Source organism: Mustela nivalis, assembly GCF_964662115.1.
Source record: "Mustela nivalis genome assembly, chromosome: 16".
In the NCBI taxonomy this organism is placed as follows: domain Eukaryota; kingdom Metazoa; phylum Chordata; class Mammalia; order Carnivora; family Mustelidae; genus Mustela; species Mustela nivalis.
In genome coordinates, this window is record NC_139035.1 from 41,129,319 (window position 1) to 41,232,389 (window position 103,071).

Genomic DNA, 103,071 nt, shown 5'->3' on the forward strand with positions numbered 1-103,071 from the left:
CATGTTCACTCCTATTATATTAGTGATTTAAAAAAAAACTCTTAGCAAACTAGAAAGAGAAGTAAACATCCATAATGTCCATAAAGAGCACCTACAAACCCCTAGAGCAAATGTCATAATTACTGATGAAGTATTGAAAGCATTTGCTTTAAAATCTGAAGAAAGGTATAATGCCTGCTGTCATCATTTATGGTTACCATTGTACTGGGGCTACTAGCCAGTACAAGAAAAACAAATCAGAACTGGAAAGAAAGAAACAAAGCTAGCATTACTTACAGACCGTAGGGTTGTTTATATACCAAATGCAAAATAATCTATAAATTATAAAAATCTAGAAGGGAATTCACACAAGTTACAAGTAAAATAAATAACATACAAAAATAATGTGTATTTTCATAAACAGCTACACCCAATTAGAAAATGTAACTTTAAAATGACATCATTTAGATCTTTTCCTAGGTATCTTTATGAAAACTGAAAAATCTTTCAAAGGTAGATAGACATACTTTGTTCCTGGTTGAAAGGCCATATTACTGAAATGTCAGTTCTCTCCAGAGTCATATATAGATTCAATACATTTTCAATAAAAAAAAAAATCCCAACAGAGTTTTTCATACAAATGAATAAAGCAATTATAAAATTTATGTGGATGAACGGAGTCCCCCCCAAAATAAGTCAAAACATTCCTGAAGAATAAAAAAGAAAGGAGGAAACTTGCTCTATCAGTTATCAAGATTTATTATCTCTACAGACATTTCAGACATTTCAACAGTGTGATTTGGGTGTATCAATAGACATAGAAACAGCAGGTCAGGTAGACACATGCCTATTTGGAAACTTGATTTATGACTCAGTGGACATTGTAAATCAATAAGAAAGAGTCAGCTCTTCGCTATGTTCTAGGACAATTTGGTTACTCAAGTGAAGTCAAATTGCTATCTTCTACTACACAAAAAGATGAATTCCAGGTGTATTAAAAATTTATATGTAGGGACGCCTGAGTGGCTCAGTGGGTTAAAGCCTCTGCCTTCGGCTCAGGTCATGATGTCAGGGTCCTGGGATCCAGCCCCACGTCTGGCCCTCTGCTCAGCAGGGAGCCTGCTTCCTTCTCTCTCTCTCTCTCTCTGCCTGCCTCTCTGCCTACTTGTGATCTCTGTGTGTCAAATAAATAAATAAAATCTTAAAAAAAATTTATATGTAAGTGACAAAACTATAAATCTTAGAAGAATCTATAGGAAAATGTCTATATCACTTTGAGGCAGGGAAGGTTTTATTTGACAAGATGCCAAAGACAAAGCCAGAAAGGAATAGAGTATAAATTTGACTATATTAAAATTAGGCTGTGTTTTCATCCAAAGAAAACAAAGTGTATGAAAGAATAAGCCAGAGAGTGGGAGAAAGACTTGCTGTTCATGATTCTGTCAAAGAATTATTATTTATAATTAGTGTCTCTAATGACCCCTTGAAATCAAATGACAAAAAGATAAATATTTCAAGAGAAAAATTGACCAAAAGATACAACCACACCTTTTGTAAAAGAGGTAGTATGAATACTGGTTCATAAGTATATGGGAAAATGTTCAACTTCATTTGGAACCTGGAAGTCTAATTCCGAATCTGTAACACTTAAACATACAACGAACATTAAACACATAATCGGGTAACACTTCACCTCTTCAAACTGGCAAAAATCAGCTGTCGTTTTAAGTGCAGGTCAGACTGTGAAGCATGGGAACTCTCACCTGTGGCGGGCAGGGGTGTGAATTCAAGAAGGTCTGCCATGACCTCATCAAGTTGACCATGACCATTGCCCTGGAGAGGGCTCTCCAGAAATAGAATAATTTATTCTATTTATCCTGCTAATAGGATAAATAGAGGTACATAGAGATTTATCACGTGGGTTTGTGGAGGCTGATACAGCCCACAGTCTGTTGTCTGCAAGCCAGAGGCCCAAGAAAGGTGCTGCTATATTTCTAGTCCAAATCTGAGTACCCAAGACCAGAGAAGTCGATGCTGTAAGCTCCGGTCTGAGTCTCAGGGGCATCAGGGATGCCAAGTTTTAAGCAGAGAGCAAATTTGTCCTCCCTCTGCCTTTCTGTCTTAATTCAGGCCCTCAATGGATTAGGGGGTACCCACCTGCTCTGGTGAGGACCCTCTTCTTTCCACAACGTAGAGTCAAATGCTCATCTCTTCTGGAAACACCCTCACAGACACACCCAGAAACCACATTTTACTAGCTGTCTAGGCATCCCTTAACCAGCCAAGTTGGCACATGACATTCACCATTATAGGCATCCTACCTTCTGACCCAGCAACCCCACTCCTAGCTGTATAGTCTAGACAAGGAACTGTTGTGTATGTGCCCCATGGAAAAGAACATTCACACCAGCATCGTGACTCTTACCATAGCCACAAACTGGAAACAACCCAATGTCCATCAACAGTAGAATAGATGGAAAAAGGAAAGGAAATGCAGTAAAACTTAGAAAAAGAATGACTAAGTGCTATGCCAGTTCTAGAGCCACGGCCTGAGGCTTCTGGAGCGAAGGGTTTACCGAGGTTCAGATGGCCCAGGTAAAGATGCAGCCAAAGTTCCCAGAAGCCACAGGTGTGGCCAAGCAGCTACTGGCCGAGGTCGCTCCAGAGAGACTGGGCCTGGCACTCTAGGCTGGGGAGGTGGGGCAGGTCAGTTGATTTAGGCTGCAGGAGAGGATGACCCACTTGGAGCAGGCCCCCCGCCCAACCAGGCTTCTCCGCCCAGGGCTGGGCCACCTGGAGTGCCTTGTCCCATCCCCAGCCTCCAGCCTCTGCAAGACCCTGCGGATGCCCCTAGTCTCTGCGGAAAGGAGACCGGGAGGCCCAAGAGGCTGCCTGGAAGCTGGAGCAGAGGCTGGGGGTGGAACCCAGTGAGCCTCAGAGGCAGAGAGGACCATGCGCCGGGGGGCCTCTCTCAGGCTCTGCAGCCACAGCTGGACAGGAGTGGCTGGGAAAGGTGAAGGATGGGGTGATAGAGCCAAGAGGTGGCCCCAGGGTGCACCCACTTCGGGGAGCAGGGCGGGTCAGACAAACTGTTCTGAGTTTCTCAAGCCTACCACTGCCTCCTGGGGACTGGGGACGCCTCCCTTAGCCTCCCTGGGCCTCGGGCTTTCCCCCAATTGGCTGACCCTGCAGTCCTGCCTGCTCCCCACGGCCAGAGAAAGAGCACACTTGGAGCAGTACTAAAGCCAGTGGTGTTATAACCGGCCCCCAGTGGGTGGTCTTCCCCGCCCTGCGGACCGCTGCTGATGGCAGCAGGCCCCCGGTGGTTGCACTGTTGGGACAGAGAAGACCTCACGGGCTAGCTCGTCTCTTCCCTTGCAGATTCTGAGCTCAGAAGCCTCAGGGTTTCCCAAGCGTTATCCTCATTAATGTATCTGTTCCCACAGCAGGTTGTTACCAAGTGCTTACCATGGGCCAGGCCCCGGGTGGGTGCTAAGAGAACAAAACATGGTCTGTTGTCTGCGGGAGAGTCCCTGGTCTAGGAACGCCCTGGCCAGTGACCGGCAGGTGTGTTCCCGCTGGATCCGTGTGAGCTTGCAGGGAAACACGGGTACCATGGGAGTGCCCCAGCCCAGCTGAGGGGAATCAAGACGGGCTTCCTGGAGACAGTAACACTTGAACAGAATCCCAAAGACAAATTAGCAATTAGAGTCATAAGGAGGAGTTTCAGGGGGCGGTGCCAGGGAACAGTGGGCACATTTGGGAGAAAAAGAAGTAAAGTTTGGGGTTCACAATTGAATCGTCAAGATTGGGGCTCAGCTGTCAGCTGAAGGGGCAGCGGCACCACTTCCTGGGAAGGGAGGTCACTCGGAAGTGTCTGTACCTCCAGGTGGGAGGCTGGCAGGGAGATGGGCAGGAGATCAGGGAGGGAGATGTCCCTTTGGTTAGGAGAATGTGGGGGGGTGTGGTCACTCTGGGGTAGGGTGTCAGAGTGGACCCCAAGGTGGACCGAGGGCTCAGAAGCAGCCAAGGAGTTAGAAAGGAAACCAATAGAGTGTTAAGAAGGGAGGCTCTGGGACACTGGTGCTTTGGAGGGTCAGGTAAGGTCAAGTCTAAGAAGGCTCAGATGTGGCTGGAGAGGAAAGAACTGGCCCTTCCAGAGCAAGCATCTCTTGGGACCTGGGGGGCAGGAGGGACAAAGGGGCCCGGCTGTGGATGGGCTGGGGGCAGGGGGTTCTGGCCCCCAGAACATGGAGCCCCTGTGGGTGAGGGGCCCAGCAGGAACATTCTGGAGCAGACCATAGAGGGAGCAGCCCCAAGACCCCAGATACGCCCAGCTGGGCTACAGGCCTGAAGCTTCCTGTGCTCCCGGCCCTGCAGGAGATGAGCACAAAGGCATGAGGACAGCTGCCCCAAACCCACTGCGGGGTTTGGCTGAGAGGCTGTGAAGAGCTTGGGGAGAATGGGCCACCAGTGTAGGGGTGTGGCTAGGAGAGAAACTTGTGCTGGGGGACTTCATGGAGGAGGAGATATTGCAGCTGGAGCTTGACGGATGAGGTCAGCGGAGGAAGAACATGGACCAACGCTGGGAAGAGACTGACGCAGCATCCTTGGGGCACTGGGGATGAATCTGGGGTAGCGGCAGGAGGGGAGGCCTTGAGCATACCCTAAGGGATTGGACATTCGTCCTTTGGTCAATTTGTCTTTGGGTAGCCAGCTCAAATGTTTTCACCAGAAAGCCTGGCCCAGCTTGGCCACTTGCTCTATGTCCAAAACAGCAAAGCCAGCCCAGCCTGCCCCTTCCTGCTGGACCCCTGCGAGGACTGAATGAGATCATATAAGCAAAAGGGCCAGGAGTTCCAGACCAGGTCCCGGATGGCACCTCCCGGAGGACAGTCCTCCCCGCACCATTGTCCTCAAGCCCCACTCTAAAGGCCAATGTCGGCCTCTTACAAGAGGTGCTGGGAGAGGGAGCAGAGAGAAGTCCCGAGAAGCTGCAGAGAAGCACACAGCGGCCGCGCCTGCCTTCCCGCTGCCGCTTCATCTCCACAAGCCTGGTTTTCCCCAAGTGTCAGATGGGGGTAATGATGCCTGCGTTTGGGGGTTGTTAGAATTAAGTGAGGCAATGTGTGCAGAAGTGCTTAGCATGCAGCGCGTGCCCAGCTGATGTTCGAATACGTGATGATGAATATTCATAAGGCCAATCCTAAGAGGCTTCATTGCCAAGTTGCTTGGGATCTAACTGGTCCAAGGGAGCAGGGAGGGGCCTGGGAGAATGGAAAGTTGGGGAGGGGACTCTGCTCCTGTCTCCTCCTCCAGGAGTCCTCCCCACCCCAACCATGCTGCGAAGCGGGTCAGGGATCCTCTCATTTGTCTGGAGACCCCTCTCGCGGCACCCAAGACCCCAGATGGCACAGGAGCCCTGGGCCAGGACACCTGCCAGACTGGGCTCTGAGAGACTTTGGGCTAGTCCCCCCTCCCTCTGCGTCCCCCAAATTCCTTCCTGTTCGGTGTGTGTTTCTGACACTCTCTGGCCATGGTGGGGCTGTGTCTCACTCGCTCCCACACTTCTAAGTCCATCTGCCCAGGTGTGTGCTGTCCTGCCCAGGGAAGGAGAACAGGCGTGATGGGGCGATGGGTGTGACAGTGTTATAGGCACCCTTCCCGGGGTACTTGTGGCATGGAGTCCTGGGAGCCAGCACGTCAGGCTGGAGTTGGGATCTGAGGAGACCCTGCAGTAGCATCTCATCAACCGCCCCCCTGTGAGGAGGGAGGCCTAGCTGCTGTCCGGATAGGGCTGGGAGGGGCTGGGGACAGGGGGCTGAGGGAAGGGAAAGAGGCGGGCAGGTGCTGTGCTACTGAGTAAACATGAGTAGGTGGCAATAATCACGTCAGGCCAAGCACAGACGTTCTTCGGTCTTGAAGTCTGCCGAGAGCCTGAGAACACAGCTACAGCCAGGCTCCCACCCCGTGAGGCCCTGTACTCCGCTGTGGAGCCACGAGGCCCAGGGACACTTGCTGGTCTGGGTGAGGACTGGAGGGCAGAATGTCCTGGCGATGAGATGAGGGAGAGCATCCTTGGGGGTAGAAGAGCCTGTGAATTCTCAGAGGCCAGGAAAAGCGCCTTCCAGTCACCAGAGAAACGCCCACACTGGCTGGACACCCGGTCTGCGGGAGTGGGAGAGGGACTCTGAGGGTGTTAACAGGCTTGCCAGAAGTGCTTCCCAGAAGAGGGAGAACGGGAGCAAGCTAGAAGGCATCACTGAAGATATCACCCACAGTGGCCTTTGAGGCCTGTTTCAAACACCTGTCAGAAACCCCAGGACCTCCTGTGACAATGTTTTGGGTACCTGGTCACCAGTCTGTGCTGCAGCTGTCCCAGCCCAGCCCCAGGTGAGCAGCCTGGATCCCCCAGTCCTTGGAGGATGGTCTGATCTGACTCCCTTGGGGGGCGCATAAGGCCCAGAGAGGGAAAGTGCCTTGCCTGGAGTACCATAGCAAGTTAGTAGCAGAGCCGGATTAAAATCCAACTCCCAGTTTAGTGTTCTTTCCACTCACGCCTCCGGGGCCTCAGTTTGTCCTGGGAGTGAGGCTCTCTGCCCAGCTGGCTCTGGCTGAGCAGGAAGCGGGCTCCAATCCCGATGTCATCACTTACTCGTTGTGTGGTCTGGGGCAAGTTGTTTCATATTTCAGATCCCTGAGCCCAGTTCCTCATATGGACCGTGGAGATCATCCTAGAACCTGCCCCAGTGTGCTGTTGTGAGGTTCCAATGTTACTCCCTATCCCGGGGCTGGTATTTCTGAATCTCCTCTCACACCTCAGCTGGAAGTCCCAGATGCCCAGATCTGTAATGCCACCAAGCCGCTGGAGAGGGCAGAAGGCAGCCAGGGTAATGGGGTTCAGCAGAAGGGCCTGGAGCTCCAGGAAAGCACAGGTCTTTGAGGGGCGGGGGCGGGGGCGGGGGGGGGGGGGTGTGGTGACAGACAATCGGGGCCTCAAGCCCCTTCCTCGGAGTCCTGAGACTCACATGGCCTGCCATCCCGGACTTGACCACCAGGTGGCACCGCAGGCTTTGCAGCGGGGCAGGAGACGGGCACCACTGGGGCAAGAAGAAAGGGTCCTTTGGGAAATCTGGTGACAGCCTGGAGGTCAGCGAGCAGGGGAGGAGGATAGAACAGAAGCTGGAGGCTGGAGGTGGGAGGAGGTGGTAGGCACTAGCAGGTTCTCTGTCCCCCTCTGCTCTCTCCCAGGTCTCTCTTGGCGAACTTCATGCTGGACCCGGGACCCCTGTACTGAGCCTGGATGAGGGATGTCTCCTTCCCCAGCCCCCTCCCCTTGCCACCTTCTGTGGTCCTCAGCCTGGCCAGACCCTCAACTTGCGCAGACCCTCAGCCTGGGTTCTTCTTGGGGGTCAGGGCTAGGGCCCTGGGTGTCACTTAGAAGAGCTTCTGAGGGGAGGTCAAGAAGCCAGACCCTTGGAGGTCTGTGGGTCTTACAAGGACGGTGGGTGGGGACAGTAGGCAGGACAAGTAGGACCCAGCCTGACACCATCCTCGCTCTCCTGCTGCTATGAGGGCCTGCTCGGCCTTCTCACCTCTCCTCAGGGATAGTTCTCTTCCCCTCCTTCCCTCCTGGATCCCCTGCTGGACCCCGGAGAGGACAGGGTTAGTGCAGAGGCCGGGCCCACAGAGTGGACCCTCCTCTCTTCTTCCCAGGTAAAGCTGGGGGTATCCCTGAGGGTCAAATTGTAGTGTGGGGTGCAAGGCCGGAGTGGAGCTCCCTTGGGGTGCAGGCTCAGAGGGCCTGGACTGGACTGCAGGGTGTTCCGACAAGGACAGGGTGGGGCCACTGCCAAGGAAGAGGAACTGGGGCTGGTGGCAGTGAAAAGTGACACCGGGCCTTCACCAGGGGCTTGGAGCCAGACCTGACACTTGCTGCCCGGCTGCATGTCCTCCCCGGACGATGGAGCGGAGACTTTTCCCCCCACCCTTGCCCACCTCACCTGGGGAGCCGCTCGGGGTCCCAGGAGGGAGGCTTCTCCAGGATGTGGCTTTCCTGCTGACAGCTCTGTTGCCCTCCTAGGACACGGGGTCCCGGGTGAGGTGTCTGAGATATGGGGCAGGGGCTGGGCACAGGCTTGGGGAGGGTGGGGTCCCCAGGGGGAAAGAGAAGGCCCTCCTCCTGGGCTCTTGGCGGGACGCTGCCCGCATGGAGCTGTGGGGACCGGCTCTTCCCAGAGCAGAGTGAGCGTCCCACCTGCCTTGGGCGATGCTACCAGCTCTGACCTCCCCTTCGGAAGGAAGACTGTCCCTTCCCAGCGAAGCCCCAGACCCTACAACTGGCTTGAAACCCTTCCAGCCGGCACACCCCCCCCCATCCCTCCACCGCCCCCCCCCCCCAACAGCTTCTCTGGAGCTCTCCTCCCTATGTGGACCCCACCCCCAGGAAACCCAGCCCTGTCCCTCCCTCCCCCTCCCCTCCTCTTCCCAACCCCGTGAGCAGTTCCCACCCCCGGGGGCCCAGTCTCCAGGCTTGGGGGCTCAGGGGCACACTCTGGGCTCAGGGCTGGACCATGGAGAAGATGCGTAAGTGCTTACTAAGGCAAGAGGCTACGGTGCCTCATGCTGGGTCCCTGCCTGGGGGCTGCCTTCCGGGATCCTGGTCGCTGTTCTCATACCCACAGGACAGTGGTCTTGAGGAGCCTCCAGCTGGCCCTGCATGCCCACCACCGCTCCGCTGTCCGATCCCACCTCCACTGGCAACATCCGCCAGGACAGCCCACTCCGAGTCTAAAAGCTGGAATCTATGCATGTACTTGACCTAGGAGCAGCGCGCCCTGGGCACAGCAGGCCTTGGCAGGATTGGAGGAAGACAGGGCTGCAGCAGGTGGGGGGCCGACTCACTTGCCTCCTGGAGGCCCAACGAGCCCCTCCCTCTGCCTCTTCTCTTGCTGGGGAGAGGAAAGGCCCCCAGTTCTGCTGAGTCACCATTTTCGAACTCCTTCCTGAGAGGTGTTTTGTTTTTTAATAATTAGGGAGTTGGCCCACGTTGGCTCATTCCAGCAGCGTCGCCGGCTCTGCCAAGCTCTCTAAGGGGCCCCTGGAGCTGGGGGCTCCTGGGACCGCTCTGTGCCTCCTTTGATGGGACACTGCTGGCCTCCCCCACCTTGAGCGGGGCCAGGGGCTGGTCAGGCCAATCATGGCAGTCACAAGAAGTCAGGGGAGAGGGCAGGCCATGCATGCGTCTGGCCCAGGCAAGTGAGGTGGGGGAACTCGCACCTGTTTCAGGGCAGAGAGCTGTGGCTTTGTTGTTTTCTGGGGTCCCGGCAGCTAGTAGACCCACCTCTCCCGCCAGGCCTCCCGGGAGTAGGAGGGCTCCTGGGTGACAGCTCCCCCCACACCCTAGGAGCTGTCACCCAGGAGTCCTCCTACTCCCTGGCCAGGAAAGGGTACCCCTGCCCTACTAGAGGCCAGGCCCAGGTATAGGCTCTGCACCCCCCCCCCCCGTAAAGGGCACTGGGTGCATGGACCACTCACCATGGGACTTCCTCCACCCCCGGGGCTGGCCCAGTAGTCCCGGCGAAAGCCTGCTGTTCCCCGGCAGCAGCACCTGCCCACCCCCCCACCCCCACCCGCCGCCTGCGTCACGGGAGCTGTTGGTGCTTGTACCCGGCTTCCCAAGCGATGAGACATGGCTCCCAGCCTACCTCCCCAAGCCGCTGGCAGCTCACACCCTGTCATCTGGGGAGCCGCAGATCCAGGAGTGCCCCCAAACCCCTCTCCCCTTCTGCCTGGGCAGTAGACCTGGGACCCTGGCTCATGGGAGGAGGAGACCAACCATGGGCTATAGGAAATGAAGCTGGATCCCCTTTTGAGAGCTCTAGCCAATTCCCCCAACCAGGCCTTGAGGGTGGGGCCGAGAACCAGAAAGGGACCAGGAATGAGTTAGGCTGGACCAGGTCTCAGAACTGAGCACGGCCTGTGCAGAGCAGATTCTGGGAAAAATATGCACACAGAGATGGGTGTGTCCAGCTCTGCCTTCTGAACAGAGACTCGGTCTCCTCCCAGCCACGGTCCCTGCTCCAACAGAGAGCCACACCCATCGCCCGATGCTGTCCTGTCTCAGGTGACCTTTGTAAAGAGGGCAGGTGCCTGTGTGCTAGACCCCGTCCACCATTTCCCTCCCTCTGAGTCTGTCTGTCTGAAAGACTGTGTTTTATATCTCGAGGTGTGTTTTACATATGATCAAATGCACAGACCTCCAGGGTACATTTTGATAAGTTTTAAGTGTACCCATCAAGATCAGCACACCCCCAACCCTCCTGAGAGTTCCTCAAGGTGAAGAGTCACCTGCTGGCAGGGCCTGTGTCACCATGATCTCTGTGTCTCTCCTGCACCTGGCACTAGGTACGGGTTTGTACGTGGAAAGGTTTTCCCACATTGGCTTATCTTCCCTGTACAAAAGGACCCCTCACACCCTCTCCCCAGTAAACTGTGTCTCTGGGTGCCCTGGTTGTGTCCAGAGACTTCGTGGGATTGGGATAGCCCCACCGAGACCATGGGCTCTAGGCTAAATCAGCTCACCATGGTCTTTTTGCTCCCTGCCTCTGAGCACTGTCTACCGCTCAAGGTTCCCTTCACTCCCGGTATGTTCCTGTCTGGCCCCACAAGTTCCAGGAAGGTGGGGACCCTGGAAGATGAATGCCGTGCCTATTCTGGGGGAACTAGCAATAGAAGCTTGAGTTGGAACACCGCTTGGGGACGCCAGCCCACTCTGGCCTGGGGAGGCGGTGGGGCTCCAGCGTGAGTAAGACCCGCTCCAGAGCTGGCCTTAGCCCCCTCGTAGCCACAGAAATTTTGACCTCATGCTAGACCCTGCACCTTGTTCTTGCAATGACCATGGCAAGGCCTATTTCCCTAATGTGCAAAATAAGGGGGTTATAAAAAAGGGAACTCAACCCTTTGTGGCACCAAAAATCTTTCCCAGTGATGCTATTTGAAATCCTAATACACTGAGCAGATAGAAGTGGGACCCACTCAGACTTGGGCAGGAGGGGTTCCGAACCCCAGCCGCCAAGAAAACCTCTCCCCTTCCAACAGAAGCTCCAGGTAGCCCCCGTGAGACCCTTGGGTTCCTTTGCCACTTTGAGGTCCCTGGTGATAGGGCCTGCTCCAGACGAGACATGTGGATCCCGGTCACCCTGAGACACTGCCTTACTGTGAAGGGGCAGAGAGATCTACTGGCAGAAAAGAAAGAGAGGAAGTGACCAACTATTGATTAAGCTCCAGCCGTGTGCTGTAAGTCTTTATATCCATGACCTCATTTATTTCTCATGACCATCCCACAAAGGGGTTGTTACTACCCCGTTTTACAGACAAAAACTATGCTCAGAGAGTACAGAGGAATCTGCTTGGGATTACACAACTGGTTCCCTCCAGGAATGTCAGGTCATGATGAGGAGTCCAGCAAGGCGGAAGAATCCTGGTCCAGACGGTCATCTCTGTTGTGCTGGGATATTTACATCACCCAACAGTCACTCAGCAAACATGCCAGGCATGAAGCAGAGACTCTGTGTCATGGCAGGAATGGGGGAATTCTTTGCTCAGGGACTATTGTCGCCAGGAAGTTTGACTGTTGTGTTTTCCCATCCTCAGGGCCGCAGAAGGTGGGAATGTGGCTTCTTTCAGGTTTTCTATGACCGGGTAGACCAGCTGCCCGACGCTGGACTGCTGGTAGCCATGGAGGGAAATGGAACCTGGGGTCCTGGTGGACTGAGGGCATCGTGGGTGGCAGGTAGGAACCATGGGGCTGGATTCCTGAGCCCAGTTGCTCATTGGGCAAGACAAGCCAGGAGGCAAGGGACTCTTCAGGGCTTCCTGGAGGTCTGGGTCTCTAGCTCTTCCCAGACAAGCATGAGGCTTCATGAGCACCAAGAAAGACTGATCCTCTCTGAAGTGGAAATTCTGTTAGGGCAGAGGCTGCTTCAGCCTATTTACCACACTTCCTGAGGCCTCTCCCTGGTCTGACCCATTAAATGTGTTAAGTGAAGTTGTGGGGAGAAAATTTGGGGTTGGGTCCCGTTGTTCCCAAATCCCCTCAAGGACAGAGATCCCAAGGGGCCTTTTCTTTGTCCCGTTTACTCCCTTCCTTTCCCTTCCCCCCTGGTAGGGGACCAGCTGAGAGCCAAGCTGGCAGGAATTGGACCCACAATTGGGGTGGATGCCTCACAATTTAGCTTAGAGCTGCCCCCAGGGAAGATGGGGAGGGGTGGGGGGGAATATGACAGAATGGCCGATGGGCTCAGGGGCCAGGAGGGAGAATCACACCAGACAGGGGCCTCCTGCACAGAACCTGGCAGAGGTCAAGGAGAGAAACTCATGGGTGTTGAATGAATGGATGGATGGATGATGAATGAGTGGATGAATAAATGCACATTTTATTATTTCCTTTGTCCAGAACAATCTCCCGGCCTTAATACTCTTTGTGTCTCTAGCTTGAAAATCCGTGCTGTCCAATACCACACCAGAGCACAGAGTACAAATCTCAGACACTTCATATGAGAAAAAGAAAGCTAAAATATCTCAGTAATTTTTATATTGATCACAGGTTGAAATAATATTTTGGCTATATTGTGTCAAATAAAATATATTACTAAAATTAATTTCACCCGTCTCTTTTTACTTTTTTAAATGCAATCACTAGAAGAATTTAAATTACACACGTTGCTCACATTGTATTTATTAGGCTGTCATGATCTCCATGCGTCTCTTGCTGGTTCCCTGCCCTGTCTGGAACCCTAGGGTTCTGCAAAGCATACAGCCCAGCTCTACCCTCCTGATGGGATGACTTCTGGGCCTGAGAATGAGGCCCACTGGTCAGAGGCCTCGTCGTTGTGCTAGACTGGGAGCTTATCAGTGCTGGTGAAGAAACAGCCCAGATGATCGAAGGCTACCAGCTGGAGCGCAGATCTGAGTAGGGGGTCAGGAGTGGGAAGGAACCAGCAAGCATGACATGGAAAAGGGGGACAGCAGAAGGATCACGCACCCACTGTGTGTCAGGAGCATTATTTGTGCTGCTCCCCTTAATCCTCTTGACATTTTATGGGATAGATGATATTATCTCCATTTTGCGTCAGGAAACTGAGGCTCTGACAAGGTTGATGAAGCCAGCCAAGGTCACGAGTTTAGTATGTGGCAGAGCCATGATTCAAATGAAATTTATTGGACTTCAAAGTCTGGACTCTTTAACCTCTAGCTTGTCCCACGTGGTGGTTTCAGAGTCCTGGAGGTGGGAGTTGGATTTGGGTGTTCCATCCATGGGAAGGGAAGGGACGAGCTTCAAAGGTCAAAGGGATGATGGGGGTAGGATGAATGTTCTCAGAGGACAACCTGAGTCCCTCTGTGAGTCTGAGCTTACCAACAGCCCCTACCACTTATGGGGAGAAGGCTGACCGGCTTCACCATGGCTGTCCAGCAGTGAGTGGTGGGGCTGGACCTAGAGGCCGAGACTCCTAGGGCATGACTGCTTTTGTGATACAGGCGATGACCAGTTTCCGCTGGGCTGCTGAAGTCCAAAGACTCCTAGGCCATGACTGCTTTTGTGATACAGGCGATGACCAGTTTCCGCTGGGCTGCTGAAGTCCAAATACAGCAAGGCAGCTGGCTCAAAACAGAGCCCTTGGGTTTCAGATGCCAAGGCCCTGGGCTCTGGGGAACACTAGGAAGCCCGAGACCATTTTATTGCCACTTGCTATGTAATTAATAACTTAATGACCTTTTGGGAAGCAAAGGAGCCATTAATGGCCTCTGAGAGCATGACCCCAACTGAGAGCTGAGTCTCCGTGCCCTGCAGGTTTGGGTGGGTGTAGTCATCACCCTGACCTTTGCCTGCTTTAAGGCTTCAGTCTTCCTGGCCCCTTCCTCTCCTGGGCCCAGGGGATTGCCATTGAGGACTTCAGCCTAAACCCCACACAGCCCACTGCTACTGAGAGCCGGTCCCCGTGCTCAGGGCCCTGTTTGTAGTCACATGGGATGGCACTGATCATTGTTCTCTTCCCTGTCCAGTCTCATTACCATTACCCTTTGAGGGCACTTCCTGTTGCATTCACACACACCATCACAAGGTCATTCCTTGGAGCCTTTGTACAGGATCTTCCTCACTCTGCCCAGGACAACTTTCCCTTGGGGTTCTGCTCAGCCTCTGCCTCAGGGAGGCCCAGTCTGAGCAAGGCCACCTGGCCTCCTGGCTACCCCAGTTTACTACCCTGTGCTTTGTGCCTATACTTTGTACCCTGTCTACCATGTTCTCCGCTCGCTTTCTTGTCTGGTCTGTTTCCTCATCCAAAAAATGGAGATGAAACTACCTACACCACAGACCCAGAAGGGTTAAGTAAGATACTCCATGAGGTTTCTGGAAAAAGAGATGCTCTCCAAAACTTCCTGTTCTTCAAGGTCCAGTTCAAAGCCAACCAAGAAATCTTCTCCTGTCTCCTGTCCCTCCTGTCAGGCAGGTAGATGGAACTCATGGAAGGAGCCAAGGTATCTAACCCACGGCAGCCCGTAGGACCTATCCCTTCTGCTCTAGGATGGATTTTTGGCTACAGTCACTTTCAGCTTTCTTTTTTTTCTTTCTTTTTTTTTTTTTTTTTTTTTTTTTTTTACTTTCAGCTTTCCGGCCGTGTTCCTAAGTAATGCTTTTGACGATTTCTACCAAAATGGCACAGGCTTGTTATAAAAATTCAAACAGCACAGACATCTGCACAGAAGAAAGTAATCACTCACCCCACATCCTACCACCCAGAAATAACCAACATGAATATTTGCTGAACATCAGTCCCAACATATCTCTAAGCAGAGATACAAATAGAACGGTAGGTAGAGGATAGACAAACAGAAAGAATTATCTAAGGATTGGATCATATATGACATGCTTTTAAAATAAAGAAATGTTCAGTTTATGTGTACTTACCTATAACAGGAACTAAAGTGACAGATAAGATTAAAGGCATGATTGTATCTTGGATAAATGTTTCTTTTTTTTTTTTACGATTTATTTATTTATTTATTTGACAGAGAGAGAGAGAGAGAGCACAAGCAGGCAGAGAGGTGGGGGGAGCAGGCTCCCTGCCGAGCAGAGAGTCCCATGTGGGGCTCGATCCCAGGACCCTGAGATCATGACCTGAGCTGAAGGCAGAGGCTTAACCCACTGAGCCACCCAGGTGCCCCTGGATAAAAGTTTCTTAACCACAAGAGACATTTGTACCTATAAACTGCCTCTACATATAAGAAAATGAATTATTTTTCAAAATCATTGATTTTTTAAAATTATGCTTTCATTAGAGACAGTGCAGCTGATCCCATTATGAAAGACGAGATGATAAGCACCCTCTACCTCATCCCTCCGCATCTCCCACATCCTGATTTTTGTTGCTTGCACAATTTTCATTTTGCTGGGAGTCTTAAATGTTTATATTCTGCAACTCTATTTTTAACCGGATATAATGCTCACCACCCATCCTCTCTTTGGCTTTGTTACTTTCGAGTTCTTTAGCTTGAATTGTTCATGGCTTTTTGCCTCTTATGGTCAGATCTTCAAGACAGGCTCTCACGTCTGAAGATACCTATTGTCTTTAGACTTACCTGGTGTACTATCTATGGGTCATGGTTTCTGTCCCTCAGGATTTTGTGACCATTACTTCCTGGTCTTCTAGCACTGAATGTGGAGAAGTCTGAGGCTAACCTGGGTTTTCCCTCTTGTAATGACTTGGTTTTTTTTTTTTCTTCCTCCTGAATGCCTGAAAAATTCTTCATGCTTTCAAGTTCAGTAACTTAAACAGGATGTATCTCAGTGTTGACCATTCTCATCTATTTTTTTCTGGAATGCCATGTGCCCTTTGTCTCAGTAAACTCAGTCCCTTCTTTATTGAAAGGAAAGCTTTTCTGTACAATAGCCCTAAACAGGGACGCCTGGGTGGTTCAGTCCTTTAAGCATCTACTTTCAGCTCAGGTCATGATTTCAGGGTCCTGGGATGGAGTCCCGCATCAGACTTCTTACTCAGAGGGGAATCTGCTTTTCTCTCTCTCCCTCTGCACCTCCCCCCTGCTTGCTCACTTGCTCTCTCTCTCTCTCTCTCTGACAAATAAATAAAGTCTTTTTAAAAATAGCCCTAAATATCTTTGTATAGTTCTCTACTTTAGGGATATTAATTATTCTTATATTAGCTGATCTTCACTTATTTCTTTCTTTCTCCTCCAAACCTATTATCTTCTAATTGCTTTTAAACTCTTTTTCTTTGTGTTGATTACGATGGATTCAAGCCTTCCTTTGTGCCATCCTATTTTTAGTTGTCTGTGTTGTTGTTTCTAAATCATTCATTAGATTAGTACTTGTATTTAGTTCTCACTCTGTTTTCCTAACCCTGAAACCTTTTTTCATCTCATTCAGTTTTATTGTCATCTAGCCTTTAAATGTTGCATTAACATGCTCCCCAAACATGAAACACTAGCGAAACTTTGTTTCTGTTTTTAGCTTATGTTTTCTTCCAGGAGGGATTCTTCACCTATTTTTTTCATGCTGTGTTCCTTTCTGTCTCCCTGCCCCCATGTAGAATTTCAGAGTTGCTGTGCTATTTCTTTTTCATATTGCTTATGCTAACGTGAGCAGCTCTGTCCACACCCTCTATTAGCTTTGATATAAAACGGATGAATCACATTAGTCTTGTATGGCTCTCTGGATTGCCTCATGCATGTAAATCTTGCCCTCGTGCCTGCGGCATCCCAAAGACAAGGACCACGCTTCGTTCTTCTCTGTTCCCTGCTCTACTGCTGGACCCGGACACACATAGCTGGATGTCTGAACTCTGACTAGAATGAAGAGTGGTTGGCGCTCCATTAAGCTCTCAAGTCCTGAAAGAGTGTTTTATACTGACAGAGGACTCCCCATGGCAGTTCTGAAAGTTTACTGGGGACAAAACTAGAGAAAATGTGTTTAAATTATAGCAAGAGAAATTGAAGTTACTCACAAAACATAGCCTGCTAATTTCCAAGAGTTTGCCTGCCCCTAATTAATTTTATAGGAGCAAAAATCGTAGGGTTATTTCAGTGTGGAGAGGGATTTGGTTTATCCCACCCTCACTAGGGGCAGAGTTTTCTTTGCAAATTCCTCCACCCAGATCCACCCTGTCAGGAAAGGTTTTCTTGAGTAATTCCAACAAAAGCCACCATTTATTAAATACCTACTCTGTGCCAGGCACTTTACACATAATCCTCTGAAAACTATCTTGCAAGTGAGCTTTCATTAGTTTCCTTTTATAGATGAGAAAACTGAAGTTCAGAGAAGTTAGGTAACTAGTCCAAGGACACAGCCGGATGAACTTCTGAGACAGGAGCACAAAACCACCCAGTCCAGCCCCAAAGTCTATGCTCTTCCCCTGCCACCCAGGTTGGCTTTTAAGAAGTGTGAGTAGGAAAAAAAGAAAAAAGAAGCGTGAGTAGGTTTAGAAGAAGCAAGAGAAATATGATGGGACTTGGAAGACAGAAACCAAACAGGTATTCTAGACAACAGGAACAAATGGAATGAAATGACAGAGTTAGAGCAAGTGGAGGGTCTGGGTAGAGACCCAAAGGATATGAAAGCAGGGACTCTAACAGATCTTTGCACACAAAATGGCGTTATCCACAATCCACAATCCATAATCCAAAAGTGGAAGCAACTCGTGTACATCCAGATGCATAGATAAACAGAAGGTAGTATATACATACAACAGAATGTTACTCATCCTTAGGAAGGAAAGAAATTCCAACATCTGCTCCAAAACAGATGAACCTAGAACACTTTATGCTAAGTGAAACAAACCAATCACAAAAGGACAAATGTCGTGTGTTTCCACTTACAGGACCCAGCAGTAGAAGAATGGTTGCAGGGGTGAGGGGAGTTGCGGGGGAAGAGGGAGTTAGTGTTTAATGGACACAGAGTCTCTGTTTGGGATGATGAAGCAGTTCAGGACACGGACGATGTTGATGGTTACACAAGAAACGGTGCATTTCTGCCATTGATCTGCTCATTTAAAACCGGTTCAAGTGGTAAATTTTATGTTATGTATATTTTATTGTGATCTTTTAAATGCACACAAAATATTAGCTGGACTGGAGCTCTCTTTAAAATTCAGATTCCTAGGCCTGGCCCCAGACTGGGGTGGGTTCCTAAAATGTACCTTTTTAAAGATTTTGTTTATTTATTTGACAGACAGATTACATGTAGGCAGAGAGGCAGGCAGAGAGAGAGGAGGAAGCAGGCTCCCTGCTGAGCAGAGAGCCCGATGCGGGGCCCGATCCCAGGACCCTGAGATCATGACCTGAGCCGAAGGCAGAGGCTTAACCCACTGAGCCACCCAGACGCCCCTAAAATGTACCTTTTTAAAAGAAGGACTTCCAGACGATTCTTGAGCCCTCTAGTTGAAGAACTATTGGCTAAAGCAGATCAGAACAAAGAGACTTGATTAATGACAAGAAACTGGGCAGCTGGAGGAGTCTGTGGAATGACCAGCGTCTTTTCAAGGCCAGAGGGCTCTGTCCAGGAGCTTGGGAAACCTGCACCATTTTCCTCTTTCTGTGGGTGCAGAACCATCTCCTTGGAAGCCTGCTGTCTCCAGTGCTTTCCTGGAGAGCCCTGACCCAGCAGCCTCAGAAGTAGAAGCTCCATGATAGGGTTGGGACCTGACACCACCAACAGAGCTGTTCCTTTAGAATGGGAGGCTCTGGGATGAGGGGGGCCTAACAGATCATCGGGTCCTTCCTCCCATCCCTGTCAGGCCCCCCTGTACTCCCCTGTACCCCCAAGTCTGGATCCCAGGATGATTCACTATTCACAGAGGTTTATCCCCAGGGAAGGGTCCACAGGAAGCATCTGGGAAAGAGGGTACACAAGGGCTAGGAGCCAGAGCATGTGATCTCACCTGGTAAATGGGGGCATTGTCATCATTGTTTTTATTCTCCATGGACCAGGCCCCTCCCCTGCCCAAAACAGTCCATTATTGGTTGTCATGGATCCCAACAGGAGGACATTGCAAGGTCATGGGAATTAGGAGCTAGGAGTCCCCTGAGACCCTCTGCTCTCCCCTGTGTGTGCCTCTGTGCACTGGGGTTCTCTGCTTGCAGGTCAACCCTGTGGGCACACATGGGTCCCCACCACCCAGAGAAACTCACTGTCAGGGCTACTGTGTTTGGAGCAGATAAGCTGAGGCTGAACCAGTGGGTCACAGCCCCAGGGGCAGAGCCGCATCACAGCTTCTCAGCAGGGTGCCCCCGCAGCTGGGGCACCCACGTGAATTGCAGGGAGGAGGTATTCTCACAAGAGGGCTGGAACTTCCATGGTCCCAGTACTCACCTGTGGCTCCTAGGTGCATTTGCATGGCACGTAAGAGTCCCCAAGCGCGGTCCGAGCTCCACCCCAACCCCCATGTCTCCCCACACTGTGCCCATATCCCTGTCTTTCTGTGCTCTTCCTGCCTACAAAAATCAGAGTAAGGAAGAAGCCGTGCTGGGTCCCAAACCAGTCCTTCCTTCTCTCTCAGCCCTTCCTCTATCCCAGGTTGCCAGGAGTTTTCTGGGCAATGTCACTGGGTTTCAAATCTCTCCTGACGTGATTCAGAGGATTTTTTTTTCTTCTTCCTCCTTTCCCTGTAGTTCTTCTGTGATTAGGCAAATCCAAAAGGCTTATTGCCCAGGAAGAATATAGAAGAGGGGATGATGTAAAGAAACTCCCACCCGACAGGGGGAGAAAGGAGAAAATCCTTCTGTGGCCTGGGAGAGAGAGCAGGGCAGTGGAGCACTAGAACCCACCTTCAGGCTCAAGACAGGGGAAGGAAGAAGGGCAGGTTAAAGGCTGTGAACACGCAGAGAGGTTTGGTGGGGATCCCCACGCAGGGGTCTTGCTCTGAGCTTATAGGCCAGAAAATGGCAAGCCCGTCAGGAAAAACCTAGTGATCCCCATGGGGCCACTTCTGAAAAGGGACAGGGCGGTAGATTAGAATGACCAAGGAGGTATCTAGAGAGATGGTCCTAGGTTCTTGCCCCCTGGTTCCCCACCACCTTTATGAGGCATGTGGGACACCCAGAAGGTCAAAGGATCTGACAGTCTGGGCTGGAAGATAAGCTAAGGAGCCATGGCTGGAGGGGGCAAAGCAGCCAGAGGGCAGCGGGCTGCCTACCAGGGCTGGGATGGATGGATATCACAGGCAGCACCCAGGGCACCTTCAGGGCCAGTGGGAGCTGGCATGGACTGGGATCTGGCCAGCAGGATGGATGGCCATGCTCCTTGGGAGAAACCGAGGGCTTGGCCTCAGAGAGCAAAAGGAGCCGCAAACGGAAGGCAGCGGGCTGTGCGCACACCCTCACTTCTCCAGAATCTCACAGACGCCTCCGGGGCACCCTGGAAATGGACAGGAGCAGCCCTGATGGGGAGTTTTGATTTTGAATGGCTTCATCCCCCAAATAACTGTGAATGAATACAGAAGAGCTTCTTCTAAATAAACAGCCCATTTGCCTTAAATGGGCAGTTTGGTTGGTTTTCCCTTACGGATTTCCCACCAGCATCAAAACCCAAAACGGGGCCTGGGAATTTCATGGGATCAGATATACGACAATCAGCTGATTTCCTTCTTTCCTTTTCTGCACATTTAATTATATTATGCACACATCACTCATTGGCAAACTTTCACCTTCATACCTAGAAACTAAGAACTATCTTCGTCAAGGTCGGAGACCCCCAAAGGCTCGGAGCATGGTGCAGGGCGGCTCTGGCCTCCCACAGGACTGGGCTGGGCATTGGCGCTCAGTCAGGGATCTCCCAGGGCCCTGGCTCTGGCTTCCAGCGGGCTGCTGTTCCATGGCCAGTTGGGGCGAGTAATGCCTCTCCTATTGTCAGACCCATGATGACGGTATAATCAGCACAAACAGCAATTAGGGTAATTGTTCTGTTTAGACAAAACCAGACTTCACTGCATGGGTCGGGAGACAGTTGGCACCTGGCAGCCTGTCCGGGGGAGGGCACACTCACTGCGGCTTCTGGCTTGTCAGAGCGCCCACCCTGCCAGGTGCTCGAGCTAGGGGAGAGGGAGGGATGTGGAGGTGGAATGAGGAGAGGAAAAGCTACTGCAGAGAAGCCCCGTTATCTAGGCCTGGGAGGGTGGGGTGGAAGCCCTGAGCCCGCCCCCAGCATCCAGTGGCACTGTGCTTCCCGCTGCCTGCTTACACCCACAAACTGCATCACCCCGGAGATTGACCGCCGCTCCCACCAAATCCACCAAATCCACGTTCCTTCAGGCGGCAGGCAGTTTCCCAAGGGAAATGAAATGCAGAACCCCCTCACCTGACCCAAAATGAAATGCAGACCCCCCTCCCTCCCGCCCAAACCCCCAAACTCCAGGCCTTCCTCGGGTTCCCCAGCTGTTCCGAGTGGAGCCACGTACACTGTCGGGATCTGGAGGAGGAGGTGGTCCCACCTCAGGGCGGTAAGGAAGCAGAGGAAGTTGGGTGGGACCTGGAGAGACTCTGGGGTCTAACTGGACATTTTATCATGACCTGGCAGGTTGGACTCCAGGATAGGAGGGGAAAGAACAGGTGAGGACAGACGCAGCAGAACCCCGGATGGTTCCCATCCTGGAAATGGGAGAAGGGTCAGGAGGAGGGAGAACCCATGAGCTTTGTGCGGGCTCTTCTACACTGTCGCTCCTGTCAATGCTCTTCTCTTATTTCACCTTGATAATGAGCCTGTGAGGTGGTTGCTTTTCCCCCATTTCACAGGCTCAGAGAAATGAAGTGTTTGCCTAAGAGGGCCTTAGCTGTGACAAGTGCTGGTCTTAAGCTGAGTCGCTTGGCTCCAAATAGCAAGTCTTAATCATAGTTTTGCTGATCTTTTTAAAAACCTTTATTTGTACATCACTTTAGAGCTTATAAAGTGCGCTGGCACCAAACAGGAAGTCTGGTTCTTTAAGCAGCACTCTAGGGAAGGCAGTGACAGAAACGGTGGTATTTGACGTATCATGGGTAGGTCACCTGTCCTGAGACATTACTTCCAGTACGCTCCGAGGACCCACGGCATCGGCGTCACCTGGTTGCTTGCTAGCAAAGCAGGACATCAGACCCCACCCCAGACCTGCCAAATCAGAATCCGCATTTTAACAAGATCCCTAGGTGATTCAATGCCCATTAAGACTGGAAAAGTTGTGACTTTGAGCATCTGCTCCAACCCCCTTATTTTACAAGCAGGGAACCTGAAACCCAGAGAGGGCAAACAACTTGTCTAAAGCTACACAGCAAGTTGGTGGCCAAGCCAGGTCCAGAACTCTGCTTTGGACCAGATAGAGTGAGGTGATGAGGAAGGGCAGTGTGTATGCTCTTTCCAACCCCCCATCCATCTTGTCAGGCCCCACTCAGCTCCCACTGCCCACAAAGCTGGGGAGACTGGCCGAGCCCCACTCTGAACATCTCAAAGAAGGTACAGTGAATCCGGAGGACTTTTCTGGAAGGAAAAAAAATTAAAAAAAAAAAAGCTAAGCTTCTTGTTGAAGCCTGGTAGATAAAACTGAGGAGGGAGAGGAGGGAGCCAGCCAGACCTTCAGAAACAAGCCCTTGCCCAGTAGCGCTGTGCTGTCTCTCTTCCTCAGCAGGACCTCAGTTTACCCATCACAGAAGGGAGTATCAGGGGGCCTCCCAAGGCTTGTAAAGCTGCCTGAGCTTTCAGAATGAAAGCCCTGTGGAAAGACAAAGTCCCATTATGTCTTCTTGTGTTTAATTGTGGCTGTGTTACGTGGACTGCCTAAAGACACCCCATTAAGTGGGAAGTATGAAAATGATGGGCCGCCCGGGCTGAGAGGTTGGCAGTTATGAGAGGCTGGGCCCTTCTGACTTCCTGGCACAGGCGTAACTGGCTTCATAAATTCTTCCCAGGGGAGAGGTGACGTCGTCCAAGGCCGCTTCTCTTTTCCCAGAGCCGCTGGGGCATCCATCTGTCCTTGGCATGGAGTGAAACCAAACAAAAAGTTGGTGGCAAAGGGGGCGGAGCAGAGGAGTGAGAGATCGGCCGTCTTGGGCTGAGGGGGAGCCAGCCGGTCCCTGCATGGTGCTATTGCTAAGGGACTGTCATTCCGGTGTGTCCTCCGCCCACGGCAGCCCCCACGTGGCCCGGGGCTGGTCTTGGGTCTCACCTGTCCGCCAAGCCACGTGCTGAGTAGGTTTGCCGAGAGGCTGACAACTCATATCAGGTGACTGACGGAGTTTCAAGTTAGTGTCTGTTTCCTAGGGCGGCCACACAAATCACCACTAACAACAGAAATTTATTTTCTGCAGTTCTGGAAGCCAAAATCTAGAATAAAATGGTTCCTTTTGGAGGCTCTGAGAGAGAATCCATTTCACACTTATTCCAACTTCTGGTGTTCCTTGGCTGTGCTAACAACCCTCTAGGCTCTGCCTCTGTCTTCACATGGCCTTCTACTCTGTGTCTCAAATCTCCCCTGCCTTTCTCTTGGAAGGACATTTGTCACTGGACTTCAGCTAAATCTATGATAATCTCGTCTCGAGATTCTTGACCTAATGATATCTGTAGGGACCCTTTTTCCAAATAGGTTCACATTCATGGGTTCTGGGAATTAAAAAGTGGACATAGCTCTCTGGGGGGAGGCCACCATCCAACCCACAACAGTGTCCCCCCAAAGACTGTACTTTGGCAGCTGTCTCTGCCCCCAGAAGGGTCTTGTGATATGTGTGACACAATGTAGAGGAAAAGCACTGGCTTGGGGTTGAAGAGAGGACCTCTGAGACTCAGCCCAGCCACTCACCAGCAGCAGCTCTGGGCAAATCACGCAGCCCCTGTGAGCCTCAGTCTTGTCATCCTTACAGAGGGTTGACTGCTCCTCTGAAGGAGTGGATGGGCAGATCCCAAGAGGCAAAGGACAGAAAACCACTTTGTAGAGAAGCAGATAGCTGTGAAGAGTTGTCGTCATTCCACTTGCAAACAGATGAGAGCAGATGCAAAACCCAGCCACGCCAGCAAGTAATCAGAAGTATTCACTCTTTCTGAGTCATCTCGTGATTTCTCTTCGCTGCACTAAGAGCAAAAACTCTTTGTCCTGGACTACAAAGTTGGTTTCCACAATTCCGTGCTGTCCATTATTGCCTGTTTTCCAGAAGGTCTCCGAATCTTGTCTCTGCTTTCACATTGCCCACCCTCTCCAGGCCTAGCCTCACCCCTAGCCGCAGTGCTGGAACGTGAACGGGAGTACAGAAGTCACCGGGGGAGTCCTGCACTGAACCCTCTTGCCAACCCAATCCCAGTGATGCCTGCTTGGCTCACTGATTTCCCAGACGGTGGGGGGTGGGATATGGAAGAAATAAACCTCTGCCATAGAGGCCCCCCAGAGTCTTTCTTGGGGCAGGAGGGCCTCGCAGGGCAGCCTGTCAAGGTCCAGGACTGACAGGTGCAAAGCATGTCTACAGGCCCCTTGGAAAGTAGTAAGGGGTACAGATTCCCCATCCTGATCACCCTGCCCCTTCACCTTCGGCACCTGTGGCAGCCAGTGGACAGCTAAGACCCGAGACAGTTGGAGGGTCCAGGTGTCATGTGACCGACCCCATAATTCCTCAAGAGTGCTTTGCCAAATGGGCCCAGATCCAGCCCCAACACCAGCAGGACCCAAAGTCAAGGCCTCTGGTATGATACGACCTAGAATGAGGACAGGGGTAGGTGGGAGCAAAAGAGTGCTGAAAGGGGGGTCTGGTCACAGGGATGTTAACAGAGCACATAGATGGAATGTAGACCAACAGGACAAATGTTTACTGAGCCATTGCAGTATTCAGGGCCCTGCAGGAGGCTTGCAGGTGATGCAAAGAGTTTACAGCGGGGTTGGGGGCTGCACTAAGTAGCACAAGAGAGGTACAAATTATACCTCTTGGGGGACAGATGGGAGGACTTTCAGCTCAGAAGCTCCGGGGAGCCAGTGGGGGGAAAGTGGGAACATCTGAGATGGGCTAGGTAGGCAGGATCACGATAGGACTGAATGCACAGAGATGAGACAGCAGCCTGCCAGGCAGAGAGAGCCAGCCTAAGTGACCAGTCATGGCTCCTAACTCAGATCCAGATGGTGGCAGCCTACAGATCTGGCAGCAGCCAGAAGCCCAGGGCTCTACTGAGCACAGATCTGGGAGGCACCTGGCCCATGGCTTGTGATTGGTTGCTCCTTATAAGAAGGAAGCTGGGCTGGACTGTTCTCAGGAGGCCTTGGCCATGGCGATGGGGCATTGCAGACAGGAGGCTCTGCCACTCAGGAGGCTCTCAGCTTGGCCCAAGGCCCCGGAGCGTCACGGCTCCCCATCAGCGCCCATCCACGGCCTGGCAGGCTGCCGGAGCAGCAGCTCGGAGCAGAAGCACCGTCGGGGGGCCAGCTGCTCTGGGTGTGGCTGCCCTGTCTGCAGGCGCGGGCGGGTGACTCATCAAATTACCATCAAGGCTGTGCGGGGCTGGGGTTGGGGCTGGGCAGGTGACACTGAGGCAGAGATGGGGAGAGCACGGCTGCCCAGCGCTTGGGGCACATACCCCATGCAGCTGCCAGCTTCGGGGCTCCCACAGCCTTTCCCTGGGCTGCTGCCCCGCCCCCCACCAAAGGCTAGCCATTCTTCCAGCACAGAGCAGCAGAAGGGGCAGCTCCAGGAACCACCGCCTACTGGGCTCCTCTCCTGTTTTGGCTTCCCTTCAGACCTATCGCCCAACCACCTACCCCCATCCTCCCCCAAAGGGAGGAGGGGACTGTGCCCCCCATGGTGGGAGAAGCAAGACCCAGACACCCAGGCCTTCAAAGGGCCATGTCACCGTGCCTCTTTGTGCTCAGCTGCCTCTTCTGACAAATCGAGGCGCTAAACCAGATGGTCTCCGAGGTCCCTTCCACCTCTGAGGTTCTGACGTTTCCAAGGGCAATCATGGCAGAGCCACATTGTAGACAGCAGTACTGGGCCAGGAGGGGAGGAGAGATGGGGGCGATGGGAGAGAGGTCGAGCAGAGCCTGGCAGGAGGTATGGCCCAGCTCCCAAGAGAGGGAGGAATGTGTGAGGCTCTGAGGTTAAGGAGGAGAGGCGCACGCTGGGAACCAGATAGTGTCAAGTGGAGGGCAGAAGAGAGGGCAGTCCGATAAAAGACCAGAGGCACTACAGGAGGATGGAAGGAAATTCTGTTTACCATTAAGCCCCTGCAGCGTACAAAGCACTGGGTAAGATATTTTATACAGGTTTATGGTCCCAAGAGCTCTGGGAGGTCAGTGTGACTAACCTAATGTTACAAATGAAGAAACTGAGGTACCGAGAGGGGTAAAGTGTCTTGTTCCAGGTAGCAGCATGGCAGTAGGAGCAACACTGGGTGCAACATTTGCTCTGCTGGCTCCAAAGCCCCATCCCTGCTTTCCCACGGTGCCTCCCTGGAAGGGCCTTGGGGTCTGCGCTCCAGGGGCTTCCGCTCCTGCGGAGAGCGGAGGGCTTCCCGTTGTCCTGAGGCTGGGACTCAAGCCCAGAGCCTCAGTCCTGCCAAGGGTTTGCAAAACAGCACTGCTGGCCTGGGGGGAGAGGGCAGATGGAAAGGCAGGTCCCGGGATGCTCGTGTCGAGAGCACACAGCTGGAATCTGGGGTTGGCCGAGGGGTGGGAAGTGGAGCCCGTCTAGTGCTGACATCAGACGGTTGGGACACGGCTGTGTTATTCATCACCTTCCCTCCCGCTCTCGCCGCAGCTCCACCCACCCCGCCCAGAGAGACCAGAATGGCAGCTCTGAGACAGTGGGTTCTGCCCTGTCGGGGAGCTCTAGGTGCACACCCTGCCTCTCCCCTTAGCTGGCCAGCCCAGCCTGCCTTGGACTCATCCAGGCCTGGCTCGGCCAGCCTCTGCACCAGAACCCCTGCTTTCTCATCTTCTCAGCAGGGCTGCCTGCCCTCCCTCCTCCTCTCCCTCCAGAGCAGAGCGGCCCTAGTGTGAACGTGCACAGGCCACACCCCTTGCCCAGGCCTCTGTGGATGGGAAGATCCAGAGTCACATGCTCTCATTGTCCAATCAGGGCGCTTGCCAAAGGGCTTGGGGGCGTGGCTTCCGCTGTTCCCATCCCTCCATTTTCCCCATATTCCTGTCCAGGGCTGGGAGGCTCTCTCGGAGCACCCTCTGGGCCTTCCAGGCACAATGGTCTTGCGCCACGGACCTACTGAAGGCACCCACAGTCTGGTCCATTCGTGCCCCGGTACCCTGAGGGCAGCAAGGGTCCCGGATTCAGAACGTGTTTACTACAGAGCTTCATCCATTCAGATGCTTGGGAAGATGGCTTCCTGGGTGGGTTTCTCCCGCCATGACAGGGACAGGGCAAAGGCGTGTACACATCCTAACTTCCTGAAGTAAACGTCCCTTAGGAGGTGAGAAAGGCAGTTTCCCCGCGCTCTCACGGAGCTCAGCACCACGGTCCAGGGGCTGCGCGTGCCTTCCGGAGAGTACCCCCAGCTGTGGAAGACGAGGACGGAGGTCGTCAGAGAAACTGGCCTCCGGAAAAAGCCAAAGGCTTGACCTGGGTGCGTTGCGTCTAAATCATCCAAGAGGCCCCATGAAGAACTTGCTCTGGAGCAAGAAGGGAAATTCAGTTCAACAAAACCCACGTGTCCCAGCAACGGGGACAGCAGGGAAAGGGAGCGGAATAGCACGCACGTGCCTTCCCTCAGGCCGCCCAGGCAGGTGAAGACTCAGGCAGGTGAAGACAGTGACGTGGGGACAAGAGCTTTAGCACAGGTAGGCACCAGGTACGAAGGGCCCCGGAGGAGGGTATTGATTATAGTCTGGGAATTGCTCAGCGGGGACCAATAGGAGAGACATGTTGACAAGCGGCAGGAAAGCAGGAGCTGGGAGTGTCTTGTCACCTCCTTGCTTAAGGCCTCTCAATGGCCTCTCATCCTTCTCAGAAAAAAGTTCAAACCCAGACAGCGGTCTGGAAGCTCCAGCATGATCCCGTGTCGTCCCCACACAGTGGCTGCTAGTGACACGCGGCTATCAAGCATGTTGAGACACGGCTGGTGTGTCTGAAGAACTGAATTTCTCATTTCCTTTCATTTTAATGGATTTAAATAACCTACGCAGAGGCAGAATGTTTCCCTCATCCCCGCAATTTGTAAGGGACAGTGAGCCCACCTGCCTCTGTGTCCCTCTTGTGCACACCTCCTCTCCCTCCGCATATTGGGCCTCACTGGTCTGTCAGATCCGAGAATGTGCCAGGCTCATGGCCTTCACACCACGGTTCCCTCTGCCTGGAGCACCATCCCCTGCTCCTGAGATGGGCAGCTCCTGTCATGCAACAGGGCTCTGTTCTGCACCAGCCTCTTTCGTGTCCCTCACAACACTTCATATCATCCGTAAGCATTTTGCCAGCTCATTTATAACTTTACTCTTTGTCTGCCCCCTTAGAATGGAAGCCCAGAGAGAGCAGGCCCCAGGCTCCAGATTGTGTCCCCAGGGACTGGCATGGTGCGTAGCCCATTTGGGCGCTCAGGACCTACGTAAGTGATTGGCTGAGAGGGCCCCATGCAGAGGAAGTCGCATGTGTGCAAAGGCAGAGGCAGGTGTCTGCACGGGGCATGTAGGTGAAGGGTTGGTGGGGAAACAAAATGATAAGGGAGATGATTTAAGGATTGGGGAGGGGCAGTGTGGTTCATCAGGGAGGGTTATAAGGTGCCTGAGTTAAGCCCCTGGGGAGCCTGCTAGCTGACCAAAGGAACTCGGCTCAAAAAGGCTGGACACAGGCAGCTGGCCCCTTGGCCAGCGTGGCTGTCCATGAAGTCAAAGGTCAGGAACACAGGTCAGTTACAGAAGAACTGTGGCTCCGTGATGGTAAGCTTAGGGATCCATAAAGGAAGGTTAAGGCTTCCAACTCCCTAGGGCTATCTGCAACAGTCTGAGATAGAGGGGGAAGCGGTCCAGTCACCTGGGGGGACTAGAACCAGAACAAAGAGAAGCTTCAGTCCAATCATTCGGAAGCAGTAGGGGCCCCAGAGGCCTCCTCTCAGCCTTCACCGGGCCCAGCCAGCCCCTCCTCCTGCCATCTCTAGATCGTAAGCTCTCTAAAGGCAGGACTTTGTCTTCTTCACCACTGGAGTCCCCATGCCAGGACAAGCCCTGTCACATAGTAGATGTTCAATAAATATTTACTAAGGGGGGTGTAGGTGGCTCAGGGGGCTTAGCTGACTCTTGATATCAGCTCAGGTCTGGAGCTCAAAGTCATGAGTTCGAGCCAGGATGGGCCTGGGACCTACTTAAAAATGCATCTGTAAATACATACATACACACATACATACATACTTGTTGAATATATAAATCCATACCGCATTTTTTAATGAATGAAACCTGAGGTCACAGTGTGTCTTACTTCCAAGGGCACTGGAAGCCCTGCGTGTCAAAAGTGAAATCTGGGTCACGGGTAATGGAGGGAAGGTAGCAAAGAGAATCGGAACCCCATTCATGCTCATTCATTCTAACACCTTTGAGAATGAAAATGTCCTCATCTTGTTCCAGAATCCAATCAAAATTTACTGGCTTTAAGATGCTTTTCCCAAATCACCCCACACCTTCTAAACTCAAATTAACTCCTACCCCTTAGAAATTTTTAGTCATCTAAAAACATGGTCTGAAGGTCACCTGAAAGCATTTCAGAGCTCAGTTGATGTGACACGGTCTCACTGACATCCATCCTTCACCTTAGGACTGTTACCCTCGTCTCTGGCCTGGTTCTGAGGCAGGGTCCCACACGGGGTGAAGTTCAGGCAGGCAGAGGAGAGAGGTGATGGGAGAAGCTCTGGCCTGCTGGCTCAAAACCGTGCACTTGGACCCCAACCCAATCCTTCCAGCCTGAATATACCTTGCACGTCTCAGACCAGACAGTGTGACCAACCCTCTTCCATTCTTTCTCCCAGACAGGAAATCAGACCTTGGTCCAAAGCAAGGCTTCACAACTGACTTAACATTTGTAAGTGTGTTTCCACTTCTGCAAAATACTATCTCTTCAGGGGTTATTGGAGGATTATAACAAATAACAAAATGTGAAGCGAACCTGCTCTCAGCTTTGCAGATATTAGCCCTTCTCTGTCCAACACCGGGTTTCCCTTCTCTCTGGTGTGGAGTGGGAGGGATAAAGGAAACTTTGTTCAGAGGAGCTGGATTCTCCTGGAGTTCAAGATTCTCCTGCCTTACAGAGCCCCATGATTGACATCAGAACCCTGGAGTGTTAGGGCGAGGGCCGATTGGGTGAACTATCAATGTATCCCCACTCTTTACAGACTTGGTGCCAGCCCAGAGGCAGGGACTTGTCCACCTTCATGAAGCTAGTTAGTGACCCAGCTGGAACCTGCTGCCAGGCAGCCTGACTTTCATGCCACGTGATGGAAATCGATCCTGTTAAAAGATTGATCCGTGGAAGGCTTTTGAGCCCGCTACTTGTCACAGGGAAATCACCACCATGGGGTGCCCAGACTCTGGACCCTGGATGCCTGGGTTTGGCCCCATCTCTGCCACTTACCAGCTTGGTGGTCCCGCCCCCACCAAGCCTCAGTTTCCTCACCTGAAAAAGACAGATGATGGCCCTGATAGTGATTCCCACCATGTAGGATCACTATAAGGATTCAGATGAGATGGTCCCTGCAAAGGGCCCAGAACGATGCCTGGTTTATAGGCTTGCTGCTTGTGGAGCACAGCGAATGTTTGATATTACTATCAATATATCAAAATAATGTCAATATCAAAATAATAGAGAAGTATTCAGAAAAAACTGAACTTCATATCTGGAAACAATTTTAAAGGTGATCGGTTTTAACTTCCAGGGATAAGTATGGCCTTTCATAACAATATAGGCTGTGTCAATCACCTCCTTCGGGGCCCTTCCACATGACAGAGGTAGCAAAATTATCATTATTTAAAGACATAATTAACATTTATTATAGCTAGCATATTAGGTTTTAGATAGGCTAAATGCGTGATACAATGGAGTTGTATTTTTATGTGCTGTCATGCATACTTTATAGTACATTGGGGCCCTTATATAATCTGTGAGCACTGTACTTTAATGCTCATTTTATAGGACTTTTATAAGGGAGGTCAGATAGTGTGGAGGGAAGAGCAGTGGCCCAGGAGTCACCAGGCCTGATTAGAATGAAGGCTTTGCCGCACTTTAACTGGGTGACCCTGGGCAAGTTACTCCATCTCCTCATCAGAAAAATTTGGAGCCTGGGTTGGATGATGTCCAAGGATCCATCCATCCCTATGGAGAGCCTATGGCTGGAAGCAGAATCTTAAAATTTTAAGGGATGATAGAGGTGTAAAGGTGTTGAACCTTTGTATCTATGACATATTGTTGGTCACCTCTCTGACTGATTTGATGCTAAGTTCTTATGAACAACAAACCCTCAATTATAAAACTATTTCTATTGGAAACTATGATCTGCTTTACAACATTCTGCTCGGCACGTGGCTACCCCATGCATTATGGGGAAAAGGAGGGACTCCCTGCGTGTAACACCCACTTCCCAGGAAATGAGCAAGTGACCTTCATGAGGTCCCTGAGACTGTCAATCTAGCTTTGTGATCCTTCATCCCATAATTCCCAGGAAGCGTAGCCTCTGACCGCTCCCTCCTCTGCAGATCGGAGACAAACTAAAAAATGAAGTATGTAAGCCATGAGTGGCAAATACAAAAGACAGCTCAAGGGACAGCTGTGAGAGGGTAACACCGCAGGAGGACTCCCCAAAACTAAGGAGCTGATGGGCTGCTCTGCTACACAGTTCAGAAATGATGTCCAGAAGGAGACTCCTGAGTCATTAAGAAGTGTGTGAATTCTGTGACTGTCTTTTGCTTAAGAAGGAAAGGCAGGGTATGATGTCTTTTAGGAAGCGTTCCATCAACATGGTTTTTTAAATTCTCAGCTCCTGGTGGGGCTACCTGCTTGCCTGGGACCTCGCTCGGTGAACGTCACTATACACGTGCTCCCAGGGGTTTGTGTGTCTAGGAGAATGCACACAGAAGTCCCAGAATAGTAAGTCCGCGTAGTGGGGTAGTTTTATGGGCAGGCAGCCTTCCAGGTTTCCAGGAAGGATCTGAGTAGGATACAAGGTACTTAAATTTACCTTAAGTTGGCTAGCTCTCATTCATCCATTCAAAAGTACTTTTTATTGAGCTCCTAATGTGTGCCAGCACCATTTTACAGGCTAAGTCTGGAGTTTCAAAGAGGACCCACTGTTCACATGGCGTTTTCCTCTGGCATGCCCACGCATGACAGGTGTACTTCTGTGGTTTTCTATCTCCAGTCTGGTCCTTGGGATTACATGCCTCTGCCCCCACCCCTCCCACCCTCCACCCTACACACACACACACACACACACACACACACACTATTCCTTCAGGTGGAAGCTGCCTAAGACTAGAATACCCCTTTGGACAGGGTCTGTACCTCATCCCTCGGCCTGGGAGTTCTCCCCACCCCAGGCCATGACCTCAAAACAGAAGAAGGTGGATTTCTGGCTCTCCCGGGGACCTGGTCAAGAAAGACTCCTTTTTCCTGGAGAGAAGTCTCCCTGGGTTCCTGAGCTGAGCACATACTTTCTCCATGAGCGAGCAGGGACAGGATAGAGGGGCGTCTCCCTGGGGGCCTCACCTCCTGCACGTCACAGGGGAGGGAAGCGAGAGAAAGGAGTGGAGGGCCGGGAGACGCCGAGGTTCCATAATCGGGACTCGCAGCCCTGCCCCTCAAGAGCGCTCGCTCCCGCAGCGGCAGCGCCCTGCAGCTCGGCCCCGCCGGCGGCGCGCAGCCAGTGGAGTGGGTGGTGCAGGGCAGGGGCGGTATATCCAGTCTGACCGAGGGCGGGCCTCGCCAGTGCCAGCAGAGGGACAAGCCGGGGCGGAGGCGCCAAGAGCCGCCGCCGGGAGCCTCACCAGGACCACTCACTCTATGGCCCTCGGGAGCCGCTGAGCGCAGCAGAGCCGCGCCCGCCCGCTCGCCCGCCGCCCGCCTGCCGCCCGCCGCCCCTCGCCTCCCCTCTCGGCTCTCGCAGACCCGGCCCGCGCCTCCCGACGCCATGAACCACTCGCCGCTCAAGACCGCCTTGGCGTACGAATGCTTCCCGGACCAGGACAACTCCACGCTGGCTTTGCCGTCGGACCAGAAGATGAAGACCGGCACGTCGGGCAGGCAGCGCGTTCAGGAGCAGGTGATGATGACCGTCAAGCGGCAGAAGTCCAAGTCTTCCCAGTCGTCCACCCTGAGCCACTCCAACCGAGGTAAGGGTTCGGCGCCCGCGCAACCTGGGCGCCCTGGCCCCGCGCCCCGCGCCCGCGCGGCGGGGACCCAAGGTGGCGCGCCTCCCGGGACTGCCGGGAGGCGAGGGACCGCGGGGTCTGCGCGGCCGGTCCGACGGGGTGCGGCGGCGGCGGGGGCGGGCGAGCGGCTGGCGCAAGCCCCAGGCTGGGGGCGGGAAGGCGGTTCGCGCGGCGAGGGGAGGGTCACGGCCAAGGCCGTCTCTCCAGCGCGCCGAGGCTGAGGACGGCCTGCGGGCCGGTACACCCGGGCCCAGAGTCCGGGAGGCTTTCTTACCCCAGGCTGTTCCGGGAACAGCACCCCCCGCCCCTCAGCTCGGTCTCCCCCGACCCCTCACTCCCCGCCCCTCCTTTGCGCTTCGAGTTCCGCGGCGCCATCGGCAGGTAGCCAGGTAGCCGGCGCCCGAGCCGGCCGGTCTCCCGTCTAGGTGGGACCAGTGCGTGGCCGCCGGTCCGGGCGAGGGAGTCACGGTGGCGGGAGCAGGGGCTCAGGAGAGCGCAGCGGGACGGGGAGGTGCCGCAGGGAGCGAGGACCAGCGCACGCAACGCGCAGCGCGTTAGCGGGAGCCTCACGCCTGGAAGAGGCGAATCTGGTTCGAAGGTCACGTCAAGACTAGTGCGCTCCGGAGGCACCCCGAGGCCCGGAAGGGTGGCTGCGGATGCCCTCTTTGCTCAGGAGCTAGTGCAGAGGCTTTCTTTCCCGCCGGATTCTCCCTGCCTCAGTTGGCTTAAGTAGGAAGGAACAAGTGTCTAGAGGAGGGTAGGAAATGAGGTTGGCCAGGCTGGAAATCCCAGAAGGCGCCCAGCGCTGAGACCTCATGGTGAGCGCTTTTCCAGTTCAGGTGCTCAGCCTGACCAGCCATCAATGCCCTGGTCCCCACTCTCGGTGCAGAGGTCCCCCACACCGGGAGGTTAGGAGAAAGGGATAGGACTCCTGCAACTCGAGGAGGAAGGTACAATATCTGGCAGGGAGGGTTGTGGAGAATTTATAGACCACATACGTTAATACAAAGGATTCCCATAAGAACTCCACTCAAACTAGCAAACTTTCTGCTTATTTGTGTGTTTAGGTAAATTTAGTAAATGCTAATAGAGATTCTACAGACTGCAAACCAGCACCGGTCAGCCAACACTTGTTTATGGAGCCAGGCCTCTAAGAGAGAGTAAGGGGAGTGGGGGGTAGTGAAGAGGAAGGAGGCAAAAGAGACAGACAGACCCCTGCCCATCCCTCACACACACACACACACACACACACACACACACACACAAACCAGCTCACACATCCTACTCCGGCCTGGTCTCTCTTCCTCTCTCTCTCACTCCTGAGAGGCCCCTGTGTAAAGCTGAGGGAGAGAAAATGGCTGGCCAAGGATTTCCCTGCATCCCGAACCTAAAAGGTCTTTGCTGCTGTGTGTGCCCTTTGCCCTGGCCTGGACTCCTGGTTGCCCTCCTGCCACACTTCTGCTCAATGTCATCCAGACTCCGGAGCATTTGCTTCCTCTTTTAATTAGTGCTTTGGTAGCTGCTGACCAGCCTTTTTTGGAAGTAGGTTTGGGATTAAAAAAAAAAAAAAAAAGTGTCCCCATTTCTGGCCACAGCCCAGTCACAGCTCAAGACAACCTACTCTCTTCTTGGCACAAGACTTAGCTGTCCCTCTCCCACTTCCATGCCATCCCCCGCCACAGCTCCATAAAGATCTCAAAAATCCCGGATGCTCCAAACACCCCTTCTCCTACCCACCTATGGGGATGCGGGGCGTGTGCTCTGTTTCTGACCTTGCCCTTTGATGGTAACACCTACTCGATGGGCTCTCCTTCTCACCATCCCAAGGTCCTCCAGGGGACTCCAGCCAGGTGAGCTTCGACTTCCTCAGCTAATGCCTCCCTCTCCAGAAACAGGCCTCTCCAAGGACTGACCCTGTAGGTGTGTCCCCTCTGCCCTCAGCTCTGGCAAGCTTCCCACAGGGGCAGTTTCCCCAGAGGCATCCTATGTGGAAGAGGCGGTTGGGTCACTTGGAGCTGGTGTTTCTGGTTTATCTGGCTTTGTTTTCATCAGATTTCCCTCCTCTCTTCATCAGAACCGCCCAGGCATTCCCTATTTGCTCAGTGGCCATTCCTGTTAACTTTTCTCTCTTTTTTTGTCTTGGTTTGTTTAGCACGCATCTGCTCTGGTTGCTGGGAGGGGCGAGCTGGGAGTTGTGGAAGGACCATACCTGGGGGTCATTGCTTTAACCAACCCCCCAACCCCATCCCGGGCACACTAGAATTCTCCTTCAAGAGAGAAGAGTCTAATTCTCTAGGGGATTTGGTTCTCTTGGGACCCCAGAATCCCACCAGGGCTCCTCAGGTTGAGAACACCCACCCCGGAGAAGGCAAGTCACACCTCACAGGTTCCCTGGCAGGTTGAAACCTCTCCTTGTATCCCGTAAAGAACAGTAAGGAATCGGCCACTGGTGGTCCCAGCAATAGAACCTGCTTTTGTCCAGAGTCTGTCCCCAAGAGGGTTCTCTTCTGTCTTGTTGGCAAGACAGAAGTCCCCAAGTCCCAGTCCCCAAGGGCTGCGAGAGGAGCCCCTTGAAAGGAGCCTGACTCTCAACACCTATTTCCACCCATGCCTTCCCCAAAACCAGCAGATGAGATAAAGGCCTTGCCCTGGTCAGGACGTCCCCAGGGAAGGAGGAGGGGGCTCGGTTTGGGAGACCCTGCAAAAGGAGGCTGTTCTGAACCTGCCTGCCCATCTGGGCCTTTTTCTGAACTGGCCGCTAAGTATTGCTGTCCTGTGTTTCCAGAGTGTCCTTGCGTCTGCACAGCAGCGCGTCTTCTCAGACTATGGGAGGCGGAGAAAACCGAGGCGATGATGGAGCTGTTCAGCCAAAGATTTTTTTTGCTAGGGTTTTCCCTTTGCTAGGGAAGATTTTCCCTTTGCTAGGGAGACTTGACCAGCCTGGGACGGGAAAGTCCCCACAGGTGTTTATCCTGAGCTGCCCTGGTTGGGGGGGTGGGAGGGGGTCAAGGGTTAGTGCATCAGTTAGGCAACCCACACGGAAATATTTTCCCACATTCCAGTTCTTTAGAACTTCACTCGGAACCTCTTCCTAAAGCTTAACCTGAATCTCATTTGGTCCAACTTCAGCGTCACCGTGAATACACATCCCACAGACAGTCTAACAACACCGCCTTTCTTTTTCGTATCACTTCTCATTCCAAAGAAATCTCAACAGGAGCAGAGCAGAGTCATTGTCCTTGCTTGTTTCACTCCATGCTGAGACATCTGTGATTCCTCACTTTCAACCTTCTCCTTTCTTCTCTCTGACATGGCCAAACCTGTATTTCCCCCTCATCGGAGATAGGGTTGGGGCCACTCTGAGCCTATCCCCCACTTGGTCATCCTCCATCTGTCCCTCATAGGGCAGTTACTATTTAAGGCTGTCCTAGGGGGCAGGCTTGTGCTGGCTTAGTGGCCGTGGTGTGCACAGGTGAAGGTCCCTGCCTCGGGACCCGCCTTTGTTGGCCTTTCTGTATCCGCTTTTGGCTGTGTCTCGGCAGGAACCTCTGCCCGTGTGAGGTTCTGCTCATTCTACTGTCTTGAAAGTTGCCCGTTCCTGACCACAGACCATGAACGGACATCACTCCTGGGGTTGTTTTCTCGGGACCAAAGCTGGCATGGGAGAGGGTAAAGGGTGTCTGAGCTTTAACTTGTCCCAGCAGCGAAACGGCCTCATTAAATTGCAGATGAACCAATTCCTATTTCTTTACAATATATCTTGGCTCGAAGCTGAGGTTTTACCAGAATTTCCGTTCGCCTGTTACAACACATACAAAAATGCCAGGTATTCCAGAATGTTGTACAGCAAATGCTGTTTCCCTGGACCCTGCTCCTTAGTTAAACTCATTGGCAGAAGTTTAAGAAAAAGAAAAAGAAACAAATGTTTCTCCCCATACGCCAGATTGTAAATATCAACAAGCCAATTGTTTCAGGTCTACAAATCTGGAAACTATTTCTATCACGGGGATGGCCCCTAGAAGGTGTGTGATGTTTGGACAAAATAAGATGGAAGAATGGTAGCTATCCTCAGGTGATGTTCTTTGCAGATGCGCACTGCACATGCACACACACTTACATGCATATATACTCATAGCCATGCACATACGTGCATGTAGGCACATTCTTACACACACACAGACCCCACCTTGCAGTCTGTGCGAGGGCAGGAGTCCAGGCTGGTGTCAGGAAACCTGAGTTCTGCCTGGACGGATTGCTAACTGGTGTTTGACCTTGGACAAGTCATTGCCTCTCTCTGGGTCTCTACAACTGTACGAGATCGGATTAGATCATCTCAAAAGTGTGCTATGATGGTAGCCATCTCTGGAAATAGATCCCATTACTCCCTCCCTTGGCAGACTGTGCCTCCACACTGTCTGTAGCTGTCCTACAAAAAAACTCGTCCCCTCAGTGAGAATCCCATGGTTTCCCTCTTGTAAACATCCTAATATACCAGAAGCCATCCACTCTGCTGCTCTCAAACCTGACTATACACTGAAACCATCTGGGAATTTTTAAAAAGGCAAATGCCTACATCCCACCTCAGAGATTCTGATTTCACACACGTACACACAGACAGGAATAAAGACGGATAGTCATCTAAGGTGGTGATTGCTGGTGACCGTGTTTTAGTCTGGATCCCCAGCAGGGGAGCTGTGTCCTGTTCTGACCTTTGTCCACACGAATCCACCACCCTGCCCCCATGCCAGCCCTGTCCCCACGAGATGCTCCCACTCCCTGCCCAGGCCTTGGGTTTCGTGGTGGCCAGGAACAGAGGATCAGAAAGAGAAAGGGGGGCTGCAGCAGAGCTGGGCTCGAACGCGTCCCAGCAGAGCTTGGGGGAGAGCCCTGTGGCAGCATCCCTCTTCCATACACGTGCCCAGGAGAAGGGCAAGAACCACACCAAAGTGCCTGGTGAGGTTGCGCTGAACTCCTTGCCCTTCTTAGGCGTGGAAGCTTCCAGACAGGAATGTCGACAACACTCCCAGCTGGCCTGAGCAGAAGGAAATGGGAGGACATCTGGCCATTCCCCTCCCTTGGGCACCTGAACATTCCCACGGGCACCCTTTGTGCCCAATCTTGAACCTCCCAGAGGTATATCCTCCCAGAAATGTCTTCAGGCAGCTCTTCCTAGTACCTCATATAAATTCTTCTGGTGATGGGTCTAGCCTTACTGAGCACCACGAGTAGAAGAAATTTCCAGGGGTGAAATAAGAGCATTTTCAGCGCTGAAAGATAATGAGCTTCCTTTCCCAAGTGTTCTGCGTCGAGGAGCAGATGGGCTTTACATCAGCGTAGAAGCCAGAAGAGCTTATGGGACATGGGCCTTATGGGACACAGACCAAACAAGAGACTCACATGCAGTGCGGCCTGTGCTGTGGCAAGGCCACCTGACCAGCAAGGGAGAGGGATCAGGGGAAGGAGGAAGTGGAGGAAAGCGGTTTCAGATGAACTCTGTCCCTGTGGGCAGCCTGTTGGTCAGGCAGGCAGAAGTCACGAGTGCCTTGTCCAGGCAGACCCTGGTCCTGGGGTCAGGAGTAGGGGGCAAGCAGAAGATCTCTTGCTCCAGGGAGTTCTCAGCCTCCTTGCTTTCTGGGAGAAGGGCCCATAAGCACATGTGCATGTACACACACACACACACACCTGTGTACAGAAACCACACTGAGGAACACACAGGCCAGCACGGAGTGAGTGGAGCAGCTGGCCAGAAAGCCGACCTGGTTACGCTAGAGGGTTTGGAGTGCCCAGAGCTGGGTGGGGTCACCTCTAGAAGAAGCTGATTTTGGTGCAGGGTGTTGAATGCAGGGAGAGGGTTTGGCTGAGAAGAAGAGAAAGAATGTTTCAGGTGCGGTGGGTGTGACCCATTTGAGGGCTTGGAAGGTAGAAGAGGATGAGTCATTCCTGCAAGGGTTGGCCCATCCCCGCCGGAGAGAGAAGCCCGTGTATCCCAAAAAAGAAGTGGCCTTCCGTAAAGCTTTGGTAGCCAAGAAAGCTTGCACTGCCCCCTGGGACACCAGAGAGAACCAGACCCTCGTCATAGGCAGCAAAGGCAAGCGGCATCCAGGGACACTGACGATCTGAGTGGTGGGTTTTTTGAGATGGCTTTTCACCCTGGAACGCTGACCCAGATGAGACAAGCTGTGTGGACAGAGCAGCTGGAACTGATGGTATGCTGGAGAAAGCAATACTTCTCTGAGACCTTTGCTCTTTGACCTTGGGGTTCTGAGGGTAGGCAGATGCCTCCTAGGGTCAAGGCACAAGTTTGTCTGGCAGGCAGCTCCGCTGAGAAGCCGCCACCCTTTGCTTCTGGCGTGCGCACCCTTATGGAGGAAAGAGTGGGAATGCGGGCGCCCGGCTACAAGAGTCCGGGGTGATTCTGTGGGGTGAGCTGGGTGCTGGGATCACCTCCCCTTACCCCCCCGACACTAAGACTCCTCCTCAAGGACATAGATGTGCCTCTTCTCAGCTCCTCTCAGATCCTCCATCTTCCTGGATTACCCCACCCAGCAAGATGTCTTTGGGTGGGAGAAGGGCCTGATTGAGTAGCCTTCAAGGACCCCAGTCCCATGCTACAATCTGGGGGACATGGAGCCTCCAGGCATCAGGTACCGAAGCCCCTCGGCCATGAGGTGTGAACTGGTTGACAAAAAGGACCCGCTTAGTCCAGGTTTGGCCCAGCCCCAGCCAGAGCCATGCCCTGTGCCCAAGATCCCAGGGCAAGGAGAGACATAATGCCTGCTTCAGTGAGTGCCCGAAGTACATGACGGTGGGTACTGTCACAGTCATGAGATGAGAACCGACTACACCTGACAGTGCTCCTGTTCTGAGGAGGCGGTCAGCCAGGGGTGATGGGACCAGGTGGAGTTAATCTGGAAAGGCTACCTGGAAATGAGTTGTGAAGAAGTCAGCAGACTTGATAGAGAAGGGAAAGCTGTCAGAGCTATTACCATCACTGTTATGGAGAAGCCCCATCTTCTTGCTGTTGAACCTGAGTTTCCAAGGGTAATGTGTACCATCCAGACACCCTAGGGTCAGGAGAAGGGAGCAGCACTCTTATTAATAGAGCTTACCTCACCTCCTACCTGCATGTCTTTGGTCATCGGGCACAATGCAAAGTGTGAATCAAGTAGGTCACTTCTCTGGACTCCTCTTAGGCCTTACCAGAACCTTTGCCAGAGAAGCAGTGCTGGCTGGTGTGATGGCAGCCTCTTTATCACGAGGAAGCCAAGCAAAGCATCTTAAGGTGGTGATCTTACCCCCAGTTGCAGATGGATCTTAGGGATTGCCTTCAGAAGCCACGTGGAAGGGCCTGGAGGCCTTGGTCCCACCAGAAGTGAATGCCATAGCCCACACCTGTTATCACTAAAGTCACCACTCTGACACAAGGACTGGCTTTTGGAAGCATAGAGCATTCCAGAGGTCTTATTCACCCCTGCCTCCATGGCAGAGAACTCTCTGCCTCCCACATGGAGGAGCGAGGGAGGCGGGCAGGCGCAGGGCATGGAGGAGGTACTTCATCTGATGACCAAGAGGGTCAGTGATGTCACTGCTGACAGATTCCCTTTTGAGAAGAAGTGGAGATCCCATGGGAGCCTGCCTTCCACTGAGCCTCCTGGGTTATGCCTCCCCTAGCAAAAGGCCTCCCTGGGGCTCCATAGAACTCTTTGTCTGTCACCATCCCAGATTTTCCTTCTAAAAGCTGCTGGCTGACCCGCAGCTGTCCTTGGGTGAGACATCCCTGCTCCTGGGCCAACAGCCAAGTGACCTCTGGCCCGTGAAACCCTGGAAGGGATGATAGAAGTAGGCTGTATGGAGGGGAGTCAGACAAGACCAGCTGTCAGCTGCCTCAGGGCCCGACCGTGCGTGCCTAGGGTCCTGCCTATAGCCCCTTCCCTGGAGTAAGCTGGGTCTGGATCTCAGCCCATGAGACTGCTTCTAGACTCCTCCTGACAAAGTGCAGCCTTTCCTGGGCGGGCAGCTTCCCAAGAAAGGAAGAGGAACCAGCTGCTTGCACTTAGTAGGGAGCTCGGATGAAGTCAGAGGCTCAGGGAGAGTCCCCTCAGGAGCCAGGCCTGGGCCCGCAGGATACCTCAGGGAGGACCCTGAGGCAGGCAGCAAAGGAAGTGGTGGTGTAGGCTTTGATGTCTCCCCATCCTCCTTGCAAGCTTCTATGGATGCCATGGGGCACGCACGGGTCCCTGTAATCACATAGCCATGGAACGCTGGCGCTGTATGGGGCCTTCAGGGCATAGAGAGGCCAACCCCTTCTTTCTACAGAAGCAGCTGAGGCCCAGAGAGAACAAGTGACTTGCCCAAATGTCAGAGCCAAGACCAATGTCAACAGCTCTGTGCTCCCAGGGCAAGTTCTCTCTGCCACAGCCGATAACACTAATGGCCTGTTGATCCTCCATGATGGCAGGGGAGGGAATGGGAATCAGGGCCGCTCACCCCTCCTGTGTGCAATGGGGCAGTCCTCTAGGTGGCTTCAGACAGAAGAAATGGCACCGAGCAGAGACACCTGGCACATTCCAAAGCTGCCGCCCTCCCCACCCCTGGTATTCCTTCTCTCAGTACTACCCCCCCCCCCCCCGCCACCCATTACCCTAAAAAGGCTTAGGAATCTGAGTGGGTGTGGCAGAAGGGAAGGAGCTAATTCGGCCAGGTAAAATCACTGTCAAACCCTTCCCACTAGACGGGGCTTCTGACGCTGGAGCCTGACCACCACTTCTGAAAAGAAGTGCCCATTCCCCTTAGGAGGCTCTCACTGGATCCCACTTTCCGTTTTTCCCCAGAAAGCTCATCATGTAAAAAAGTGTAGGGCAAGCCTTGCTCTGGATGCCTAGGCCACAGAGCCCTGGCTTCCCCCTCATGCCGATCCCAGTGTAGTGAATGGTGGGACAGCAGGCAGGATGTGACTCAGGGTCCAGACAGCAGAGAAGGACGTGTTTAGAGGTAGAAGAGATCACCCTGGGCAAGGCTGGACAGAAGAGGCTTCCCCAAAGGGATGAGATCCCGAGCTTGGCCTTGGAAGATAGGTGAGATCTGAATGTTGTGGCCGAGAAGGGAAGGCAGACTCGGCCAGGGGCATGTGTGAGCAAAGTCATGGCTGTGTCCCAGTCAGCTGTGTTTCAAGGACAGTAAAGCAGCCAACAGACCAACTTTTGCAGAATTGGGGGACTGTCCTTTAGGGCCCACCTGCCACCTGGTGAAGGGGAGAAGGGAAGGCAGCCCCACCAGGAGCCCAAAACCCAGTTCGGATTTCTATGATTCAAAGCCATTTTGCCGCTAATAACCCTAATGACACTCTGTCCTCTTACTGAGCCTGTCATTTGTGGGTCTCCAAACACTCTGAAAACATTAATTAATCCTCACTGGGGCCTTTGAGGTTGGTGGCCACCCCCCTTCCCCATCTGGAGCATGTAGGAGATGAAGGAAGGGACAAGAGACCGTGTCATCACTAGCAGCGGTGGACTGAGATTTGGAACCAGAGTCTTGCCCTGAATTGGCCTCTCATCAGCTCTTACTGGTCTGTGGCTCTGACCCCAGAGCTCTGGACCCGGAATGCTGAGATCCTGCCAGTCCTCCCCCAGTGGGGAGCTTATCCTTGTGGAATGTGGATTCGTGATTCCCCAGAACCGAATGGCGGTGCTCCATGGCCCTCCCGGCCAACTCCTGGCTTGTAGGTGTCAACGACCCCCAGCAGCAAGGAGACATTCAGTCGGCCCAGGAAGGGCTCGGCCAAGATTTGCAGAGCTGTCCCTGCAACAGTCGGCCTGGGCCCTTTCTTGGCCCTGACCATGGAGGAGGTAGACTAGAGAGTCAGAGACAGCAAGCCAATGATGTATTCGTTATTCTCCTCCTTCAGGAGCTCAGCCCTGGTCTCTTCCATGGGGCATGGTGGACCCAGATACTGTGGGGAGGAGAGGCGAGTGAAGAGCATGGCCACCCCTGTCCTAACCCCCTGCCTTTGTCCTCAAGGTTCCATGTACGATGGCTTGGCCGACAATTACAACAATTATGGGACCACCAGCCGGAGCAGCTACTACTCCAAGTTCCAGGCGGGGAATGGCTCGTGGGGATATCCGGTAAGGAGCTGCTTCCATTCAAAAAGACCCAGAATGTTCGTGGGGATGGTTTAGGGTTTATGGCGGAGCAAACCTGCATTGGTTGCTGAGAAGAGTGACATGGGGTGGGAAGGGGCTGTGCTGGTCCCTGAGGTGAGGCCCAGCAGCCCCTACCAGGTCCGTTTGCTTGCCCATTACTTCATGGATGGCTCTCAGTATAGTCTGCTATTTGGGCTGATTGGATATTTCTAGATGTCTCTAATGGGAACATTTTAGAAAAGACATTAAAAAAAGGGCATGTGTTTTAAGTCCATTTTCTAGAATGTCTGCTATGATATGGATTTGAGAGGGGTTTGAATTCTTAAGTTCCATTTATGGATTAACTTCGAGATCTTGAGGAAAATCCTAGAGGGGTCCTTCTGCTCAGTATGTGCCAATGACCAAGGACGCTGCTCTAGAAGTCCCCTGGGGCTGGGAGAGCTTGTCCCCTGCAGTACATGCTGGAGTGGAGTGTTGAGTTTGTAAGTTGGACAGGGGCACCTGGCCAGCTCAGTTGGTAGAACATGCAATGCTTGATCTCAGGGTCCTGAGTTTGAGCCCTATGTTGGAAAAATGAAATAATGTGCATGAAAAAAAAATTGATGATCATCAGTCTTAAGGTTATTTTTTTTTAATTAACAAAGGTAGAGATATTCTAGATCTTTTAATCCTGGCCCTGTCAGTGTCTTTCTGTGTGATTTCCAGCTACTATGCCCTCCCATCCGTTACTGAACAAATATTTATTTAGCCCTACCCCTGCACCAAGGTCAATGGTAAATGTTCTGGTTTAAATATACAAGCCACTGTAGGAGTTTTCCTCTTCTTCAATATCAGAGGTATTGGGCTAAATGACACTTTGGTTTTCTCTCTGTATCCAAAATCTGTGACTTTCACTTATTTTGCTAATTCCAACATTAGCCTGTATGGTTCTTGGGAATTCTTTTGTGAGACATTATGCAGATGGAGCAAAAGGCTGCTTTTCCATAGGAATCTGGAGCACTGTCTTCTTGGGGCTCCAGGCTTCAGTGGCATTTGCTTTGAGTTCACATTGTTTACAAGTGTCACCCCTGAGTTTTGGGGTCCTGAGCAAGGGAGAGGGTGGGTGGTTTAGGAGTCAAGGGTTCTTTTTGTTGTCAATTTGATCCTTCCTTCCCAAGTTCTTGCTGGGGCTAATTGGGGAGTATTCGTTTTTCTTGTATGTTCCAGGTTAGGGACCAAAGGAAAGAGTTAACCGGGTTTCCTGCAAACTTATTTCCCTCCCATTTTTCTAATTTTTGATGTCAGTTGATATCCTCACTACAACATATAGACAGTTGGCTGAGCCCAGAAGCTGACAGATCAAGCACAGATGTAGATAAAGTGCTTTGACATCAAGAATGATGACCAGATCAAATCTGACTTAAAGAAAATGACTTAGTAGAAAGGCTTATATGAGACCCTGGACTGCACCAGCAGTATGAATGAATAATCCTGGATGGTACAGGTCTTTACATATATATTTCGTTACAAATCAGAGCCTCTAAAGCTTAGTTGGGTTAGTCCAGTTTCTACTACTCCATGGCTCTGTGACTTTAGATAAACTTCTTAACTTCTCTGAGTCTCAGTCTTCTCATCTGTAAAATGGGAATGAGGATATCTGTGTGTATACTTCACCCACAGGTTGATGTTACGTTAACAGGGAAGTGTTATCAGATGGGCAGTGTGAGGTCATTACACGTGGAAATTTGTAATCAAGAGCTGCAAAGGAATTCCTTCAGAGGTCTTTCTCTAGAAAAAAAATCTCCACATGACCCACGTTTGGCATTTCTTCTAGTTAATCAACTCCGTCTTCAATAATCTCAACAGCCTCTGATGCTCCCAAACTGCCCCCACCCCTCCCTGCGCCTGTTTTCTGACAATCCACGAAAATTCCTTCCCTTTCCCGCGCCCTAAGGCCCAGCCCTCCTTGCTCCTTCTTCGCTGGCGGGACTTCAGACATGACTCATGTCAGGGTAGCTGCTGAGGCACGTCCTGTCTCCTCTCAGCTCAGGAGAGGCTATGGGAACGGTGAAGAGCTGAGAACACACGAGGATTTGGCAGAGGGAGGGGGCGAGGTAGGGAGGAAATGGAATAATTGATATTGGAGCCAGGCATATAATCAGCCAAGGACGGGGCAAAACCAAGTGGGGCCAGGACTTAGGGAGAAGGAGAGGGGGACAAAAGGTAATAGAGCTCAGTGGCGGTGAGATAATCTACATCTTAGGGATTTTCCCATGCCTGGTACAACTGGCACATTTCCTCCCCTCCCTTCTGGTGAAACCAATATGGTGGCACAAGTCAGGGAATGAGGGGAGCAGGCTGTGCTTCGTCTGCACAAGCCTCGTCAGCAGGTTTCAGAAGTTGCTGAAAGCTGCTGAAGGACCGTTTTCTCTCAGATACTTCACGTCCACGCCGTCAGCCAATTTGCATTGAGCAACTCCGGGGTAGGGCAGGGCAGGGAGCGAGACGCGCACTGTGGACGCCCAGCTGAGGAGACTCTCTCTTCGCCCTCAATGAACTTGTAGTCGAGTTGGGAGAAGCGTGGAGGTTGGAGGATAAGTCGAATGCAGGCAGGAGTTTCTCTCCTGGACTACTGCAGCAGTTCTGCAGTTGCTCAAAATATTTCCAGACCCTCTAAGAAAAAATTTTTTAAACACAACCATCAGTGTCATTTTAGGAGCCGTATAATATAAGAAAACCAGCCTCATTTCTTTACTGGCATGACCTGTGTTTCACCAGAAACAATATTAGCCACTTTGAGCCCCTCACTCCCCAGATTTAGCTCCAGTTCCAAATATCAAATGAACTTCAAATAACAAAGATCGGTCACCATGAAGTATATATGTTATTTAAATATGCAAAGGATCTGCGGGCAGTTCCCAAACAAAAGTTCTAAAAATCTTTAAAAAGCAATGGTGTTATCTTATGATTTGATCTTATATTTTATATCAGCAATAGTCTTCTAATTTAAATAGATGTATAACTTTACCTTTATAGTTGATGATCACTTATACCAAAAATTAAGAAAACTGAACAGAGAGAGTCTTTTTTTTTTTTTTAAAGATTTTATTTATTTATTTGACAGAGATCACAAGTAGACAGAGAGGCAGGCGGAGAGAGAGGAGGAAGTAGGCTCCCTGCTGAGCAGAGAGCCCAATGCAGGGCTCTATCCCTGGACCCTGAGATCATGATCCGAGCCGAAGGCAGAGGCTTTAACCCATTGAGTCACCCAGGTGCCCCAGAGAGAGTCTTATCATAAAATAAAACTTAAAGTTAGTCTGATACACAAAAAGCATCAAGGACTTTAAAGAAAGGGGAAGATTGATACAAAGAAAGTCATCGACCCAGTCAACTCTCTATCAGCCATTCCAACCTCCTCCTCCTTCAGAGACGTGACAGGAGCCCCAGGATGGCACAGACCTCAGGGAGAAGGAGGATTTAGGGGAGGTGGAGCAAAAGATGGGGCAGTTTTTTAACCCCGCTGCTCAGTATCTCGGATCAACAGACTGTGCCGTGCTCTGGTTCTCAGAACCAGACTAGTGAAATATTAGGGCCCCAAGGAAGCTGACACTTTACAGCTGAGGATATCCAGGTCCGGAGAGGGTATATTAGCAAGAGTCACATAGCCACTTAATAGGACAGCAGACTAGACCCCTGGCCTCCTAACTCCTAATCTAATGGAGTTTTGCTCTCATTACTCCAGACTTCTGATAGTCTCTTTATCTGAGGTTTTTGTTTTGGTTTGGTTTTGGTTTTCGCAACTCAATATTTTAATACCACAACCACGTTTTAGGGACCTACAAGAAACCTACAAGTTTAGATCCCTTCATTTCCTCCCTCTCCTGTCCCCCAGTCAAGCCTACTGTTTCCCTGAGCAGCCAGTCTCACTCAAAAGCAGGAGAGCAGCCATTTTTTCCTTCCTAAACTCAAGCTGGAATCACTCAGCTCTAGGGGCTAATGGGGGTCAGGGCAGAGGCGCCAAATAAAATGCAATAAAATACAATACTTGGGACATATTTACACTAAAGTGTTACTTGTTGTTTACCTGAAATTCAGATCTGGTATTTTTATTTGCCAAATCTGGCAACCCTAGGTCAGGGTATCTTCCCACACATCCCCCATATTAAAAACAGGACTTCCTTAAGTGGTCCTCTCCTAGGCCAGAGACGCAAACAGAATTACTTCAGGCCATAGCCACTGGTGAGAAAGTAGAAGCTGTTTGACTCCTATTAGGGGATCTTGTAATGGGTCCCTTGAATACCTTCCTCTGGGTCAGCTGAGACCAAGTTGAAGGGAGTAGAGAGCTCAAGGCCCTGGAAGGCATAGCCCTTCCATTCCAAAGCTGAAAGTGGGTTCCTACAACAGGGCTTTGTCCTAGCTGAGGCAAGTGGACAATTTTGATTTACAGGGAATGTTTCTGGATTAAGATAATTATCTCCTTTCCTACCATCTCCAGCTTGAAAAGGTTTTCCTACTTACAAATCAGGCATTCAGGTCTTCTGGGAGATCACATCAGGTAAAATGTTCTCCTGTTAGGGACTGAATTAGCCCTTCCCACCCAGGACCTGATTTCTAGGAGAGGGAACCCATGTGGACATCGTCAGCCGGGAGGTCTGGGCTAGGGCACACCTGGGGTGCTGCCATATTGAATCATTCATCCATGCTCAGTTACATTCAGCCCCATGCTCCTCAGGGTGAGAAACCCCAGGAATATAACCAGGGAAAATTCTGCTTTTGTCCTGTTTATGGTCCCTATTACTCTACTTTAATCCAGGATTCACTGGCAGATCTTTCTCCTGAACCATTCTTAACTGAACTTGCCTAACTGACGTGTCAGTATTTGATGATCTACCCATGACAGCGTTTCGTGGACAACATGTTAGAGACCCTGACCCTGAGAAGAAGTGATCCTGCCCAACCCAGACCTGAAGCCACCTGGGTGACCCGCTTTTACAGACAGAGGGTTGAAGCTGCATGAAGCTTCCATAGGGGATGGGAAACCCAATCACAGTGTTCTCCAGTTAGCCATGTGGTTGGAGTGTCCACAAAAGCAGGGCCCTGAGCCAAGTACTTTTACAGAGGAGCTGCCAGAAAGAAACACGACAGGATCCTTGCCCTTGAAGTAGAGAAAGAGACCATCTTCACCAATCCACAGTTAACATGGTCTGTCCCCCACCCCACCCCCCCAAAAAAAAAGCTTGGTGTAGAGGAATAAGCCTTGCCCTTTGGCTAGGAACTTCAGATCTAAATCTTGGCTTTGCCCCTTAACTAGCTATGTGGTCTGGGCCGGTTCTTAACCTGACTGAGACTCAGCTTGCCCATCTCTAAAATGGGTAGAAATTCCTATTCCAAAAGGCAGCAAGGGGATATGGCTCTGGCATGTCCGAACTTTAAGGGGAGGCCTAGATTCTCATCTCAGCTGGGCTGTGACCAGCTAAGGGATCTGGGGTGGTCTTCACCTCTCCAGACCCTGGCTTTCCCATCCAGGGAGGAAGGCACATTGGGATTAGATCTGAGACAAGGACGCATTCAGCTCCAGCTTCTCAGGTGTGACCGGAGAGCTGAGTAGCCACAGGTCTCCATAGCCAAAGCCTACATGGAGGTCTCCCCGAGAGCAGGGGCAGGTCCTCCCGCTAAGACCCCCACCTCAGGCCCCTGGAAGGATACTGGCTTCTGCACTTCCTCCCCGCTTTCATCTGAGCATCTCCAAGCACCAGGAGAACAGCAGTTAATTAACCCTTGCAACAGGACGGAAAGATGATAGGACCTCATTTACTTCAGCTTCACAGAGAGGAAACAGACACAGACAATGGCTCTACCTCATAAGGACCCTGATGTAAAACTCAGTCTCCACCTCCTCCCCTGCTCCCATTTCTCAGCTCTGAATGTCACCTGAGCCACCTGGGTTCCTTAGGCTGTGCCTGCCGGGCCTCTGTTCTTGAAAAGTCCAGGGGAAGAAAGATAGAGGGGATACAGGCTCCTTCTCCCAAGCGGGCATGGCTCCTGCCCCAAAAGGGAGTGATTGATGTGTTTGCCAACTCAGTGTCCCTGCTGCCAGCTCGTGACTCACTCCCACTCGGCCCTAGGAGATAGGAGGGTCCCACGGGGCCCCAGGCTCTCACCCAACAAGAAGAAACAATGATCCTACTTGCTGAGGGACAGAATGTGCCCAAGAGAATAAGGCGCGGGAGCAAGAGCGGGCAGGGCCGGATCCCGGGCCACCCCTCCCTGTGGAAAGCAGTAGCTTGGCTTGTAGTGTGTTTTCACAGACACCTTGCTCAGGCTAGAGACACTCCTATGGAAGAAGCCTGTGGCCCACACCTACATCTGGAGTGTCCCTCAGGGAGGGGCCCTCCTTCCTAAGCTATAGTCTACCAGAAGGGCTCTGCTTTCCATGTGAGGAGTTCCGCTGCCTTGGAGTTGGAACTTAAAGGGAGGGGGAGGGGCAGAGGGAAGGAAGAAGCCTAGCCGTGGGCTTCTCAGAACATCACTGCCCTGGGGACTGTTGCTAAGACTCAGCTCTCCAGGGACTCCCTGGCCGGGCCTCAGGCTGACCGTCAGCAGACTAGACAGTGGCTCAGAGCATCTCTTCGAAGCTCGGATGTCACAGAGCCCATGGCCTTCCTTGGGAGAGAGAAATGGAGGAATGCCTCGCATGTCCACACCATGGCCTTGCAAAGAGAGGGGACCGTGGTTCCAGCAAGTACATGCCGGCGGTGTCCAAGGGTGGGCTCCAAGTGGAGAAAACCAGGCCAGGCTGCCGGAGGAGCTGAGCTGAGCTTGGAGTGGGTTGTGAAAGGAGAGGAGGGCTGCCCCTCGCAGAGAGAATGTAGGTGGAGGACAAACTCTCCTAGGCCTGGGGCTCGGTCTGACAGTAGCGTCTGGGCCCTCTTTTCTGACTGATCACCCCCAAGGAGGGCGGCTGTGTGCATGTTGCCAGCTCCAGGGGTCTCGTAAGCCTCCCTGGCCTCCTGCCACCGATTCCTGGGGGTGCAGGACCTGCCATGCCCCCTAAGCTCAGCAAGGCTGCTGCCCACCCCTGCCTTGTGCCCCTGAGGAGCACCAGACCCAGAATAAGGCAGTGAGGATCCTCATGGGGGACAGGAGGCCAGACAATTTGGCCAGAATGCTCAGGGACAGAGGTCAGGGTCAGGGTCAGGGACTCGGTGGGGCAGCCAAAGAGGTGGTGGGCAGCATCGGGCTTTGCCAGCCCTGGACACGGTCAGCCGCTGGCCCTCCTCAGACGGTGCCTCTCTCCTCAGGAGAGACGGCAGAGCCTGGTTTACATCTTCCTCCAGCTCAGTCTGTCAGCGAGCCCCCGGAAGTGCTTCCATTCGGTTCACAGAGAGCTCTGAGGTGGGGGTGAGACGCCGCAGTGTGTACTGTGAGGCCACTGACCCCCTGGCCCAGTAGAACGGAAATGGCTTCTCCAGAGAAGGAAAGCTGCATGAGTTGGTCACTATTCTCACCTTCCCTCTCACACTTAAAGGAGACCCTCTGGGACTTTAGAGGGAAGATCAGAAGAACCAAGGATAATTGTAAACTTCTTTATTTTTTTCCAGAAAAAAAAAAAAATTAGTGGAGTTTTGTTTGGGTCCTGGTGTTTTGTGTGGTTGGGGGGTTGGGGGGTTGACTGGCTTGTTTGGTTTTTTTTGTTTTTTTTTTGTTTTGTTTTGTTTTGTCCTGGCAAGAACTAATGTACTCAACCAACAACAAGTCTTTAAAGTCCTGACACTATAGTTAACAACAACTCAAGGAGGAAGCAAGAGCGTCAGAGAGGATAGCATTCAGAGTGAGCTTGAACCCCTGCAGGCCTGCATTCCCTCAGCTGGAAGTGGGTGGGGGTCTCCTTCTCTACCTCCAGCCCCTGGAAGGTGGGGCCCCAGTCCCAGAAGGAGCAGGAGGTCTGGGCAGGACCCCCCCACCCAGGTTCTGGGGTGAGCGGGCAGGTGACACCTGGCCAGAAGGCCACCGGGCTCCCGCCTTCATCTGCAGCCGACTCCCACAGGGAAGAACTCCGATCTCCAGCATCCCTGTCCTCACTAATCCCTTCAGTTGGTAAATCGAATTTACCCCCAGTGCTCCTGTGTTTACTTCCCCACTTGATTCCTCCGTCTTTGTGAGATCGGTAGGTGTTCTCCTTCTTCTGATGTTCTGTGCAGGGAAATCAAGCTGCAGAAAAGTGCAGGGACTTGCCCGGTACCCCACAGGCAGACTTGGCAGAACGGAGTCCAGAGCCCAGTGAGCTGGAGTGAGTGAGGATCTCCTCACCCGCCCGCCCGGGATGCTGCAGACGCTCCCAAGCCGGGAAACAGGGGGACCTGAGGGGGATCCACGAAAACTCAGCCCTGGGTAGATCTTCTGATGCCTCTTTTCTGGTTTGAGAGTTTTCCTTTTGTCACAGAGCTCAGCGAGACGAAGGCAGTGGCATTTCCCAAGTGGGTGGAAGAGCTCTCCCCACCCTTCGCTAGGGTGAGGCTCAGCATTCTCCCCCAGGGCCCTGGCAAGTCTCTACGGAGGCCTTCCTGCCCCAGGAGAGCCAGCTCAGCTGAAAAACAAAATCAAATCAGGTGGGGAGTGGAGGAGGGGAGGGGTTAGAGACGCAGCTGGGAGGAGAAGCAGCTCTGGGGCTCTAGACTTCCAGTCCTCTCTCCTTCTCCCCTGCAGGCCGCCCAAGGGTGTGGCGTGAAGGGGATGAAGGTGGGGTTTGTGGAGTTTGTTCAGAAGCGCTGAGCTAAGTTGGGAAGGAGGCTGTTTGTGACTTCAGTGGGGGCTGAATCCTAGAATGCCGAAGTCAGAAGAAGCCTTTTTAGGGCCCTCTGCAGCTGAGGAAACAGGATCAGAAAGGTGTGGTGACTGCCCAAGGCTGCACAGCCCGACACGGAAGAAACAGGACTGGGCCCCGGATCTCCCTTGGACTCTTGCCCAGAGCATCTTGTCACACTGGGTCTCTGGGTACCCTTGCCACCATGGGCAACAGTGTTTCCCCAACCTGGGTCATTTGCGATCTGCTGTTACAATTTTTATGAAATCATTGACCAACTATGATTTATTGCTAATGTGCTTACTTTTAAATTTCAAAGGAAATTTTGAAAGGAAAATTTATATCACTAGAAAGTGAAAAAAAAAAACACCCAATATTCTTTGCCATAGATGAAGGTTAACCATAACTTATAACCAATAATAATAAAATAAATAAATTTATTTAATTCCTGCCAGAGAAAGCCTTTTTTTTTTTTTTTCCCTTTCTGCTCAGAAAGGGAGGCTGGCAAGTATTTAAAAAACATGCTGGCACCAACCTTGACTTTCTCCTTGTGGTGATCAAATGGAAAAAGGAAGCGCTTTCCATGCGCTCTGATGTGGGTTATTGTGGTGCCTTAAATGCTCTGACGTCACCTCACAATCACCAGCAGTGCCTATCCCACCCTTGGGGAGATTCTGGGTCACAAACTCATCGTGCAGGATAATTTGCCTAAAGCTGGTCCAGCAGGTCAGGTAAAGCTGAGAGCCAAGGGAAAAAGCTACAGAGTACATCCCCCTCCCCAAGGTGACCAGCCACATGCCAGACTGAACAGTTTGTTTTTAACGGAACATTTTAAAGATAATATATTTTTTTAACCTTTTGACCCGCCTTCACCCATTTCTCCAGCAACCCCCTTCCCAATTCTGGCAGCCACCAGTCTGTTCTCTGTATCTACAAGCTTGGTTTTTGTGTATTTTTTTCTTGGGTTTTGGGGCTTGAGGGAGATGGATTTTAGATTCTACGTATAAGAGAGGTCATATGATAATTGTCTTTCTCTGTCTGACATAATTCACTTAACATAATACCCTCCAGGTCCATCCATGGTGTGGGGAATGACAAGATTTCATTCTTTTTATGGCTTCCTAATACTCCATTGTGTATATATATATATATATATATATATACACGCCACAATTTCTTTATCCATTTATCCATTGATGGACACTTAGGTCATTCCCATGTCTTAGCCATCATAAATTCTGCTTCAGCGAACATGGGAATGCACATATCTTTTCAAGTTAGTGTTCTCATTTTCTTTGGATAAATGCCCCAAAGTAGAATAACTGCATCACACAGTAGTTCTATTTTTAATTATTTAAGGAAACTCCATCCTGTTTTCCACGAGTATGCATTCCCACCAACAGAGCACAAGGGTCTCCTCTCTGCATCGTCACCAACATTTGTTATTTCTTATCTTTCTAGCCATATATCTTGTGTGAGGGGATATCTTGTTGTGGTTTTGATTAGTATTTCCCTAATGATGAGTGATGTTGGGTACCTTTTCATGTACCTTTTGGCCATTGGCATGTCTTCCTTCGAAAAATGTCTATTCATATCTGCCCATTTTTAAATCAGATTTCTGTTTGTCTTTTCCTGCTGATTTCTTTATATATTTTGGGCATTAACTCCTTATCAGTTATATAATTTGCAAGTATTTTCTCCCATTCAGTGTGGGTTACCTTTTCATTTTGTTGATGGTTTCCTTTGCTGTGCAGAAGAGCTTAGTATAATGTTGTCCCACTTACTCATTTTTGCTTTTATTTCTTTTGCTATGATGTTAGATTCAAAAAACTATCACCAAGATCTATGTCAAGGAGGTTACTGTTTTCTTCTAGGAGTTTTACGATTTCAGGTAAAGATGATGATTCTTTTTTTATTTTAAAATTTTATTTATTTATTTGGGAGAGAGAGAGAGTGAGCCCAAGTCAGGGGAGAGATTCCCAAGCAGACTCCATGTTAAGTGCAGAGAATGACCTGGGGCTCAATCCCAGGACCCCAAGATCATGACCCAAGCCAAAATCAAGACTTGGACACTTAACATACTGAGCCACCCAGGCCCCCCAAAGATGATGTTTCTGACTGAATGTTTACAGTTCTCTGAACTAATTGATGGCTTGGTCAGTACTAAACTCTGTGGGATTGCTCCCTGGGGCCAGCCAGGAGAGGGTCCCTGGGAAATCCTGGGCCTCCTCCACATCTGCCTACAGCCCTAATCCTCTCTTAGAGGCCCCATGATGTTGGGACCAAAATGGGGGTGCTGTGAAAGGAAGCCTGGGAGAGTAGTGGGGTTCAGGGCTAGCGAATGGCCCAGCCCTCCCTTTTCCTTCCTGACTGCCCCTGAGGCTTGAAGCAGGGTGGCCCAACTCCCTCAACGTGAAGAAGCTCAGTGAGATTTGGCTAATTCCAGGAACTCCAGGCCCAGCCGCAGTCACCGGTCTTGACATGACCCCCTGCTTTCCCAGCCCAGTCTGTGTGTGCTCAGTGGTGCATTGGAGCAAGGCTTAGTTGAAAGGGTATCAGTCACTTTTCTGCACCTTCACTCTTGTGGTTCTGGCCAAGACAGACCAGTTGTCATGACCCCAAGGTCTCCTGGCCCACTGGTGTCCCTTGGAACAGAGGGACATCTAGCTCAGGTCTTTGGGCAGTAAGGTTGTGTCACACAGCTAAGGAGCTATACTCTTCCTAAATGTCTCTAAGGATCTCCCACAACAGGCCAAAAGCAGGCGGCGGAGACCTCCTATATATACAGCCCCTGGGCAAGGAGCTTCCTAGGAGTTTAGGGCCAGCAACTAGCCAGAGATACAGGTGGCGTTCCTGCAGAGTACCCCCTAGCTGCAGGGGCTCTTGGCCGTGTAGTCTTTCTTCATGTCACCAGGCTCTGGCAGCTGAGTGGCTGGAAGACAAACACCAGGAGGGAGGTCGGAGACCTGAGTCTTGAGTCACGGTCTGCCACATCTTAGCTGTGTGGCCCTAGCCAAGCCTCGAGTTCTATGCACTTAATAAATGCTCACAGAGAACACGAGGATGTCGCCGTCTGCCCTGACACTTCACTGGCAAGGCACAAGGCAGGAGTGCCGTCCCACAGGGGTCTCCAACAAGATGATGAATGGGAAGCTCTTTGCATTTGATTGAAAGGGTATCAGTCACTTTTCTGCACTTTCAGTCTTGTGGTCCTGGCCAAGACAGAGCAGAGCGTCATGCCTACTAAGGTGTTTTTACAATAAGTTCAGGAACTTCCAAAGATCTTCCCGACCACAATCCACTGCCAGCAAAGTGATGTGTGTCTGTGTAGGCAGGTGTGCATATGGGAGCACACACGGGCACACAGGCCCACCTTCCAGAGTGGAGCTCTACCACCCGAGCCTGGGGAGAGCCAGCCACACTCTTCCTCCTGCCAGGTGAAATTCTTGGCCTTCTCAGCAGTGGGAGTAGTTTCCTTCCACTAGCAGGGTCTCCAGGGAGCTCTGTTTGGAGCCAAGTAAGCATCTGCCCCTGAGGATGTTCCCACCTCATGGCCTTTGGCCTCCTCTTCTTATGTCTGGATGTACCCCGTGGCCTCATGTGTGGGGGGCAGTGGTTAAGAAGGCCACTGAGCTTCCCCCAGTCCTTCCCCAGTGCTTGCATGGGGTGGGTGGGTGCCCAGCTTAGTGGGATCTTCCTGACTCTCAACTATGCTCTTCGAGGAGCTGATGTGTTTTCGCAGATTCCAGAAGTTATTTCACATTGAAACCTTATAGGGCTTCTCCCCAGGATGAACAGCTGCTGGGACGATGGGATCAGCCCCTGGGTTCAAAAGGCAGAAGCTGTGGCCACAGAACAGGGGGCTCTTGGAGGGCAGGATAGTCATGCCTCAGACTTATCTGAGCATGAGCCTGTGAAAGAGAGGTGGCCGAGGTTCTCACTGGTAGTAAACACCTGCTGGGGATTTCTTTTTCCAAATATGACACAGAGTGTACACATGAAACATAAGTCCTTGTTCCCCAAACCCATCCTGGGAGTTCCGGGGCCTGAGAAAAACCCATTGCTCAGCTATGAAGGGGGAGAGGTTCTGGAGAAGATTTTCAGAAAATCCACGTTTCCCCCCAGGCTAGCAGTGAAGCAGGGAGCCGGGCATGGAGACAGAGCTGGCTGGGGGGCACCACAGTGGTCTGTTTGGACGGCAGGTATCATGGAGCACCAGCTCTCTGCAAGGGGCTGGGTGCCCAAGCACACTTTGGGCCCAGTTGCCCGATAGCACCAGGAGCCTCGGTGGACCTGACCCTCCCACCAGCCTGGGATGCAGACTTAGAGCCTGGAGCCCATCAGGACAGGACGCCTCTTTCACCGGAGCTGTGAGCTCCCTGGAGAGAGCAGCGCCATCTTGAAAGACCCACAAGCCACAGCCTGGAGTTGGCGATTTTTAGGATCTTACCTAGTTGGGCTGCCGCTGTCCAGATACTTTAGAAAACTTGTTCTGAATCACCCACTAGTTTCATACTACTCCCCTGATCAATGCCAGCTCCCAGCTTCCACCTTTCAAGATGACAAGGGACACTAATCATTACTAAGCAGATCTCTGATGAACTCTGCACTCCCACCAAAACTTTCATGGGTTGGGGTTCTATATATACAGGATATATATTATAAAATATATATATGTATAGAAATATATATTTTAATATAATATATAATATATAAAAATATGCATTTTAAATATAATATATAATATATAGAAATATATTTTTAGTATTATATATTATATATAGAAATATATATTTTAATATAATATTACAGTATATATTAAAATTCAGGTGGTAGAAGCTGCCCAACACCTGACATCAGGCTTTTTCCAATTCCCGTTGTGCCTCGTCTGAGTAGACACCCACCAGCCCCTGTCCTTCAGTTTGCAAACTGGAGTTCCTTCCTGAGTAGGCACTGCGGGACTCAGGATGCTGGGGATGGAATCATGGGAGAGCTCCTCCCCGCCCTGAAGGGCTCCCCAGCAGGGACCCACCCACCACCGCAGCCTCCAAACAGAACAGTTCTGCTCTTTGCCCGGATGTCAGGGTTTTGTGAGTGGTGCGCAGCTCTGCTCTCCACATGCTGCACAAAGCCACGTGCCAGAGAAAGAAAGGAGGACTAGCCCAGGGTGGGACCCTCTGCTCCCCGCCAGAGAGGGTGCAGAGCTCAGGAGGAGACAGGGAACGTCATTCCTCCTGCCCAAGTCCCACCTTTGGTGACTCAGGCCCAGCAGCTCTCTGCTCTCGATGCCTCCAGCTGCTGAGTAAGCAGCCATCCCTGCCCACACCCCCTCCCCCCAACCTCCTGTGCCCTGGGGCCTGAATGCCCCCTCCTGGGCAGCCCTTGCTGAGAGAGGATTTGTGCTCTCCAGTCCCCCCAGAAGAAGAGGAACAGAGCTGCCACACGCATTGTGAAGCTCCCTCTCCTCCCCGCCCCCCCCGCCCCCCCCCGCCCCCCTGTGACTGGCCAGCTGTGCCCAGTCCTGACCAAAATCCAGGAAGATGGAAGAGAGCATGCCTACTGCACCAGGGCCCGCAAATGGGCACTGAGGGGGGACCAGTAGGTACAAGGGGAGTAGCAAATGGAATCTGTCCTCAAGGCATTTTCAGTGTGAGTCCCTTCTCAGGAGGGGCTTCCCCCGGCCCAGGAGACAGAGGACCCCATGCAGTTGTATGTGCGCCCCGCGCTCTCATGAGCAGGGCGTTGGAGAGCGCACTGCTGAAGGCTGCCCTGCTGGGCACCGTGCTGGGTGTGGGACTCAGAGGGAAGAGCAGGGTGTGTCCTGCCGGAGAGCCGGTTTGGCCAGCCCCACCTTGCTGGCAGAAGCTTGGTTTCAAAATGGGCTAATAGCTGGGGACACAGACACTCTTTTCATCTTGGTCTGCCCAGCACATGCCTGACTCCTTCTGTCTGGTCAGCCAGAGCTGGAAAGGAACTCTCTAGGCTTGGCCAACCAGCTAATAAGGCCTAGGTCAAGGAGCAAAGGGAAGAATCCTGGACCCGCATAGCCTGAAAAAGCCTCACTGGGCCACCCTCACTGACTGGCTTGCCTCATCCAGAACCCCTCTGCCTTCCTGGCAGCTTGTTTCATTGTCAAGGACCCTCTGTGGCCCATGGAGGCTGTGGGAACCCCAGTGCCAACGGCCCTGATTTCCATCGCTGGCACAGATTCCCGTGGCAAGTCAAGGCCCTCCTTTGGGCACTTCTAGTGAGGCCAGCCCTGCTTGAGGGCCCTAGGCACAGTGAAGGGCGTCTTTTCCCTGGAGAGCTTGGGGAAGATGACAGAAAGCATTAGCGACTAAAGAACACATAAGGTCACAACCAGTGGGGGTGTGCAGTTGAAGAAGTCTGGCTCTGGGCATGACAGAAATCTGAAGAAGGGGCCTTGGTTGAGTCAGAGCAGGCTCTGTGCAGATGACTGGGGAAGAGGTCTTCGAGAAACATAGCATTTGGGAGGAGGGGCAAGGAAAGCTATGCAGGATGGAAAAGAGGCTGGGCAGAAGCAGGATGTGGTCAATGTCACCAGACAGCATAAAGGGATGTATTGGGGAGGGAAGAGGTGACTGGACAGGCAAGGGGACCAAGCTGATGAGTTCTCCTTGCAAGAAGCAGAGAGAGGAGCACCTGGGTGGTTCAGTGGGTTAAAGCCTCTGCCTTCGGCTCAGGTCATGTATCCCAGGGTCCTGGGATCAAGCCCTGTATCGGGCCTTCTGTTTGGCAAGGAGCCTGCTTCCCTTCCTCTCTCTGCCTGCCTCTCTGCCTACTTGTGGTCTCTGTCTGTCAAATAAATAAATAAAATCTTAAAGAAGAAGAAGAAGAAGAAGAAGAAGAAGAAGAAGCAGAGAGATACTGTGGACTTGTAAAGCACAGAAAGCTTTGTCTGAAGAAGGTCAAGTGGATGGCACCACCAGGAAGGCACCAGGGCCCCAAGGGCTGGGTTGGAGGCTGGCGGGAGGCGCTGGAATTGTCCAATAGTGACCTGAGGCTTACTGGGGCCACAGTCTGGGCAATGGGAGTGGGAAGGGAGGAGTCAGAAAGGAGTCTCAGTTGGAAGGACAGAAGCATGCCATCTCTTCCTAAATGACTGGTCACTGTCATGTCCCATGATCTTGGGCCAACAGGAGCTCTTCCAGTTTCGGGCCCCTTTGAATGAGACTTTCAAGGGGAAACTGACTGTGTTCAGTTCTTTGAGGCCCTGGGTCTTCGGCTGTGTTAGTTTAGTTACCTTCCAGGACTCCGTTTCCTTGCCTGCAAAATGAGGGGGTAGGCCTCTGAGCACTTCCTGACATGACGAGGAACAGGAATATGGTCTAGGGAGCATTCAGCAGGACATAAAATGCCACAGTTTTCCAAGAACAAAGGGAAGGAGAGAAAATAGATGAATTACAAGACCTAAGTCATTAGAGAAGGGAAAGCAGAACAGGGCCTGGCTAAGAGAGTCTCCTCGCTCAGGGCAGCTCTCTCTGTGGCACCTGGAAGGTAGTTCCAACTGTTGACTTCCTGAAGAGCCTCACTTGTCTTCCAGGTGGAGTAACATGTCTCCCTGGACACACCCTGGGCCCCCCCACCCCCAGCTGTCCAGCCCAGCCTACTCTCTGGTTGAGGGTCATCTCTGGCCCCAACAATAGTCAACTTTCTAGCCTCTGGAATGTTCTGATGTGTGATGCATGGACCATACCACACGAGGCTGGAGTTTCCCAAGGAAGCATGAGCTAACCAGACAAGGGGCGTGTGTCTGTGTCTCACTGTCCTTTGTATTCAAAGCAGAGGATGCTGCCAGCAGATCACTATCTGGGTATGGGGGTGTGCCTGGGAGACCCGGCACTGGCAGTGAAGCTTTCCCACCTGCTGTGGGCACCTGGGTGCTCACTCCCCTCGTGTTTTCCGCTCCGGCTGCAGCTGCTCGCTCAGGACCTGGAAGGGAGGGTTTGGAAATGTGTGGGGGCATTCTTGCTAGTCATGATGACTGCGAGGCACGCTAGCATTAGGGCTCGGGGGCCAGAGGCAGCGCAACATCCTGTCGCACTTGGGGGAGCCTGCACAATGAAGAATTGTCCAGCCCCAAATGCCGACAGTGCCCACGTAGAGAAACACCACATCATTCCATTCCGTCATGGAGCCGTACAGGAGGGCCTCACTCCTCTTTCCTTCTGAAACCTTCTGAGGCAGGTTCTGTGGCCATTGGGTGAGACTAGTGTGGGGCTCTGAATACCCGTTTCCTGGACTGGCCTGGACTCCTGACACTCCCCGCCAAGTGTCAACCTGGTGGCTCCTTAGGTCTGGCTGTGGTGAAAGGCCACCCACGGTCGGATCCCAGGGATACAGATATCCGAGGGATACAGATGTGCCTACTAAACAAACATTTAGGTCACGCACTGTTCTAAGCACTTTACAAACATTCATTCACTGGACTCTCCCCATACTGGGTACAATTATAATCCCAGTTTTACAGATTTAAAAAAAAAAAAAAAGAAAAAAAGGAACTGAGGTGTTTTATGTTCAAGTAAGTTGGCCAAGGCCCCCCATCGGGCCGTTAACATAGCCGGGCTCGGCCTCAGCAGTGTAGCTCCAGAGCCCGTGTCCTTGACCACTGAGTCTGCCTCTGCCCAGGGAGCTGGACGAATGGCCTGGAGTCCCAAACCTTCAGCCTGATGGACAGCAAAGGGGAAAGGTCACAGGCAAGGAGGCTGGTGACGGCCTGCTTTGTCTGAGCTTTGGAGGGAAACCCCGACCCCCGGACTAGGACAGGGACGGGCCTGGCAAAGAGGAAGTGTGGTCCCCACTTGTCCAAGTAACAGTAAAGTGACGGGAGTCACCCAAGGCTCTCCTCAGCCTCCAGCAGCCATAACACAAGGAGCTGGGGTGGGGCTCCCGGGAATGGGTGATGCCACTAAGATGCAGCTGGTATGGGGAGGGCAGGAAATGCAGTCCCACAGGGTCAGCCCTGCCTTCTCCACCACACCTGCTCCCCGGCGGGTGCAGCCGGCGCCCTTCCCCGAGGCAGCCCACCCTCGCGGAGACTTGGCAGGACGGCCCATTGCTCCTTTTCCCAGCACAGGAGCGGCCCAAAGCCTCTGTCAGTCTTCATCAGCATGATCACACGGTCGCTGGGTTGGGTCCAGGATGAGCGTTTGTACTCCTCATCAGGTGTCTGGGCTGACGTCAGGAGTGTCATTTACTGAGAACAAGAGAGTTCCTTGTTGCATTTCCATTTAAGGCTTAGCCCGCCATGGGAGTGCTCAGCCTGCCCTGCTATCATCACCTTCCCCCACCTTCCCCCACCCCAAGAGGATGGAGGGCTGAGGCGTGTGGCCATGGGCCTGAAGCAGGGGAGGCCTAATCGCACATTTTGTGCAAGGTGCACATTCCGTGTCAAAAATGCTCAGAAAATTGTCTCACTCCCTCCCCTCTGCCTATTGCTGTTCATTTCTGCCTCCCCAAACACCTGCACACCTGTTCCCTTTGGGGTGGGCTGGTTGGACCCAGTTTGGGGAAGAAAACTATGCCCCCCCCCCCCCGAATGCCCAGCTGAGCATGTAGGTAGAGGAGATGAGAGCGCCATTGTCAAGGTGAACAGTTTGTGGCTTCTGACTTTTGGATGCCACTTCTGACTGGGACCTTGACCCATGGGTGGTTTCCTGCTAAGACTCTCCCGGAGCGGGTGCTGAAAGGGGATGGGCCAAGAGAAGGCCCTCCCCAGCCTTGGGTGGCTCGATCTGGTGTGGAGGAGAATAACCCAGTTGTCTAACCACCTCCCTCCCCCCTCAACACACACACAGGGGGTGAGGCAGGCAGCCTCTGGGCGGCTAGGCTTGGCCCTGGCTCATCCCAGCATAGGTGAGGTCCAAGTCAGCCCCTGTGTGGAGACACTTCATCTCCACAGGCCCAGTGTTACTCCCTAGTCTGAGGACAAGTCAGAGCAGGCAGACCCACCACCAGCCTGGGAGCTCCTGGGAAAGTCCCCCTTCGACAGATCCGTCCGAGCTCCTTCCCACAGAATCTCCAGCTTTGTAGGCTCTTCCCAGAGAGGCTGCATCCCCAGGTGAGCTCGCACAGAGCCCCTGGGGGTTGCCTCATTTCCGTATGTTTTCCTGTCAGACTGAACCTCTGCCCAGCCTCTCCCTCCTGCAAGCCTGACTAAAAAACCAGGAAGCCCCCCTCACACCCAACCCTAAGCCCCTGGGCCTAACTCCATGCACACCGGGGCTCTTGCCATAGAAGGCCCAGGAGCAGAAGCATTTTTTTCCCTCTGGCCTGCAAGGGGTTCCCCTGGAGGGCCTGTTACCCTTTGCTTCTTGCCCAGCACAAGGGAGGCAACACGAGGAGTTCAGCAGGGAAATAACAGTGGTGAACAGTCCTGGCCAGAAAAAGAGACGTTTCTCTCACTCTGAGTACAAGTGGACAAGGAAGGTGGGCCATGTTGGAAGCTGCCAGTATTTGGGAATGGCACAGCACCACAGGGCAAGGACTTGGGGACGCAGGGGCAGGTCCGGTGTCACCCTTCCCTCCTGAGTTAGAAGTCCCCGTCTTCTCTGGGCCTCCGACTCCCCACCTGGCCAGGGCCATCCACGTAGGACTGGATGAGTTCCTGCACCCCCATAGTAAGAAATGTGTTTTCCAGCCCAGCCCAGCCCACAACACAGCACGCGTCTCTACCTCACGCCTTGCACTCTGAGGGCTTCCGTTCCAGCATCTACCACGCTGTCCTGGTTTTTTAAGAGTCACAAATCGGCTAAATGGATTTCACAATCCATAATGGGTCACAACCTGTGGTTTGAAAAAATAATATGTCAGATGATGAGGCCAAGAGGCCTTCCACTCTGAACGTCCTGGGGTTCCATGAACGTTATTACGGAGGTCAGGGAGGATGGGGTCCCTGGCCAGCTGGATCCAGAAGCCCCAGTCGGGAATCCCCACTGAGCCTTCCCTCCTTTCTATGACCAGATCTACAACGGGACCCTCAAGCGGGAGAATGACAACAGGCGTTTCAGCTCCTACAGCCAGATGGAGAACTGGGGCCGGCACTACCAGCGGGGCCCCTGTCCCACGACCGGCGCGGGCAGTGACATCTGCTTCATGCAGAAGATCAAGGCGAGCCGCAGCGAGCCTGACCTCTACTGTGACCCCCGGGGCACCCTACGCAAGGGCACGCTGAGCAACAGGGGCCAGAAGACCACCCAGAACCGCTACAGCTTCTACAGCACCTGCAGCGGCCAGAAGGCCGTCAAGAAGTGCCCTGTGCGCCCACCCTCCTGCACCTCCAAACAGGAACCTGTGTATGTCCCGCCCATGTCCTGCAACAAGGACCTGTCCTTTGGCCACTCAAGGGCCAGCTCCAAGTAAGTGCTGCCCGGCTGGGCAGGGGGCCAGGGTGGGGGGTCAGGGTGGGGGCAGACTGTCCGCCTGGCTGCACACTGATGATAGAAAGGACCCCCTTGGTCCCCAGAGTTCCCTTGTTCCTGCCTGGGGGCATTCCTGGAATGGACTGAGGAAGTCTTCAGTGTGAAGGGGGAGACAGAGTCCAGACATTAACACAAATGCTTGGGGTATGTAGGTTCTAAAGGGTCACAGGTTATGAACAGAGTGGGGCTAATTAGAGAAGGTTAGCTAGACCGGTGGTGCTCCAAGCGTGTGCCTCAAAATAGTAGTGACAGCATCACCTGGGAACATTTTTGCATTGTCCCCAGACCTACTGACTTGGAAACTCAGGGAAAGGCCTGGCAAAGTGTTTTCTAGCAAGCCCTCCAGGGGACGGAGAGTTTGTGACCTTAGGCATGCAAGTCTCTGTCTGTGTTCTGGAAGAGCAAAGGAGTGTCCCCAGATGTGGCCAGTGGGCAAGGGGGCCATGTTCCACCTTATAGGACAACAGACAACCAGGACAGACAGACATCGAAACTGAGGAACTGGATCTAGAGCTGAAGAACAGAGGATCTCTCTTGTCCCTCGACCCTGAAGGCCCAGGGAGAATGAAGGAAATGAAGCACGTGTCCTGTAAAGAGCCACAGGCCAGGGTGGCTTGGGGATGGGACAGGGTTCTAGGGGTCATTGGGCCTGCCCTCCAGGGCTCAGAGCTCCATAGACCTCTAAACTGTTCCTTATCACCACCTAATGGTCATTTATTCATTTATTTGGCAAACATTTACTAAGCATCTACTATGTTCCAGGGTGTGTGGTAAGTGTAGGAGACACAGCCAGGAACACACAGCCCAGAGCTATCCTAGAGCCACACACTCACCTGATAAACTTCTCTTCCTAGAGTTCCAGGAGCTTTGCTTCGTTTCTAAACCTCATAGTCCCTTCTAGACAGGTGCAGGAACTCCCAAGGAGGAAACAAGGGACAGAGACGTTAACTCACCTGCCCAAGGTCACACAGCTGCTGCAGCACCCTGTGTTCTTCCCCAGTCTGTCGCACTGTTTCGATAATAAGCTGAACTCCATTGTAAAGCTGGACCTCTCCTAACTACTCGGAGGCCATCAGGGATATTTAGGATGAGTTGGAGAAGGACTAAGAAACCCTTTCCTATGGAGCAGGACTCGGGGCAGCAACAGGCCCTGGCTTATTGCCCCAAACCAGAGGCCCTGAGAGGACAAGGTCTGGGCAAGACACGGAAGGGGATGTATGATGAGCCATTTCGAGCTGATGTTTGACTGGCAAATGAGACATTTTCTCAGCGCAGGGCGGGAGGGCTGCTGATAGAAAACCAGAGAGCTCTGCTCCATGGGAGATTTTTCCCAAAATGGAGTTAGGATGCCACGCTAAAGCCACGAATATTTAGTGAGCATTTACTGGCAGGACTGAGCCCGGTACCCACGAGAAGGCACCTCTAGAAGTGCTGAGGAGATTCCTGGTGGGGTGGGGCTGGCTGCCCCAGGAAGGACTGCCCCCCGGAACTCTCCCCCGCTGTTGGGAACCAGGACACAGGCAGGTGGAAAGGGCAGCCCGAGAGTTGACATCACAGGAGCTGGAGAGGTTCCTAGAAGAGAGGTGTCCTTTCCCTGGAATGTTCAGGGAAGGGGGACTTCAGCGAGGCACATGTGTTATGAAGGGAAGGGACACGGCCACACCTCAGAGCCATGTGGGTGCTCAGTGGAAAGATGAGTCTTGCTGGAGCTGACCTCATGAGGGGCTGGAGCGTGGGCCAGAGGGCAGAGCAGAGCCAAACGATTAGATTGAAACGTGAAATTTTTTTTGTGGCTCAAAAAGGTTGACTATCAGCCATTTCATATGGTCCAGCTTAACCCGTGCCCTTGGATATTAGTCTAAGCAGTCTGCACTTGAACCTGCAGGATGGAGAAGGCACTGATGAGAACAACTCAGCGAACTAGGTTTTAGGAGTGCTAGTCTGGTAAAAAGGGAGGAAATTTTTGGATGGGGGAGCTTGGAGAAGAGAGCCAGTTGTGGGGGTGTCTTGCTGTAGTCCCAGTGAGAGTGATTATGGCCAGAAGGAAGGCAGTGGCTGTGAGGGTGGGAAGAAGGAGCAGATGTGAGAATTGTTATGTAAGAAAATTAGCTGGACTTGGGGAGAGATGGAGGCATTGATGGTTGGATAGAGAGAGAGGGAAAATGGAGGAAGGAAGGATGGATGGATGGATGGATGGATGGACGGATGAAGGGGTGAGTGGGTGGTTGGATGGACAGGCTGTGGCAGCTTGGGCACATGGGGGGAATTCTGAGCCCCAGTCTACCCTGGAGCCCACCCCACTGCCCATTGCCCACAGGATCTGCAGCGAGGATATTGAGTGCAGTGGGCTGACCATCCCCAAGGCTGTGCAGTACCTGAGCTCCCAGGATGAGAAGTACCAGGCCATCGGGGCCTATTACATCCAGCACACCTGTTTCCAGGATGAATCGGCCAAACAACAGGTAGCTGGCTGCACACCTTCCTCCCCCTGGAGGCCTGGGCAGGGACTGGGCGTGTCAGCCTGACCCCATTTAGAGATGGGTGGGGGCATTTGCGCTTGCTCCTTCTCACCCGGCCTGGCTGCCCGGGGCGAGGAGCGTGCTTGGCATCGCCTAAGATCACAGCTGAGCATCTTAACCCTCTAGTGAGTGGACATTAGTCAAGCGTGTCTCCCCTACTGGTCACATGGAAGAAACAGTCATGGGTTCAACAGACATGCCCTTTCTCAGATGCCACTAGAAAACATGACTGCTTTCCATCCTTCAACTCCCCTCCCCACCGTCTGTCTGTCTGTCTCTGCCTCTCTGCCTCTCGGTCTCCATCTCTCTCCCCCTCTCATAGCTGATCCTCTTTCTCACCAGGCGTTGTTCTTGCCTCCTGCGCCTGGCTGGTGGGAAGGACGCCTCTGGGGCTCTGCAGCTGAGCCCAAGGGTGTAGTGCCCTAAACAAACGGGTTTTCCAAAAATTCCATGATCCACCCGCATCCAAATTCCTGCCAGAGGAGAAGGAGTTCCCCTGGGAGGGTCTCTCTTACGTCTGTCCTGGTTTAGGATTTTGAAGTATATTTATATCTGTCTCCTCCTCTGGTCCTCACTGCTCTATTTCAGAGGAGGAAAGTGGGGCTCAGAGCAGAGGGGCGCTTTCCTGAGGGTCTCCTGGCGAGGAGGTGGGGGAACTTGCCTCTGAATCCATCTTGGCTCCTGGTCTGGCCCATTGCTATGATTCCAACCTGCTCATTCATGTTGGTTGGCTTGAGTATTTCTGAACTGACAGTAGACTTTGGGTCTGAGAAGACTCACCTTGAGCAGAGCCATGAGATCAGCCTCACCTCCCTAACTGGGCAAGACGGCCCCCTTATCCCGACAGGTCTATCAGCTGGGAGGCATCTGCAAGCTGGTGGACCTCCTCCGGAGCCCCAACCAGAACGTCCAGCAGGCTGCGGCCGGGGCCCTGCGTAACCTGGTGTTCCGAAGCGTCACCAACAAGCTGGAGACCCGGAGGCAGAATGGGATCCGAGAGGCTGTCAGCCTCCTGAGGAGAACTGGGAGCACTGAGATCCAGAAACAACTGACCGGTAGGGAGCCCCTGCTGTGGAGAGCTCGGGGCTGGGGTTGGCAGGACTGCTGGCTGCAGTCCCAAGATGGGGTGTGGGGCAGCCCCTCCAGGCTGGCTCAGAGCACAGCCATGCAGAGTTGACCTCAGGCTGAGGTCTTGGGAGCCTCCATGGTACTGGCCTTGGCCAGATTAGTGGTGTCCAGATGGTGCATACCTGCAAGGGGTCAAAGTCTTTCTGAAGATAGAATGCAAAGCATGGAAGGCTAGTGCCCAGACAAGACCCTTGTTCAGCAGAGGCTGGGATCTGTAGGTGACAGGGAGAAAGGGAAGTCAATGAAAGCAGGAACTAACAGTTCTTAACCACCTTCCTGTGTCCAGACAATATGGTAAGCACTCAGGTCAGGGGCACAAGAGACAGAAGAAACTATGAAACCCTCAGACTGGACGGGGAAGATGAGGCCAGGCACAGAGTAACCAAGATCAGTATTTCTGGAATAACTTTTAGGAAGAAAATAGAATTAGAAGACTCTGCATGCTAACATTTATATAAAAAACCATGAATCAATCCAGTGTTTCTGATCACCTTCCCTATTCATAATTTTGACCTAGATAAAGAACTCTAGATGCTCCCTGCTCTCACAGAACCTGCAGTCTTGTTGAGACGCTGGGAAGTGGGCTCAGGAAACAATCAGACACTAAGTGAAATAAACCAGGCCTACTTAGAAGGTGACCTTTTACTAGAATTCATTTGCCAAAGCAGGCTGGAGGCTGGAGGGTGGTCCCCTGTTGCCTGGAGTCTTCCTTGGCCTGGCATGTGTTGAGTTGACTGTCCCCGACCTCTAGGGCTGCTCTGGAACCTGTCCTCCACTGACGAGCTGAAGGAGGAGCTCATCGCCGATGCCCTGCCCGTGCTGGCGGACCGGGTCATCATTCCCTTCTCTGGCTGGTGTGATGGCAACAGCAACATGAGCCGGGAAATGGTGGACCCTGAAGTCTTCTTCAATGCCACGGGCTGCTTGAGGTGAGAGAAGAGTATGCCCATGGAGTCTTTTGGCCCCAGCCCTGGGCTTTGCCCAGGCAGCCCCATCTCGGGCAGGACCAGCCAGGGAAGAGAACATAGAATGCAGTCTGCCTGGCACTGGTCTTCACGGGCAGACTCCAAGAAACGGAGCCCCAGTATTTCTGATGTCCCTGCACCCAGATAAGGATCGGGACTCCATGACCTCCTTTAAGGGACCACAAATGACTTCTTAGAAATCTAAGAGTGGCAGTGCCAGATCTGAATACCCAAACTGCTTCAACCATTTCCCTCTCCTCTGTTTCCCAAAAATCCATTTCTGGTACTATCTTGAAGAGTGTGCTTTTAGACAAAAGGCGGCTGATGGGCTCCTAATGAGTCACTTCCCAGCCATGGTGCTAACTGCCACCTTCATCGGCATGAAGATGGCACGGCTCTGCCCAGAGTCTCCTGCGTCCCCCCTTGGCAGGGAGGAGGGATGCGGGTACGCTCGCTCCAGGAGTGCAGTTACAGGCTGGGTTGTGGGTGCTGGTATGGAGGTGAAGCCGTAGAACGGATCTCCTTTGAGGATCATACCCTGCTCTGATGGCGTCTGTCTCCTCCAGCTCCTGGATGCTGCAGAGTGAGGGGTGAGGTGTTTCAGCTGGGGCTCCTCCCTGTCAGCCTCCAGCAGTGGGCTCCAGTGAGCAAAGCTGGGGTGTTAGGGACCTGATGGGCTGCAGGGCTATTGGTGGCAACAGGAACCACACTTGGCAGGCACCAGGCAAACAGGCCCGGAAGGAGCCCGCTGCTGGGGCAGAACACAGCTTCCACAGGGACGGGGCATGTGGCCCCAGCCGAGCACCCCTCAGCTCCTTTCCCAGATCTAGCCCCTGGCCCCACAGAGAAACTGGGCAGGGGAAGCTTCCAGCCCCCGTTAACAGGTGCCCACTAGTGGTAGCGCATGTGTCTTGGGGTGCTAGCTGCATTAGAGCCCTCGACGGTCATAAAAGTTACAGGCCTGGGGCCCAGGTGGGCGGAAGGAGGGGTGGAAAGAGCTCAGTGCAGATGAGAGCCCGTCCAGCCTCAGCCACGATGGGGCGGAATGGCCTGAATTATCTTTCCTTACTTCTTCCTCGTGCCTTTTGCTCTGCTCTCGTCCTACCAAACCTCCAACCTCATCCTCATCCCCTCGGGCCCCCTTCTGCCACCTGCTCTCCTCCCTGCGTGCTCCCCAACCACTCTCCACCCCTACCCCTCCTCCCCTGCCTCCTCACCCCCTCTCGGCTCTCTCCCGCAGGAACCTGAGCTCTGCCGATGCGGGCCGCCAGACCATGCGAAACTACACGGGGCTCATTGATTCCCTCATGGCCTATGTCCAGAACTGCGTGGCCGCCAGCCGCTGTGATGACAAGGTGAGCGCACCCAGGCAGCGCCCCACTCCGGCCCTGGACCCCAGTCCTCCTCTCGGTACAGCACTCCAAGGCCCAGGGCCTCCCCAGAATCAGTGAGGGCAGCTCCTTGGGCTCTAGGTCCTGGCATTTTTCTCTCCCAGGCTCCACGAGGCAGGTCTTCCCTTGAGGTGGCCTTTAAGGTATGGTCCAGTGACAGGACAGAGGCCCAGAGACGGGCCGGTGAAGGGGACGGCTGGCTGCAGAGTGCTCTGCTTGCCGGGGAGAGTGGTTACAGGGCAGCTCCCCGTCCCTCGATTAGAGGCTGTGTGAATGCGGACACTTGGTGACATCTCTGTTCCTCAGTGTGCACTTTATTCCAGTGGAGATGATCATATCCTGTCTGCCTCCTGGGTTGGTTTAAGGCTCAGTTAGTTCATAAGCAAGACTCAAAGTGGGCCTGTGGCCAAGAGAGCGCCCCGTGAGCCATTACTGTCACTAGTGCCAAGCCCCGCAGACGGCCCCGAGGAGCCCCACTGATACCCCAGGGATCCTACCTGCACCAAGGCTCCCTCTGCTACACTGGTTTCCCACTGCCCCCCAGTGAGGCCACTGGCCAGACTGCCCTCCTGTCCCCTTTGAGCTTTGGGACACACTAGCACACACAGACAGGAAAAATCATGGAGGGAAGAGGAACTGAAGGCTGGATGTTTCCATCACGGCAGGACAGCAACTTGGGAGAATAGTGAGTTCCCACAGTCCCCGGGTGACCAGGGGACTCTGCACACCATGGGCTCTGGGTCTGGCATACAGTTTCCCAGCGGCCTGCTCCTCCCCTGAAAGTAACAACAGGGCCTCAGGAGAGAGACAGTCCCGTGGAGGCTCAGCCAGGTCCCAGGGGTCGTCATGTTTTCTTTTGCTGCAGATGCAGCATCCCCTCTACCTGTGTGACCCAGACCCAGTGACTCAGAGTCCCTTAAATCCTAGCAGGGCCATTGGACGGTCAGTCTGCTGGCCCAAACAGCAGCCTGTTAACTGAGGACAAAGGCAAAGGCCTAGGAGAAGCTGCCACAGCCAAGTCCCAGGTGCAGGTCTCACTGCCTGTGTGGACTTGGGATGGTTCAGCATCTCTGCTGCTGGAAGCTGAGGACGAGCCAGCTACAACACGGGGCAGGCGTAGGGCTTTGGAACCTAGATAAGTCCAGCGGCTCCCGAGGGAGAATGTGTGAGAACAGAGGTGTGTTCTTCAATAGCCCAGCCCGACCACTGGTACCGTGGCTGTCACGCAGAAGCGGTGGCCGCTCTCTGTCGTATCCTCCTGTGTGGGGGGCCCTGTGACAGGTACTTCCAGGTAGGCCTTCCCAGGAGCCCTGTGAAGCAGGTGACTTCAGTCCCATTTTGCCACTGAGAAAACCGGGGCCCGGAAGGTAAAGCAAGCCCCTCCAGTTCACGCAGCTAGGAAGCAACAGACCTGGGTTCGAGTCCAGACCCCAGGGAGCATGACGGTGGGAGGGAGATTTTCACGCAGGCCCGTGTTCCTCTGTCCTGAAGCCGCTGAGGGGCTGCCTCTCTCTCGTGAGCAAGGACGGTGGGGGAGCCCGGGATGCCATCGGGGTGTTGGGGAGGCCCGGGCTCAGGTGCCACACTTCTGCTTGGCCCCCAGTCCGTGGAGAACTGCATGTGTATCCTGCACAACCTGTCCTACCGCCTGGACGCCGAGGTGCCCACCCGCTACCGCCAGCTGGAGTACAACGCGCGCAACGCCTACACCGAGAAGTCCTCCACGGGCTGCTTCAGCAACAAGAGCGACAAGACGATGGTGAGTGATGGTGATGACAGAGTCAGGGCCTGCTCCCCACCAGGCAGCCCGCTGGACTCAGCTGCCCGGCGCCTGCTTTCCTCTCTCCCTCAAGCCTGAAACCAGCAAGAAGGGCCAAGCCCAGGCCGAAGCCCTGGTCTCAGGCTGGTGTCGCGCTCCAGAAGCTGCGTAGAGGGCATTCGTCTGGTCTTCAGAGGGGATCTGTGTACTTGAGACTGTAAGACCTCAGACTACCCGGAGGTCAAAAGCTCCTGCCCTTCATTGGCAGAGCTTATCCTCTCTTACCTGTGATTGATAAGCTTGACCCCATCTTGTCCATTTCCCTGGAAGGTTTGGAGGAGCCAGGACTCTAAGCCCTCTCTGGCCTGGTTCCCACCAGATCCCAGGCCTCCCAGGTCCCCCAGAAGCAGGAGGGTGCTGTGGAGGGAGGGTCAGTCTTCCCCACTGGGTACAACTGTGGAAACTGGGCTCTGGGCCACACCTGCTGGCCCAGGGTGGGTCCGGCTCGGAGTCTGACTCTGGGAGGGGAGGAAGGATCATGGTGTGAAACCCAAAAGCAGCTGGAAGGTTTGGGCAGAGGGTGGCCAGCAGCACACTCCCCGGGATCCCAAGATTGTCCTCTGCCTCCCTCGGAGACCGCCGGAAGGAGCAGGTCCCCTGTCCTACCTCACTTCTGCGGAGCTGCCGTAGTGAGAAAAGGGACACCAGGAAGGTGCTTCCCCAGTCCCTCCTATCAGGACCCAGGACCCTAGAGCTGGGAGGCACACAGAAGGCTTGGGTTGGCTCCCTTCCCAAGGCTCCCTGCTGACCTACCCTTTGTCCTCAGAACAACAACTACGACTGCCCCCTCCCGGAGGAGGAGACCAGCCCCAAGGGCAGCAGCTGGCTGTACCATTCAGATGCCATCCGCACCTACCTGAACCTCATGGGCAAGAGCAAGAAAGATGCCACCTTGGAGGCCTGCGCGGGGGCCCTGCAGAACCTGACCGCCAGCAAGGGGCTGGTGAGGAGTGGCCCCCGCCCCACCCCCATTCCTCCAACTCAGGGCAGGCTCAGCTCCCTTCCCTGTTCTCCCACGAGCACGTCCCTGGTCTGAGTCCTAGCAAACACCTGTGGCCTGCAGAGCTCGGTTCTGCCAGCACGAATAGAGACAACGTCCTATGTGATATGGGGGAGATGAGGGAGGAGAAATAGCCCCGCCCTGCCGTGGCAAAGCAAACCCACTCCTGCAGGATTCTGTCTGTACCCACAGAGCCCCCTTAGCGTTGTGATTCCTGCCCCCACGCTGGCCCTGTCTGGGGTGGAGGACAGGGATGAAGGGTATGTTTGTGGTGGGAAGAGTCTCTTGGGTGTTGAACTGGCAGAGGGAAAAATAGAGGGTTTGGAGCATGAACAGATCTAGAGGGAAATGTGGCAGGATCAGCAGAGATTTTGAAACCAAATATAGTTTGGAGGACACGACGGAATGGCCCTGAGCCATAGGAGGCCTGTTGCAATCAACAAGCATTTAGATGGGGAGGCAGCCAACAATCCTTCATCTTTACTTAGGACAAAAGAGAATCAGTTGGAAGCAGGACCAGGGTGAATTGAGGTAAGGAAGGAACTTTCTTGACTATGAGAGGATGGGTCTAGGGGTCTTCAAGAACTCCAGACCAGCCGGGACCAGATTACAGCCAGGATGGCTTTGTTGCTAGAGCTGGCCTACTTCTAGGGGCCCCTAGATGGTATCTCCAGGTGGGCACGGACCCTCTCCTACCCATCTTTGTCCTAGGCAAGTACCCAACAAATATGCGTTGGTTTCCCCGGAGGTAGAAAAGTTGGAAGGTGGTTCGATGCTTCTTTAATTGACAAATATCACTGACCACGAGGTTTCACGCGAGCAGACACAGCTGGGACATGTCAGGAAGGCAGAGCTGAGACCCACAGCTCAGCAGGGGTACCTGACCCTTCTGTTAGACTGGGAGCCGATTCAGGGCCCCGGGGAGCAAGGGGTCTGAGACTTCCCTCTCATCACCCATCTGGCCTCCAGGCTGATCCGGGAGTAGAGCTCAAGGTCAGGAGAGGTCGGGGTGCATTTCTGCCTGGGTGCTCTGTCTGTTGACGGTGCATGAGCAAATTTGTGTCTCTCTTTGTCCGCACTTCCAACACGAAAGAGAAAAGATTCTGGGTTTTTTTCATTTGGGATTACCTGGCTTGCTTCCACCACAGTGCCTGGGAAGCCACAGGCTAGGTCCTCACTCGGCCCTTCTTCCTCAGATGTCCAGTGGCATGAGCCAGTTGATTGGGCTCAAGGAAAAAGGCCTGCCCCAAATCGCTCGCCTCCTGCAATCTGGCAACTCTGATGTGGTGAGGTCCGGAGCCTCCCTCCTGAGCAACATGTCCCGCCACCCTGTGCTGCACCGTGCGATGGGTAAGCGCCCTCCACAGCATCTGGTCAGCCCTCTCCCCCGGGCCACCAGCTAGGACTTGGCAGAACCCCGCTTTCCAGAGCCTGCTGGAAGGTCCCCCTCTAAATTTTCCCTCACATTCCAAGAGGGGAAACTGGCCCACGAGGGGCATGGAGGTAGGAAAGGGCAGGTCCCCTGGAGATGGGGGTCCGGGGTGCAGGTGCGCAGAGGTCCCATCTGGGTCCTAACCCCTTACTTGGAGCTAGAATGGAGCCTTGAGGGGTCACCTGTCTAGGAATCTGGTTGAGGGCAGCCGGGACTCTGGCCTCAGGAGGGAGCCCCTCAGCGCCTCTCTCCCTCAGTCATCTGAGCCCCTGCCTTCCAATGCTTTCTCTCTCAGGGAACCAAGTATTCCCAGAGGTGACCAGGCTCCTCACCAGTCACACTGGGAACACCAGCAACTCAGAAGACATCCTGTCCTCAGCCTGCTACACTGTGAGGAACCTGATGGCGTCCCAGCCACAGATGGCCAAGCAGTACTTCACCAGCAGCATGGTCAACAACGTCATCAACCTGTGCCGTAGCAGGTGGGCGGGGCAGCGGGCGGTCTCCTCCCCAGCCCCCCACACCCCCTCACCATTCATCCCACGCAGGCCGTCCTATGACTCCCTGCAAAGTCTCAGAGGCAAGGCGGAAGCAGTAGCTAGAATAGACAGGAGAGCCAGGGTGGGGTGGGGGCGGGGGCAAGCTTGGGTGCAGAGAAGTTCCAGAAGCCAGGAGCACTGTGGGGCTGAGTCCAGCAGGCAGGCCCTGGGGCTGCACAAAGGGGACAGAGGCAGTGCATTCTCCACTGCGGGTCACCAGAGGACACTGGATCCTTAGAGCATCAGCAGGAGGCATGGAGCAGCAGACTCTACATGGGGCAACTTTATTCTGCTCCAGGGGATTTTCTCCTCCCCCGACAAGGGCTGGGGGACCTTCCCTCTTACAGCCCGCAAGGAAAATCCTAGGATACCTCTAAGTGGGCAGGGCCGTGGGGTCCTGCCCACTGCGCAGAGCGAGCCTGATGGGGCTCCTTTCTCATTCACCTCTGGGGCCTCCCACATCTCTAAGACCTGAAGGGGAGGGAAGGAGGGAGGAGGGGGCTCGTTCTCACGCCTCCCTGAGTCTCAACTCACAAATGAACTTCCTGCCTGCCCAGTGCCTCACCCAAGGCTGCAGAAGCTGCCCGCCTCCTCCTGTCTGACATGTGGTCCAGCAAGGAACTGCAGGGAGTCCTCAGACAGGTAAGGGCCCACACTGTTGACCCCTCCCCAGGAGACCCTCCTGCACTGCCCCTGCACGGAATCAAGTCCGAGTGGGGCAAGGAGAGAGAGGCAGAATGGTCCGCCCCACCCCGTGGGGGAGAGGGAGCTATACTCCAGACAGAGAGAACCAGAGCTAAGAGACCAATGTGTGTGACGATGAACTTGATCACACTCCGAACAAACCCCTAGGCTAGAATTCTGGGAGGATGCCTAGTGCCCGGAGGGCAGAGGGAATCGAGGAAATGTGATGTGCTCTGTGGCTGCAGAGGGGTTTGATTACAAACCCCTTGAATCTCTGTGAGAGTTTGCCCTTAGCACTGGGGAGCCATTGAGGATTTTAGGTAGAGAGTGTCATGATTAAAGCAACATTTGGCAATCTCCCTCATTGCCAGGGGCAGGGCAGAGGGGACCGAAAGATGCTGGGGCAGCTGGATTTGTCCAGTGGTGACCCTCACTCCTCTCTGTTCTCAACGCCTCCCAACCTCATCAAACACAAAGTCCTACCTTGGGTCTTAGTTCACCAAACCTCTCCACACCGGCCTCTCCCACTCCTGTGTCACCATTCTTTAGACAGAGACGTCAACAGTGCTGAGGCCAGAACAAGGACAGGATGCAGAAGAGACAGACTGGCCAGACTGACCATGCTCAAGTGCAAGCCTGGAGAGCCTGTGGTCACATGCGCAGAAAGAGATCGGTTGGGGAGAGGCCAAGTAGGCTTTGCGGGGAGAGGAAGAGCAGTTCCAATTTTAAGAGGTCAAGTCTGAGGGGATTGGACTGGGGTGCGGGGGTGGGACCCAAGGAGAGAGGCCAGGCTCCCACCCAGACAGGAGCACAGGGCAGGTGGAAGCCCCAAGAGCAGGCAGGACCATCATGGGGCACAGGTGTGTGGGTGAGCCTTGGAGAATAAGGGCAGAAGCTTGGAGAAGACCTTCACCTAGGGGACAAAGATAGCGAAAGACCAGGAGCCAGGAGGAGCTGTACCACCTAGCCAGGAGTACAGCCCATGTGGGAGGAGAAAGCCCAGGAGCGGGAGCAGGTGAGTGGCAGTTCCGAGGACCACCGAGGCAGCTGGCAGGACGGAAACCAGGGAGGCCCCTGGATGCGGCGATCTCAAGTCCCAGGCCACAGTAAGAGCACTGTTGGCAAAGCAGGGGGAGCCCTTGGGGCCCCTGCCATGGGCACAGAGGGATGGGGATGGGGAGAGGTGGAGGGGGGCAGAGGGGAGAACCGCTCTCCTCAGTGTGGTCCAGAAAGGGGAGAGAAAAGGCATGGGTAAAAGACCCCTGTTTAATGACAGAGGGGACCCAAGCATCTCTGTCATGAGATGAAGAATGGGCAGAGCAGGAGACAGTGAAGGGGCAGGAGGATGAGGAAGACCACAGAACAGAGAGGCCACAGAGGGTCAGGGATGGCCTGATCATGTAGGAGAGGAGATGGGAAGACACCTGCCCTGGGGCAGAAGGAGGAACTAACCCTTTCTCCAGCAGGGCAGGGAGACAGGAAGGACCAGGTGGTCAAGGTCGACTGGGGAAGTCTGAAGGCCATAGCCAGTGGTGGTCCATGTCCTCTGTTGGACAACCCAGTGCTCTTTCCTGGCAACACCATGGTGTGGGCAGGCTTGGCCATATGACAGCTGCCAGAGAGACTCCATAGAAGGGAGGCAGGTAAAGAGACTGGGTGAGAACTTCCTCAAGCTGTTCCGTAGTGGTCCAGAAAGTTCAGCTCACCCAGAAATAATGACACGACACCCACCCTAAGGCCCCCAGAGAGTCCCCTTGCCAACATGTGTCAGTGGGAACCAGCCTCATCATCCAGTCCCTGTGGCTCCCTCTAGCCATGCTTCACAGCAGCTTGGACATGACAAGGGTCGTGTTTCTGTCCCCAGAGCTCCTGCACTTGCACTGCCCCCTGGGTCCTTGCAACCACAGTGAAGCCAACCGTGGGGCTTGGTTGCACCCCACAGAATGGGAGTTTGCCTTGATGCTGTGGGTCAGGGCAGGAGCAGGGCTGGGACCCAGGAATTCCCACTCTTGGGCTCTTTCCACCAAATCCAGCCAAGCTCAACAGGAACGAGCAAGCCAATCTGTAGGGGAAAAACCAACGTCATATGATTCAGGCCCAGACCAAGTAGGCCTCGGGCTTTGAACCACCTGGTGTCTGGATCTCTCATGTTCCCACAGGCCAGTGAGAGCTGACAGACTCTCAGAGCCCTTCTCAAGGGCGTCTGGGCCCCGTCTGCTATCCCCATGCACTCCAAAGCATTTATTGAGCACCTGCAGTATGCCGGGAGACATAACAGAAACAAGATTCTGTCACTCCCCAGCAGGAGCTCAGGGACTGGTGGGGCTGCAGGTGGGAGAGCAGACAGGTAACCCGAGCCCATGGCACGGCGCCTCCTCGCTACCAGCACCAGACGCCTCTCTGGTGGACATGTCCTCGTTGCCGAGAGCTCGGTCAAGACTTGGGGGAAAAGAAAAAAAAAGAACAGGGACAGTCAGAGGGAGGAAAAACAAACAGCTTTTCTTTTCTTTTTTTAAAAAAATATTTTATTTTTATTTACTTGACAGAGAGAGATCACAAGCAGGCAGAGAGGCAGGCAGAGAGAGGAAGGGAAGCAGGCTCCCTGCTGAGCAAAGAGCCCGATTCGGGGCTCAATCCCAGGACCCTGAGATCATGACCTGAGCTGAAGGCAGAGGCTTTAACCCACTGAGCCACTCAGGCGCCCCACAAACAGCTTTTCTAATCTGACTTTGGTTATCGTTCTGTGTAGAGAGTAATGAATAAGAGCTTAAATCCTTATGCCTTAATTCAGATTTCTGCGGATCTGCCTAGGATATTCAGAAGCGCTGGTGGGAGCCCAGACACCAAGACAGTTCACTGACCCATGGATGTCAATGGCCTTATGTTTGGTTGCACATTTAATCAGGCCAGGTTTAGCCCAGACACACATATCTAATGAATCCAGAGGGCTCTGGCTCAAGGCCAAGGACACTCTGGGAGGGCCTTGTCTGGCTCAAGGTCAAGGACACTCTGGGAAGGCAGTGTCTGGTTCAAGGTCAAGGACACTCTGGGAGGGCAGTATCTGGTTCAAGGTGAAGGACACTCTGGGAGGGCAGTGTCTGGCTCAAGGACAAGGACATTCTGGGAAGGCCTTGTCTGGCTCAAGGTCAAGGACACTCTGGGAAGGCAGTGTCTGGTTCAAGGTCAAGGACACTCTGGGAGGGCAGTGTCTGGTTCAAGGTCAAGGACACTCTGGGAAGGCAGTGTCTGGTTCAAGGTCAAGGACACTCTGGGAAGGCAGTGTCTGGTTCAAGGTCAAGGACACTCTGGGAGGGCAGTGTCTGGTTCAAGGTCAAGGACACTCTGGGAAGGCAGTGTCTGGCCCCGTGGGAAGTCACATACTCTCATCCTAGAGTGTTTCACGCAGTCGCCGTTTCTTTCCCCTGCAGCAAGGCTTGGATAGGAACATGCTGGGAAGCTTAGCCGGACCCAACAGCCTCAGGAACTTCACCTCCCGATTCTAAGAAGGGGCTGCCCCAGCAAGTACAGATCGCAGGTAAGGATCGGCTTCCCCAGGGCAGAGGCACATCGAGGACGCCTGCAGCAGCCTCAGCTGGTCTCAGAGGGAGAGGCCAGGCCTGTGCTCCCCAGGGGCACAGAAGAATCCTTCGATCTGACAGATAGCCTAACTGTGGCCAACACAAGGCCTATGATGACAGCTGTATAGCTACTCGGTCAGGGCGCCGTGGGCTGTCCCATCACAGTACATTAGGGATATATGATGTCCTGATAGCATCAGCAGGCCAGAGGTCTGGGCAGAACTTCTAGGTACGGCTGTGTAGGTTACACACTGCACAACCTAGGTGGTGCCCTACACGTGGATATGGTATGAATGCCCCCCGCCCTGCAGTGATACAATATGTCAGTCTGGGTTTGCACACCTACAGCTCACTTTCTTATCCTTTTCATAATTCACTTTCCAGTCTGCACGTGCCTAATGTGGATAAGCTTATTTCCAGCTGTTGATTCCAGGGACCAAAAACTCAGAACCAGTATCTATGACAAAGGCCTGCAAGCCTTAGCTTCCAGTGGCATCACCTGGTGCTTCCTAAAACACACACTCCTGGCCCCAATCCCAGCAGTTCTGACTCTGGAAAGTACATTACTAAACAATCATCCCAGGAGTTCCTGAGGCAGGTGACATCACCAACATTCCCTAGAGGGTCACCAGAGATGGCCTTGGTGGGGAGCCATCGCAGAGAGTCGGGGGCGAGGACAGGGCCTCCTGACCTGAAGGGAACTTCTCAGCACCCTGGCTCTGTGCCGGCATGCCATCACCTGAGGAGGGTCCTGGTGGGGGAGGTGGCTGTGACTGTGGTCCAGGCGAAAGTAAATACATCAGACACCTTCTCCTGGCAGAAGAGCTTCAACAACATGAGGATGGGAAAAGAGAGAAGAAAAAAGTCAGTAGATTCTCAGCGAGGGAAGTCTGGACCCTCAGCGCTGTGCGGGGCCCAGTGCTGGCCCAACAGGGTGGGCGTGGTGGGAAGGCACAAAGCCGACACACTTCTGGTTATCAAGAGCAACCTACAGATGTGTCAAGGGCGACTGGGAATGCCCTGGCTGGCCTGGGGGCATATCCTGGTGGATGTGGGTGAAAAGGGGGGGGCAACATTGGCTAGACCTACTGGTGTGGGGGTGTCTCCCTGGAAATGCTGACCGGATGACCTCTCCTTTTCCAGAAATGATACAACCCAGTGGAGACGACCTCAGGCCTTGCTGGAAGGGTGATTCTTCGCACCCTGTGCAGTTTTGGAAAAGTTCCACTGCAATTGAAAGCAAACCTCAAAACTGTGGCTGATGGAAATATTTTTAGATTTTTTTTTTCCTTGGGGGAACTGGCAGGCAAGGGGGGTTGGGAAGGGTGGGCGGGGGGACTTTCCTTGACTTAAAGGGGCTTATGTTTCATGTCAATACTTCTTTCGCTGAGAAATGGTATGTATATATATATGTATAATGTAAGTGTGTGTGTGTGTGTGCACGCACGCATGCTTGTGCATGAGTGCCTAAAAGCACGACCACAAACTTCAAGGAGCTAAGTAAGCCGCTTCTGCCGCTGATGAGGTGGTCAAAAGGACTCTCGCTCTCCCACATTTCTTCCACGACTTGTGCTCTTGGTTGAGCTGTCCATAGTTCCCAAAATGTGTCATGCCAGGGCAAGGGGCTCGTACCAGGGTCGGGTCCACGAGAAGCCTCGAGGGAACCATCCCTGGGGCAAGGGGAGGTGGGAGGGGGGCGTAACTGGGGCCGGGGTCCTGCCGGGAGGGTGGTTGGCAGGGTTGTTCAAGTTCAGCTCATGGGAAACTTTAGTTGTCTGATCACGCCTCCCTTCCCGTAGGGCCACAGGACCTGGGGCTGGATGGGGTTGGGGCTCCAGGGGACGGGCAAGGACAGCCACGCTTGCTTTGCTATCTGAAGTCTGCTCTGGGGGCGTAGGAGCCAGAGGGATGGGACTGGCCACGGTCTTGGGCTGCACACCTGTCAGAGGGGGCTCAGCCTACAAAGCCCCAGCCTTCGGGGGCTTGTCATCTGTTTGTTTCGGGAGAAAGAAGGCAAAATGGTGCTCAAAGCCAAAGAGCTATTTGGAGAATGGCTGTTAGGTCTTCATATCCCTGGTGGGGAGGGGGACAGGCTGGGTTGGACAGGCAGCCGTGCCAGGCTCCTGTGGGACAGCTGGCGGCTTGGAAGTTAACCAGGAGCTGACTTCCCTGCTGAGACCCAAGAGAGGGAGTGTTCTGGGTCTCAGGACACTTGGAAGGTGGAAATTTGGATAGACCAGGAAAGGAAGCTGTCACTTCAGGGCACCAACAAGCCCCAGCCCAAGGCTGATCCTACCTTCCCCTGAACCCCAGCCTTCCCATCTCCACTGTCTTGGGGAAAAGCACAGAGGATGTGATAGAAGAAGCTTGTCAGGGGCACCTGCCACCCCAACGCCCCAGACTCTTGTGCATTTCAGAGAAGTAGTAATAGAAGGACCTCCCAACTCCCTAAGGGAAAGCTCGCTGTCAGCAGCCCTCCGTGTACACTATAGGGTAGAGCAGAACATGGGTTCCCAAGGCTTCCTGACGTCTGCCTCCATCTCCCGTACTAACACTGTTGGTGTCAGCTAGGAATTAGCTGCCTGGTCCACAGCCTTCTCTAGAAGAATAAAAGGTGCTTCTCACTCTTCTTTCCTCCTCATCAGCCTCCCAGGCCCCCTGCTCCCCACCAGGCTCTACCCCCCATCCAACCCCGCTTCTTACCCCAGCAGTCAAAACTGAAAAGTACCCTTCTTAGCCCAGCAGTCAAAACTGAAAAGTACCCTTCTGGACGAAGGATGTGCCTGCTAAGGCATGTAACAGACTGCGGCCAGACCTGTGATAACGGGCCGTTTAATCAGTGTCCCCTGCTGCTGTGGGTCCGCGATGCCCTCCCCCCTTTTTGCTCATGATGGAAGGCCTCCTCCTGACTCCATCTCCCTCAGGGGCCACATGGGAGTGTGGTCCCACCAGGCCGTCCTGGGCGTAGGTTCTAGGATGACTCCTCTGGTGACCAGGGCTCAGAGGAAGTCATTTCTTTAAAAAAAAAAAATACATACAGAGCACCAAGATATGCCAGGCAGTGTTGTAAGCCCTCAGCATACATCCATGAACAAACAGACCACAACCCCGTCCTCGTGCAGCTTACATTCTCAGAGAGGAAGGAGGACACATGGGGTACTTGACTGTGGGGATCCCCCTCCCAGTGTGAGTGGATTGTCCATTCAGGGCGTGAGGGAAAGAGCCCACGACCAGTGAGTCTGTGGTGAGTGGCCCCCAGGGAAGTGCCCCTTCCCTTAGCGCTGCCCTCACTTCCTGCCACTCCGCTCCTCGGCTGGAGTGGAGTGGACCAGCTGGGCCCAGCCCTCTGCCTTGGGGAGCAGCGGGCTAAGATGAACAGTTAGGCCAGACCTGATTTTGTATTCTCTCTCGTGCTTTCTCTGGCTGGCCAGCTGGGCCCGACACCTGGGCCTCTGACCCGTGGCTGTCCCTTTGGAAGAGACAGCACTGAGAGAGTCCTGAGGCTGCATTTCCTAAAGTCAGGGAGGAGGGGTTTGCCCAGGGATGGCTTGGTATCTTCTGCCCACACTGGCCTCACGCTAGCAGGGCTGACACCCCAAGCAAGGCATTCTAATTTGGGGCCAATGAGGAAGGGCATAGACCACTCCGTCTCTGCCTGTCCTGGCCCTGACCCCAGGATCTCCTGTGCTTCAGATAGATCTGGTCATTGACCGCCAGCAGCCTCTCCAGGGGGGCGGCCAGACCAGCATCGCAGACCCCATGCTTTCCCTCATGATGCAGTGAAAGGTTTTCTCCAGATATGGAGACAGTGATCGTCTCTCTTGTCCACCCCCAGAGCCTGGCTGAAAGGTGGGATGGCCAGGAGGAGGAAGGCTGGGAGGATGGCATGGGCAGGGGGAGATGGGCAGAGGGAAGCCCGAGGGGTGATGCTGGAGGTATCCTGGAACCCATCTAGAGCCCAGCCTTCCCTTTGCCCCATGTTTGTATAAGGACCTCATGCTGGCCAGGCCCAGTTTCCCTGTGTGATGCACTGTGTATTTGCTTTTGTGGAAATATAGGAAATCAATAAATTGCTGGCATTTCTTTGAACTTCTTCAAGCAGTGGATTATTTGGGGGTGCCGTTGAGGAAAGAAGAGCTGCTGACTCCCTCCCAGGCTCTACTCTCACTGAGCCTGTGCCAGGCTAGGACTGAGCACCACCTGAGGGAGACGGGGACCACCACGAAAAGGTGCCTGCCCCATGTCCGCACAGGGGCTCCATGACATCAGCACCCTCCCTCCAGTGGGAGAGAGTACGCCCATATCACAGAGCTTGGAGAGGGGAAAGGCGCCCCACCCATGAACGCACCAGGCAGAGCAGCTGCAGGGAAAGGAACTTCAAGGGCATTAGAAGAACCCAAGTTTATTGAAAGTGCATCCTACCTGCGTCCCGTATGGGGCGCTTGGAGCATCACAAAAGCAGAGGATGCAGTGGGCCTCGGCCACAAGAGGGCCATACACCATAGACCATACACCATAGACACACATGGGGAACTTTCTAAGACACAGCTGGTAAATTCCAAGTGGTGGTCTGGACATAACCACTGTAGGCCATCACTGAGTGTCAGGGCCCTCTGGGTGGGGAAGGCTGAGAAAGCTGAGGAAAGTGTTAAAGAGGAGCTCTTCCCAGCCCAGGAAGAGCCCAGCTCTTCCTGTGGTTCCTGGCACGGGCTCTCTAGAGATCCATGACCCTGACCTTCTGGGCCATCTCTGGGCTCCATAATGGTCAGGGCAACCAGGGAGGAGAGTCTGCACCTCAGCGCAGGGAGAGGAAGGTGGCCTGTCTATGGCCTAGATTGTTAAAACACTCAGTCTGAGGCCCTGGAAAATGCCTTGAGACCTGAAGACATGTATTGGCTCTGAGGTGTGAGCTCCAATTACAAATTCAAAATCAAGGAATGTCAGATGGTTAAGCTTTCCCTCCAATAGTGCACACACACAAACACACAAATTACATGTGTGCTGCTCTCCGAATCTTTGCAAACTAACACCCCATGCAACCAACACCCAGATCAAGAACGAAATGTTACCAGCACCCGAAGTCCCCACTATCCGGACTTGTAACACCGAAGAGTCATTTTGCCTGTTTGGCATTCTGTATGAATGGAGTCGGTCTGTCGCTTGCCGTGTCCAGCTTCCCTAGCTCGTGGGCATCAGGTTCATCCATTACTATCGTATGTCACCTTCACAGCTGTGAACTTGGGAGTCCTACGCAGGACAACGCTGCAACGCAACATACGGTATAACAGCACCATCATGGTTATATCTAGGATTTCTAAGCATCTAGAAGTAATGTACGGATTAGCCATCTCCCTTCCCCCACCTCCCTTCCCCCAAAGTTCCCACATGTGGCGTGATCACTGGGAAATTAAAACTAACAGCAAAGAAGTTTCACTTGATGTGGGTGTGGGTGCATCTAATGTGTTGGCATTGCAAAGGGCTCCAAAGGTCCTGCATTGGCCATCCCTGGCCAAGAGAGTGACAGACCCCTTGCTGGCCCCTCAGGCGACTAGCCTATGAACAAGGGAGGGCCCTGGGGTCCAGGAGCAGAGGGCAGGACAAAACTGGGGAGCCACTGGGAGCAACTGGAAGCTTAGATGGTGCCAAGGGAAGGGTCCCAGGGTCCTAGAGAAAGACTCTCCCAGACCCCCATGGGCAGGCTGCAGACGGCTCTCTGTCCCTGAGCATTGAAGTTATTTCCTCCTGTCCCTTTGCGGATGGCCTGGCCCACGGCCCAGATCCCCTCGGTAGTCCCAGCTACTCTGGAGACAAAGCAATCTTTGTGCCTCACTTCTCAAAATGCAGGTCATTCTGTTGCCTCAAAGAAAGAATGAAAGAAGTTGTTAAAAAACAATAGTCTTTTTAATTAAGGGGCCAAAAAATCACCCCGTTAACCTTAAGGTATTCATTTTCTGTTTTGAGCTTTGCCTCATTCTAGTGAGACAAGCAGAGCTCTGAGTATTACATTCCAATGTGTAGATTAAGAGAAAAATTGTCTTACCCAGACTCACGTTGTTAAGTGTGCGGCAGAACCACAAGCATCCTCTGTCCCAGCCCAGGCGTGTGCTCTGATCGACTCCCGTGAGCCTTCCCAACTGTTGGGGGCTTAGGACAGGATAAGACCCCGATACAAATACAGGACTGTGCACATTTCAGCCCAGTGGCCCAGAAGCTCACGCCACCTTGAGGCACGCTAAGACTGCTCGTCGTATGAGCGTGGGTTGCTATGCAGACGTTCTGATGAGTAGAAAGTTCTGGTTTGTGGCATATCAGGTACCTGAAACCACGGTGGCGATCATCTAGTCTGGGGCCACCTGGTTTGGTAGGTCAGCATATGGGGCCAATGAACCCCAGCAGGCCTGCCCTACCCTAACTGGTCATCCTTCAGACACCTGTGTCTTCATCAGCAAAGTACAAATGTCACCAAGTAGTACGTCTGCCTTCGCCTCAAAGGCAATGAACCCCACAGACGGCAGATCAGCAGACACGTTCCATGGAAGAAAGGGCTGCCTGCTCCCAATGTTCCAGGCCCATGAGTCAACCATTAAGAAGTTTCATGACCGGAGAATTTAAAAAATTTTCCATATTAATCAAGGCTCAAATCTCTGGGCTGTAATCCTACCCCCTCTACACAAAACCATTAAAATACTGCTCTCGATACCTCACTCAGAAAGGAAGCTTCCACCAGCTCTCCAAGGCTGAATGCAGCCCTGGTGGGTCATTCTGGATCCTCCCAAGCTCACATTCCTGAATTCTAGGGCCCAAAGTTTTCCTGGGGGACAGCTGGGCTGTGGGGCACAGGTGTAGACCTAGAGAGGAGTAACCTCATATTAATTATGTCATTACGTTTCGTCTTCATAGCGATGCCACAAAGCAGGTTTGACCATCCCCATTTCACAGATAATGAAACTCGGGTTCAGGGAGGCCTAGTTATTTGTTCAGGGTCACACAGCTAGTACATGATGGACTCAGAATTCGAACCAAGTCTGAGGCCGTCACCGCTCTTCTCCCCCGTTCACTATAACCGCATTTATTTATTATTTTTTAAAGATTTCTATTTATTTATTTGACAGATAGATCACAAGTAGGCAGAGAGGCAGGCAGAGAGAGAGAGGAGGAAGCAGGCTCCCCACTGAGCAGAGAGCCCAATGCGGGGCTCGATCCCAGGACCCTGGGATCCCTCTCAGGACAGTCCTTTGACCGTAGTTCCTGCTCTGAGCCTCCATAACCTGGGTCAGAGGCTAGAGCAAGCACCTACCTGTGCCCTGGACACACACTGCTCACTTTTTCTTTTTTCAATTCAAGAAACTCCTGGGTAAAAAAAATTCTTGTCCTCCAAAAAGACTCTTGAGACAAAACTACGAGTCAAACCCTACCCCCCGCCCCCTGCGACCTCACTGGCTCCTCCAAGCTGATAAAAAGCCATTTCGCAGACAAGTGGCCAGTTCTGACTCTGAGAGAAGCCCTTCTTGTCCAAAGCCATCTGTTTTTCCTTTGCCAGCCCAGAGCTGGCCCTCCCGGGACCCCGGGCCTGCCTGAGTTTGGGGCCCCCTTGGGGCAGAGCCTTTACTCTGGATCTCAACAAACCAGAGCTCCTGGATGGCTGGACAGTCTGGCAGAGGGGGAGCTGTAGCCCCCCTGAGCCAGGGGCTGGAAGGCAGGCTGGCAGGGAGCGGGACTCAGGGGACACCCCGGCGTCACCATCCAGCAGCTGGGACCCACCCTTTGGACTGGCCCTTATCAGAGTCTCAGACTGTCAGAGTTGGGGGGGACCTCAGGATTCCCCTTGTCGGGTGATTTTCACATAGTTTTCAGCCACAGAACCCTTTCAGTGAGTTACATCCTACATGGAAGCCTGAAGCCCCCAACAGCTAAGACCTAAGCAGCCTTTTTGAAGGAGCTCCAACTGCCCACCCCTGTCTTCCTGGGAATCTTCAGAACCCCAGGCTCCAAGGAGCTGTTGGAAAATCTCTGCTCTAGTCCAGCTCCTGGTTTTGCAGGTGAGGAAACGGAGATCCAGGTGGGGTCACACAGAAGCTCTGGTAGCAGAACCAGGTCTAGAGCTCGGGCCTCAAATAGCAGGCCAGATCCTTTCTCCTACACTGCCCTCGCCTCCCCCACTGGACCACATGTACCTTCTGGTGCTCACCCCGACCCCCCAGTGCTCTGCTGGAACATAGCATGACACCCACTCTGGGTAACTGTAGCAGCCCATCGTCTCCTCCTGCACTAGACTGTGAGCTCCTCGAGCGCGGTGATCCCCAGCACAGAGAAGAGGCTAGACAGTGCGCGCATACACACACACACACACACACACACACACAGCCGCATGCTGATTGGAGCATCTGTGACAGCACCTGGCACCACGTGGGCACAGAGCAGAGTCTTTGGTGTTTTTGCCACTATATGATTAAGGAGGACCTTTCTTTTAGTCCCAGCATTGGTGACCAGAACACAGCAGGGGACAAATTGATGCCAGGTGTCCCATATCTTAAAGAGAATGTAGAATAACTGAACCAGACACCAGACATTTTGAGGAAAGATGTGAGAGCTTTTAAACCATATGGGCGCCTGGGTGGCTCAGTGGTTAAGCCGCTGCCTTCGGCTCAGGTCATGATCTCAGGGTCCTGGGATCGAGTCCCGCATCGGGCTCTCTGCTCGGCAGGGAGCCTGCTTCCCTCTCTCTCTCTCTCTGCCTGCCTCTCCGTCTACTTGTGATTTCTCTCTGTCAAATAAATAAATAAATAAAATCTTAAAAAAAAAAAATAAAAAAAGAAACCATAAGACAAGGGGCACTTCGGTGGCTCTGCTGATTAGACATCTGCCTTCGGCTCAGGTTATGGTCCCAGAGTCCTGGTGTCTTTTTTCTCTCATCACTTCAAAGATGCTGTTCCAGGGCACCTGGGTGGCTCAGTTTATTAAGTGGCTGCCTTCGGCTCAGGGCATGATCCCAGGGTCCTGGGATAGAGCCCCACATCAGGCTCCCTGCTCAACAGAGAGCCTGCTTCTCCTTCTCCCTCTGCCTGCCGCTCTGCCTACTGTGCTTTCTCTCTGTGTATCAAATAAATAAATAAATAAAATCTTTCAAAAATGAAAAATAAATAAAGATGCTGTTCCACTATCTTCTGGCCTCCATTATATCTGCTGAGACTCCAGCAGTCACACATATTACTGTTCCTTGTATATATCATATCATTTTCCTTGGTCTTGCTTTCCAGAATTTCTCTTATCTTTGTGGCTTTGGGTGATTTGACTATAATGTGCCTAACGATGATTTTCTTTGCATATATCTTGCTTGGGGTGTGCTAAGCCTAATCTTTCACCTTGTTTAGGGAAATTGGGGCCATTATTTCTTCAGTTATTTTTATGTTTCTGTTTTCTCTGTCCTATCAGACAGAGAGGACAATTACCTGTATATTAGTAGGCCTTTATATATTTTCCCACAGATCATTGTCTGTTTATTTCTATTCTCTGTTCTTCAGATTAGTTCATTTTTAGTGACCTATCTTCAAGTCCACTGACAATGTTTTCCATCATTGTAAATGTGCTGTTGAGTTCATCCAGTGAGTTTTTATTTTACATACTATATTTCCCAATCTTAGAATTTCTATTGGGTGCTATTTAATACTCTATATTTTTCTTTGATAATATTTTCCACTAATTTCTATTTATTTATTATTTACAAGTATTTTTTCCTTTATATCTTTGAGCAAAGTTATAATCTTTACTTTAAAATCTTTGATTTTAAAGATTTTTTATTTTAAAGATATTTTAAAAGATTAAAAAATTAATTCCACAATAAAAAGATAATGCAGTATCAGAGCAGGGTAACAAATAAAAAAAAACAAAATAAAATAAAATCTCTGTCTGCTGGGGTACCTGGGTGTCTCAGTCGGTTGAGCATCCAACTTTGATTTTGGCTCAGGTTGTGATCTTAGGATCATGAGACTGGGCTCCATATCAGGCTCCACATTCAGTGAGGAGTCTGCTTGGCATTATTTCTCTCTCTCTCCCTCCACTCCCTCCCCCCAAAATAAAAAAACAAATAAATCTTTTTTAAAAATTAAAAAATTAGGGGCGCCTGGGTGGCTCAGTGGGTTAAGCCTCTGCCTTCGGCTTGGGTCATGATCTCAGGGTCCTGGGATGGAGCCCCACATCGGGCTCTGTGCTTGGCAGGGAACCTGCATCCCTACCCCCTCTCTACCTGCCTCTCTGCCTACTTGTGATCTTTCTCTCTGTCAAATAAATAAATAAATAAATAAATAAATTCTTTAAAAAAATTAAAAAATTAAATCTTTATCCACATTCATGATCAGTCTCCATTTTTGCCTTTTCTTTCAAGTACAGGTTACAGTTTCTTACTTCTTATTCTGTTAGTAAATTTGGGTTGCATCCTGGATTTTATGAATGATAAATTGTATACCTTCTGGATTGTGTTATATTCCCTTGAAGAGTATTAATTTTTTTTTTTTAAACAGGAAATTAACTGGTTGGACTCAAATTCCCTTTGTGGTGAGCAGCAGCTAAAATCTCTGTTCAATTCATTTAGTTTTGTTGGGCTGTTTGGATTCTTTTCCACACATACATAATTCAAAGGTCACCTAGAGGTTTGGGCAGAGTTTACATTCAGAATTTGTGGAACTCTCTCTGTGACTCTCCTTTCAATTTTTCCCTCCTCTGCTTTCCAACTCCATCAAATTTTTGCCTCTAATTCTTCTATCCAGTAAGACTATGAGCTTCTACTCAAGCTTCTGACAGCCTGAATGGAGCCAACTACAGCCGGCCATTGGGAGGAAAACTATAAAAAGAGAAAACTGCCTCAATGCATTGTTATTCTTCTTAGTGTTAACTCCCCTGCATTTTCTGACTGCTTTTTGGCCATGCTTTAATACCCTCATGTAGTTGTTACTTATCATATTTTGGGCAGTTTTAAGCCATTACCTGCAAGAAAGATGATTTGATAGGCTCTACTCCACCATCACTGCAAATGGAACCTTCTGACCATCAAATTTAGTGACATGAAAGCCATTGGTGCCTCGATAGGAGCAATTTTGGTTACATGGTAAGAGCAGAAACTTGACTAGAGTGGATTCTTGAGAAAATGGGGAAAATGAAATTATGGAGAGTAAATATTTACAGTTTCATGAATGGTTTTGTTGTAGAGGGAGAGAGAAACCAAGTCATTTCCGGAGGTGGATGTGGTGTCAAGAGAGGCCATTTTGTAAGATAAAAGCATGTCTTCTGTGTTGATAACAATAATCCAGCAGAGAAGGAAAAGTTGATGATACAGAAAAAGAGGGAAGAATTGCTGGCACGATGTTCTTGAACAGATGAGAGAAGATAGGACCTGTATAATGGCCTTGGATAGATTATGGACAGTTTGTCTACACACGCAGTGGCAGGTGGATGGGTAGATGTGGGGGAGCAGGCCAGTTGGAGTTCCCTTTGTTTCATTTCCATGTTCTCAGCAAGATAGGAAGCCCAATTATTATCTGAGAGTGAGGATAGAGGGGGGTGTATTAGATACTTGGGAGACGGGGAGGAGGCATGAAAGAGTTTTCTAGGAAAGTAGAAGAACTAAGGAACTAACAAAATATAGTAGGAATGCTGAGTAGTGCTAAGAACCCTCTTGAGGTCAATGTCATGAATTTTAAAAGAGTCAGCATAGGCCTGGATTTTCTACACCCACATTTTGCTACCACACAGCTGCTAGTGTAGAATAGGTGAAGAGTATTTAACCAGAGATTTTTCCAAGAAAGTACAATGAGGCAAAAGAGGAGTAAGGGAGTTAAGGCTGCATATAAAGGAGTGACTAGAGATGTCCTGAGAACTTTAACCTGAGCAAGTAAGGAGAAAACATGAGGGCTTTGAGAGTTGATTAAAGTTAAGGCAGTAGAATGAATGGATTATGGGGTCTGAAGAATTATGGGAGTCAGAGGACTTGAGGAGTGAGCTGAAAAGTAGGAAGTCATAGAGCATATTGCTTGAAGTGGAAAAGATGCAAAGTGTCATCATTGGTAACAATTAGACGAGCTGACCGTGAGAGTGCGTAGCTAAGACAGTACAGAGGAAGAATCACCGGTGGACAGGAGATCAAGGAACCAAGAGGCCAGGATATTGGAAAGATCATACTCCCGGACATTGAAATCACCAAGAATTTAAACAGAACTCATATTGAGAAAGTGATGGTGGACTGGAACTAAAGTCTTCGGGGGAATGAGGGGAATGGCCTGGGGGTCTCTAGGTGACTGCGCCAGTGGGTAGTAGCTGCACAGGTTGATAGTGTTTAACGAAACTGAAGTCAAGGTCCAAGGCAGCCCCAGACTTTCTTCTCTCCTGGATTCTACCTATAGTAATGTCTAGTCAATGCACAAGTATCTTCTGGTGATAAAGATGAGCTCTTCCCCAAATTCTCTAAGAGAACAACTTAGAGCCACTAAGAACAAACCACTGTTTGAGATTACAGTGAGAAGGGATCCATACTTCACTGCTGGTGGTTCTGAGCCCTGTGGGTCCAAGTGCCCAGCTGGTGGGCACGCTAACTCCCAGCAAGGCCACGGGCAGGGGCCAGTGCAGGGAGCCCAGCAAACACACTTCATTGTCAGTCTACCTGTTTATCTTGAGAAGAGAGCTGTGGAGTTTGGCAGAGGGGAGTGGAGTGCACCAGGCGAGAGAGAGGGAGGCAGAGGAGAAGGTCTGGGGCTTTGCTAGAAAGCCAGGACATTGCATCTGCTTCTGCTGCACATTCAGAGAAAATGAGGCACCAAGAGGGGAGAGCCCAGAGAGCAAACCTCAGACCTTTCATGGCTGCCCTGAGAGCTTCTTCCCAGCTTGCCGGCACCTCCCTAGGCCTTCCTTTCTCTACTCAGAGCTCCACCAAGCTTAAAACCAGCCTGAACCACACATATTTTGGGGTGTTTGCTTTTGAGAAACAAAAGACAAAGGCTAATGAAATCACCACCTACCCACTCATCCGAGTAAGAAACGCTAGCCTCATCTTTAATACTTCCTTTCCCATCTGGGCACCAAGCCTGTGACGGCGCTGAGATGTCACCTCCTCTCCATACCCACCACTGCTGTCCTAAACTGGGCCCCTCGCAAGCCTGGTCTTGACCATTTCAAGACACCCGCTCCTCCAATCGGTCCCTCCAATTCTTGCTCCCCTCAGCAACCTCCTGGCCACCAGAGCGCGCCGCCATGAGCCCAATCACTAAAAGCAATGCTGAAGAAATCCTTCCTCTGTGTAAAAACATCTGCCCGCTCCCAATTTTCTGCAACTAGAATTCTTAGCCTGTCACCCCAGGCTTTCCCTGGCTGGTCCCCATCCACCCTGTCTGTCTCCGGCTCCCTCCCATCCACTTACTCTCTCCACTCCGCCCATGCAAGGCATCTCCCCGAACACGACATGCCTGTTTAATCCCACTGTCCTTGTGTGTGTCTCCTGCCCAGTGTGCCCTCCGCCTAGCTCTGCCCGTCAAAATCCAGTTTATCCTTTGAGGCCCAACTCACATGTCCTTCTCTCTGCGGGGCCTGCGTGTTTGCACCTGCGCGGACTTGCACACGGTTCTATTTTTGCCCTCTGTGGAACGCGGAGTTCCTTTGTGGGCAGCAACAGTGACTTACTCATTTTTATGTCCTTACTCCACACCTAGCCCAGTGTCCAGCAGGGAGCATGGGCTCTGGCCTGCATAGACGCGGAATCAAAGAGGATTCTGGGTTCATCTCGCGTTGCACGGGTCTTAAAAGCTTCCCAGGCCTTCCTCCCCTCTATCTGATTTCAAAGGATTTCAAAGGTCCACACTGATAGCCTCCAAGTTGGCCAAGCGCCCTCTGAGCCTCTCCAGAGAAAGTCCCCTCAAAGCTGTCCTGGCTGTTAGAGGTGTCCCTCCCATGGCTTGCCCTCGCTGGTCCTTGGCTTCCCTCCCTGGGGCCTCCAGGCAGTTCTCTCAATATCTGAGCACTGCCATCCTGTGCCTCTGCGTGGTCTCATACCCATCCTACGCCTTCTTCAGGCTCTTCAGACTTTGCTTATCAGGCACGGGTTAGCTTCCCTTCACTGTCTGGGTCGCCCTCCTGGATACATCTCCCATTATCATCATCCCTGTTAAGAACTGGGGCTATGAATGGGGTCTAGGACACCGGATGTGGCCTGTGTGGTACCAGGACCGGTGGAATGGGACCTCTCTAATATGAGGCTCACATGTCTAGTCTACCTAGTCATCCAGTCCTGAAATCCCAGGGTTCCTGGCCTCTCTGAGCTCTAGTCCCTTGGAAACTCCCGCAGAGGTCTTTCTTGACTGCAGGGGGCCCAGACCTGTGGTGGATCCTATTCTGAGTTTCCTCAGGGAGCTGGGACTCGTAAGAAGCCAGGAAACTGGGCATGTGTTTGCTGATATTTGGAAATGGGATTCTCCAGTGTGGACGGATCCAGCTTTGGAATAAATTTATTCTCAGGTAATTTAGTTCCAGCTGGGGAAGTGATCAGAAGCCACAAAACATGGTGTCTCAGTATAATCACCAGGAAATCCCAGCTCTGCCACAGAGTCACTGGATGGCCTTGGGAAAGCCTCCTCACCCATTTCCTCTCCACTAAAATGGGGTGTCTAGGGTCCTGTGCACTTCTGCCTCTCTGGGCTTATACCTGATGATTCTCAAAGCATCAGGGTTCTCCAAGACTCCTTTCCCCAGGCTCCCCGATTCCCCCAAGGTCTCCACGAACTCCAGACTGTGGTCCCAGCCTTCCCCAGCTCCACGGCAGGGGCCACGGAACCCACACTCTGGCATTGCTGTACAGATCCCCACACTGGCCCCACCTCGGCCTCCTCAGCCACACTGTGCCGGTTGCAAGAGGCGGGAGGCCGAAGAAGCTGGTGAGTCAGGCTGTCAGAACTGGCCCTGCCAGTTCCACGTTCCATCTAACCACGGTGTCAGCAGAAGCCCAGGCCAGGTTTGGGCTAGAAACCTCTTCCAGCCGCTGCCACACATTCTCCAGGTGGGCAAGGCATAGAGCTTTCCTGCAGAAGCCCAGGTCAGCTGCTGGATTTGCGAAAGCTCTTCCCTCCCTCCCTCTCCCTCAGGAGGGAGTCACACCTTCTTTTATAATGGCCATCGGGCCCATGGGAACAGCATTTTCCCTGCTGGTGGGGACAGCACGCCAGCTCCAGACGAGGCTGGTAGACTTGGGGGACACCAGCAGTTGCGATCCGGAACAAAAGCTGGTGAGAACAACGGGCCCCATGGACTCTGGGCTAAGTGACACTGCCTACACCCACTGGGGCCGGCCGGACCCCCCAACAAGACCCTCCCCTTAGCCACCAGACTCAGTTTCTCACCACATAAAATGGAGGCAAGGGACCCCTTAGCACCAGAGAGCCTCACATCAAGATTTCAGTGTTTGTGTATCTGTGCGTGTGCGTGTGTGTGTGCAAGTGTGCGTGTAGAAGGGAATTAGGCTAGCATTTCCCAAAGGTATTACCACGGGACATTTATAGATGTCAAGTGACAGAATAAGTCTACATTTTAGACACTCTGGGATAAATGAAGTTAAACAGTTTTGTTTTACTCCTATTTCCCAGAAACTTTAAGGTGCTGATGTGCGTCCCAGCAGAGAGAGGACAGGAGAAAGAGAGAGGAAGTGGGGGTGACCGGAAGTCCTTCCTGAACTTGTTTCATGGAGGAACACTTCTTGGCAGAATAGTTGTGTTCCAGAGAACCAGTCTGGGGCACACTCAGACTGGCTAGGCTTACTTTCCAAGGGAGATTCTGGAATCCCAGGCAGAGATCCTTCTCGAACAGTAAATGGCCAACCGATGAGACCTTTCTTGCAGCTGACCAAGGGTCGGGGTAATTCTGGTGTGCCCGGCCTTCAGCCAGCTGGGGGGTGAGGGGGGTGTGCTGGTGGGAAGGCCATTCAAAAATCAGATGCAGGGATGGTAGAGCAGAGCAGGGACCATATCGTCATTTACGGGATGAAATTCTCTCTTCTGTCTCCAGCTGGCCTGATACCAGCTGACCCAGAGTCCCAGAGTCTCCATCTTCTCAGGGATTAGAAGAGCAAGAGTCACCTAGCTCCATGACTCTGAAACTGTATTGCACCTGCGGATCCCTGGGGGCCATGTTACAATGCAGATTCTGAGATGAGGCGTTTCTGGGAGCCCCTAGGTGGACATTGTTGCTACCAGGCGTCCATCCACGGACCACCTGTTGAGTAGATAGGTCCCAGCCAGAGTAGGAAGTCTTTCTGGAAGAGAAGGCCTACAGTAAGAAGGGAGACTTGAGGGAAGAGTTACCAGAGAGCTGGGCTGGGGCTGCAGAATCCTGAGAGAATGGGGAGAGACGGAAGTTGAGACAGGATGGTGGGAAAAAGGAAGCCAAGGTCTGGGGCTCAGATTTTAAAGCTAGGTATGGGCCAAGAGGCACAGACGAGGGCTGGAGGATGGACAGCAAGGTTGAGCAGCTAGCAACTTCCACCCAATCCCACCCCTGTGGCCACACAAGTGAGGATGACAATAATTCTGGGGCAGGGCCTAGGGACCTGAGTGATAATCCCTCAGAAGTCAGCATCTTCCCCGGGCTTCCCGTCCCTGGTGGCTGCGGGCGAGGCGAGATGGGCTGACTCACCAGCCAGGCCCATCTTCCCATGACCAGCGGGGCCCAGGCTCGGCTCAGGGAAGAAGAGGGCGGGAAGGAGGGGCTGGCCAAGGCCTGCCCAAAGTCTCCTAAACTGGGGGACCTACACTGGGGGAATCTGAGAGGAGGGAGAAGGGGGAGTAGACACTGCAGGGAGGGAAAAGGACAAAGGAGACACACTGGGGGGAGAGAAGTCTTTCGATCTCCACGACATCCCAATGGTAACAGCAAACACCCATAGGCTTGTGCCACATGCTAGGCACCGTTCTGAGCAACTTATATTTATAGAAGCTCGTTTCATCCTCCAAAACCCAACGAGGCAGTTGCTCATATCATCCCCACCTTACAGATTAAACGAAACGGACGGAGACTGGTCATGCAGTGACTACACCGTAGAATGGGGAATGACTCCAGGGAGTTTGGTGCCCTTAAGCACTCTCTAGAAGACAACAGATTCTGGGGTACATAAGACTTCTCTTCCACCCTCCGCCCCACCGTCTGCTCAACTGGGAGGCAGAATGGCTTGTTGGTGGCCGGACACCAGTACCAATCCATCAGGTGTGGCAAGGCAGCCTGATTTCTTGGGGAAAAACTCCTTTCCAACTGGTGTTTCCCCAGCATCCACCCCCAACCCCGGTCATTCATTCAGGGCATTGAAGCCCTGGCCTCTTCATCTCCACGAGCTTAAAATTCTGCAAATGTTCAGAATGTCCATTTCTTCAGTGTCAAATATCCATGTCAAAGAGACCCTGCCCCAGAGCCCCCAAATCTCTCTATTCACCTTTCCAAGCAGAAAGATTATCTCTGGGCTTTTTAGACAACCGTGTATATGTGACCTGTCCAGTGTCAGGTGTTGATTCCTTGGGGATACATGACAATTCCTTCCTTCATTCAGTAGCTACAGAGCGCCCCGGGTTCCAGGCACCTTCCCGGTGCTGGGGATTCAGCAGTGAACAAAAAACTCTGGGTCTTCCGGAGCTCATAGTAGACCAAAAACAAGATGGGGGGGGTAGGGACCAGAGGTAGGGAATGGAAGGGAGCGTACAATAATCTTTGCCTTATGGCCAGGGGTGGACAGCACCTACAGGGGAGGCTGAATAAAGACCTGGTCGGAGGAGGCTTGATTACGAACTCTCATTGTTCTCTCCATAACTGCTACCACCTGGGCTCTGGTGGGTTCCAGTAAAGGTTCCAAAACTCAACAGCCACTTTTGATTCTTTCAACAGCCCCACTGTAGTTACTAAGGCTTCAACCTTATTGGCTTCAAATCCCAACTTCCCATTTGATTCACAGCTTCCCATCCCCCACTGGCCTGCAGGGACTAGACTTGGGGGAGCGGGGCTGGGCTGAGCACTCTCACATGCCCCTTGACCACAAAGATCCCTCTCAGGCTGGGAAGGCGCCAGGGAAAGTGAAGGCACCTGCTCTTCCTTGGTTCCTTCCCATGGGTGTCCCACTGTCGCCCGTGGAGGCTCCCGCTCTTCTGTCTTGCGGTCTGTTAACTCAGAGGGGCCCAGACGGGGCTCAAAAGGCCCCTCCTGAGCCACACCCATCAGGTTTGCCACTTCCCACGTTCCAGAGTATGTGCTCCATAAATACGTGTTACTTATACGGAAGGACTGAACCGGTGAATGAACAAACCCTCAACAACGGACACGTTAGTCATCCAGCAGACTCCGTGCTAACACTGATTCACGTGAGTGAGGTAGACATCCAAACCTTTTAAGATCAGTTTTTCTTTTTCTGGGTTCCATTGTCTTGTTTTGACTTGCAGCGCTTTGACAACTATCAAAGACAATATAACCATAAGGCAACTGTTTCACCATAGTTTTCCTCTCCGTCAATATTGGACAATCTAATGACTAAATACCATACAAGATCTGCTGAATGAGAATGATTTTCTCCTACATTCGTTCAACTGGTATGGAGGGGCTCTGGGACCTCAGGACGAACAAGCCAGGAGCCCCGCCCCATGCCCATGCCCAGCCGTCTAGACCTCGAGAGCAATGAAGAAATCAACAATGCAGCAGGCATTGTTGGGGGCGGGGGGGGGCGGGGGGTGAGGATGGGGATGGGAACCACCCCCCACTTGTTCATTAGCAAATCATTTTATCTGAGCAAGAAACAGCCCTAAGATCAGTAAGATTGCACTCTCATCCTGGGCTGCCCCTGGGAGTGATCAAAAGTCTGCCATAGGCCAATCAGAGCATTCTTCCACAGAGTTTCCTTATAAGGATCAATGCACACATACTTTGCATTACATTGTCACAAACCACTCAAATATTTGTCAGCTAAAATACAGAAATAATTTAAACTACGCTTTTCTTTGTTTCTATCAGATACCCAGTTTTATTTGGTGGAAAGTATACCGTGCAAATAAAAAAATCATAAGCAGAACAATAGGGATCCTGCCCTGTATGACCTTGGATGAGTCACTTAACTGCTTTGAGCCCCAGCATCCTCACCTGTAACATGGAGCTCTCGGAGTCCTTCCTGTAACTGGAGAGTGCACGTAAACTGTGCTGCACCTTGCCTGGCACATAGTAGGTGCTGATAGGTAGAGGCTGATATCATTTATTAACATGATCATGAAGCCGGCTTATAAATTATGTCCAGTCTCTCCCAGTGAGGTCCACTGCTCACCACCACCCCTGGACCCCAGAATGCTGAGAGATGTGGGGCCAGAGGGGTCTCTGTGTCAAGTTCAGAGGGAAGACTCTGTGTGTGCATGACCCCCAAGCAACAACCTCCCCCTCCTTCATCCTCAGGGACCTGCACCCCAGGAGGCTGGCTTCTTTGGGGAATTGGCAGAGTAGGGGTGGGTGGGGATGAGGGAGGGGTAAGGCAGCTCCATGCTAAACAAGTCTCCCTGACCCACCTTCCGCAAGCCCAGCACAATCTGAGCCCCGGAGCCAGCCTGGGAATCTTACCACCTTTCCCAGCCCCACCGCCTCCCGCAGATGTGCATTGCCCAGGCCTGACTTTGCCGGGGAAACTGCTTCGGGTGTGCTGAAGGTGTGGCTGGTGTGGCCCACGTAGGGCCAGGGGGCAGGGCGACTCCCCCGGTGGGGGGCGGGGGAAAGGGGGGCTTTGCACAAGGTGGGAACGTTTTTCTCCTGAGTTCTTCAGCTGAGAGCAGCTGAAATTCCTGTAGTTTGTCGGGGTGGGGGCTGAGAACCGGGATGAGTAGGTGGGTGGGGCTGAAGCGGCCTCCAGGCGGGGAGGGCGGGGCGGGGCTGGGCAGCCCGACCTGGTTTCTGTGAATCACAAGCCCCGGGTGAATGGGCCTCAGTGTGGGGTTCTCAAGGCAGCGATGGGGGCATTGTCCTCAGGAGGCCCCCTGACTTCTTGCAGAAACTGCCCCTGGAGCCCTGACCTGAGAGGTGGGGAAAGGTTGGGTAGGTGGAGAAGGAGCTAGGGCGTTCTAGTGGTAAGAAAGAGCATTGCGGAGGAGAGCATGGGCTATGGGGGGGGCGGGGGCACAAAACTCCTAGCTCCCTCTGGCTGAGCAGTAGCACTGCAGGTAGACTAAGGGGGCAAGAGGATGTCTCTGGATCAGGCCCGCCACGCCAACAGCAGCTGGACCAACACACTGCTTTTGTTTACAGGCCAAACCTCTATCCACCCTGGGTTCCCTCTCTTTGCAGGATTGGGGGGTGACCCATTGGCAAAGTAATGACAGGTGCTTCCATGATCCACTCATCCCCCTAAGCGCCCGTGGACACAGGCATGGGCTGTCATCAACCCCCAGAAGGAGGACGCTCACTGACTGTGCTCTTCCAACTCTGGACAAAGCCCCCTCTCATGCTGGACATGCCCCTCTCCTCCCATCAGGCCCCGGGGCTTCCTGTGGGGCAGAACAGCTAGCCTTGCTGGCTGATGGGCACAGGGCAGACAGGCTGCTGGGAGGAGCTGCTGTCTCCCTGGGCTGGGGGCTGATGGCAGGGGTGGGAATGGTGCCGGGGCAGAGAATGCTGAGCCTGGACCCACCTCCAGCGGCCCACAGGTGGCTCTGGGAGATCTGAGGTCTTGATCCACAAGGTTCATGTCCTGGTTCTGAAGCCATAAGCCTGGGTTCAACTCCCAGCTTCACCACTTACTAACTGAATGGCCCTTGGCATGTTGCTCAAACCGTCAAACTTCAGTGTCCTCCTAACACCGTGAGGACGAGACCTGAGGGCCATGGCAGTGGCAGGGGTGGGGAGGGGAGGGAGTTGGCCAAAGTGAGTATGTGTCCAGTGGCCAACACAGGGCCTGGCGCAGGGGCCAGGGTGAGAAACCCAGGAGGGGCTGTTCTGTAGGAGAAAGGGTGGGTTACCACCCCAGCCAGCAGCATCGTCCCCCAATTCCCACTCAGTCTTTCTCCTGGTAGGGCCGACGGGCCAGGCAGGACTTTCTGAGGAGAAGCCAAGCCCAGAATGGCGATGACCCACAGCCGTCCTGTGGGGACACGGACGCCAGCATGGTCTGCCCTGCACTTCTGGCCAACCCCTGCCCCCCCCCGCCTGCGCTGACCCGAGAGCCTGGCCCTGGGGCTTGAGCCCAGCACAGAGGAGGGCCAGCCAGCCCTCCGCCCCGTAAGGAAGGGTGCTGCCCCACCCTTTCCTGAAACCGGGCCGCCGTGTCAGGGGTGGAACTCCACCTGGGAGTGAGTTCTGCACACCTCTGTCCAGCCAGTGCACAAACCTGGGACAGCCACGTGTCACGGCCACTGGGAAGGACCGTCAGCAGCAGCAGCAGGCTCCGGCCACCCGCCACCCCGGGCTCCCAGTGGTCTGGTCAGGCAGAAGACCTGACCCTGAAACACAGAAGGAAGAGAGGCTTCTAGGGGCTCCAGGAAACCCCACAGACAAGGACTAGCCAGCTCGGACCCAGCATGCCTGACTCGGCTTCCCCAAACCTTGAGCCGTTGAAAGGGGCTGGTGACAAGGTACCACTAAAATGGGCGCATCAATGGCTGAGGTGCGCTCCCCACTTACCATGCACCAAGCGCCCCTCCAGTTACCAGACACGCTGTCTCATCAGCCTTCCTGACAATCCCTGTTTCTCGCATAAGCGAACTCGGCACAGAGAAGGGAGATAACTCCCCCCGGGTTGCAGAGCTGGGAAGGGGTAGGGCGGGAATTTGATGAAAGAAAGTGAGACTCTAGCTTCGGAGCCTGGAGTCTCCCACTGGAAGAGCTGGATGCCAAGGCAGGCAGCCCCTGGAGAATCCATCACCCTCTCCCGGCTTTTCCTCCTCAAAAGTGGGCTTATAGGGGTGCCTGGGTGGCTCAGTGGGTTAAGCCTCTGCCTTCTGCTCAGGTCATGATCCCAGGGTCCTGGGATCGAGCCCTGCATCGGGCTCTCTGCTCAGCAGGGAGCCTGCTTCCCTCTCACTCTCTGCCTGCTGCTTTGCCTACTTGTGATCTCTGTCAAATAAATAAAATCTTTAAAAAAAAAAAAAGTGGGCTTATCATGGGAATGCATTCATGACCTGAGCTTGTTTGGAGAGAAAATCTGATGATGGAGGACAGTGGGGGCACAGGGACCTTCATCTCTCTGACCCAGGGCCAAGCAGAACTTGGAGGTCATTTCCCTGAGCGTATACCCGGGGTGCCCAGAGATCGGCCCGGTGAGGGGTACACCCAGAGCAGAGGGAGGCGGGAACGTTGTGGAGACGGTGGTGCCTGGGGGATCACAGGGGACGATGCAGGGGGGAATCAGGCTGTCTGGTGGCACAGTCGTCCCGCTGCAGCCTCAGCCAGCTCCTGAGTGGTCAGGAGGCCCAGGACTACTCACTCCCTGAGTGTCTGATTCGGGTCCCGCTGCATGGTGAGCACCGGAGTGAGAGACTCGTGACTGAACCAGCAGGGACACGTGCATGCCTCTCGGCATCTTGCCACTCGCTCCTGAACCCATCACAGTGTGCTTCTGTGCACGTATCCGTGGTGCCCCCGTTCCCTAGGAACGTCATGGGGAAAGCACAGGCCAACGAGGCCCAGAGCCCTTGCCTGTTGGATTTGGAAGGGCCCCTGCCTTGGGCTGATGACCCAGGTGTGCCCCTGTACCCTGACCCTCATCTGCTCTCTCCTCAGCGAGTAGGACAGGACAGGGCCACCTGCCCATTCTCTTCACTTAGGGACAAATGCCCCAGGCCCCATGCAGACCAGGGATCTGCGGGGCTCCCATCTAAAGACAACACCCAGGTCACCCTGCTGTGACCAGGGGATGGGGACCTCACCTGGGTGTCGCTGAGTCAGAGCGGGAAAAGCCCTGTGTGGGGACAGGGTCCAGGGCACTCATAGGGTCTTCCCTAAACACCAGGTGACTCCAGGAGAAAAGATACATGGGACCTGGCCTCAAGGAGTCTCAGAGTAAGACAGCAGCAAGGCTGCCTTCTGTCCCCCTCGGAACACAGCAATGGAAGAAGAGACCACACCTACCAGGGCAGAAGGGTGACCACGAGGAGACCCTGGTGGGAAAGGAGGCGCAGGAAGCCAGACCCAGGACTGCACCCTCAGTCCCTCCTGCTGCTCTGAGGAGAGGCTGCGACAGGAGGTGGAGCCCCCCTGGGGATTTGGCGGTTGGAAATTCTGGAGTTTCAGTTCTGGACTCCATGCCCCTGTCTCTGGTAGCAGGGAGGATGGGGCTGCAGAGACAAGGCGCTCCCACCTCCGGCCTTGTGGTCACTTCCAGAGGCCTTTCTGGTTCCCCAGCCAAAGCCCTTGGATTCTGTGGTAACTGGGGCTCCGCAAACACACCAGGCCACCCCTTACTTCTAGGGCTTTCTAGGTGCTATTCCCTCTTCCCATCCCTGACCCCTGTCTTTGGCTTTCTTCTTCTCAGACTCTGAAACTTGATGTAGAAACCCTTTCCTCCAGAAAGCCCTCCTGCTTTGTCTGCCTCTTGTCTGTGCCTCCCCAGCACCTTCTGCCCTGCCAACTGTGACACGGGGCTGGAATTTTCTGTTGGCTGCCTCTCTCCCATGAGCTATAATCTCCACAAGGGTGGGGATGTGCTTATTAAATCACAGCATCCCCTCCACCTGACACAGTGCCTAGCACCTCTTGGTGCTCAGGAGACATTTACAGGATGGATGGATGGATGGACAGACGGATAAGAAATGAAGCCAAGACCCCAGGCTAAGCCTGTCCTCATCGCCCAGGGACCATACCCCTTCCATCTCTGTCTCCTGGCCATTTGTCACAGCGTCTGGCACGTGGCACAGGATAAGTGGGTCTATATTGTCTCTTGAGAGTCAGAGGGGTGATGCCTGCAGGTCCGGACAGAGGGAACACAGTGTCGTATTAGATGCCGAACTGTGGTGGCAGTTAAAGCAGGTGCAGCGTGCCCAGAGCAAGAAGAAATAAATCACTCTGCGTGGAAGAGTACGGGAAGCTTCCCAGGGACAGTGGGGCTCCCGTTGGTGGATGACGAGTGGAGAATTGAGGGAAGGCCTTCCAGGCGGGGGGCAGCTGGAGCAGAGGCATGGGGGCGCCCATCCAGGGGGCTCCTCCAGGAGGCTGTTGAGTTAGGAGCTCTCCCCTCCCACATCGTTTCCCTTCTGCTGACTGGGCTCCATGCCGCCATACTGTCTTCTTCAGCTCAGGACCCTGAGGTCCCTCGCCTGCACTCAAGCCCTAGAGGACATGCAAATGG

At 52.9% G+C, this 103,071-nt stretch overlaps 1 protein-coding gene across 1 annotated transcript; it reads left to right on the forward strand.

The window, feature by feature from the left end:
* Positions 1–32,761: 32,761 nt before the first annotated feature.
* On the forward strand, positions 32,762–80,184 carry PKP1 (plakophilin 1). The gene is made up of 14 exons (XM_082702565.1): positions 32,762–33,302; positions 43,359–43,465; positions 63,249–63,643; positions 66,024–66,168; positions 67,073–67,280; positions 68,105–68,282; positions 69,559–69,673; positions 71,313–71,468; positions 72,295–72,471; positions 73,725–73,878; positions 74,256–74,442; positions 75,057–75,141; positions 78,612–78,718; positions 79,905–80,184. The coding sequence occupies exons 1-13, from the start codon at positions 33,101–33,103 to the stop codon at positions 78,684–78,686; spliced, it is 2,184 nt and encodes a 727-aa protein (XP_082558691.1). The 5' UTR covers positions 32,762–33,100; the 3' UTR covers positions 78,687–78,718; positions 79,905–80,184.
* The last annotated feature ends 22,887 nt before the right edge of the window (positions 80,185–103,071 follow it).

Coding starts and splice junctions, on each gene's coding strand:
- PKP1 (XM_082702565.1), top strand. CDS start 33,101: ATGAACCACTCGCCGCTCAAGACCGCCTTGGCGTACGAATGCTTCCCG. Junction 33,303..43,358: donor CCTGAGCCACTCCAACCGAG/GTAAGGGTTCGG, acceptor TTTGTCCTCAAG/GTTCCATGTACGATGGCTTG. Junction 68,283..69,558: donor AATGCCACGGGCTGCTTGAG/GTGAGAGAAGAG, acceptor TCTCTCCCGCAG/GAACCTGAGCTCTGCCGATG.